Consider the following 144,179-nt stretch of genomic DNA (forward strand, 5'->3'; position numbering starts at 1 on the left):
GTTGTATTCTCTTCTGGTGTATATTGTGAGCTAAATAATCATTATTATGGATAAACCTAAAAATCTTGACCGGAGTAAACCAGGTCAGTGAAGGAAGTAAATCCAAGGCCAGGTGTAAAAGAGGACTAAACCAGGACTAAACCACCAGTCAGAACTCAACTATAGATTACACAGGCTCAAACCCAAACTGGACCAAACAAAACTTCCCCAGTTACACAAAACCATTCTAGTTTTCAGAACACAGGCTGAGAAATGTCGACAGGAGTTCCAGTAGGAGAGGCCGGGCGCCTGGGTGTGGTGTAGTGGGCCGTCATGAGTGGAGCGGAGCAGGGCTGGTGTGGACTCTCAATGTTGGCGAATGAGTCATCGAAGCAAAGCTAGTCTGTCGAGTTTCCCTGTGGGACGGCCCGCGCCGAGGAGGGATCTTCTTAACCCGAGAGAAGGAGACAGTTGAGGAGACGAGGAGCCACGGGGAGAGGCAGCCAGGAGGGGAAAGTGTGGATGATGACTAAGGGCCACGAACCACATGTCCGCTCAGAGAGGAGGGAGGGATTACTCATACGGCTATCACAGGACCGACAGTGTGTCTTCCTCATGGTCGTCTCGCCCTTGTGCCTTTAGCCATACGCTCGACTCAAAACCTTCAAAGCTTATTCCCCTTTACCATCCTCAGCATGTCCAGAAGGATGAATGAACAAAACCCCTACTTTTAAAGTGCTCCGGCCGCGGTCCACTCCTATGGACATGAGTCACACCACGCTTTTACCATAAGTCCTCCTTCTCGGTCAAGTGCCATTCATCCTGTTGGAAAAGTTTCATCTTGCTCTTGTTCACCAGTTTTAGAAAAGGGCTACAATATCTAATGTCGTTTTCTTGTTTTGCTTTTGTAGTGTTAAAGATAAAGATTACTAGACAACTTTCTATTTTTTTGGGTGAATACAAGTCTCTACAAGATTCCTTTGCACTGAAGTCTCAATGAAGCAACAACTATTTAATCAAAGGAGCTTCTCAAAGGAAGAAGAGTAAAAACCTTTATTATGAGTCAAGCGTGACTTTTGTGTCCTGAAGCATACATTTAGCCTTTGAAGCTAATGTTACAAAGCACAATGACCATCTATGTAGATTGATGACGGCTCCAGGAGGACAGTCAGCTGATCGCTTCATGCGCAAATGAAGACGTTGTTATTGGTTTCGTGGGATGGTTCAACATGTTATAAGTTATTCAGGTGACATGTACAATATCAAGATCCTTAAAGTGTGACAATTGTTCCAGTTTTTGTGTGTGTGATGTGTGATGCCAAGATCAAAGAGTGTCAAATAAGTATTATTATGACATTGAAGTTATAATCTCAGTACATAAATCATTATTAACATTAGTTTATTATGTATTTTATTTGGTTATTCATTTTCTCAAGTCGCCACAGTGAAAGGCAGTATAGTATGGCAAATCGCATGTATATGATGTCATTTTAAGTGTTACCCAAAATATTTGTAAATGGAAAAAGTATATAAAAGTAATACTTGTGATTTGTATCATCTGTGTTGTTTGGTACTATTAATATTATCTGTATTTTCATCTGTGGTCCTATGTTGCAGTGTATTGTTATGAATATCATAATGCATTGGAGTTTGTTGAAACATTTATTGATGACATAAAATAATAAATAGTATATTTAAGTACTTTGGCGTATGACTTCATAATTAATGTCTCTGGAGCTCTTACCCACTGTAAAGCCAGTGGAGCAACAGCCGGTCTCCTTGTACTTAGGGGCAAAGTTAGCCAGGTGCCTTTGTCTCATACTCCCATCTGCTTTGCTTTCATTGACACCTAAAGCGCGTGTCCTCAGCCCATAGGTGCTCCTGAATTTTGAATATGCACAGACGGAGTAAAAGCTGACAGCGTGACCCAACAGGTGAAAGGAGACACACCCAAAGGAGACTCCCCACTCACCCTTTTACTACTCGTGGCATTGACCCAAATCGTGAACTGAGCTTGGGTGTGGACAGACTGCTCCCACTCCTGAAGAACCACTCCGTGCAAACATGGCAGACAAAAGCAGACGAGGTCGGCTCCTCAATGTGAATTCCTCTGCAAACGTGACTGGCTTGCCTCTGGTATGACTAGAGTAAATAGAGAGGCAACTTGCACGTAATTTCATGGACTGGTCTTTTGCTATAGGAGCATGAGGTGTGCCGTCAAACTAAAGGGTCAGCCCTGTGCACACACTGCTGCACGAACAACTCAAACACTTAGAGCCAGACTTATTAACTCCACACTGTTGACCCTTCTATTTGCTTTGTGAAGGGAACGTTAAACAACTTTCTGCTATGGATTGCAGTGCGTTCATTTCACTTTTGACTATTTCTACACTTGTAAAATATTAAGTTTTATGGATTTTTACACAGCAGAGCAAGACAGCAAGACATCGCAGCAGCAAATATAAACTAATAGTTGTTTCCATGTTGTTCCATGTGGCATATCAGGCTTAAATCTCCAGCATAGACCTTTTTTGTTTAGGTGGATAACTGTTTAAAGGAAAAGCATAAAGCATTATTTTAACACTTTAGTGCAAAGAGGCTAGTCTTACGTATTGGTGATGGCCAATTCATTATTTATCTAAAAAAAACATTAGTCAATCATTTTTTTTCATATCTTAATACTTACTAAATTCCTAAAAGTTCTAAATGGCAGTACAAATATCTATTTTATATCTAATTTTTTAATGAGATTCTTTATTTGGCCATTATTTGAAATGAGTCACAAACCTAGTGCAAGTTCCAAGTTCAATTCTTTTTTTGGCTCAAGAGAAAGGACAAGTGTTTTTTGAAAGTTAAATATCAAATTGTTTGGCTGAACATTGACACTATAATAAACCATATTGCCACCTCCCCGTTACTCTGGTCAGTAAGACCACTAAATACTGTATGAATATGACATCTTTATTAACTTAAAGCAATGCTGTCGTAAGTTGTACAAAGTAAAAATTCTAGCCTGTGTTTTATCACAGTTCTATCACTAGTTCAGCTCCTCTTTCGGTAACACTGGGCCTCCATGGTTGCTACGATGTTTTTGGCTTTTGGGTCAGTGCTGCACACTAAAAGTCCTGTTTCCTCCCTCTAGCTTTGAATAGCAAAACAGTTCATCCTCCAAGAGCCACTGCGACAGGACTCCGAGAGTAAGTCTACGTGCATTTGTGTGCAGTGGGTGAGTTAAAGTGTTTGTTTTGGCAGGAAAATAATTTGCCAAAGCAACCGTTTGCATTGCCAACTCTTACCAAACAGACCTACGGCAGTGAGCTTTTATGTGCCTGACTTACTTGGAGAGGTGGCCATTTTGCTCTCCTCAAAACCTCTTTGACAGTAGTATTTTAGATCACTGGAATAAAAGCACAATGGTATGACACCCAAAACTGTAGTGGTGAGGTTGTGTTACAACTGCACATATGAAGTGTCTATGATCACTTTTGAGCTTACATGAAGTGCCATTGTTTGGCCTAAACTAGCATGGAGCACTCCAACGTCCACGGTGCCAAGCTCTGGATTTGAGAACTGGACAAACTACGGAACTCTTAACAAAGCCATCTTCCATTACACAAGGACTGTTTCCACTATATCATCAAAAGTGTCAACACTCATTACAACAGCTACTTAAAAGTCATTATTTGGGCCTTAATTTAGCTTGTAATGTGAAGACGGTAAAGGAGACAGTATATGTATTAAAAACATAATTGGTCACAAATAATTAGAAGTATATGAATAAAAACTATCCTGATTGTTTGAAACACTATATAGGGTATATTACTGCTGTGCCTTTAGTTGAATTTCAATCAAGATTCAGTCATTTCTTATCTTTTTAATGGGGAAGTCCAGAGCCAATTTTCTGTCAGTAAAAGTAAATTGTTTGGACCAGAGTTCAGACTTTGGGAAATAAATTTGAATATTTGAGTCTGGGTTTAGTTGCAATGGTTAATTATTAAGTAATTCCTGCCATTTTTCCATATAAAAAAGTAAAACCTTGATAAAGCCAAATAAAACTGGATTAAAACGTGTTATTGATCAATCAGAGAAGAAGAAAAAAAGGCCGATCAGCGCCAAGAGGACTATAGCATAAATAGCTTTTTTTTTGGAACTCCACTACCTACAAACACAAAAAAACGGCTTGCGGTGTAATTATTTTCCACCAGGCCATAGGTTTTATGTATAGACTGACAGCTCTGCAAAATGTCATAATTTCCTCCCCACTGTGCGGCCGTGGTGAGCCTGAATGCGGCTCTTGTGTGGTTCGTGAGTGTGAAGTAGATCTTTTAAGGGGTTGTGTAAAGTGTTGTTCTCTCATGGAAGTAGGTACAACGTGACAGGCTCCGGGGCGACCTTAAACCCAGCTATGTGCCTTCTTGGAACTTCCTTCACTCTTCTTGGGCAACGCAGTCTCTATAGTCCAAAACCAACATCCCAGGAATAGCCCTTTACGGAATACTTGTACACACAGTTTGTTTTCCGTCTTGTAGATTTAATTGTCATTCTTGATTGTTTGGGTTTACTGTTTTTACTCATTTTCTCTTATTGTATCGAGGTGGGTTGCTGTGGAATACGTGTATTTGTAATAATAAGATAAATATGACGGCTCTGAATATGACCATATGTAGAAGTCTTAACCTCTGCATTCTTGGTGTGTCTTGTTTCAAATCTGACTGTTTTCTGGTGTTTTTTAGTTTAAGCAGTTAATCTCTGGCTCAGACCACTTCCTTGTTTTTGAGTGTTTGTCTAAAGTTGGGACGTGCTTTTATGGTTGGTCTAAGAATAGATGGCTACTCAAATACTGTGTGTCTATGCCATAAACATCAATTACAAAAATCAAACATCAAGTTTTTAATAACAAATATTATACATCATATTGCAGCCTTTATGATTATTATAGATATTGTAGAAAAAGATTCAGTTGTAGTCATCTGGACTCTGTTTAAAAAAAAAAAATACAGAGTCCAGATGAATATTAATAATATATATTAATATAATAATATTCTATCCTTACATATCCCCCTCACCACCAGTGCAATATACATTCATTGATATGTGTCCCACCATGATACACCAGGGTTGATCTGCATATAAATGACAAAACCATATTGACATAATATTGTCTTTCTATAAATGAGAGGGTTCGGACTGAGGGTGCACCCCTGTAGACCAAGGCCTGCGTCTATATATTAACCAAATCCTTTCATGTATGAAGAGTGTTTGCCGCAGCTGCAACATGTCAATAGTTGAACTGAAATCATTTCTGCCTTAATTGAGTTGTTGCTCACTGTTTAGTCATCATGCTTTGTGTGAGAACCAACGTCTTTTAAAATGTAAGTGTGTTTGTTGCACAAAAAATATGACTCACGTTGATAGTAATGGGTGTTGGAGTTTGCATTAGGTTTAAGTTTGGATTAAGTTCTTTCATCGTAACAGTGTTGCATAATTAATGTAGACAGAAAAGCCAACTCAGCCCAGATCCCTTCAAAACCCCAAAGACACACTTTAAAAAAATAATAAAATAAAAATTGTAAATATATATATAAATATATATATAATTTTTATTGTATTTGTTTGTATTGTTTTTTTTTGTTTTGTTTAGTCCACATAGACCTTGAATGCTGCATGCAATTTAGAGAGCAAGAAAGATAATCCTTTACATACCTGCAAAATATAAGCCAATGCCTGTTTTATATTGCACGTGGCGTATTTGGGCGTCATTTTAAAGTAATGTTTTAAACAATATAATAAACATGCTGAACAAGCATTTTGTTAAGTATATAGGCTTTATGTTTTAATGTAATTTAATCGTATAATTTCTAATGTACATTGTACATTATAATTATCTGTAGTATTGCAAGTAAGATTTTAAATATAAAATTACCAGCCAAACTATATTTATTTTTATATATATTTATGTATGTGTGGTCACGTACACGAGACATTGATTATCAGGTAAGACTAGCTCAAACACATATTTATAATTTACTATGCAGTAAAAGGGAAGGGTAATTCTGCAATGCCCTCGTTTGTAAGCAGATTAACAAAAGATTGTGTCTTACTAAAAAGACAGCTGAGAATCAAATCAAATCAAATCAATTTATTTTTGTAAGGCCCAAAATCACAACAACAGTTGCCTCTGAGGGCCACAGGGAGAAATGAATCAACAATGTCTGTGGTGGCGATGAAGTCAGACAATGTCTGTGGTGGCGATGAAGTCAGACAATGTCTGTGGTGGCGAGGGACGATGTCCCAGGGTCCTCTGTCCTTAGACTCTCCTTCTCGGCCAGGAAAAACTACAAAAAAAACCTCTTTGGGAAAAAAGCGTAGAAACCTGGAGGAGTTCCAGTGAAGGAGAGATCCGACTCTCACAGACGGACAGACGGACACAAGGAGACTGGAGCTGGACCCACTCTTCAGGCAGAAGAGGGACCGTCTGAGTCGAGCTGGACCCACTCTTCAGGCAGATGAGGGACCGTCTGAGTCGAGCTGGACCCACTCTTCAGGCAGATGAGGGACCGTCTGAGTCGAGCTGGACCCACTCTTCAGGCAGAAGAGGGACCGTCTGAGTCGAGCTGGACCCACTCTTCAGGCAGAAGAGGGACCGTCGGAGGCGAGCTGGACCCACTCTTCAGGCAGATGAGGGACCGTCGGAGGCGAGCTGGACCCACTCTTCAGGCAGATGAGGGACCGTCCACACAGGGCAGGGACCACTTCACCAGGAGAGGGGCATCTGGGTCCACAGGTCCTCAGGAGTGAGAGAAAGAAAAGAAGGCGGTGAACAGTTTGCAAGTGGAATCAAAAAATAAATATTGTTTGATAGCATAAGTAGTCAGAAGAAGAAGAGGATAGTGCTCAAGCTGTCATACTTCCCCCAGCACAGTTACTCCTAGGGCAGCGTAGCTGAAGCTGTGGGTTTATCTTTCTGTTCCTAACTACTCTGACCATAAGCGATTTCGAAGAGGAACGTTTTAAGCCTGGACTTAAATGAAGAGACTGTGTCAGCATATTTAACATGGGTCGGGAGCTGATTCCATAACACAGGGGCTTGGTAGCTAAACGCTCTACCTCCTACAGTACTTTTAGAGACTCTTGGCACCACCAGAAGGCCAGCATTCTGAGAGCGAAGAGCTCTGTTTGGATGATATGGTTCTATAGCATCTTTGAGGTAGGATGGGGCCATGTCATTTATGGCTTTGTAGGTCAAGAGTAGAATTTTGAATTTGATTCTAGACTCGACGGGGAGCCAGTGAAGAGACTTCAGCACTGGCGTAATGTGCTCTCTTCTTTTTGTTCCTGTTAGTAATCTTGCTGCTGCATTCTGAACCAGTTGAAAGCTTTTTATGGAGCTTTTAGGACACGCTGCAAGCAGGGAGTTACAGTAGTCTAATCTAGTCGTTACAAATGCATGGATAAGGAGCCAGAAGGAGAGAGGTGTCTGGAGTGAGCAGAAGAGGGGGTCTTGCGTGTTCAGATTTACAACAGTTCTGGGGTCACTGAGGAGTGGAGCCGGAGCAGAGTAGTGCAGAGCTCTGTAAACACACCCACACGATATGGGTGAGTCTCTGGTGCAAGTGAGTGAACAGGCAGGTGAATACAAGTTAATTAAAAAGAGGTTACTATGTGCACTCATAGGTTCTTCAAAATGTGCTTTAGTGAACACATATGTTTCAGTATTGATCCAAGATTCTGAGAGTGCCTTTTTCAAATAATCAGTTTTACAACAACCAGATTTTAAGAAAGTTTTTGCTTGTTTTTGCTTGGTATTGATGATTATTCTGTAAACCTAAGCACTCAGTTGTAATCAAATGTATGAAATAAAGCTACATTAGTTTTAAATTATTCCATTTTAGGAGAATAATGATTAATCGATTATTTATGATTTTATTTATGAGAAAACCAAACTAATATGAAGTTACAGTGAATTGTTTTAAGTAAAGGTGTGCGGCTCAGTGAGAAGAGAATGCAGGATGTTTTTCATGAGGCATTGGGCTTAATTTAGGCGCAAGGCGTTCTCAGTATCTGTCACCTAACTCTCACTGATCCAACACACGGGGCAAGAGGCGCGAGTGACCTAACGCTCATGTTTATCCAGACAGCCGGGATATACATCCAAGAAATGCACACCGCCAACACCTCAAAATGCCTCACACCAGTAATCAGAGGGCAACTGTTCGAAAGCATCCCATTTTTAACATTATGCATTTTTAATGAATTTCAAATAATCATGCTTGAATGTTCTATCAACCCAGGCAAACACTCTCAAAAAATAAATCTCAATTCCTTGTTCTAAATAAATTGGCTTGTTTGTAACTCCTGCTTGGCTATAAAATAACCAAACAGGCCAAGTCAGTGCCAACAAGCCAGCGAAAGCAAAAGATGGCTGCCAACTGAGCTTGCCAAAGGCTTCAGCTTTCACCCTGTGTTCTTCTACAACATAAAATCATGTGCCTACTTTTTAGATATTAGTTTGGCCTCCTTCAGTCTTTTTTTGTTGTGTATTTGTGTGAGTATTTTACATTTTGTCTTATCAAATGTATCCGCGAGCTTTATTTCTATTTTTTAAAATCTGACTCGGTGAATGGAAGACTTGAATGTTGTCAGCCAATGCTAACCTTTACTTAAACGTAAAATATATAATGAAGAAAACAATTGAAATTCAGAGTAGAAACTGCCCATATGCTTTTATTTGTGAACTACTTTGTTATTTCATTTGTTACGTCTCTAAGTTAGCTTTAGCATTAGCATGTGTTCTGCGATAAAGTAGATAAAGATCATTTGTAAAGTCGTTAACGTGTTGTCAGTGACATCGACCTGCTCATAGCTGTCCACTGCTGATCTGTAATGCAAAAGTTAAAGTTAAAATTCAGCAGAATTTCATAGTGACGCTAACACTTGGCTAGCCGGGCGTCTTTGTATCACAGTGTCTGTAGCATAATTCAGCCCATTAGCCCATTATCTAATAATAATCTTAGAAATATTGTCTCGATTATGGGTCTTTGGTTCCACCTAAACAGAAAATGTCATAACCCCTCTTGTTTTCCTTCTAACACCTCTTTTAGTGTGCCTTTCCTCATCCTTCTTGCCGTATGCTTGAAATGTCATGCTTGTTTGACGGACATTCTGTTTTCTGTGAGTGGAGTCTTGTGACGCTTCAGCTTCAGGCCTGTCGTCATTTTGCACCGCGCTACACAAACATGCCCGGACTGGCCCTCGGAGCTCACGTGGCCCCCGAATGTGAGAGGGGAGAGGTGGCGGTGGGTCGAGTTGGAGGTGTCGAATGGAAAGAAAGGAAGACCACACAGGGCCTAGTCAGATCGGGTTTTTTGGACACCATATTTCAAAAGTGGGTCAGCGTACAGGCCTTAGCATAACGTCTTACTACTTCTTCTACGGCTGTTTTCGTGTCGCACACCGCTGATGGTTTTTTAGATTGTAACCTACTTTATAAATGAACATGGCCTTATTTCATTGAGCCAGCTTCTCGTCTTTCTCTCCTTCCATATGCTGGAGTTGGCACGCACGGCTCGATCCTTCCAGCGGCAACAGCTTTCCCTTCTGGCTGTGTAGGGTTTTGCACAACCAAGATCATATTAGTTCCACTGAAAATGAATAAGGTGCGGAAGAACACTGCCACAGTTTAGAGGTGTCATTTAAAGCTTGACAGACATGATGATGGATTTTAAGCACTGCATACGGATTTGTTTCCCTCCCTAATCTACCATGGGGAATTAGGAAAATGAAGAAAGGTTCACGTCAGGCTTAAGAACAGCAATACAATTCACATGCAGAAGGTCTTGGGTCAGACCTGTGACTCTCACAAAAAGACTATTCATACAACATGACATTTGCGTGGAAAGCGGGAGCATTTACAGCAGCTCGTTTATGGGACACACGAGTGAAAGGTTACACATGTGATACAGCAGCAGAGGAGATGTAGTTGTGTGATTTATTTGTTCTGCGAAAGTACTAAACGCTCAATCATGACATCGGATTATAATTTATTAGATCATGAACACTCAACAAAATGCTGTTGAATAACACACAACCAGCTACCTTGAACAAAGTAGAAATTACATTTGTGATATTGGTGGCGTGACAGTTCTGTTTACTTGTCTGTCTCCAAGTGTACTACTACTGTGATATCCTTGAGTATTTCAGTTTTTGCTCCGAGTGAATGAATATGAGTGCATTTTTCCGTTAGTCTTGTAAGTTGCCAGGGCATACTCGGGCAACTTACAAGGCAAAACTCCTTGAGCAATAAGCAGACGATGATGAATAACTGATGTGCAGTAACTTTATGGGGCATCGTCTAAATGTGTACTCTTAACTGTCATGTCTCACTTCTCTTTCAGTGATGACAGTGCCTAAACTCGTCTGCGCTAAACACCGCCTTCTGATGGGCTCCGACTACATATTGTTCTCACTAATTTTAGCAAGTACTTCAAAGGCCTGGTGCTAAATCAACTTATCAGTCTGCAATAACACAGCTAATTAATTAATTACGTAACAAAAGGGATGGGCAATATTGACAAAAACCAGTATTGTGAGTATTGTGATAACGATAGTCAGACTATAAAGTGTAAATCCAACAGAAATGTGTTAAAATGTGTTGAATTGAGGTTTGATTATTAGCCAAATGTGAAATATCTGTAAGAGGAATCACAAAAGTCTTATTTCAAAGTTTAAAACATACTATAAACAATACACCGTATTTTCTGCACTATAAGCCGCACTTAAAAGCCTTTAATTTTCTCAAAAAACGACAGTGCGCCTTATAATCCAGCGCGCCTTATATATGGATTAATTCTGCCTGTGCTTACTGACCTCTAAGTGATTTTGTGTGGTACATGTTTTGTTTTGCTGAATGTGCATTATAGTCCGGTGCGCCTTATGTATGAAAAATTATCAAAAATAGACAATGCGCCTTATAATCCAGTGTGCTGAAGTGTATAGTGCTGAAAATACGGTACTCAATATTTAAATGTTGTTTATCTAAATGTATAATGTGAAACCCTTCTGAATTGTTTGCTCTATATTGTATGTATTTGTATTTAAGAAACAAAGTGCATTGACCACTGCATTTAAGAGTGCATTGATACAGCTTTTACAGTCTTCTCACTTCCATTCATCAAAAACAAACGACAAACACTGAACACATCAAAGGGCATCAAAGTCCCGGCTACTTTCTCAGCTTTTGTGGAGTTGAAAAGTTTGCCAAGAATACGAGGCGTTGATGACACTGTCCTGTGTTCACCCAGAGGGCCTCCCGGTCAGGAGATACATTTTCACGGGCTTCAGCAGCCACCAGCGGAGACTGTCGTCATGGTGAGTTACTGCCATAAGACGACACACGCCAACAGACTTTTCATAGCGCCTAAACATGTACACAATGTAACAGGGATGGCTCAGGTGACATGCAGGATGTTAGGTATATTATGTATACGTTTTGTTTGTGTGATTTAGACAAACTTAAGTGATTGACAAGGGAAATGACTTGCTCACACATTACAATATAATAAAGATTTAAAAAAAAAGTGGTAATAAACTTTGTAACGTTCATTGAGAAGAGCTTAAAACTGATCAAATATTTTTATTTGATAAGAAAATACACTTTTTTATTAACAAAAAGACTTGCATATGTTAATTGTATGCTTTAGTAGTATGTTAATAGCATTTTTGTAATGAAATGTTGCAGAGGTGTTCGGCTAATCTGATGTCTTTTATGCATGCCCATCATACTTTATAGTTTGCTATTGTTGTTCAGTGTTTTCTGTTGAACCGTGTCATCGAAGCACATTCCTAATTTGTAAATTTTGTACGCCATTGAAATAAAGAATGTTTTTTTTCTGAAAAAACATTTCAGATTTTAAATTACAGTTGTATTCAGAAAATTTACATTTCATCATTTTTCTTAAAATCTAATGAAAAGAGTCAACAATAAATATGAGAAAACGTTTTTTTAACAAAAAAAAACTCCCCACTTTACTTCATTGTATGCTTTAATACTGTCATGTCAAGTGCATTTTTAATGAAATGTTGCATCCATAAATGTTACTCTTAATAAATTTGAATGAGAGATGAACATAGTCTGAATTCATTTTTTTGTCTATTGTATATTATAAATAATGAGTTTGGTGTTGGTTGTTGTTAAGCAAATATTCACCTGGGCTTCCCGTCAATCAGAATTATGAACACAAAAACACATAAGTCTGGGCTGGGACTAAGTTGCTATGCTAATTAAATCTCTTTTGAATTGTTCATACACACTTTGACCTAAATGGCCCGTATCAGTTGACTTTAGCATGTTTTGTTCAATTAGCCTTTATTTGTAGCCCATATTGTCCCTCTTTGCCGCACAGCCTCCCTCATCCACAGTGTATTGCATTCCCTCAGTCCTCAGTGATGAGTGAGCACATATGCACAAACTCCCACGCACAGATAAGGCACGTAAACATCACACACGCCACGCTAACACACATGTAGAGAGTGGAGATCTACCGGAGCCGCTGCCTCGTAGGGCCAGATTAAGTCCAAGGTCTGAGGGATGTGCTCCATTGATCCGCCTGGGTAAACGTGGTAAGTGTAGCTTTAGATTTACAATAAGATGGAAGTACACAATTTTCTGTATGTATCTGTATGTGATTTTAACAAAGGACGACTCAAGACTCAGTTATTATGGTCGACGTGTGCAGCCAGCCTTGTGTCTTTTATGCACGCCTTTTATTTGATCACAGTTTATATTTTGCCCTTGTAGTTCATGGTTTTATGTTGCACCGTGCGGCCAAACACATTTTTCATTTGTATTTTGTCCGCTGACGATGGAAATAAAGTCTAAAAGCATGTGATTATATTTATTTATTTTTTATGAAATTGCAATGAATAAAAATCTGTACTGTTTGTATTCATGAACTATTGATACAGTTTGTATTTGTTTTTAAAATCATAAAAATCTGTAGAAAGTAGTCAACAATAAATATGATGAAACATTTTTTGTATATTGCCCAGCCCCATGCTTGATTTTGTTTTTTCAATGTTTTATTACATTCTATGCAATTATTTAATGCAACTAAACAATGGACTATGGAATGTAAAATGGGTCCATCGCCTACAATGTAGAATATATGCAGCTATTTTGATATGTTTCATTTCAATTAAAAAAAAATATATATATATTGTATTGTTTCTACTTTTGAGCAGAGAAAATTGTGTGCATTCTAACGTTCATCACAGAGCGCAGTGGTTTTCTGCTCCTCAAAACCTTTGATGTATTTATACTTCATACAGACAGTCCATTGTGCTGTACCTGAGCTCATTAGCTGCAGTGAGTCATGAGACAGAGTAGTCATCAAATCTAAAATATTGATTCATGTTTTTCTATGCACTTAATCTATAAAATAGTATTGAAATGATTGTCCTATATTTATGTCTAGCGCATGTTTTTGAATATAATGTATGCCGTCAATGTAGTCAGGCTTCCTCTGAAAGAAAGAAATGTGTATTGTAAGCCAAACATATTTTCTAATGTTTTTAAAAAAATACAAGCTAGTTATTGTTGGAAAGATGGTTTTGTTAAGACAGTTACTGTGTGTATAAGTGATTGATGTCGAATGTATGGGTAATTTCACCCAACAAACACTTGATAATAAAATGTAAACACATGATGTAAAGTGAAAGCTTTTCTGAGTCAGGCTTCCCCTTTCAGTTTGATGACTCTTGTCCCAGAGCCAGTTCTTTTCACATGCTAAAGGAATGACTGTCTGCACTGAAAACATTATTGTGTCAGCTCGGCTCCACAGTCAGGCCAGGGTCTGAAGACCACAAAGTTTCTCTGTAACGCTAATGCTTTAGTGGTTTCTTTTAATAAAGATAGATGCAATGGACCTTTCAGCGTACAACAGATCTATTTAAATAGGGCATAATTTTTTAGATGGAAGACCGTAATTGTTGTGCTGGATTTTAAAGATGAATTTTAAAAACTGAAAAAATAGACATGTGTCATCTTTGCTGCAATACATCAAATAAAGGCAATGCCAGTAATTGGGTATCAATTAGTGCGCATTCAGATCAGTCAGATTACAAAATCGAATTCCTCTACAAAAATATCTTGAATGTGTTATTTATAAATTAATCATGATCTGAAATATGTTCAGTTTAGGTCAATCTGTCATGGTTACTTACACCTACAACAATGTGCATCTTTTTACATATTGTTAGGACAGGCAATGGTGCATCAACTTGTACTTAGGTTCAAATGTCTGAGCTGTGGGGTTTTATGTGCATTGATTCTGAGAATGTAGACTTGGTCCAGGATAAGCAGAGTGAGGTGTGGGTATGCGTCCCCTGGAGCACAGTTAGGGTCCTTAAGTCCTCGGAGCCCCCGGACTCAGGCCCTTACACCCACTCAGAGAGCAACCTCTGTTCCTGCCCTTTACTGTCTTTCATTCTCAGGAAAAACACAAATACAGCAACAGCACAAAGCCATGAACCCAATTCTGACAAAATACTTAGCTAAATTAAACTCAATTTGTTTTCAAATCATATTTTAAAACAGAAAATTCAATAGACCTAGAAAAGCTACTGATGATGTAAAATGTTTATATTCAAGGACTATTAGATGTTTGTTTGAAGAATCTGCACAGTTTGATCACATTATGTTATGCCCAAACTAACTCAATATTGAAGTTAACAAATAATAATTACATTTTAATATGATCAGACAAAAAATATTATCTTCTTATTGAACATGCCCACAGATGACCTAAGAATAGACTTAACAGACTAGTTCCTCCTTCTATTCTTTATATCTGTCCCTTACATGAGTTTGATGGAGCGGTGTCCTAAACAGCCACAGAGACAAACACAGAACACATCCCTGTTGTGTTGTGTATGATGATCAGCACATGACTTAAATTGGGTGTGGTGCGTGACTTCTTATCGAACAAAAGCGTCCCAGTCATGAGGTTGGCCACGCTGTGTCTCGTGGTTCAAAAAGCCATAAAATGTTTCAGCTCAAAATCCCCCTTTAAGACACTGAGCCCGAGAGACACAATGTCAATAAATCAGCTGCTTCGCCCAAAGGCAGTAAACATTACAAGAAAGAAGCAATAGTTGTGTTCAAGAACAACGTTTTTCAATGGCGGCATGGTTTGTAGCCATTACCGACAGGGCTCAGTGACAGTTCAACTCGAATCCACTTAATCACACAGTAAGGCTTTTCTTGCTAAACTAAATGCAAAAAAATCCACTAAAGGCGCCTCATACAATTGTCATTTCATCATTTAGATTTAGATTATTTTACTGTCAAATAAATGATGAATAATGTGTGTGTTGTAAGTGTTGTGTATAAAATAATCATATGCTCAACCAGAACATTTACAGACTACATCTAATTATTCTACAGCTATAATCAAGTTTACTTCAGAGTTCATGTGTCTGGGTAAATCCATATGCTAATGAACTGATGTAAATATAGTTTGTAAATGTCTAATATATTAATCTTCACACTTCAACTTTCCTCAACTGTGGAACTTTCCTTCCTGAAAGCAACAACATCTGTCATTTGCATAAAGGTCTTGTCTTAATGCCAGGGTTTGATATTGAATAATGCTTAATTTCTATATGTAAGTTTGATTAACCTTTTTGTGGGTGGATATGCGTCACATTTTTGTGACTAAAATCTGCGTTCAAAGTTATTTCACTTTATGGGGACCAAAAAAAGAAAGCGTCAGTGGGAAAGTAACGAAGTACAAAAGTTAAAAGCACTGTACTTAAGTTACATTTTTAGGTGTCTGACTCAGTACTTTACTTATGTCAATTTTACATCATACACTTTTAGCTTTTACTTCACTATTCAAGAATAAGTATCTGTACTTTTGACCTGGATTGAAAAGTAAAGCACTTTTCTGTAGGGTTTGAGACACTGAAATGTCCATTGTGACTTCCTGCCGAAAGATTTTGAGTTAAATAAATAAAATATATGTAAATAAATAATAATACATTTCAGTTCAGAGAGTTCATTGTTTCAGTCGCTTCCTTTGACCAAAGAGCAGCACAATTCTTTACTTAGATCTCTACATTTGACTTTTAATAGTTGCTAAAATCTGTGTAAAATAAGTTTTTAACTCTAAAAGTACATTTTTCAAGTGTTACGTGTTAAGTGTTGCATTTACGTTTACTTGAGTAATTGTCTACCTTCAGTAACAAACTTCTTCCACCAATTGGTTTTGATGTGGCTAATAAAGTTCCGCTCCACACAGGCAAAAGTAAATTGAGGGAGATGACGACTATAAAACTTCACGATGTGTCAAAATGTTTAGTAAGGAGGATACCACCAACGTGTACAACTACAGCGTGAAATCAAATTGTGCGTCAAGTGTGTGTGGCCTTGTAAAAGCCTCGTCACAAGGTGGTGTCGTTAAGAGGAGCTGTCCCCGGGCACTTTAAATGGGAGCTGCGTTCTCTAAAACAAGGTCACATAGTTGGTCCTCTGCGCCGATATGAAAAGGTCCGATTGTCTGCTGCGATGCTGACGGCCGTGTGGAAATCCAGAAGAAAAGAGCTTTGAATCTGCCGGCCCATATGTGTCCGTGCTTAATTTATCTGCTGGAACAAGAGGATGGAAGCGGCGCATGGTGCGGTATGTTTTAACGTGACGAGGAGAGTCAAATGTGAAAGACACACTGTGGAGTTTAAATATGAGATGTGAACCGGAATAATTGAGTGTCTGCGTGATGTCACGCAGACACTATATGTTCTTGTATTTCACGTATTTTTTATTATTATATTTTCCATTTAGCCAGTTTCAACTCCTTAACGCTTCAACCGATTTCAACATGTTATACCTCATTACGATCGCTTTCGCAGTAGTACATGTGCTATTACTTTTGAAAGTACAATTTGTACTTTTTGCAGAATTGTCAAATTTTCAAAAGTATTAGTTTTCCCCATTTAAATGAATTTGGGCATTATGAGTGTCTGCGGAATTCTTTAGACTTTATTCTTTAGGCTTTATTCTGTAGAATTTTGTGACGGAGCCAGTCGAGCGAGAGAGAGAGAGAGAGAGAGAGAGAGAGAGGGGGGAGGGTGAGGGAGAAAGGGAGAGAGAGGGGGATGGAGGGAGGGAGGGAGAGGTAGACTTTATTCTTTAGGCTTTATTCTTTAGTAGTTTGGGATCTCTGTCAATCACAGGTAAGATTATCTTGTGTTTTATATACATCGATGCAATATATATACTCTAATTATATAATTGTATACTGAACGTGATTATGTAAAATAATCACGTTTATTTGTGATTATAAATAAAGAGACTTTATTCTTTGCCTGTTCAAAAGTATTAGTACTTTTTCCCCAGTGAAATAAATGGGGCATTATGAGTGTCAGTGGAATTCTTTAGACTTTATTCTTTAGGTTTTTGTGACGGAGCCAGTCGAGAGAGAGAGAGAGAGAGAGAGAGAGAGAGAGAGAGAGAGAGAGAGAGAGAGAGAGAGAGAGAGAGAGAGAGAGAGAGAGAGAGAGAGAGAGAGAGAGAGAGAGAGAGAGAGAGAGAGAGAGAGAGAGAGAGAGAGAGAGAGAGAGAGAGAGGGAGAGGAGAGGGAGAGAGGGAGGGACGCAGACACTCTAGCAATGGCTTCAGCCATTGCAAATTGTCTAGTGGGGCATGTTCTTTTAAGTTGAAACAAAGAAATAAATCATTGTATATGTAATTGGACGTCTGATATTTGGTTAGCCCAAATGGCCAAAAGATATTTAATGGATTGAATGTGACTCCAAATAGTGTCACAAAGTCATAAACAAGCATAAACATTCAATCTAATATTGCTGCAATTATCATTAAGCTTGGCAATGTTAGGCGTCCTGCTTTGTGCACATTAATCCAGTAATAACAGATTATTTACACCAAAAAGTGCTACATTCCGCTTCTGAACTGTTTTGTGCCAGTCCTGCCTTTCAATTGGACTACATTCAAGTTTAGCAGACGTACATTTTGGAACGGAATACAAAAAGAAAGTTAGTTGTGTGGGAGCAGACAAACTGACTATGAGACTGGCTTTGGAGTGCGGAATCAGCAATATAGTTAATATGCAAAGTGACAGTAAAATAGACAGAAGAAGAACATGTAAATGATCTGAGAAGTAACCCATAAACACACACAAGCTGTTTCAGACCTTCTCACACAAACACACTGCTCCTTCGGGGAGGTCACATGCTGCTGCTCTGTTTCAACGGAAATGAACAATGTATAAAACGTCTATTCTAACGAACAATGTCTTCTGTCAAAAATCACTTCCTAAACACACATTTTTCACAAACCGCAAAATTCCTCAACATGTTTTCACCAATTTATGAGCAGTATGAAATACAAAATCCATGCAATGAGTCAAATCTCTTGCTGCGAATGAGCACATTTGACTGTCACAGTGAGAATTTATTGATGGTGCTGTTGTTGGTATCACTGGACTAGAATTAGTTAGATGAATGGAAATAACAGAAGGATATTTGGGTCTGTTGTGTAACATTCTAAATATGTCTGAGGTTATAGTAATGTTCAAATGTCTAAAAAATGTTCTTATCTAATTTTATGGGTGAGGCATAAGATGAGAAATGAATAAAACATCTATTTTTTGTTTTTGTTTTACTGCTTAAGACTAAGAAGGAATAAAACATGATTTATAGTAAAATAATGATGTTCGTAGAATATGACATGACATTTACATATTACATATTGTATGGTATGAAGATAGAATTATATGTATAGTCAAGATTAGGGATGTCAAGATTATTCAGTTAATTGATAATCATGATTATTCAGGTCAAAATATAATCTTAAGAACTAAGAAATAATAATTTTTTTCTATTACGTATTTTTTGATAAGCATACTGCCCAAAATTTACCTAAATGCTAAGAACTTTATTTAATGTGTGTTCTTTATGTTGTCTTTCAGAAAGTTTCATAAAGCCATTCACAAACTTGAGGAAACAGTGTTAAACCACGGGAATGAAGCAGTTCCCTGTTGTTTAATTACAATTGGGGAATAATCGTTACATCGTGATATTTCTTCTTTCTTCCCTTGTCAAGACACAAAAGAGCAGATTTTCCTGAATGTTTTTTTCTGTTTGCATTTCCACACGTATTCATTTGTCTTGGCACCATTAGACATGCAAACACACTGTAATCGTCCGTAACTTAACAAACTCACTTTGGGCTGCCGTAATCCTGCCTCACCCAAGTGCTGCACCATGAGGCCCAGTCATAAAGCTGCAGAGCCCAACTCTGGAGCTGCACCGTGGGGCCTACCCTCAAATAAAGCAGCAGCACCAAGTCACACCCCGACCCTTCAGAGGAACTGCCTATTGTCCAGTATGATCAGTAGAGTCTATAAGCAAACAGGCACACCTTTTTGTATGCTTTGCTTCCTCCGAGATTTAGAAGAACGTGAAGATGCACTTGATTCAATGCTCAGCGTAACATTAGCGGTAAACTGTTGGCCCTGAGCATTTGGTAAATACACGCAGCTGCAGTGAACAATGCTGGCAGCCCCACACTGTTAGCACGAGGGACACATTAAAGGAATATGAGAGGGAACTAATCCATGTTTGTCCACTCTCGGATCAGATTGGTGGGTTAGGTATAGGTTAAACGTCACACTTTTTACAGCTCTAATGCCCTAACCTTATTTTACTTTCTATAACAACAGCTTCCGATTTTGTTTTTAATCTCCTTTGCGAATTGCTTTACCAGTAATTTAAATGTAAAAGAAAACTGGCATCTTACTTACTTTTGCCATTAACTCTACCCTTATTGCAGAGTTGCTATATTTTTATGATTAATAAGGCCGGAATTACCTTTTCTCAGGTTTTTCCAAGCATTCAACTTTATTAAGTCTAATCTACGGTGTTGTCTATTTTTACAACATTTACAAACAGGTCAATGTGCAGAACAATGTTATAAACTCGATCAAACAAAAAGCTAAATTTCAACCGCCATCAAGTACAATCAAATACATGAAAAAAGTCAAGTCAAATGTTTCGAGGAAGATACATTTTGACACTGTTCTTGTTGCAACTAACAGGTGACTGTTAAGCTGCACACCAGTCTTTTGCTCTGTGACTGAACTCGTCAGCCGTGAACATGTCTGGTCCCACAGAGGGAGATGGTGTTTCAGAGGCACACACAGATGCCCCGCTCTGACGCTGGCATGTTCCACTGCTCAACCTGTTGATCAAGCTCCCAAAGGGCCTTCATGCATATTTTACTGAGTGTAGTTCAAACATAATGCCTGGCTTCTCTTGCCAATGGCCCCAAGTAAAAATGAATAAATGTAGAAATATCCTCCAAGTTTGTACAAATTGACATGTTGAGTACTATGTTATCAAATCTCCAAAAGGTTTGTGCATACAGTACATGTGTAGACGGAATTAGAAACTTTGTCAAGTAAAAGGGTTTGAACACAACTTAAAACTAGCAAAATGTCTTAAACTAGGATTAAAACTGAGCAGCCCAGACATTGACATTGGCAAACGGAAACAACTCGGGGGGAGGGGGAGAAATAAAAAATGAAGTTTTGACAGGGCAAGCACCATTGACAGTAGACGTTATCATATCGAGTCATGCTTATACACTGAAATGTGAGAGTGGTAAGTAGTTTCTGAAGAATCAAATTTTGCCAGTCAGTGCACACACAATATTCCCAGAGGTTTAAGTAGTATACCCCCCCGATCCCACTTGAAGGAGCGAGCACTCCCTCTTAGCAGTCCCAGTTTTTTCCGATGTCCATTGCAAGCAGACAGTTTTGGCATCACTGTACCAAAATAGACACCTGTTAACACGGACCGGTCAGATGGTTTTGAGACATTGATGGTAAATCGGGCCACAGTGGAACACTTGAGGGGGCCACAGAATTGCTCCTGGGTGTGCCTGGAGTGGAGGTTTCTTTACACTTCTGTGACAATGAGGGTTGGTGGAAAAAAGGTGGGGCATCCAAGAACAAAATTGTTTGGGTTGGAGTTCATGCGCTGGAATTATATTTCCAAATTTTATTATAATTAAACGTTTACAGTTAATAGTTGTTTCATGTGCAACATGCAGAATTTTCTTTGCTTCTTTAAAATGATGATACACGTCGTTAGGAAGCTGACGCATTACTGTTATTTTTATGTGGTTAAACCACAGAAAAGATCAATGCTTGTGACTGACCGCACATGTTAATCAAGAGTGGTTTGTTCTACAGTCATCACATTATTCGAGCCAAAGTTACTCTATATTCTCTTATTAGTTTGTTCACATTGTGCTGACTGCTGATACTGCCTCCATCTGCCCTTCCAGGCACTCTCTGTGGCTAAAGCAGGGTGAGTCACATTGGAACAAAAAGCCTCATTGAAACTCTTGATCAGCTTTGGCAAACTCACTCTACAAGCCCCTCCCCTTTGTGAGCCTGCCCCTTTGGTCTCCAGGCAGAACCAGATCGCAGAACCAGATCGCAGAAGCTGTGGTGAGGCCAGATTAAACCGGGCCAGTGGCAGAATGTGGCTCAAATCACCAAAACCGGTCCAGGCCAAAACTCAGAGGTTTCCACCACATCAAGAGCCATCTGTGAAGAAAATGTATGTGTGCAGAACTAAATAAGAGGAAGAACGAATGAGAATATGGGATTCAAATATCTCTCTGCAGCTTCAAATAGTATGATGAGAACAGTCTACAATTACAAATCAGGAATAGGAATTGAGAATACAATTATAATTATAATTTCCACCAAGCGATGCAGGTGTGAGTGAATCACAGTCTACAGTAAAGAGTTTTGTTGAGTTAAATAGCATGAATATATACCATGTTCAGTAAATACCTTTGGAACATACTTTTGGCAGTAGGAAAAAATGGATGGACAAAGAAATGGATGACATAAATTAAACTAATACTGGAAATGGAAAAAAATGTCATTCAGAATTAATTTTGGAAATTGACAAATTTGACAGAATTTGGACCAAGTGGAACTTTTATTTTAATTTAAATGTGCCATGATTGTGCCAGTTTCTTCTGATGTCTACTTGTGTTTTTATTTAAATTGTTGCTCTTTGGTCGTGTGTTGTGTTCTGTATTGTTCTATCTATGTTTATTCTTCAGGAGAAAAAAGTAAAGTAAAGTAAAAATTATTAATTAATAAAATACTTTTTTTTTTAAAGGAAACAAATATAATTCACACCATTTTAATTAATCAGCTGATGAAAAATACAATAACAACAAGGAGAAAAAGCATCTGTGCATCTCTACAGTATAGCACCCTTGAAAAATCTGCATTTTAAGAATAATACTCTGTATTAAATATAATTGGCTTATAGAATGTTGTGATGTCATCTGAAACCCAGCAATATTTTTCTTTCCCCACAGGGTATAAATCATTCTTATATTTGTTAATGGCCTAAAGATTCAATAACCTCTGCAAGTTTACATTTTAGATTTTCATTAAAATGATACTTTCAGATGGGCAATAAAGGATGGATGAGATTTGGTGCCTCCATATTATGAAGTGCTTTAAACTATGTTGTAGAACACTGGTATTTACAATAACTCCTAGAGTAAATATGCATTGTTTCTTCTGCAGATCGCCACAATGGTACGTTTGTTCTTTGAATTGTCCAAGTCGCTGGAAGGAAAAGGGGTGTGACACTCCGAAGCAAATCAATCTATACGCATCTATAAATATAAAGATATTATAGAATGCAGTAAATTCACTGAATATTTCACTGTTATCCTTTAATGTATTTTATTTTGAAACATGTGCCAAAATATTCAAATTCATCCAGTTGCTTCAGAGCAACATACCGGTGTTCATCAGGTGCTGTAGGTTTCTAGTTCAATTCTTGGCTTGCACAAAGTATTGAAAACAGTAAAAGGCAGTCTTCTGTCGGCACGGTGCCAGTATTCACACCAGAGGTCTACACTCAAAGAATGTGTGTGGGTCACTGAGTTGAATTCACACTTCAGTGTAGATGCCATGTATAGACTGTGCTAATAGCTTTAGCTTCATGACACTTATGATTTATCAGGATTGCTATTCTTTAGCCTGTTAATAAAAAGCAGATAAATAACAATAAACAACATTATATATGAAGGAATTGGCCACCAAAGTTTTTTAAATTATGATACAAAAATACATGTTTGCATTATGTAGATCCTACAAACAAAATCATTCCAAAGAGTGGTGCAAATTGTTTAATACAGTATGCCTCGTCACAGTTTCTGTGGAGTTTATTTATTTATATTTATCTAAAATATTTTGATAAAATCAATATTTTTATAGGCAAGTATTGGCAGGTAATTTGCAGAAGGAAAACTGCCTTAGAGCGCAGTTATTGTCTGAGGGCAACGGGCAGAGTTCCAAATGAAAAAGCCATATTATTCAGCGCATTTGCTTTGATATAGAGAGGATTAGGGCTGGAGGGCAGAAGTGATCCTTGGGAAAAATAGTCTACCTGTGAGATATTAAGCAATTACTCATAGACGAAAAGCCACTGACGCTGCACTGGAGTGGGGTGAGGTCTCTACATGTTCATTTGGAAACACAACTAACTGCCTTACAACTGTATACCACAATCTGGCATACAGCCAGATTGGTTTTGCATTTTAAAAATGTGTAGTGTGTATTTCCATAATATTCTCCCTCTGTGCCTGTAGTAAACATTACATTTTACAGTTATCCAAACAAATGAGCTGTAAACGCACAATTAAATGTATTGCCATAGGCTCTTGGCCAATGCACTACAGCACATGGATCATTATGTGTGTTAACAAGTGACCAACATTCCTGGATATATCCTGACGATGTATGCCCTCAGCGACTTAACTTCCACATCTTAAACTCTCTGGTATAAATTAAATATTTCAATACAAAAGATCTCACTCATGAAAAATGTTGGTCCCAGAATACAGACGTGTGCCAGGAGCACTGAGCAGTGCTGTTATGTAAAACCACATGTTTCTATGTACAAAGGCTGTGTGAAAAGCAATAGTCAGAGTGTAGATAACCCGCCTGCTTTTTGACGTCTGCATATAGTGAAATTGCTTTAGATAAATCCCATTCAGTCCAATTTAGGGTTAAAGGGTCAGACCAATGTTATTGTAAAGGGTTAGAGTAACAAAAGATAAGGTGAGCACTAAATACATAATACAGGTTAATAAAGGTTTATCCATTTTAAGCACAAGTGTTTTATTTGAACATTAGGTTTCAACTATAATAGCATGTAAAGAGCCCTGACTTCCACCAAGGCATTACAATAATAGGCAGTGATTTCAGACTGACCAATTGTCAACACCCGCTTTGACAGGATGTTGAGTCATATGCCATATACAGCCATGTCTGGTAAATGTACCAAAACATGGATTACTTCCAGGACAATTATCTAAATAGACCCAAAAACTATTGCTGAATCTTCTAGAAACATAACTGAAGTCAAATGAAAAATGGAGACATGTGTCAATCGTTCTGCACAAAAACACAGAGATAAAAGAAAATATAGCCGCAAGCGGCAATGATCGGCCCTCGCCACGCCGCCGCCACACCGCCGCCACGCCGCAAGAGGAGGGGGCGCTAACGCGCCCCAATTGTCCTTTTATTACGCCTACTGCTGAATCTGTGACGCTGTCACATCTTCTCCCCTTTGTTTTACCATCAAAAAGCTATTTTATTTTGAATTCTTGGCAAAATGTGCGGCTTTGCCGCACAGACACCGTGACTCTTTGAATGAAAATGTGGATAACTTTTGATGGTCCACCCCTGAAGATGAGTCCCACCAAATTTCAGGTTAATAGGGCTGACGCCCTGGGAGGAGTTTGTGAAAGTCTAAAGTGTAAACATGTTCTGGCGATTTCCCCATTGGAATAACATGAAAGGTTTCGGTCATCGTTGGGCAACGCCATAACAATTATGACATGGGTCTCATTGACTTTTTTGATGGGGATGCTAAAATTGAGTTGTGTGTCAAATTTCATATAATTTCGCAAAACTAAACATTTAACCTCCATATAAAATCTGTAGGGGGCGCTGTGGCGCCAAATGAATTTATTTCACTTCAAGTAGGTTTAGGGCAAAGAGTTTAACAACTGATTCTAATTTGACGCAATTCGGACTTTATCTGCGCAAACGGCAGAAATTTTAAATATGGGAGATTTCTGAAATTCTAGCTACAGTTTGCGGCTTCGCCGCACAGAGACCGTGAGAGGTATCAATGTAATTTGGATAACTTTTGATGTCCCACTCCTCAGTAGCATTTTCACCAAATTTCAGCTTTTTAGGGCCAACGCCCTGGGAGGAGTTCGTAAAAGTACGACGTTTGGAAAAACTCCGAAGTCATGTTTAGCCATTTTTGAAGCAATATGGCCGACATTTGGTTGGGCGGACGGCGTTGCCGTAATAATATTTTTTACTTCTCTTGTCACCATCTACCTCTGCGCCAAATTTCATGATTCTACGATCAGATTTGTTTTGGGTCATTTCCCATCTCTCAATGCATTTTTGGTACATTTGGGGGCGCTGACGCGCCAATTTTTTTATTTTAGAAAAGGGAAATAGCCAGAATGTAGAGAGGCACGATTTTTAGAGGTGTGAACATTTTTGTGACTTTTCGTCAATGTTCACTGGGTGAAAAATAGGGGGGTTGGTCCCGAGAAGAAGAAGAAGAAAGAAAGAATAATATTCCGATGCGAAAACAATGTTTCCCATTTTTCAAATATCATAAACTATACATTTTCGGAAAGCGCTCGCGCTTTCCTACCTCATGGTGTGGGTCCCTGGTCACTGACGGGTACTTTCGTTAATTTTGAGTGGGCTCCGCCCACTTTGTGTTTTTGGCCCTCTATACAGTAATAATGTTCAATTTTTGCATTACATGCTTATATGCACGGAACATGCAAGAGATGGGGAACGTATTCGTGAGCTACTTAGCGCAAATGAGTGCTTTATATGTAAAGTGCTCGTTTAGTGCGCACTTTTGCACGGGCTTCGCCCGTTTACAACGGTAATGTTCCATTTTCCTACTACTAATTAGTATGCACGGGGCGTGCATGAGTGAAGGAGTGCGTTAGTGAGTGTTTGGAAGTGGGCGAGCGCTTCGCGCTCGATTTCGTGCGCACTACGTGCGCACTTTCGCAGCCGTGCTTCGCACGGCCTTACGAGATTAATAGGCCTCTCGCCAGCTTGTGGCGCTCGGGCCTAATAAAGTTCAGTTTTAACCCAGACATCTACCCATACCATGTTTGCTTATCTGTAGCTCAAGTTGCATCACATAAGTAGAGTTCTCCAATGAATTATGCAATTCCTATTTTTAGCAAAAAAAATAACATATCTATGGGCTGAATTCGGGTTTGGACAGCATTGACTTTCTTTGGCTCTTTCTTTCGGCTCAAAGGCTGTAGATTAAAATTAAAAACAAAGCCATTTTGGAAATAATTTCTTAATTCTCAAATGGGCTTCTACCCAAATGGCGAAAAAAGCCTGTAGGCGATGGAGCAATTGAGCAGACCTACAGCGCTGGTTGAAATGTGTAGCATTGGTAGTAGAGGGTGTGGTTACTATATTGGATTATATGAAAAGGCTATGACTCACTATCACACACCAGAGTTCCCAAATACAGTATAGTCAATAGAAAAAAAACTGTCTCTCCATGCCCGCGATCTTATTCTTGTACAGGCATATGAGCTGGTGGACGTTACCAAAACTCCACCAACCCTGATCTAGAACAAGCCGACAGCAAGCCAGCGAGTGAGTCACCAAGGAATTTCCCTGACACATTTTAACCAAAGACAGTCCTTTCTTGTGTTCCTTTTGGATGTGTGGCATCTGCTAATGTAGGTCACCCACGCGTACACACACGCACACGCACACACACACCTACACACACCTATATGGGGCTTAATCAATTGGAGTTGAATTTGGAGAAGAAAAAAAAGCTGACCGCAATTTTAAAAGGTACACATTAGGGCCTGTAACCTGTTTTAACTGTTAGATCCACCCACTCTTCTCTCACTGCGATGTTGCGCCCTTATAGAGGATTGTCTGGGATAGTCCAAGGCGGTTAACGTTGCTAGTGTCAGAATGATGTGTGGAGAACTCTGATCTGAGTCCTACACTTTATCAATCTGGAAAGGTTCTGGCTGAAAATGTTCAGGACGTTCAGAAGAATATTTCAAGCTAAATCAAACTTCCGCTGGGAGAAAAAGCATAGACATCTTTCCATTTCATAAATGCACAAAGCATCTAAAAAAAACTAGAGATTTGGCAAAAGTCATTGCAAGTGATTGTTGAATGTTTGAAAAAAACATTTTTGGGGAAATTCTATATTTATAAAGTGTCTAAAACTTTGAAAAATGTCAATATTTCTTTTAGTTAATTTAGAAGCTTCAACTTTGACTTCGACCGAAACCACAATGCTGGATTCTTGTCGCCCTCGAGGGAAATGCTGTTGTGATTTTGGGCGTTACAAAAATAAATTTAATTGAATTATTGCTTTCTGAACTCACAAAAATCACAGAGAATTTAGCACTGAACTGTCTGCATCTAATTATAGAGTGTTTTACCCTCTGTATGAAGTGCGCTTGTTTGCATGCTAGTTTTTGTTAGCATTGACGGCAAAACTTTTTCTTCTGAAAGTTGAGAAAAGTGCTTACATTCTGATTAAACTGCATTCTGTCACCTTGTTTGTTACGCAGATGGTCAAAGCAAATGTAATGGACATAGAACCGAGCATCCCAAATGCCTCTGAGCCTCCCCTGTACCATTACAAGAACCGAAAATGATACAGTGCGATTCGGTCTGGATGGGAAGAGTTGTGCGATGTCTCGGAGATGTGTGTTGTGTGTTACAGGCTGAAGGGCACAGAGCTCACATAGTGTTTGATGCTCTTCTCAGTGGCAGGCTTCAAACAGGCAGTGGCTCCGCTTCTGTCTAATGCATTCATACTCCCACACACAGAGACACAACCACGCGCACACATACGCACATATGGACACACTGGAGTTTATTGCTTTGTCTCAAAGAGATTTCAGCCAACATGGACAAATCCCCAGAGAAGTTTATGTGCACATATATTTTTTTTATGCAAACCTGGAAGCTCTCTGAAGGTAAATGTGACCGTTATTTAAGCAACAATACTTCCTTAATATTCCATTGTTGAGGCAAACCTTCATCTAACCGAACCAAACTTCCTCTAAACTTTGAGGTCTTGATTTTAAGTGTCGTTTTTCAAGATGTATTCACCTGAAAATTGCTTATACTGTATATTGATAATTCTGTGTTTTTTCACCAATATTCTTGACTTTATTTTCCTATTTACACTGTTGCTGTAAAATTCATGGTTCATTTATCGTCTAAACCAGTCAATGCAGACTCATATGGAAGAGCATCTATCACAAAAGCAACTCTGCTCCATAGTCACAAGTCAATGTTAAGCCCTGATAGAGGTTACAACATTTCCCTGGAAATATTGACCATGACAATGCTCAACACTGGAAACACAGAACTAGCTCATATTTATGCTATATTACCAATCCTGGTTTGTTGTGTTATGTTGCCATGTTTGTTGGTAAGTATTTTAACAAGTTATTTTTACATTATGCACTTCAACCTAAGTATGTGTATCTGTTAAATAGTCAAATGTGTACAGCTCCATAAATAGATTGGCTCAGACAGTCATCATTTCCTCAAACTTCTTATCTCCATCGCTCCAAGTCCGTCTTGTTCTCATTATGAAGCATGACCATCCCCGGTCTGTTGGCATTTGTACATTGCCGGGTCTGACAGTGAAGGCGTTATGATCAGTGTGGTTACAGTGTGATCTGGAACATGATACTTGAGATGGGAACAAAGCATGTGTTATCCCCCAGAAGAAAATATGCCGGGCCAGCAAATAAGGCCTGCGGGACCCCTCCGCAATGTGGCTCTAACGCAGCATTACGTTTTGGAGCCAATATATTAGACTTTGTGCACTAAAACAGCTAAACAAATCTGGGGCCTTCTCAACAATCTGGGAACAGTTCATCAAATGAAAAATGCATTCAGACCTCTTAAGCGCACATGCAAACTAAGGCAAGAATAAAGGTTGTATGAGTTATTAAAAAACATGAATATCAAATATAAAATGAGGTCAAAGTGAATGACCAGTACATGAGGTGCTTCCCAACCTCTTGCTGACCACTGTATTGTCAAGCTTGGAGTTATATGAATGTGAGTTATATAATTCTAGTATTAAGAGCTGCGTGGACATGGAATTTTAGTGCCTTTTGTTTTTCAGTATTCTAAACACATCATCTTAGTAAACTTTCTGGGGATATGCATATCGGGTTATGTATTGTGACCTCTGAATCGTGAGTTTTTTTTACTACTATAGAGAAAATAATTTCTTGATAATGAATAAGGATATTTCCAGATCTCATTTATACATTTCAAAATCTTAACCCTAGCCCTAATTATTTAAGCGCTTCAAAAAACCCTCAATTGTATGGTAAATATGCCAGCCTCCGATTTTAAACTGAAGTACCTGTTTTTCCAAAAAAAAATACTTTTTTCTACAATGGAACACTCCTGGACAAATGAGGGATTACGCCGACAAACTGAAGTAAAGTTAAACAGCAAGTCATTTAGGTCTAGTTAGTCTTTTCTTCCACTTCATTGAACTTTGCACATTTGAAAAAGCTTAACACTTGAAATGCGCCAAATGATTCTTGTGGAATCTCCTGTCGATTCAGATTGCTTTGCACTTTGGCAGAAGGAGCCTTAGCCAAGCACATTTCTCTGAGTCATCATGAGAAGGGGCGGGGAGAGGAGTGAGGAGACGAGCGAGAGGGAAGGGAGGAGAGAAGAGGAGGGAGAGAGGAGGAGGAAGACGGAAGGGAGGAGAGGAGGGGGGGATTGTGATGTTGCTCTATCAGGCAAAAAGGATAGCACATGGATCCAAACTTTAGAGAAAACTGGCCTACGATTGTGGCCCACAGGCAGCGAAAGTCGTCCTGACACTCAGCAAACAACTCTCACACGAAATGCAGAGAGATGAGCCAAAACTGTGCTTACAACAGACCTGCCAAAGGAGAAAGCTGTTGTGTGAGAAGTTTGGGAGGACTCTCGAAGAATCTGTTGTTTGCTTTGCACGGCACTTTGACAATATAATTCAGTGTGAGCGTTAAAAATGGATGTATTTTGCATATAGGACCATCTGTGACGCATTTGCAGAACCTGAATTGAAGTGGAATTATTATGCATTGTAAAAGAAAACCAAATGAAATGTGTTGATACTTGAGCAGCAGGAGTACTCAAACTTTTTATACCAAGTACCACCAAAGAAAAGATTTGGCTTTCCGAGTATGACCAGCTCTACATCCGGTCTATTACAGGACTAGTTTACATGGTCTTAATTAGGAATACACCTTTGCCATAGAAGTTTTAACTAAGAAATAACTCAAGGAAGAGCAAAATATGTACTAAAAATGACAAAAACACTGAAAAAAGAACTGAAGAGGTGTCCACGTAATACCTAAAGGACCTCGCGTACAATCAGTGGTAAATGTAACGCTGTTCGAGAGCATGGCTTTTATAGATAAATATAGCGTTATTAAAAGTATGAAATTGGAGAGTAACATTGACCACTCCAACCCTTAAATTGATTTTTTTATTAAAGCATATAAATCAGAACTCTCGAGGGGCATAATATCGAAAAAATATACAAATGTATCACCAATCTACTCAACTACCTATAAGAAGACAAATGGACAAAAGAAGGACATTTGGGGGGAAATAGGACCACATTTATACATCTTAATGGAGAAGGACAGTGTCAAAGTGTTATTATTATTATTATTATTATTATTATTATTCAGTGGGAAATATTTGTTGCTGGAGAAACTGTGGTTGTCGGGTAGCACCGGGGTAGGACTGGGCAAAAATGATGCGGAACATTAAAAAAAAAAAAAGGAAAGTTACTTTTCCGTTGAACTTGAACATATTTCCAGGTCATTGAGACAAATGGGACTTTTATGCCAAGAGACATTTTCCAAACTTTTAATGTATGCTCCACTTTTTGTTTTCCTCTCCATCTTATGCATTATACAAAGAAAAAAGAAATGGAATTGCAATGGCCTTACACAATATTTACTCAGTGATATGGCAACATAGTTTGTTCACTCTATAAACTAATAATAATGTTACATACGAAAGGTTACCAATGGTGACAAAAGACTCTTAACTTGAAGTTAATTTATGAAAGGTATTTATAAAAGCATGATGAACAAATCAAATGCACTTTTGTAACAGGCAAAAGTACAACAAGTTGAAGGTACAATCCATCATATCCCATCTTGGCCTGGTTCAAAATGGCTCTTCATGCCCCCTCCCTCCTCAAAAACCTGTCAGGCAGCTCTACTGTTTGTTTTGCACTCTCATCGTGGGGACACATTTGGACAGGGGTGACAGTCCGAGTCTATTTTCTCCACCTGGAAGCATGGGCAGAAGACGAGCAGGGAGGCGAAACTCAAGACTGGTTTGACCCGCTTCGTGGAAACATTGAAGCAGGAGCAAGAGGCCCACAGTCTGAAGAGAGGGGCAGAGAGGAACTGAGAGGAACTAAAGCAGAGATTTTTAAACATTTGATCTAAAAAAAAAAAATTGCAAAAAAAAACAACTTATAATTGTTACAAAATATTCGAAAACAGTGACAGAAAACCTATTTTCATAGTTTTTGTGTGAGCCATCTTCCTGACATATTTCAAAATAAAACCAAAAGAATCAAAGAAGAAACTTTGCAGGCCTAATCTTGCCTTAATGCATAAATTGAGAGTGATTATGTGCTAGCTGAGTCCTAGTTAGCACTTGTGAGTGGAAGAGAAAATGATAGAGGACCACATGCTCCGGTTGGGAGGATTTGCTGATGCCCACGAAGATCTGCTTTCAGTGAGTGGCCCTATTGACCCCCTGGAGGATGCAGTGCTGCGTGCCAACACACACACACACACACACACACATACACACACACATATGGGACACGCTCTGCACCCGGCCGCATGGCTCAGCTGACACGGATACAGGTCAGTCTGTGGGGCACCTGTTAGAAACATCCGGAAAGATAGATTCTGGATGAGCACCAAGGCTAGTTAACTAAATGTAGAAATTATGTCACCGTGGCAGATGAAGCTTCAAGTCTCACATCCAGCAGCTGCCTCATCGAGATATTGCTCATTAAGAATGTCAACATTATTTACTACTACAAGCTAAATAACCCAGGTATGTTTGGCATTTATTTAGCCTGTCAGAGTTGTGTCTCTGGGAGGAGAACAAAAGGGTTAATGGAGAGTGAATAAAGTTTTATTTTTGTTCACATAATGTTAGGAGTTCTGATTAATTCCATGATTACAAGAAGGTTGTGATAACACAACGTCCGTGCCACAATCAGGCCAGTTGAGAACCATCACAGTGAAGTCTAATAAGCAAGCTCGCTAATCAGCAATACATTAAGCATTAACATACCATAATTAACATGGTATTAGTCGTAGAATATCTAGATCACGAGGAGTAATCCATTGCAAAAGTAACATGGCTTGAACACTTCCCAGATTACCAGGAGATAACTTCAACTACCTAGTCATCAATAATAATGAGTAGATTGAAGACAGAAGCTGATATTATAGATACTAACATGGGACTGAAAACTATCATAAATAGTCATTACACTTTGCACGTTCACTGTGAAATTAATTTCCAATGGAAATGTTAAGTGTCTTGTGGCTATGTACAGTATTAAATGAAACATTGGTTTCACAGTTGGTGCTGTATCGTAGCACTTAAAACCCAGGCAGAAGGTAGGTGTGAGTGAATGTGCGAAAGGGGAGAAGGAGCGAGAAATGTTCCACAATCCCAGAGGAAGAGAGAGAGTCTGGCACATATACGCGCTGCAATTTGCAACTCAATTGCTCTCTGAGGTTGTGTATGATATGATAGAACAACCAAACATTCTCCACACAGGGAAAGGTGCCAGCAAGAAGAGCAAGTGTGGGAGCTGAAACCCCCTTTCTAAAGCCTGCTGGTAAAAGCAGACAGGGGAGATGGATTGGTTGAATTGCAGACATGGAAATGGCCGAGGACAGATGAAGTCTAACACTGAAAATCTTAATACAAAACCAAAGTGGAGCAACACTCTGAAATGCTCCCTCACTCTGTGCCCTCCGGATCAACTCTGCAGCACTATTCACATTTGGTTTGAAGTATGTGTGCTACATTTCAATGGCAGCCCCCTGACACACATGGACGTGCCTGCCCGCTGACTCACCAACCTGCCTGTCTGTCTCTCTGATTAAGTGAGATCAATTGTACCAGGATTGTGTACAAGCACAATGCCAAAATAAAATTTTGTCAGGCAATATAGACCATTACATCTAATATTGAGATTGAGTGTTGAAGAACAAAGTGCAGTAGCACCCAGGTGGGATTAAGGTGGGGAACTGCTTATCAAGCATGTGCAACTTGCCATAATCTCCTTATAAGTTCAGAAGTAGCTCCAAAAGGACAACCAAATCAAACAGAACAGTTTCTTCTTCTTCTGTGCTTATTTGGAGTTCTCAAGTACATACAATGTCTCATAATTGAGGTTTCTCACACAGTACCAAGTTCCCTCAATTAGTCAGATGAATGACAAGTCCCTCACCCTAACCCAAAAGTGGAACTGCATCCAATAGCTTTATTGTTAGCATCTGTATTATGTATTGCATTTATTTACCCACTATAAAGTGGGTTTCCCTCCTTTTTTGAGCACCGTAAACTATGTTCATAAAAAATGTGATGCACAAAAATAGCTCAAATTAACAATGAATGAATAAGAAGTCTATTATAACTATTATCACTGGTATTTGTGAAATGTTTGATTGTATTTTTTGAGAAAGGAACTTTCATTGTAAATCTGAACTTTGTACTTGAAAAATGTTACAGGAAATGCAAACTGTTCGTACAGTGTAAAACCCCTAATGCGGGGCCTGTAGCGTAAACAAAATGTGGACAATAAAACAGTGTTCAGTTAAGATCCAAAATAATGGGAGTGTGACAGTGCGACCGCAAGAGCAGACATGGCAGAGGAAAAGTAGAACAGGCTGTGCACTGATGGGGGCTCAGCTCTCCTCTCTCCTCTTGTTCTCGTGTCTTTCGTCGCAGAGGGGAAGCGAAGGAGGTCACCCACACCTATAAGCACTCAATCAACCTGCAGTGACCTTGCCTGTCCTGGATACAGCCGTGCCTCTCGGTGTTTGTGCGCCATCCGCTGCCATCTCTCTGCCGCCTGTGCTAGGTTACAGCGCAATCGGCTCAAAGGTGCTGGTCTGCCAGATGCCAACCTTTATGTGACGATGGGCAGAGCCAGAAAGTAACAGGTTTTTGACGTCGGTGTGCTTTTATGAAGGCTCCGTTGTCAGAGATCAATGTAATATGTCAGACTTAATTATGCTGGCAATAATAGTAATTTAATACATATCATTCACACCACATTCATAAATTGGCAAGATGGGTGAAGGACACAACAGCAAGCCTGTCACAACATCGACTGATCATGCCACTGACACAACCATAAAGCTGGATAATCCCTGTAAGCTGTTCTTAAAATGTACAATATTGTTAAAAGGCATGAGCAGCAGCAAAGAAACAGCAGAATAAAACTAATTAGTCGTAGAATTACATATTCAACACTCGAAGGCTCATAATGTATGACAAAAAAAACTCAAATCACCCCACAGAAAATGTACACACAATAAATACTGAGCCACAAAATATATTGTTCTATCAATCATTTATTGAACAATAAGTCAATATACAGTAGTAATTATTGTGACAAGCGTAACAACAGTATGCCTGAAAAAACAAACAAATGGCCATTTAAGTAGAATATAAACCAATAAGCATGGATGATGAGCCAAACATGACCAACAATCCCAATATTGCATTCCCTCATTCATCGACACAACACCAGTAACTATGGGCCTTAGACGGCCTTAACTCATTAACTCTGCATTAGGTCATTATTTCAGATACATATTCCCACACACAAGTCTAAATTGTGACTCTAGCACTGTCTTCTTGTAGAAAAAGCTTCAGTTGTAGTCAGTTGTAGACACTGTTTTAGGCTGTTTCGACTCTCAACCAAGAGTCATTCTCAATCGGAAACAGTGCCAGATAACTACAACTGAAGCTTTTTCAACAATGGAGGGTAACTCCTTGACAAATGAGGGATTACACCGACTAGCACCGACTTAGTTTCCAGACTTCAGAGGAACTTTAGTAACCCAACAAATGGAAGAGTTGCCATGCACTGAACTCGTGTAGGAAAGGTTCACTACAGATAAAAGAAAGTCTTCGGGGCATCCAAGAGTAGAGGCTGAATTCACATTTGAAATATACTTATAATATACTTTTACTACATTCATACTACATTCAAAACTGACAAATACAGATCCTTTATACACTGCTCTAGAACAGAAGCCCCAATTGTGAGGAGAGGATGGTAACACAGTTTTATTTGAGTCAATTACACAATGTGAGGGGATTAAAGAATCAAACAGCTGAGCTACTGCCGAGTACAAATTAGACGAGTAGGCCTAAGATGTGTCCATCAGCTGTGACAGTCCGGCCACATTCCTTTGTTATGTGCTGTCAGATGGGCCTTCCCCTTCGGAAACTCTCTCCGACTGTGGATACAGCTGTGAAGATGGCTCCACTGACCAGAGCTACAAAAGTCATGGAAAGACAACACATGGTTTACACAGAAGAGGGAGCAACAGGCCGGGGAGCGGGTTTTGTGAATGGATGACAGCCAAGTCGACAGTGCTCGTTTTAGGATGTTCAGTAGACGTATGGTAGAATGTGCGTGAAGGAGGCAGACACAGAGCAGAGCGAGTAATTCATCTTTAAAAGGGCAGATTCCTGTATGATGTATGGTGCACAGACTGCCCGTGTGCATGTGTGTTGCGGATTGTAAAAATGGGCGTGGGAGGTGTAAGCGAGCCAGCAACAACTCCTCTTATCGCTCCGCAGAGCAATGTGGAGAATGAGAGCTCTGGAGCTGCTTTACTGATCAAAGACAGACAGTGAGGCTGAAACAGAATTTACTTCCCTGCCATGCGCTGCTGAGACTCTTTCAAGCTTCCACAAGCACCAGGTCAAGTCTAAATTGTATCAATACAGGATAAAGAAAGGGCAGTTTCAAGCCATTTTTATAAATCTACAGACAGTGGCTATGGACAGTACAAATAATGAATTGTACTTTACAAATGAGTTGTGAAGTTGTAACTGGCTACAGCGCTTCATCATGGTTCTGATGCATGATTATGATCATTAGTCTGGAGCTGTGGGGGTGCGATTGTGGAGGGTGTGAGACATGCGGTTTCTTTATGCGTTTAGTCCATCTCTACAGAGTTTTCTAATCTGATCCATCCAGGTGACACAGAGACTGCTGATGTGATGACTTTGTCTTAAATTTGTGTATAGTCCATCTTTCATGTCTGCTGTCCTCTGCCTCTGCCCTCCCCTCAGGTCTTTTTCTCTCTCCTCCTCAGCTGTGAATGTGAGCAGTGGAGCTGTGGGGTGCTTGTTATCCAGCACCTATCCAGACTTCCATCGGCTGGGAAGCCAGACAGCCAGACGAGATGAGAGGCACACAAAAGATGAGCGGCGCTCCAACAAGATTGACAGCTCAGCAGCTACGGCAGAAAATCTGACAGGCCGAGCGAAGAGCAGAGAAATGGAAGTGGACACGGGTGTCCACAGAGACAGACAGCCAAGTAGTGTGACAAGAAGATGGAAAAGCTCAGGAGTTAGAGACTCCCAAACAGCGGACGTCTGAAGCAAGACGCACATAGCGCAGGCAGAGCAGCCAGAGGAGCAGGTTATCACAGTCTGCTGCTTAGCAGCCTGTCAAGCTACGAGCCCAGCATCCCAACAGCCAGGGTCAGGGAGAGGAGACAACACTGCCCCTGACTGGGCCTGTCGCTGTACTGCAGCTCTGCACACATACAGTCTTATACAGGGAGCATTGTGTGTGCCAATACACCACCGTACAATGTGCTACAGGATTTCAGACATATTCACGTTTGCCATATAGTGAGGGGTTTACTAGAGCCAAACCTGGCTGCTTCCAATCACTGATTCAGCAAATCCTGCTCTTCCTTCACTCTGCTCACCAGATGTTCTCCAAAAAACTGTGCCTAATTTCAATCATGGCTCCCCATGTTTGAAGTTATAAACACCAGAAGAAGAGTTTTCTATAAAAATAAAAAAGGCCACTAAATTGGTTGTTTGGTCCAGTGTCATCCACTGATTTATACGTTTGAAGCCACTCTCAAGCATGGACACACTTCAACTAGATCAGTCGTGCATTTCCCTACTCAACTGCAACAGGGAACAAGAGCTAGGGCTAAACATTTTAAAAGGTCTTACAATTATCATCTTTCACCCATTTTCACAAGTGCCTGGCAAATAATGGCTCAATTTATAGGAATCATACAGAGGAAGCTGGTCAATTTTTGCACTGGTTGTGGTTAACCAACCGCAGGGATCAGCCTGTACTTGCCAACATGCCATACAAGAACAATCATGATTAAGTCAAGAAAATGACCAATCATCTAATCACCAAAAAGTGGATGGAATAAACAACTGAAGCTGAGTCAGAGAAATGCAATGCACTAATTCACCCAATGTGGTTTACTGACCATCTTACCAGGTTAGCAGGATCCTATGGCAGCACAATATTGCCTAAAATTTATATCACAATATGAAAGAGAAAATGTGCAATAACAATATGATTGACGATATACATAAGACTGCTCAACAGCGGCATTTATAATATGTATGTACTTACTTGTTTTGGGCTATTTATGGTACAGCTCTACAGTAAGTTCTGCTTTCGTGCCTTAATACCGCTTTCATTATTAGTTTTAGCATTTTTAGCCCCTGCAGCTCCTCTACAGTCCAGAGTTGAAGTTGCTCTCTAGGTTTAAGAAGTAATAATTAGCCACGATCTCTGAGCGAATGCCCTCACAACTGATACTGAAAATGTCATATCATCCCCAAATCACAATGTCACCAGCAATATGATATGGCCCAGCCCTAGACGTGAGATTTAGTTCACTGCACAGGAAATATTATATAATCTAAAAAAATGTGCCGTTGCAGGACAACACATGTACATCATACACATTCTACAGACTAGGTTCTGAGAGCAGATAAATAATCATACCCATGTTGTGACTTTGGGCACAACAAAAATAAATTTAATTGAATTTCTGTTAATAATCAAACCCTCAAAGTACTATAATTTTAGCAAAATTTGGTCCTACTTCATTGTTCATATGTTCAAATTATACATTCAGGTCATAAATTGGAAAAAAGGAAAGCAGCATAACTTAGGGTTAGTGTTGCCATTATCACCTTCAAGATACATCAACGTCCAAAGTACGTTTTGACGAGGTACAAATCAACAAGTAGTTAATTGCATATATTTATAATAAAAAATACGGGTGAATCCTTCAAAGACAAAGCATTGTTTCTGTGTCATTTCAAACTCTACACAGATGTTTTTTCCTCATGTCAAAACTTTATTCTGCACCACTTGGCCTTGCTTTGAATGCAGCGCCAAAATGCCTTCTGGCAACATTTAAAACCTAGAATAGCTTTTTAGAAGTAGGATACAACTGCACAGTCATGTCTCTTTCCGAGTTAAATAGTTCTCAACAATGTGGAGGTGAACATTAGGCAGCAGGGATTACCAGGAAGAGTGCACTTCATGGCAAATGCACCAATCTACTCCTGCAAAGTCCTGGCTTTGGTTAGCTGTAGGAGGCCAACCACAACCAGGCTTCCCGATTCCTCCTGGTGGTCCTTCCTGTGCCAGACTAACAAACTATTATGTTGCCAGAAAAATAGCCAGAGAAAACATGATAACTTGCAAGAATATCTGGAACTTGTTTAGTGGGTCGAGTAGTCTGAACTGAGATCTAAGCATATCAAAAGTAACAATGAGGAACAAAGAAGTTGACAACTTGGTATTGTAATCAGAGTTGGTCACTTCCAGTTTCAGGCAAAACACACAAGATACACACACAAAAACAACCTGATGGGCCAAAACTACGAAATTAAACAATGTATGCAGACTGGGGGCTTGTATTGTAAATCGCAGTATTTCAACTTACACAAGAAATGATCTAATCACAGGAGAGATTTCTACTCATCTTATTCTTTCCCCTCAAAAATAATCAAAGATGGCAAGAATAAGTCCTGAAACTGATAGTCATCTTCATGTTTATGGTGTGACCAGATTGTCAAAAAGAAAGTTAACCTGCAACTTTAATTTAGCACCTATGAACAATAAGGAGTCGCTAACTCTGGTGCTTTTGTATAGCAAAGTTACAATTCTCAGGAGGAACAGAAAAACTTGACAATAATACCAAGACAAGACTTATTGTGAAGGCAAACGACAGACCTTTGGCTTCCCACAAAGCCCAAGTGCATTTCTGTACAGTGGATTGAGCACAGAACCTTCATTCGACACTGCGGACATGAGTGTTGTAATAAATGCAGATGGAGGTAATAACTTCATCCAAAGGGAGCAGGCCAATGCATTAACAATCAAACAGTGAACTCGTATGTCTCTCAAATCCTTGGTAGTGAACCCAGTGAACTCCCAAATGTGCGTAAAACGGGAACGGAAAGATCACAAAGTTACACCAACTGTGCCATCTAGTGTCTGAAACCTGTAATTACAACAAATGATGATCTCAAGCATCGTCACAACTTCATGTTTTATGATGGGAAAAAAATGATTTATTGTAGCTACACAAATAAAGGTGAGTTTGTGAACAGAAAAAAAAAAAAAAAACAATATTAAAAGACCCTTAATTCAAACAATAATGCAAACATCTTTCATATGGTGGTGGTGGTTCAGTGATTGTCAAATTAAAATACTATGTAGAGGTATACAGGTGCTCATTATAAACAATAAAAATGTATTCCATTGCTCTACAGTGACATATCAAAATCCCCAAAACTGTCAAATAAAAACAACTTCTGAAATACTAGCCTAACATGAGGTGTTTGAGGAGAACTAGACGGTAGTAAACGAGACCACAGCAACAGAACAACAAAGCATGGCTGATAACTAAAATTAATGAGGTAATGTGAGTTTATATTGGATTAAAATAAACGCACTATACTGATTGTAATACATATACATTATGTATGATATAAAAGCTATGCCTGAAGACAAAAAAAACATCACAATATATTCATCATACTTCAAAATCTAGTAGACATTTGATCAAAAATTGAACTGAGAATCCACAGGAAAGTCACTAAACATATCTGGACATTGGGCTCTAGCATGAACTCCCATTCTCAGTCTTCAACGTCAGAGAACTGCCCTGGTTCAGAGCAGGGTTTGTACCTGGACCACTCTAGGGGCGGCTGGTGGTGTTTGGCTGGGAGGTAATTGTGGCAGGTCACTTGCCACAAAGGAGGATGGCTTTGCTCCAGGCTCAGGTTGCGAAGACAGAAGTTAACTACATCTTCTGGACCTAGAAAATAAATGATTAAAAATGAGCCACCATCTCAAGGAAAATAATAGTATCACTAAGAGGTAAAGTGAATAACACAGATGATCTCATTTAATGCAAAGAGTGAAATAAAGCAGGCTGCATGTGCAACAGCAGAAAAACAAGCTTAAAACAAGTTCATTTTTAGTTAATTGTTTTGTCTGTACTTTAGGATCTACCAGTTGACCTACTACATGCTTTCACTATGCTTTAAAAAGGCTATTTGGAACCACATCCTGTCTCCATGAATTCTGATTTGCACGATAGACAGACGGCTGAACCAATCGAACATGGTCGCATGGTCTGTTCAGTAAAAACAAAGCTGGCGGCGGGAGGGATCGACTTGCCAGGCAACAAATATACAGTTAAGATTATTTGGACCTCAACCATATGAAGACTTATGGGCCATATAAATATTGTATATAGATACTACATTTGAGTATTAAATGTACCAGCCGGGTCGCTTGGCTCTGAGAAAGCGGTCAACTGCAATTATCAATCCAACTTGAAATAAACTGATGGATGTTATATCTGGAGATAAAGTTCTTAAGACATCTCTAAATCCGAAACTCTAGTGGGGTGTGCATTTACCGTATGGTCGGGTCCCAAAAGACATCTCTCCCAAATGAGTGATTTTGACCTCTTGGATTTCACCTTCCCAGTCTTCTGTGGGTGAGGGTACACAGTTTCCAAAAGGGGCAAGGCCTATATTCCTGCAATAAGTAGAGATTGAAGCGGTAATAATTAAAAGTACAATGTTGCCTGATAACAGGGACAATACCTCTTCTTATAGCAATGTTTCTTCTTTTTTCTTCGTTTCTTCGTTGTTGCTGTCGATTTGTCAGGCTTAGCTGGTTCTTGGCCACATATAGTAGTAGAAAGTGGCCCTCCTGGACTTCTGGACACATTTTCTAAAGCACTACCATTACATGGAGATGGTTTTGCTTTAGAGCCTTCCAGGGTCATTTCATATCTCTTGCTTCTGGGGCCATTGTTGGCACAGCCATTCATCTTGTTTCTTGGCTTTATGTCATTGTGTGAGACAGCTTCTGTTTGATATATTGCTTTGGGGCCATACACATAGGTCATTTTGTCAAAATGAGGGGTACAATTGACCAAGCCTCCATTCTGGACTCCATCATCCCACACAGCATTGCATTTGTAGTAGTGGCAGTTTGATTCTGAGAGCGGCATCTTTACTCTGTAAAGCAAATGTTGCACAGTTGGGACTCAAGTTGAAAGATACAAGACATTTCACCATACATTTAACTAGCACGATTGATTTAAGTTTGTTTTTTGGCTTCATGTCAATTTTCCAAATATCAATTGCGAATCAAAAACAGTCAAAGCAACTACAGCTAGCTCCATGTTGTTAGCAAAACAAGCTAAAAAGTCTCCATTAGCGAGCTTGACTTGATTGACGGCTATGAAATTACTTAGCAAAGTTTATAAGCTTCAAAATCATTGATTTTGCAGTGTTCCAAGGATGTTTAAACTTCATAGTTTTTCCTTGTTTTCTTACTCAATGTAGTCTTCACGCCGCTGCGTCTGGCCCCGGACCGACAACTGGAGGTGGCGAGGCGTGGTTCATTTCCACAGCGCGAATCTGCAGGACGCGCGCCCTAAACCCAAAGTCTGACCTGTTCTAAACCCAAAGTCTGACCTGTTCTTAACCCAAAGTCTGACCTGTTCTTAACCCAAAGTCTGACCTGTTCTAAACCCAAAGTCTGACCTGTTCTTAACCCAAAGTCTGACCTGTTCTAAACCCAAAGTCTGACCTGTTCTAAACCCAAAGTCTGACCTGTTCCTAACCCAAAGTCTGACCTGTTCTTAACCCAAAGTCTGACCTGTTCTTAACCCAAAGTCTGACCTGTTCTTAACCCAAAGTCTGACCTGTTTTTAACCCAAAGTCTGACCTGTTCTAAACCCAAAGTCTGACCTGTTCTTAACCCAAACCCCAACATGAACTGGTCAGGGAAACAATCATATAATGTCTAAAATGAACATTTGCCAACTTGGCACCAACGCAAAGTGGTTGTTCTTCTTTTGACATGAGGCATTGATAACATAGGTGGAAATGTGGAGTTACAAAACTACTTTTACATTTTGTACTAAACTATTTATGTAAGACATGACAACTATACATCACAATAACTAAAAGGTATTTTAAGTAAACAATTACCATCAAAGACATTAAAAAGAATGCCAAAGAAACATAATAAGACAACTTTAAAGCAATTGGATCCAGGTGTGCTAATTAATGTGGACTGCCATTTTTATTAGTTTGGTAATTACACGTTTTTCCATAATAAACCATATAAAATATAAATGAGTGGAGTGGCACATTTATACAAACCATCATTATGAATAATTACAACATTTACAGTCAAGTCAATATGACAAAGTTTAAATGCATCTTCAAAGAATGTAAACAGTGGGCCTCTTTATGTGAATGACACCCAAAGGCACAAACAAACAGGTGACACATGCAAATTCAGGTTTTTGTGCAAGGAAGCAAAAGTCAAGTTTTATATATATATTTTTACAATACAGCAGATTGAAATTCAAACATTGTAACGTTTGTATCATAAAATATATAGCCAATTCCTCCACAAAAAGCCTTTTTGGCAACTTTGCCAGTTAAATGTTGTTAAAACTGTGGAACACTGCTTTAATCCTTACTTCAAGACAAGAGATCATTTTTTTGTTATATCTATTTTTTCCCCAATGGACTTTCAAGTTGAAAAACTGAATATCAAGTCCATATTTGTACCAAAAATTATGACATATAAAAATGAGTGAGTAAACCAAGTTAAAGTGTCTTCCAGTAACACTCGTTATATATACCGTTACTTAAACCTTAGTCCACGATGTACATTCAAGCTGTACAAACAGTGCAACATTAGTGCATCTATCGTACCAATGTGGCTGTCAGGCACATGATTTACTTGCGAGTACATTAGAGTACATTATTGCAGCCTGATGTCATGAACCATCCCTCTTTACCATGTAAGGCCCACTTACAAAAACCCTCATTTGAACCTCTCTTTTTCTGGAAGACGTATTTCATCAATTAGCAAAAACCTTTACCGTCATTTATCCTTCGTTCACATTTTCAAACCTGCCTAATACACATACTTAAGGTCAGTGCCATTTCTCTCATTTCTTTTCCAATGCTTACAAAATGCATCATAATAGTTCAGACAAACTTTACAGATCTGGAACAGCAGGAACTGCCTTCATGCCTGTTGCTGAATATCCTATTTAGTACATAAACATTAACTAGTGGTTCCAGTTTTACTGTGGAAAAGTGCAGTGTAATGACTGCAATGAATGCATTGACCTCTCATCCAGAATCTCTCAGTAGAATCATTACGTTTTTTCACTGTACTAAATCTCCAAATTCAGATTGGAGTTTGCAGCAGCAGCAATCTGGAATTAATTGCTGATTCCTACTTCAAATTCTGCTTCATGTCAAGTGCATTTTACCCAATAAACAGCAGGGGGAGATGTTCATCCATTTACAGTCTGTGTTCCATTTCCAGAGCTTTGGTAAGGTCTCCCATCAACTTCAAGTTGTTTCACTGGAACAGCCATTATTGTCTGGATGGGAGGGGTATTGTTGTCATTGTTTAATCTCCAGTATGGAAGGATTGTGGTCCAAAATAGACAGAATTATTTTGTCCATGTATTGTCGCAGTCGTATGTTGATTTCCTCCTGCTCTTTCAGAGCTTCCATAAGCTGTAGACACACATCGAGAAATGATTCCTGTTCTGTCCTATGAACATTATTTACAAAATCCCCACAATAAATGTGCAGAGCTACATTATGACTGCTTGATCTTTGATTGGAAGCTTACCTGGTCCCTCGTGGCGTTATCTATCTCAGCAGCTAATGACTGCGCCTTCGTCTGGGTGGCAAACAGGTTTTTTGCTTCATGAAGACTGAGACTTAGGATCTGACCATTCAAGTCCTCATTCTGCTCTTTTAACTTCTGGTTTTCCTAAAATTGAAAAAGAGTACATCTCGTTTGTCTATATTCTTTTAATTGACAGTTAAAAAGTTCTCTATTGAAACCTCAGTCAGTCATTACACACAGTGTTTCGACACAGGATTAGCTACAGCAGCGCAGCTCTATGTGGGGGGCAGCTACAGGACGTGACACAGGTTATGTGTGTTACAAATACAAGCTGCCCTAGTGGGTTATCAAAACTGTTTGTTAAAATGATAGGGTAAAAGGTAATTTTCTCTATTTTGCTTTCACATGTCATTAATAAAGTAACTTGGACATTGAGCATAAATCTAGTTGAGCATTGAGCATTAATCCTACTTTATGAAGATTAGTAAATTAGGATGACGACAATGAATTTTACCATTCGACTGGTAAGGAGCCAAGCTCCAGAAAGCACCAGATGTTGGGATTCAGGGGGAAGAAGGTCCTGGGACACAAATGGCTAAACATAATAGATATTTATTAAGAGTACATATAGTATCACTGTGTAACGCATTATGGGTGTCCTCTAGGTCAGGGGTTTTCAGACTCTTTCAGGACAAGAACCCCAAAATAACCAACCTACTCGGGACCCCCCCAGAGAAAAATGAAATACGGTACACTTAATAAATTATAGGTTTATTTGTATATATTTTAGTAGTTTATTATGTCATCTGACCCAATTTCACTAAAACATATTGTTTTCAATTAAAAATAGATAATAATACAGTGACATAATTTTTAAATTACATGATGAAATCATCTCGTGACCACTGCTCTAGGTTTCTGGTTCAGTTGGAGGTGTTACACATCAACAATTTCTTAGTGGTTTGTTTTTACAGATAAAAGTATAACTCGCATTTTGACAAATAAAATGAAAGACAAATTCCGGTATAATTGTCCTTAATATAAAACACTTATTTAACAAGTATAAAATGTAACATTTTCAAGTTGTCTTTTCCTCAGAGTAGAGCCATACCTGTTTGAGCCTCTTGACCTCGTGCTCCAGCTCCACCTCTCTGGTTCTGCTGCAGAAGTCTGACAGACCTGTGGACGAGCTGCGCCCACGCCCCGGTCGCTCTGACTCCAGTTTAAAGAGATGCAGATGCTCCAGTTCTCGCCGAAGGTCCTCTATCAGCTTTATATGAGAGAGCACAAAACAACAAATGTTATGTAATCCCAGAGAGCAAGTATACAACTTGATATTTTGACTCAGTCACCTCCTGCATGGCGTCCTTCTCTTTCTGAAACTGCTGTCTATTCTGTCGTAATTTGTCCATCATTTTCTTATAGAGATCCATCTCATCCTTGAGCCTCAGGCTAGTGTCCTCCAACTTGTCCGTCATTCTCTGTTTCTCCTACAAATATTAAAAACATTATGCTAAATGTTATGTTTGATGTATAGCAATCACTTAAAATGGTTTGTATCTGCTGTTCTTAAACACACCTCATCCAGTTTTTCAGTCTGGGATTTCAGCCGACACATATTGAGAGATATCTCACTGTTATCCTCCTCCAACTGCCTCACCCTGAACACATCATCAATCTTTATCATAGGATCTTTATATGAAAGTACAATACGGCTGAAGATAAGGACATCCTTACCTATTACTTTGTAGGTCTATCTGTGTGTTCTTGTCCCGTTCCATTTTGCTGTAGGCCTCTCGGTGTCGCCTCAGCTGCTGCTGCAGATTCTGTTCTGCTTTCGTTTCCTGGTCCTTCAGCTGCTCCTCAAGCTCATTTACCCTGATGATATTCAGAATTCCTTTTAAGTACTTCACTTAGTGTAATAGTGAATTGTATATACAGTAGCTTGCAAAAGTTCATACCCCTAGAACTTTTCCACATTTTATCACGTCATGACCACAAACACAAATATATTGTATTGGCATCTTTTGTAAAAGAGCGACACAAAGTCGCAAACACAATTGTGATGTGAAAGGAAAATTGTACTTGACTTTATGATTTTAAAAATGCATTTAAAAGTGCAGTGTGCAGTCTATTGCTGTCAGAGGTTTCCTGATAATTGCTGAAAGATTGAATATTTCAATAGAGTCCACCAGTGTGTAATCTCTGAGCAGCTGTTGTGTGAAGACCACAGAAGTTTGTAAGAGAATGTTGGGGAGCAAACAGCATCATGAAGTCCAAGGAACACACCAGACAGGCCAGGGAGAATCAGGGTTCGGTTATAAAAAATATTTCTCAACCTTTGAACATCTCACAGAGCACTGTTCAATCCATCATCTGGAAATGGAAAGACTATGGCACAACTACAAACCTACCAAGACCAAAAACCTACTGAACAAGGAGAGCTCTGATCAGAGAGGCAGCAAGAGGCCCATGGTAACTCTGGACATCTATTAGTCGTGCACTTCACAAATCTGTCCTTTATGGAAGAGTGGCAAGAAGAAGCCATTGTTGAAAAGAAGTCCTGTTTGCAGTTTGTCAGAAGCCATGTGGGGGGTACAGCAAAATATGTGGTTGTGACGTCACAAAATGTGGAAAAGGGGTACAAATTCTATTGCAAGCCACTGTATTTAATAGTCGGTACCTGTGCACTAGCTGAGTGTTCTCCTGTTTTAACCTTGACTTGAGGTCACAGTTAATAATGATCTCATTCTCCAGCTCTGCCACTTTCTTCTCAAGAAAACTGACCTGTACATGGTGAGAAATATATAATATATATATATATATATATATATATATATATATATATATATATATATATATATAAAGATGACGCTTTTGAGAAAATAAATCAATGATGAAACAAGTTTAATGCTTACCTTTTCATTGATGTCAACATCACAGGAGTCGATGCTGTCCCTGAAAAGATCTTCTGTGCTGCCGTTGCTGCTGCTCAAGTTGCTGTTGTGAAGCAGTTGTCTGTTGGAAAACATGTCAGAACAGGATTAGTTTTTAGCTGTGAATATGGAGAAGTTAGCTGATTAATTTATAGCATGAAACAGAAAACAGCTGTCACTATCAATCAATCAATCAATCAAAACATTGCTTTTGTTCCAAGTGACTATAGAGATTACTTATAATATATAAGTAAATATATTAACGCCCATTGAGATCGATATCTCTTTTTCAAGGGCGACCTGGCCAAGAGCTCAGAAGCACACATCAGGAGCATTAAAGGTTTACAGTTACAACAATAAAAAACACAAGTTTAAAATCAGAACACAGACACAGAGGAGAGTGGAGGAGAGGAGGAGGGGCTTTAGTGGATATTGGAAACATAGATCAGGTCTGACAGGGCATTTTTACTCTGTCACCATAACTCATTTACTGTGGGTGGACACAGGACAAGACATTTTACTTTGCACTGACCATAATAGAGATACTTCAATTTAAAGGGCTCATTTCTACCAAAATCAGGCCCACAGTACTTCAATCTACAAGCGGTATCTTAGGGTTATACTTGCACTCCACTTGTTTATTTTCACTGAGTATCCAGTTACTAATTAACTCTGTGTTCCAGCATGATTGCATCACAGCAGACTGATAACGGAGCTAAATTGTCTGCATTTGTGTTTGTATGTCAACAGAAAGAGCAAATAAGGCTCGCTTTAAGGACTCACAAAGTACCAAATGACCTTGTTAAGTTTGACTTTCGAGGTACATAGAATTCAGGGAGGAAAGAGTGTAAGAATGTAGAATACCTTCCAAAAGCTGTGCTGGATATTTTTCTGCTGGGACTACAGAAGGGGGAAAAAACAATAACATTAAATACAGAAAGACAATACTGGGTCTGAGATGGAGATTAAAAGTTTGAAAAACGTGAAAGGAAGTTCAATTGTGCGAGAGTTTCAGCAGTGGCAGCCTCAGGAGCAGAAAGGCCAGTTGTGGGAATCTTTGCTCTGCTCCTAAACGGATTATCAATAATGGACAAAAGATTCAAGGGGTGAAGCTAATTTCTTTTTGATGTAGCCACACTAACATTCCTAGTAAAATGAAAAAGGTTTAATTTAATATCAGCCAATTTGCGTTCATATTAACATGCGTGATGTATCAAGAAAGTAGGCCAAGTGAAAGTTGTTCCAATCATGAGGTGCTTTACACTCACCTGTTTTTTTATGGGTTATTTGTTTGTTTGGATCATGATTGCATTCAGTCTATTTTGACTTATGATCCCATTTATAGGAGATTAAGAGAGAAACTGGGTAAAAATGATGCTCATAAAGACTTGAGTCATATGGGAGGATAGTGTGGTAGTGTGAAGTACAGTTGTGTTCCCAGGTAAACGACGGATCTGATTGGTTACGTGTGGATTATGGTCCTAAGAATAGGCTTCTAATGATAATAGTTGATGAGGTAGGCACTGACCTTGTGTAACACACTATCGCGGTAGAGCTTGTGAACACATAATACGCTGTGTCAACTGTAATTGTTCAGTTATTAAAATGATCACAATTATGCATGCAATGTTTTAAATAAATGGAAATGTTCTTTTTAATTTAATGTGTTTAAAAGGCTGTCAAATCTAATGAACTTGTTACACTGACACATGGGGTGTAACAGAAACCAAAATACCGTGACATCATATCACCAAAAGTCTCATAATAACATCGTTGTCACAATATACTGCAGAATAGGCTTCTTTGCTTAAATGCATTGTTTTATTTCAACAGCAATTAAAAGATACCATGATCCTTTGCTCCAGTTCAGCGCAGACAACATGAAGAAATAACTTATTAAGCACTTTTAGGTCTTAATTCTTTGGAATATGTAATAATAATAATATTTCACATGAAAGGCTTGTCAAAAGTAGCATATCTGCAGTTCAGTTAGCCTCTCCATAATATTGCAATAAATAATGATATTGTGACGTTTGCATACTACTGACACAGCGGCTCCACCATGAAATTAACACTATAACAAGCAGAGTTAGTTCTAGCTACACAGCACAACAAACACCAATCAAACCATATATATTGACGTACCTGTTTGCCCTGAGGTTTTTCAGCCGTGCCTCCAGGTCATTGAGGAGGTTGACCTTTTTGCTGCACTGCGAGCAGTAGACATCCATTTGCTCGCCAGGGAAATGCTGACGCACCTTACGAGGAGTTTGGCCCGCACTGTAAACACACACACACACACACACACACACACACACACTCAATAGCTGGGTAGATGCCATTTTGAGGAGAACAGGCTTCGATTTAAACCCACATGAGAACCATTTTAGACTTTACTGTGTGTTTCCAACTCCACAGTACGACAGGCTCCACGTGGACTTATCTTTACTTCCCAGGGAAACTTTTCCGACGGCTGGAAAATCTGGACCTCATTTTGAATTAAAATCTCAGAGCCGGCTTAAGTTGTGTCTGCTTGGTATGCAAGTAGCGAACAAAGTGAGTGCTGCCAGTCTATCAGCCAGGAAACCTAATCCCATTAAACACAGACTTTTGATGAATTTCAATGTGGCCTTAAGGGCAGAAGCTACTCTCACAGTCAAGACTCAGTAATGCACTAAAATGGAGTTTATAACTTTATAATTTCAAAGATAAATACAACAGTGTCCTTTTGTTATTAACAATAAAAATATAAACTGATTAGACTGGAAGATGATTAGACCGTTTTCGTTTCTGCATTTACCTGGAGGAAACGGAGGAGCCGAGGTCTGAGTGTCCGTTGGTGCGAGCGTCGTCGTCGGGACAGGGGCTGTTGGGCGCGTAGTCCGGCTCCACCCCTTCGCCGTAATCCTCAAACTGCTCCTCGTTTAGAGAAGCAGAGGAACGAGTAGAGAAGTCAGAGGTCACTGAGATGATGGTCTGACCACCCCTAGGAAAAGCACAGGAGAGCGCACTGTAATAATATGTATGAATATTCTTTATTTTCTTTAAATCATAATGTTTTGAGAACACCATCAGTTATTTCAAAATATAAGTAATCTATTGCAATAAAAGATAAGAAAAGCATTACTCTTATGATGGGTCTATTGCCAGCCCTTTAATGTTACAAATGGGGTACAGATAACGCAATCTGGACAATGAAGACAGACAGCGTGAGTCAAACTAAAAACAATCTGCTGTTGTCTCTTTAAAAAAACTTCTTTGTTTTAGTTTTTTGTCATTTCAAATCTTTCAACAACATTTCACAACTGAAAAAACAGATAAAATGGTAAGACACAATAATATTACTTTAGTACAGCCCAGCGTGTACAATAATATCTCAATCCATCAGATATTAGGGCAAATGTGCCTGTAAATGTCATGGAGTTTCAAGTATTGCACAAATCACACTTATATATAGCACTTTTCTTCCTGGGCTGATCAGCGCTTTACATGGAAGAACCACTCACCCATTCACACACATCCATACGTCAGTACATGCAAATTCTGGAGGCGAGGCCAGTGTCTTTCCCAACAACACAACGTCAGCATACACTTGTTGTCGGGATTGAACCGCCACCATGTGTTTGCGCTGTCTACATACAAGGCAAGTACTATTCCAAAACCCTGGACACAACAGCACACTTACTTGTCCCTGTGGAAGAACAGCTCTCCCAATGCGTCCTCTTTGTCTGCAGCTCTGGTCGGTCCCTCTGAGGTGTCCGAGCCTTGGGTGCTCTCCACGGCGCTGTCTCTGTCCGACTCTCTCCCCTCGGGCTCGTCCACCTCTGCGGGGAACAGCTGGCACTCGGGGACAGGGTCAGGGTCGGCAGGAGTGCACATGATGACCGGACACACCCGCTCCTCCTCTTCACCGCCCTGAGACGAAGGAGGTGTATTTTAGCCTCTCAAAATCTCATCCACGTGTTGGCCTTAGTTACCACGCAATATTTACAGTGTATTTTGTTTAGCATTTTATCAGTTTATTACATCGAGTCACTGAAGTAATCTTACTGTATTTGAACATGTTTATCTACAGAACAATGCCACAGTGTGTTTCACGTTTTATACAATCCACTGGTGTGGGAACAGAGGTTCACATAGCGGGAGGTCTCAGTCGGTTAGAGGGGGAAAGGTCAAAGGTCACAAGAGCCAGTTCCATCATGTTTCACTCTTTGAAGGCTTAAAACTTGCTTAATGCAGCGGAGAACATGGTTTTATCTTGGCATGAGTGAGCAGTGGAGAAATAGGACTGGGGCAGACAAACTGGAAGTGTCAAATGAGAAGGGGAAAAAATGGCTGAATAACGCAGAGAAAAGGGGTAGAGGAACAAAGAATGGAAAGTAGGGAACGGGACGAGACACGAGATAGGGTCCACGAAAATGTCTTTACCATAAATCATAATTTTCAAACATATTGTTGCTGCTCTTTGGAACTGCAACTTAACGTAATGTAACTAACCAGTGCTAAACCCTTTTTTTGATACATTAGAAAACATTATATAATAAAAATAATACAGGCAACCAAACCAACAGCTTCTTGATGTCTGGGAATTCATGTATAAATCGCAAAAAGTCTCTTTCTTCAAACATTGTCTATATCAAACTGCAGAGCAAAAAGGAAAGCACCAATTACACAGCACATTATACACTATGGATGTTAAAACTTCACATTAAAATGTTTGCTTACATTGAGATGCTAAATAAATACACTAATCCTTGTTATTAGTAAGATATTGTTTTGCCCAGGATGTGCCAGTCGGGGCAAATTATGTGCCATAGTCAATCTCTATGGGGACAAGCCACCAAGCCAAGTGGTAGGTCAAATCTGTGGAGAGGGGAGCTTTAATCCCTGTAGGAATGCATGTTTTTCCAAGTTGCTTTTTAGCAATAAAAACATCACACTTCAGTGTCATACTGTGGGACCTCAAAAAGCAGGTGGCAGACACTCCAGCTGAAAGGTTACATAGTGTACCTTTAACTGTAAAATCAACAGGCTGTAACAAAAGAAGAGAGCATTTTTTCTCGTCTGGATCGATTTCAAAAGGCTGTAAGTATTTAGTGTGTGTGTGAGCCTCACTGACAGATGTTGCTTTAAAAGACAGTGATCGATGACAACATGCTACTGGCTGTGTGTATACGGCTAAACACTCCACATGTCACTCTTCCGACTCGCAACCATCTACATGAGTGATTGTAGAGATGATTTAGAGATGACGGTTACGGTGTTTTTTTCTATCGTATCTTTTCATCTGCTTCACAGAAAGGCCTGGGGTGTAACTGCCAAAATACAAACACTACTAAGCGTTTGTGCAGCTCGACTTTTTAGAGCGAGAACACAGAGAGGCTGCCAAATAGCTGCCGACCTGCACTTTCTTGGAGATGTGCTGAGCTTTTCAGAGCACAAGCACCAATGCATTAAATATTACACCTCACACATAGGAACGGCAAATTATCACAAGATTCTTAAAGATAGTACTTGAAGGTCCTCTATTATTCATTACTCAGGAACCATTAGGGGACTGTACCTGAATGTTTTCATGTAATAAAGTGAAAACAATCATGCCCCAGGACACATATTGTAAAAGCAGCTCTTTGGGTCAAAATAAGGCGGTTTAGATCTAATTATAAAGTATTTTATTTGCTGCAAACAAGGTAGAAATGCTGATGCACTGGTAGAAGGTCAGTGGCATGACAATGACCCCAAACTCCACTCTGGCCTCTGATAATTGTGAAATGCAACTATAAACTCATCACAGTAAATAATTAGGATGCTAAGAATTAGTTAAGAAAGTGAAGAATAACTGCTAACTGGACCTCTAACAGTTTAAAATGAACTAGTTCTGCTTTTTACTTTTAAAAATCAGGTACAGTGCCTTTAAGTTGACAGATCCAGCGAACAAAACAGTGCAGACAAAATGCTTCTGAGGGTCTGACCTACTTAAAACCCTACCCTTCATTTTTCTGATTCATTTTTCATGTTCCTGTCGAATAACAGATAAATAAACAATGAGTTTTTCCCCTGTTACAGCTGTATTTCATTTTAGATGTAGACAAAAGGCTAATGCTATGTTTCTGAATTACCCATAGAAAGGCAACTAGTCAAGTCAAGATTTCCACTACATAATCCTCTGACCACAGGACAAGATACTGCCGCCCATATGTGTGCAATAATCAGTATTACATACGTAGACCTCATCTTTCCATTAATGTTGTAACCAAAGACTATATTGGCATCACACTGAAACTCACAATGAAGCAATGTATTTGTTTGTAAAGTCGCAATAACATAAAAAAGCATGTATTTTCTTCAAAGTTCTATACAAGGAAAACGTGTATGCATTTTTGTGACGTTTTCATTGTCCCCCCCCCACACCATCTGCACACAACCAACTAACCAACGTTTAATGAGTAACGAGTAGAATGACAGCCCCTAATTAGAGTGGGTCAATTACTTTGATGTTAACGTTCAATCCCAGAGCCATCAAGGGCACAAAAGGGCACAAAAAAAGCTCTAAGGCAGGCAGCTGTCAGCAACGCCGCTCCAGCTCTTTCAACACGCCTCCGTCCCATGCACAGCAGATCAATAGTATTTAGTACAAAACATCACTCTGATGTTCAAAAGACAGCACTGCATTTAAAGTACATTGCCATAAAAACAGTCTGAACCCGTCGTTTGAAACATTTACTCTTGATTTAAAAAAGGCAAAAGGTCTGTTTGAGGGAGTGGCGTTAAAGGAACATTTTTGTGGTGTACCTTAAAACATGGATTCAACGCTGGATTAAATGAAGCTCATTGGTTCTTTCAAGGTGCCTTTGGTATTGTTGTATTTGTCCCGTCAAACAAGTTGGACAGTAACAGTTGCTTTTAGAAAGAACCACAATGACATTTAATACTGCGTGCCATGTTTGTGACTTTGAATCCACTCTGATGAGCTTTGATTTAGTGTGACTCAGCAGAGACTGGAGGATAGAAGAGACAACAAAAAGTCAGAAGATGAATTTAAAATAGATGAAAGCACAGGCAGAACAGTGGTTGTTTAGAGATGAGGTGCTCCACGACAGGCTTCCCCCACGGTATTTATCTCATCTTCCCATCTTTTTATTTGAGCACTTTAGCTTTTTGAGTGCCATCAAAGAGAAATATAGAGCTAAAGCTTTTAATGCCTCTATTAGACTGCCTTTCCTCTGTTGCAAGGTGAAACGGCTGAAGAGGAAGTTGTCTGACACTAGAATTCCAATGAAATATGATGGTGCCTAAACAGGAAATCAATAAAACAGAAATAAAAACACAGCTAGCACACATTCAAACACATTAAATCCCCAAACCACGGATGGTTGCCCTTGTTTTGGGGTTGTCAAAATATTTGAATATCCGAACAAAAATCAATGGATTCATTTGGACCTTTCCTCTCAGTACTAATAAGTGTCTCTTATTTTGTGAAATGAAATTCGTATTTTTTAATCATTACCATAGCATCAAGCCCTGTCCTTGGTATCAAATTCAGTTTTACTACAAACTGGAACTTAAGATCCTTTTAATGGCTTTAAACAGTATTCAACTCTTTGTACTGCAACATTTGCACAGCAGAGCTCAGGACATAGAAGAGTAAAGTCTGCAGGCTCTAATGTAATTCAGATTTATTTAACTTGTGAATGAATGTATCAGTGAGGTTGTTGGAATAGAATAATGTGCAAAATTAGGAAGAACATTTCAAAACACCACTAAAAGTCAGGGCCCATGTCCTGGCTCTGTAGATCCCGGGATGAGCCTCTTGTGAACTCTAATTGGAGAATGTGGACAAAAGGGATGTCAAGATTATTCGGTTAATCACTAATCATGATAATTCAGGTCACAAAAAAACCTTTTCAGTTCAATCTATACTTATAAGATAACCTTTATAACATTTGAGTAAATCTACATGTAAAGTACTCTTTAATCAAGATGTTTGTGTGACATTATCAATGCTTTATCATTCAGAAAGTTTGATTTATCATAAAGCTACGCTGAAAGAAAGAAAGAAAGACAACAAATCAAGGATTTCACTCTTGATTGCCAAAGTGCCAACAATCATGAACAATTGTACAAATTTTAAATTTCTTCTCAAAATAATGGTACTACCACTTAAATTCTGAAAAAGCCATTCAGAGGCCCACTGATGCAGGACTTAATAAAGTTTACCAATGTCAATATATATTGTTACCTCCTGTTGTAATTGCCAGCACATGTTGGTATAATTGTGTTGCCATCATCTGCATTACGGTGTCTGTACAGGGCTCTCTCAGTATTCACAAAGACAAAATAATGACTCACCTTTCACTGCCACTTTACCAAGCGAAGTCTGTCAGAAACAACTAAAGTCACACACAAAACTCACTCTGAACCACCAAAGAGACTTTTCAGAGGCGTTTTACACATGGCTGCACATATAGCAGGCACCAGAGCAGGAGCGAGCAGCAAACACTACACACAGACATCTGTTTCCACCTGAGACGCTCTGAACAGGTAGCAGCTTGGATTACCAGGAATGCTGTGCTGGACAAAGGACAATGTTGGGAGGGACTGTACACAAGTACACTGTGTCGAGGAGGATTCAATGAGACCAAGCACTGACAAAACTGTGACCAGATCATTTGACTACATTCAAACGTGCGTATTAATCTATTTTAAGCAGTAGTATGTAGTGGTTCTAATATTAGCTGTTTAGTTGCAATAGACAACAGAAATAAATCAAATTAATGCCTAGGAAACAGTTTGACACTAGAAACTAATTTGTAGTAACAAGTAACAATTCTGAGAACTATCACAGAAATAGGACAAAATGGAACTTTTTCTGAATAGTAAGAAAGTTTTTGAATTAAGAACTAGTATGAGACCACATAATATTATTGAAACTATTGTGTGTTGAAAAATGTAATTCTATCGTCCAAAAAATTAATATACATATCAAAATTGTTATACACAGAGCTTTTCCCTCAGTATTGAAATCGAGTTTGTGTGGGACTATTATAACTCTTTAATAGACTTTCTATTGCTTTTGTGAGAGTCAATAGGTGTGGAGACAAAATAAAACAAGCGCATGATGTAAAACGTGCAGTGTTATGATGTCATGACGACATAGCAGCTGTTAAAAATGGCCACTTGAATAAATCTAGCGTTGTGTTGTTAGGGTGTGTGTGCACGTTAACCAGGAGAACTTGAAAAACGCCCTCTGAATAAGAATAATTTGGGTTGTCTAAGTGGTGAGTGAACATTGTAATAATATTAATAGGATACACACTAACCCAACGAACACAATAAGCTTTGTATTTGTCATGCAAAACAGTCAATGTCCTACATAAGGAAAGCTGTATCTGTGTCAGCCTATACAAATGTTCGACGTGGATAAATATCTAATCACAATCCACTTCTTGTGACAATCTGCTTTTTGGGGGAAATTGCCATATCGTGAGTCACTTATTTTCAGTTTATTGCAGCGCTGTGCTTTAATAACAGACTCTCTTTCAACACACACTCCTATTTGTCGGCCACTGTCATGCTCTGAGGGAGTGACAAGTTGATTTAAACAACAATACAATAATAATTACAGAAGCGTGTGAACTATCTGAAAAAAAAAGAAAAAGGATCACACTTTACAGTATTTACCTTTATTTACGACTTTTGGCAAAATATAAAGTAAGTATACGTGAATCGTGATCAAATTGAAATCATGAAATGGCTCCAGGAAAGTTGTGATATTATATTCTTGGCATATCATGCTCCTTACGCAATACAGAGAAAAGGCTGACAATATATACGCAGCTCGGAATGCAATTATTAACGAAACAGGTGTTAAGTTTATTGCGCTACTTGTTCTCAGGGTGTCTTTGTCAACCACCTGTTAACTTCCCTAAATAAACAGTGCACAGCAAATCAAAACAAGGCATTCTATGGGAATAGGTCAATGCAAAAGAAAAGTACTTTAGTTAGCCAACAGAAACAGACATGTTGAGTTGATAGAAAATTAAACTTAACTGATTTTACACACAAACAAACCAACTATAAAAAGGATTTAACCAGTGCTTTCACGTGTACATGGTTTGTGTGGTGTAGTGCTTTGGTTGTGCTTTTCCGTGTCAAGACTTCTATCCAATGAAAAGAGCTCGTCTGTTCTGCATTGTCTTAAGTGAGTAAGCCTTGCTCTGTGAGACGCACTCAGCGGGTGGTTAGTCCAGCGATTTACTGTAATGTAGTTAGTCATACAATGTTTTCTCATCAACTCCTGCAACCTCCCGCAGTTCATGTTTATTTGCTTGTCAAACATATTGAAAAGGACAACTGTTTAGCTGCCGCGGATTAGCCTCCATTCAGGACGGCGTGTGCGCTAATCTAGTTATTCTCGTCCCACTGTACACACTGTGCGCTGGTAAATACGAGAAGCAAAGTTTAAAGTCAAATGAACATCAAAGTGTTTACATCTATATTTGAAATGGATGATGTGTTGGATCAAATACAAATGGCAGATGAGGTGTTTTGTCTGCAGGTAAATTATCAGCAGAGGATCTGCTGAAGTCCAAATCTCCTTATGTAATGTCCAGTCCGTGACCAGAAGTATTCAAATGACTCCTGTCTGACGTCACAGATAATTGCTTCAGAGCAGAGCTAAACTCACTGTCAATTTGAGATTTTACAATTAACCTATTTATAGGCTACAATAAAACTTTATAGTACTATTTATAACTATTCAAATTGTGTTCCCTCTACTCTCCAGTATGAAAACATGGCCGTTTTCCCAAACATGTCTGATCATTCACTCTCCTTCCACAAACCCTTCTGTCCAATTAATCCCATTATGATCAGAGATGTTAAGGCATCAGAGCAGCACACAGTGACACGACAGGAGCTACAGACAGGGAGGACAGTGTCACCAACAGCTGAGAAACACAAGCACTGTGTGAGTTAACTCCACACAGCACATTCAAACCCAGACAATAGCCCTCCTCGGCCCCACACAACCTCACACATATTATCTAAATGCTATAGGACCACATCTTTTCATTTGGCCAGTAAAGCTCACCTGCCACTTAGTTGAATAGAGTGAATGTGGTGTGGTGCTTACCCATTAACTAGAGAGGGGAGTCCATGGTTAGCAGCCTCCTCTGAGCTCCAGTGTGGGGTAGTCTGTCACTCTGCTCACCGCTTTACAGCCTCACACACACTGGCAGGTGAGGAAGCAGCCGCGGGATAGTCCAAAGGGTGAGTCCACTTATTGGTACAGTCCACAGTGAGAAAGCGGCGCTGCTCGCAGGACGTTGTGTTCACTAGTGCAGAGCCGGTGTTCTCCTCCAGCTGCAGATACAGCTGCCTCTGTCTCACACAGACCGACTCTCACAGCCTCTGTCTGGCCGGCTCACAATTCACACAGTGAGCCTCAGATCAGGCAACAGTTGTCGAATTCACGGGCCCCTCCCTCTCTCTACCGCCGGTTGCTTGGTAACTGGCTTCAGTGGGTGGGGCCTGTGAGAGTCGTTGCATTGCTCCACTCTGTGCACAGGGCAGCCGCCTACTCAGGCTGAGGCTACATTAGCATATGTAGCCCTGCTCCGTGCTGAGGGCCCTGCTGAAGAGGAGGCTGCAGTGAGGGGGAGGGAGCAATTGTTGTCCCTTCAATAGAAACAGTTTGTCTTCAGTGATACAGCAGAATTCACACAACCACCCAAAAACAACACAACTGATAAAGGCAACTCTAAAGCTCAAAGGCAGTAAACAGACCTGAGGCTTTAGTAACGTGACATGAGTTTCGAAAAAGTTCTTTCGCAGACATATGCTGATTTTACTTCACTTTATGGTCCTTGTTGATCAAGTTTATTTGATTGCTTGTATTTCTTGATCGATCTGTGTGTCGGTCACATCTACTAAATATTTAAATATTCATACGAGACTGAATGTATAGTATTATTTAATCATTTGCTCTAAATGAAAGCGTGGCACATAGTGGGTACTGATACTCTTAAAGCGGACATGTGGTCCCAGTACTCTTGTCTCACTTCTATAACTCAGACACAGTCATAGCTGCTTCTCTCTGTGTGTATTACAAACGGGGAACGACTGGTAGCTTTTGACACTAGTCTCAACCAAACATTATTGCAGTGATACCAACAGGAAATGTGACAACACTTTTCTCCTTTTCACAATGCTTTTACCGTGTTGACATTTTCAGTTATAATCCCATGACTCACGGCGTTGAGGCTAGACTGGTTCAGTCATCGTGCTAGCATCCAGAAGCTTGCTCATCGACTAACAGAAGGCTGAGAAACGGTGGAAATTGTGAGATAGATGACACAGGGAGGAAATAAAAAGAAAATGAGGTTTTTTTTGTAGTTTTTCCTGGCCGAGAAGGAGAGTCTAAGGACAGAGGACCCTGGGACATCGTCCCTCGCCACCACAGACATTGTCTGACTTCATCGCCACCACAGACATTGTCTGACTTCATCGCCACCACAGACATTGTTGATTCATTTCTCCCTGTGGCCCTCAGAGGCAACTGTTGTTGTGATTTTGGGCCTTACAAAAATAAATTGATTTGATTTGATTTGAAATACACGATGCAATCTCCCAAATGAACGCTATTATGTAAAGGAATGTGCCCTTTAACGTGCTTTCTCTCTCTCTCTTTCTCCTTCACTTTTCAAAGATGTTGGCAGCGCCTCCACCAATAGCCTGTGGCTGTTTGTTTATGTCCAATTTGTTAGAGGGTTGGCCCCTTTTCCTCCTTTCAACGGAGCCATTTGCAATTCTATTCATGTCTACCTGCCTCCTTCAGACAGCCGCACACAGTTATGCATTGGGCATTGCACCCTGCCGCTAACAGTCCTTTCAGTGCATTCAGAGTACAGGAAAGAGGATGCCATTACTAAAATAGAGGCAGCAACACTGTATAACTTATCACACAAGAATTCAACAGGAACAAATATATATCTGCAGTGTTCCACAGGCCCAAATCGTCACGCGCATATTCATGTTTATGCAAGTGTTAATGATACAGAACTAAGGGAGTGGAGTCGAGCTGGAGCCCCTCTGTGGGGATCTACCAGCTCTTGGGGATTGCAGTGCGGCAAGAAGAACGATCAAGAGGCCGAGAGTGGAGATAGGATCAACCGAATGATAAAAGAGAAGGAGCTTGGTTTAAACCGTTTTTTTAATGGGATGGGCAGATGCTTCAGGGGCACCAGCTTTAGCTAACTGCGCATCGGGGGTCAAGTGCTTCCAATGACATCATACAGTAGAGGATTAGTTACATTAAATACTTTGCAATGCTAGGTATAGCACAGTTAACATTTGTTTGAGCAACTCTGATGATGCAAGGGACAATTGTATTGGGAAAAATATTGTCAGCAATGCAAGAAATGGGTCAGGCAGAAGATGAGAGAACGATTTTCAATTCTGCAATCTCTTCCGTATACCAGGGGCAAAGGGACACTATAAATAATTCCAAATATAGTTGGAAGAAAGCCTTTTGGTCCAATTTAGCCCACTTTATCAAACCAAGAGGACATGTGCACCTTCAGCAAACTCCCATGTTATAGCAGATATTAGACAATACAATGCTGATTCGAGGTATAAAGTTTTGGGGTGGTACACAGTAACTTCAATTGATCAAAACATATTGTAACATATTGTAATGCAGGTGCATATGTGTAAATTCAAGAAACACAGCAGAAAATACAGCAGGTTTTAATCCGGCCACCTAAAGCACAGTACATAGTGTGCTTTAGTTGGCCTTGGTGTGAAACGAGGCTACTGGGTTACAGTCGCCTTCAGGGAAAATATTGATGACTACCATTGTTCGCACGGCTGTGAAAGCAGTTAACATTATAGGACACCACTGCTCCACCTAAAATAGATGAGGTCACACTCACAATATCACTTTAATTCAGGGGAAGAAGTCAAACAAACAAAAACAATCTGCTCTTTCACTAGCAACTAAGCTCTTGTAACTGCGGTTAATATTGTTTATCCTTATTTCATTTAAGATCCTGCTGAACCAACAAGGTCAAAAACGCCAAACTTTCACACAACCATCTATTAATAATCTGCACCTTCCAAAAGGACAAGGCATTATGACAAACAAACAAACATATTTATTCTACTCTGCTTCCAACCACAAGCTTTTACTGAGGATTTACAATTAAAAAGACCAGTATCAGTGACAATTAGAAATAGATGAATCTTAATCTCGATTAAAATCTGATTAATTGCCCTACCTCCCAACTATATTGAGTTATAAGTGTCACATAAGATTAACAAGTTATTGACAACAGACTGAAATATCTTTTCTGTTTAAAGGTAAGATTTGGTGTGCTGTGTTTCATTTGAGGTGGACCTGACAGACAGGACAGGAAGAAAAAACACAGGAGCTGAAGAGTCATAGACCAAAGTTGTACAGTTCAATGTCACAATGGGTAGTTTGCAATACTGAGGGATGTAGAAAAGCAGAAGTAACTAAAAGGCCAGATGCACATGAGTGTTACATCCACCTGACAAAAGGCGCAGGAAGTTGTAGTTTAAATTTACAGGGTGGTAAAGTTACGGCTCTCGTTTACTTGCGAGTGGGCAGTAAGTGACGCACAGCTGGGGACACAATTGTGCAGTGTTTGTAGAAAAAAGGGCAAGAGGATGTTAAAGTCTGGGGATTTGAGCAGTTTGGGTTGGGCTGGCAAATACGTGTGACAAAAACACCCTAGCAACTCAAAATGCACCTAACATGCCAACTTTGGGTAGTGGCAGTAACAGTCCCTGCTCTGCATGCTTCAATGTCAGACAAATATGAGGAGGACATTTTCACTAAATCTGACCCAGATAAAGACAAATGAAGTCGCTTCCATCCTGATGGAGTACAATTACAGACAAAAAAGGTTTTTCATCCAAAACACAAAATGTACACATTTCCTTTTTGGTGTCATTCTTGCTCTGTCTGAGTAATAAAACCTCTTTTCTCAGCACTTATGCTTTGGTAGTCTGTTTATTGTCCACATAATGATTATTCGATTACTAAATTTGTTGTAATAATGTAATAGTTGCAATTAATCGATAATTATTCAACCTTTATTCAACCAGGTGAGAACCCATCGACATCAAGATGTATTTTTCTTGTTTCAATCCAAAAAGTTGCTTAAAGTTTATGGGACAAACTTTATAGCTACAATGAAATATACAATCATTTGTGATATTATTGTTTAGGCTCTTCACATGAATAGTTGTCATATGCACAGTCTAGTGAAAGATTCGGTGCCACTGCCCTGTTGCCGTGAGTGTTTCTGTTTGTTTGTCTGACCATGCTGGATGAAAGAGAGAGAAGAAGGATGCAGTGGGCCATAAGTGAGTGTCTGTGACAGCTTCTCTTTTCAGGCCACACACTGCGGCGTGGCCAGCGACCCAATTAAACCAACACACAGACAATACAGGCACATATGAAAGAATAGCGGGAAATAAAGGTAAAAACACTTGTAAGGTTGGAAAAGACATTTCAGGCGGAGAATAGCAGTAACTTAATTTGATAGCATTGTGGACCAAATCTAATTAATTGTATTTTTGGATGGAGAAAGATTTGTCTAATTGCACAATATAGGCAAGGATCTTTAGCTGAGACAATGGGCAGCCACAAAACTGTAGAGGAAGTTGGTTCATCCTCACACAGAGTAAATTCAATTGCAATTCATCCACGTGGTGCACCCTTTGTTCTACTCCTGGATAAAGCAGAAGGGTAGCTAGCATCAGCGTGTAAACCCTCAACAGTTAGAAATCAGCCTCTAACACAGACATAAAAGTACAGTATCTGGATTTGTGGACAATGTTACGTAGAGTTTTGAGGTGCACTGCTTGTTCCTCCTTGCAGCAAACGACAACGTCCTCACACAGAAAGAAAAGGTTAAGAGGTGTTGAAGTTTTGGTTAGCAACTGTGTCAAATGTATACCGTATTTTCCGGAGTATAAGTCGCACCAGCCAAAAAATGCATAATAGAGAAAAAAAAAACATATATAAGTCACACTGGAGTATGAAATGCGGTTGCAAGTGTGAAAATAACAAACAATATCACATATAATTCGCTCCAGAGTATAAGTATATAAGTAGAAATATAAGTATAAATCGCACCCGAGCCAAAACTATGAAAAACACAGGCCAAGTCTTAATGCGTATACTCCGCAGACGCTGCTGGCAGAAATACACAGTCTGGCACTATGGCAAAACACACAGCGTATACAAATATAACGAGCGCCGCAATCAAAGTCTGCTCAGTTATTTCAAGGACACGCAAACCTTTCAGTGTGCAGAGCTACCGCACATGATATCCACCATCTTCCTCCTGGATTCTCGCCTTGTTTCAAATATGACTTAATGCGACACCATGTCCAGTAATAGGACGTATAATAATGGGTGTACTGGACACACAGAGGGGCCGACTGGCTGAGTCACACCAGAGTACACGTCCGGAGAAGGCAGAGGTCATAAAAGCGATTGACGATGCGCTTCATTAGCTTCACTTACAGCCACACAGTGCACAGTTAATCTCGCGAGGGCCGCTGTGTGTCCTTGACTGTTATGGATGAGCTTTTGCTAGGCTTGTGTCCCGGTTCCAGACATGTATGTGCTCAAAATGTTAATTACCCAGCAAGGTAACAAACACAGAAAAGCACTTGGCATTTTGTTAGCGTCGCTTTCTGAATACTGCTAAAAGTTGCAATGACACGGCACAACATTTTGCTCTTTCAATATTGTAGAATTGAGCCGAAGGGCAGTTTTGGTGGAAATATTTGCCTTTTAATTGTCAAAATAAAAATGATTTGACATGGTTTGAGCAAGGTTATGGCTTTCATCAGTAGCATACAAGTAAGTGGTGGTATTATTCAGATACACAGGACATAAATGATAAATGATCTTTATTTGGTCTCGGCCAGGGGTTTCCAAAGATTTCATGCTGGGACCCCCAAAACAACCATACAACCAACTCGGGACCCCCACAGTAAAATAGACGTTTGTAATAATTAGGCCCGAGCCCCAGCAGGGCGGAGGGCCTATTGCTCCCGCAACGCTGCCGAAGGCAGAGTTGCAACTGTCTTACCTGTCTTACCTATTTCCTTCAAAAACCCTCCTGGCATCGTCCCGTACGCGAGAATCCATGCCGCAGGCATGGGCCATTCTTGTATCTGCTCAAATCAATGGAAGTCTATGGGGAGTGGGCGGGGCATCCCGACGGAATAGGGAGTGACGAGCGCGTAAGCGCTCGTAATGATGATTCCACCCCATGGCGGCATCGGGAAGGCTTAGAGCTTTCAAACGATGTATAATTTGTTGTTATAGTGGAAACGGCTATATTGTTTTTGCTAAAAATATTATTATTATTATTATTATTATTATTTTTCTTGTTCTTCTTCAGCGCTTTGATCTCTAATTTGACCCCCTGAACATGCTCAAAAACTCACCAAACTTTGCCCAAAATTCAGAATCGGCGAAAAATTTTATTTTTTCTGGGCCATTTTTTTTTTCGTTAAAAAATGGCGCGATAGCGCCACCGACAAAAGTCAAAATACATTGCGCCTATGGGAGACGCCCCGAGGTCAACTTTGGCGTAAAGCTACGAAATTCGGGACACGCATTCCTCTTGTGAGGACGAACAAAAAAAATCATTGTGGCCACGCCCCCAGACTTACCCTATGGCCGCCATCTTCCTTTGAAAATGAAAATACGCTGTGTTAGTCATTTTGTTCACGTCAAACTTTGACGAACTCCTCCTAGGGCGTTTTGCCCACCGACTTCAAAATCGGCGTACGTCCTCTGGACAAGTGGGGCATCTAAAGTTATTCAATTTTTTGAGATACCTTTAACGGTCTGTGTGCGGCGCAGCCGCAAAGTTGGACAACTTATTTTGGAATATTGCAGATCTAAAAATTGCTCCCATTTGATCAAAACCAGTCCGATTAGGACCAAATTTTAATCAGTTGTTAAACTTTCTAGTTTGGACCAGTTTAGGCTGACAAAATTGAAATGGCCGCGATAGCGCCCCCTACAGAGTGACCTTTAAATTAACATTGAAGGTCAAAAATTAGTTTTACCAAAATTGTCTAAACTTTACCCAAAATTCTATTTTGCCGTCCCGATCACAAAAGCCAATCACAAAAATGCCTAAATTTTTACGGCGTAGTCGTAGCGATGACAGAAACCTCCCATGTTATCTCTATGGGAAAACCGCAAAATCTCTCAAATTACCACATTTTTATGTTTTACACTTCAACGAACTCCTCCTAGTGCGTTTTGCCCACCAACCTCAAAATCGGTGTACGTCCTCTAGACAAGTAGTGCATCTAAAGTTATCCAAATTTTAAGGATAACTTTTACGGTCTCTGTGCGACGGAGCCGCAAACGTTTCCCAGAATTCTGACTATTTGGCCTTCAGAGTGGCCTATAAACAATAGAGTTTTTCCAAATGACATGACATTTTGCACTAAATTCTAATTTGCCATCCTGATCATACAAGTATGAGAGCCAAAGTCATATTTTGTACGGCGTAACCGTAGCGATGACAGAAACATCCCATGTTATCCTTATGGGAAAATCATAGAATTGCTCAAATCACCACATTTTTACGCTTCACACTTTAACGAACTCCTCCTAGGGCGATTGTCCGATCAAGTTCATATTTGGAGAATATCATCTACACAAGCGGGGCATCAAAACTTATCCATATTTTGATTCTAAGTGCTACGGTCTCTGTGTGGCGGACCCGCAAATATATGTCAGAAATGGGAAAACAGCAAAATCTCTGAAATGTTCACATTTACGCTTCACACTTTGATGAACTCCTCTGTGGGCAATAGCTCGATCAAGCTCATATTTGGGGAAAATCATCTACACAAGCGGAGCATCAAAAGTTATCCATATTTTTATTCCAAGTGCTACGGTCTCTGTGCGGCGGCGCAGCAAATTTGACTGACACTTGTGTTCATTTGCACTGGATTGGCCATGTCCAACGTGTCGCCGTCTGTCAAGTTCTTTTTTTATTCAATACACAATAAGGGCGCCATCTTTATCAAGTCGAAAGCGCAGAGTCGGAAGGCCGGCGGCCCGCGAGGGCCGTTGGATGCCGCTTGCGGCTTTAATTTCAAGTTGTAAACCTTTTGAAATCAGGTTAATTTGCATTTATTTTAGCACTTTATTGTGTCATTTGACAAATATGACAACATCTTCCAAAACCCAGGGGGGATCCCAACCCCCAGTTTGGAAACCACTGGTTTAGGCTCAAAAGCATTTGCAAAGAAAATAGGTTTTATGACTCAGGCAAAGCAGTAATTACATGGAATAACATGGAAAGTGTGAACATATGTGTTTTTGATGAAACACTTGTTAGAGAGTAAATATTTGCCACCTGTGTGGCTTCATGTTGCTTTAGCTTCACTTGATCTAATTTAGGAAAAATCTCATATTCATGGGCCTTTTACGTTCTTAACAACTATTTGATTGATAAAAAAGAATAATTGTGAGATTAATTTATTAACAAATGAATCCCTCTACAATGTAGTGATTGAAAGTAATTGTAAAATATAGCCGCAAGCGGCAATGATCGGCCCTCGCCACGCCGCCGCCACACCGCCGCCACGCCGCAAGAGGAGGGGGCGCTAACGCGCCCCAATTGTCCTTTTATTACGCCTACTGCTGAATCTGTGACGCTGTCACATCTTCTCCCCTTTGTTTTACCATCAAAAAGCTATTTTATTTTGAATTCTTGGCAAAACACAGACACCGTGACTCTTTGAATGAAAATGTGGATAACTTTTGATGGTCCACCCCTGAAGATGAGTCTCACCAAATTTCAGGTTAATAGGGCTGACGCCCTGGGAGGAGTTTGTGAAAGTCTAAAGTGTAAACATGTTCTGGCGATTTCCCCATTGGAATAACATAAAAGGTTTCGGTCATCGTTACGGCAACGCCATAACAATTATGACATGGGTCTCATTGACTTTTTTGATGGGGATGCTGCAATTGAGTTGTGTGTCAAATTTCATATAATTTCGCAAAACTAAACATTTAACCTCCATATAAAATCTGTAGGGGGCGCTGTGGCTCCAAATTAATTTATTTCACTTCAAGTAGGTTTAGGGCAAAGAGTTTAACAACTGATTCTAATTTGACGCAATTCGGACTTTATCATCTGCGCAAACGGCAGAAATGTAAAATTTGGGAGATTTCTGAAATTCTTGCTACAGTTTGCGGCTTCGCCGCACAGAAACCGTGACAGATATCAATGTAATTTGGATAACTTTTGATGTCCCACTCCTCAGTAGCATTTTCACCAAATTTCAGCTTTTTAGGGCCAACGCCCTGGGAGGAGTTCGTAAAAGTACGACGTTTGGAAAAACTCTGAAGTCATGTTTAGCCATTTTTGAAGCAATATGGCCGACATTTGGTTGGGCGGACGGCGTTGCCGTAATAATATTTTTTACTTCTCTTGTCACCATCTACCTCTGCGCCAAATTTCATGATTCTACGATCAGATTTTTTTTGGGTCATTTCCCATCTCTCAATGCATTTTTGGTACATTTGGGGACGCTGACGCGCCAATTTTTTTTTATTTTAGAAAAGGGAAAGAGCCAGAATGTAGAGAGGCACGATTTTTAGAGGTGTGCAAATTTTTGTGACTTTTCCTCAATGTTCACTGGGTGAAAAATAGGGGGGTTGGTCCCGAGAAGAAAGAAAGAAGAAAGAATATTAAAGCCGCAAGCGGCATCCAACGGCCCTCGCGGGCCGCCGGCCTTCCGACTCTGCTCTCTGCATTTTACAGAGATGGCGCTAACGCAATTGTCTAAGAACTAAGACAGTGACACATTGGACATGTTCAATGCTGTGCTTAACCAGTGCAAATGAACACAAATGTCGGTCAAATGTGCAGCTCCAGCGCACAGAGACCGTGACACTTGGAATAAAAATATGGATAACTTTTGATGCTCCGCTTGTGTAGATTATTTTCCCAAAATATGAGCTTGATCGAGCTATTGCCCACAGAGGAGTTCATTAAAGTGTGAAGCATAAATGTGAACATTAAGGATTTGGCGTTTTTCCCATTTGTGACATATATTTGCGGCTCTACCGCACAGAGACCCTAGTACTTCAAATCAAAATATGGATAACTTTTGATGCCCCGCTTGTGTAGATGATTCTCCCCAAATATGAACTTGATTGGGTATTCACCCTAGGAGGAGTTTGTTAAAGTGTGAAGTGTAAAAATGTGGTCATTTTAGAGATTTTGCGGTTTCCCCATAGGGATAACATGGGATGTTTCTGTCATCGCTACGGCTACGCTTTACCAAATATGACTTTGGCTCCCATACTTTTAATTTGGGGATGGCAAATGAGAATTGTGTGCAAAATGTCATGTCATTTGGAAAAACTATTGTTTATAGGCCACTCTGAAGGCCAAATAGTCAGAATTCTGGGAAACGTTTGCGGCTCCGTCGCACAGAGACCGTAAAAGTTATCCTTAAAATTTGGATAACTTTAGATGCACCACTTGTCTAGAGGACGTACACCGATTTTGAGGTTGGTGGGCAAAACGCACTAGGAGGGGTTCGTTAAAGTGTAAAACATAAAAATGTGGTAATTTGAGAGATTTTGTGGTTTTCCCATAGGGATAACATGGGAGGTTTCTGTCATCGCTACAACTACGCCGTAAAAATCTAGGCATTTTTGTGATTGGCTTTTTTGATCGGGACGGCAAAATAAAATTTTGGGTAAAGTTTAGACAATTTTTGACCTTCAATGTTAATTTAAAGGTCACTCTGTAGGGGGCGCTATCGCGACCATTTCAATTTTGTCAGCCTAAACTGGTCAAAACTAGAAAGTTTAACAACTAATTAAAATTTGGTCCTAATCGGACTGGTTTTGATCAAATGGGAGCAATTTTTAGATCTGCAATATTCCAAAATAAGTTGTCCAACTTTGCGGCTGCGCCGCACACAGACCGTAAAAGGTATCTCAAAAAATTGGATAACTTTAGATGCCCCACTTGTCCAGAGGACGTACACCGATTTTGAAGTCGGTGGGCAAAACGCCCTAGGAGGAGTTTGTCAAAGTTTGACGTAAACAAAATGGCTAACTCAGCGTGTTTTCATTTTCAAAGGAAGATGGCGGCCATAGGGTAAGTCTGGGGGCGTGGCCACAATAATATTTTTTTTTTGTCCTCACGAGAGGAATGCGTGTCCCGAATTTCGTAGCTTTACGCCAAAGTTGACCTCGGGGCGTCTCCCATAGGCGCAATGTATTTTGACTTTTGTCGGTGGCGCTGTCGCGCCATTTTTTAACGAAAAAAAAAAATGGCCCAGAAAAAATCTAATTTTTCGCCGATTCTGAATTTTGGGCAAAGTTTGGTGAGTTTTTGAGCATGTTCAGGGGGTCAAATTAGAGATCAAAGCGCTGAAGAAGAACAAGAAAAATAAAAATAATATTAAAGCCGCAAGCGGCATCCAACGGCCCTCGCGGGCCGCCGGCCTTCCGACTCTGCGCTTTCGACTTGATAAAGATGGCGCCCTTATTGTGTGTTGAATTAAAAAAGAACTTGACAGACAGCGACACATTGGACATGGCCAATCCAGTGCAAATCAACACAAGTGTCAGTCAAATTTGCTGCGCCGCCGCACAGAGACCGTAGCACTTGGAATAAAAGTATGGATAACTTTTGATGCCCCGCTTGTGTAGATGATATTTCCCACAGTAAAGCTTGATCGGGCTATTGCCCACGGAGGAGTTTGTTAAAGTGTGAAGCGTAAATGTGAACATTTCAAGGATTTGGCGTTTTTCCCATTTGTGACAGTATATTTGCAGCTCCACGGCACAGAGACCGTACCACTTAAAATCAAAATATGACTAACTTTTGATGCCCCGTTTGTGTAGATGATTTTCCCCAAATATGAGCTTGATCGGGCAATCGCCCTAGGAGGAGTTCGTTAAAGTGTGAAGCGTAAAAATGTGGTCATTTTAGAGATTTCGCTGTTTTCCCATTTCTGACATATATTTGCGGGTCCGCCACACAGAGACCGTAGCACTTAGAATCAAAATATGGGTAAGTTTTGATGCCCCACTTGTGTAGATGATATTCTCCAAATATGAACTTGATCGGGCAATCGCCCTAGGAGGAGTTTGTTAAAGTGTGAAGCGTAAAAATGTGGTGATTTGAGCGATTCTACGATTTTCCCATAAGGATAACATGGGATGTTTCTGTCAACGCTACGGTTACGCCGTACAAAATATGACTTTGGCTCTCATACTTTTATGATCAGGATGGCAAATTAGAATTTTGTTCAAAATATCATGTCATTTGGAAAAACTCTATTGTTTATAGGCCACTCTGAAGGCCAAATAGTCAGAATTCTGGGAAACGTTTGCGGCTCCGTCGCACAGAGACCGTAAAAGTTATCCTTAAAATTTGGATAACTTTAGATGCCCCACTTGTCTAGAGGACGTACACCGATTTTGAGGTTGGTGGGCAAAACGCACTAGGAGGAGTTCGTTAAAGTGTGAAACATAAAAATGTGGATATTTGAGAGATTTTGCGGTTTTCCCATAGGGATAACATGGGAAGTTTCTGTCATCGCTACGACTACGCCGTAAAAATTAAGGCATTTGTCTGATAAGCTTTTTTGATCGGGACGGCAAAATAGAATTTTGGGTAAAGTTTAGAACATTTTGGTAAAACAAATTTTTGACCTTCAATGTTAATTTAAAGGTCACTCTGTAGGGGGCGCTATCGCGCCCATTTCAATTTTGTCATCATAAACTGGTCCAAACTAGAAAGTTTAACAACTGATTCAAATTTGGTCCTAATCGGACTTGTTTTGATCAAATGGGAGCAATTTTTAGATCTGCAATATCCCAAAATAAGTTGTCCAACTTTGCGGCTGCGCCGCACACAGACCGTAAAAGGTATCTCAAAAAATTGGATAACTTTAGATGCCCCACTTGTCCAGAGGATGTACGCTGATTTAGAAGTCGGTGGGCAAAACGCCCTAGGAGGAGTTCGTCAAAGTTTGACGTGAACAAAATGGCTAACACAGCGTGTTTTCATTTTCAAAAGGAAGATGGCGGCCATAGGGTAAGCCTTGGGGCGTGGCCACAATATATTTTTTTTTTGTCCTCACGAGAGGAATGCGTGTCCCGAATTTCGTAGCTTTACGCCAAAGTTGACCTCGGGGCTTCTCCCATAGGCGCAATGTATTTTGACTTTTGTCGGTGGCGCTGTCGCGCCATTTTTTAACGAAAAAGAAAAATGGCCCAGAAAAAAATCAAATTTTTCGCCGATTCTGAATTTTGGGCAAAGTTTGGTGAGTTTTTGAGCATGTTCAGGGGGTCAAATTAGAGATCAAAAAGCAGAAGAACAAGAAAAATAATAATAAATATAGCCGCAAGCGGCAATGATCGGCCCTCGCCACGCCGCCACCACGCCGCAAGAGGTGGGGGCGCTAACGCGCCCCAATTGTCCTTTTATTACGCCTACTGCTGAATCTGTGACGCTGTCACATCTTCTCCCCTTTGTTTTACCATCAAAAAGCAATTTTATTTAGAATTCTTGGCAAAATGTGCGGCTTTGCCGCACAGAGACCGTGATTCTTAGATTAAAATGTGGATAACTTTTGACGGTCCACCCCTGAAGATGAGTCTCACCAAATTTCAGGTTAATAGGGCTGACGCCCTAAGAGGAGTTCGTGAAAGTCTGCCAAAATTTAGTTGTGTGTCAAATTTCATATAATTTCGCAAAACTAAACATTTAACCTCCATATAAAATCTGTAGGGGGCGCTGTGGTGCCAAATTAATTTATTTCACTTCAAGTAGGTTTAGGGCAAAGAGTTTAACAACTGATTCTAATTTGACGCAATTCGGACTTTATCTGCGCAAACGGCAGAAATGTTACATTTGGGAGATTTCTGAAATTCTTGCTACAGTTTGCGGCTTCGCCGCACAGAGACCGTGACAGGTATCAATGTAATTTGGATAACTTTTGATGTCCCACTCCTCAGTAGCATTTTCACCAAATTTCAGTTTTTTAGGGCCAACGCCCTGGGAGGAGTTCGTAAAAGTACGACGTTTGGAAAAACTCCGAAGTCATGTTTAGCCATTTTTGAAGCAATATGGCCGACATTTGGTTGGGCGGACGGCGTTGCCGTAATAATATTTTTTACTTCTCTTGTCACCATCTACCTCTGCGCCAAATTTCATGATTCTACGATCAGATTTTTTTTGGGTCATTTCCCATCTCTCAATGCATTTTTGGTACATTTGGGGGCGCTGACACGCCAATTTTTTTTAATTTTAGAAAAAGGAAATAGCCAGAATGTAGAGAGGCACGATTTTTAGAGGTGTGCTATTTTTTGTGACTTTTCGTCAATGTTCACTGGGTGAAAAATAGGGGGGTTGGTCCCGAGAAGAAGAAGAAGAAAGAAAGAAATATAGCCGCAAGCGGCAATGATCGGCCCTCGCCACGCCGCCGCCACGCCGCCGCCACGCCGCCGCCACACCGCCGCCACGCCGCAAGAGGAGGGGGCGCTAACGCGCCCCAATTGTCCTTTTATTACGCCTACTGCTGAATCTGTGACGCTGTCACATCTTCTCCCCTTTGTTTTACCATCAAAAAGCAATTTTATTTTGAATTCTTGGCAAAATGTGCGGCTTTGCCGCACAGACACCGTGACTCTTTGAATGAAAATGTGGATAACTTTTGATGGTCTTGAAGATGAGTCTCACCAAATTTCAGGTTAATAGGGCTGACGCCCTGGGAGGAGTTTGTGAAAGTCTAAAGTGTAAACATGTTCTGGCGATTTCCCCATTGGAATAACATGAAAGGTTTCGGTCATCGTTACGGCAACGCCATAACAATTATGACATGAGTCATTGACTTTTTTGATGGGGATGCTAAAATTGAGTTGTGTGTCAAATTTCATATAATTTCGCAAAACTAAACATTTAACCTCCATATAAAATCTGTAGGGGGCGCTGTGGCGCCAAATGAATTTATTTCACTTCAAGTAGGTTTAGGGCAAAGAGTTTAACAACTGATTCTAATTTGACGCAATTCGGACTTTATCTGCGCAAACGGCAGAAATTTTAAATATGGGAGATTTCTGAAATTCTAGCTACAGTTTGCGGCTTCGCCGCACAGAGACCGTGAGAGGTATCAATGTAATTTGGATAACTTCTGATGTCCCACTCCTCAGTAGCATTTTCACCAAATTTCAGCTTTTTAGGGCCAACGCCCTGGGAGGAGTTCGTAAAAGTACGACGTTTGGAAAAACTCCGAAGTCATGTTTAGCCATTTTTGAAGCAATATGGCCGACATTTGGTTGGGCGGACGGCGTTGCCGTAATAATATTTTTTACTTCTCTTGTCACCATCTACCTCTGCGCCAAATTTCATGATTCTACGATCAGATTTTTTTTGGGTCATTTCCCTTCTCTCAATGCATTTTTGGTACATTTGGGGGCGCTGACGCGCCAATTTTTTTTATTTTAGAAAAGGGAAATAGCCAGAATGTAGAGAGGCACGATTTTTAGAGGTGTGAACATTTTTGTGACTTTTCGTCAATGTTCACTGGGTGAAAAATAGGGGGGTTGGTCCCGAGAAGAAGAAGAAGAAGAAGAAGAAAGAAATATAGCCGCAAGCGGCAATGATCGGCCCTCGCCACGCTGCCGCCACACCGCCGCCACGCCGCAAGAGGAGGGGGCGCTAACGCGCCCCAATTGTCCTTTTATTACGCCTACTGCTGAATCTGTGACGCTGTCACATCTTCTCCCCTTTGTTTTACCATCAAAAAGCTATTTTATTTTGAATTCTTGGCAAAATGTGCGGCTTTGCCGCACAGACACCGTGACTCTTTGAATGAAAATGTGGATAACTTTTGATGGTCCACCCCTGAAGATGAGTCCCACCAAATTTCAGGTTAATAGGGCTGACGCCCTGGGAGGAGTTTGTGAAAGTCTAAAGTGTAAACATGTTCTGGCGATTTCCCCATTGGAATAACATGAAAGGTTTCGGTCATCGTTGGGCAACGCCATAACAATTATGACATGGGTCTCATTGACTTTTTTGATGGGGATGCTAAAATTGAGTTGTGTGTCAAATTTCATATAATTTCGCAAAACTAAACATTTAACCTCCATATAAAATCTGTAGGGGGCGCTGTGGCGCCAAATGAATTTATTTCACTTCAAGTAGGTTTAGGGCAAAGAGTTTAACAACTGATTCTAATTTGATGCAATTCGGACTTTATCTGCGCAAACGGCAGAAATTTTAAATATGGGAGATTTCTGAAATTTTAGTTACAGTTTGCGGCTTCGCCGCACAGAGACCGTGAGAGGTATCAATGTAATTTGGATAACTTTTGATGTCCCACTCCTCAGTAGCATTTTCACCAAATTTCAGCTTTTTAGGGCCAACGCCCTGGGAGGAGTTCGTAAAAGTACGACGTTTGGAAAAACTCCGAAGTCATGTTTAGCCATTTTTGAAGCAATATGGCCGACATTTGGTTCGGGGGACGGCGTTGCCGTAATAATATTTTTTACTTCTCTTGTCACCATCTACCTCTGCGCCAAATTTCATGATTCTACGATCAGATTTTTTTTGGGTCATTTCCCATCTCTCAATGCATTTTTGGTACATTTGGTGGCGCTGACGCGCCAATTTTTTTATTTTAGAAAAGGGAAATAGCCAGAATGTAGAGAGGCACGATTTTTAGAGGTGTGCAAATTTTTGTGACTTTTCGTCAATGTTCACTGGGTGAAAAATAGGGGGGTTGGTCCCGAGAAGAAGAAGAAGAAGAAGAAAGAAAGAAAGAAAGAAAGAATAATATTCCGATGCGAAAACAATGTTTCCCATTTTTCAAATATCATAAACTATACATTTTCGGAAAGCGCTCGCGCTTTCCTACCTCATGGTGTGGGTCCCTGGTCACTGACGGGTACTTTCGATAATTTTGAGTGGGCTCCGCCCACTTTGTGTTTTTGGCCCTCTATACAGTAATAATGTTCAATTTTTGCATTACATGCTTATATGCACGGAACATGCAAGAGATGGGGAACGTATTCGTGAGCTACTTAGCGCAAATGAGTGCTTTATATGTAAAGTGCTCGTTTAGTGCGAACTTTTGCACGGGCTTCGCCCGTTTACAACGGTAATGTTCCATTTTCCTACAACTAATTAGTATGCACGGGGCGTGCATGAGTGGAGGAGTGCGTTAGTGAGTGTTTGGAAGTGGGCGAGCGCTTCGCGCTCGATTTCGTGCGCACTACGTGCGCACTTTCGCAGCCGTGCTTCGCACGGCCTTACGAGATTAATAGGCCTCTCGCCAGCTTGTGGCGCTCGGGCCTAATAAAAATAATAATATTTTTAGCAAAAACAATATAGCCGTTTCGACTATAACAACAAATGATACATCGTTTGAAAGCTCTAAGCCTTCCCGATGCCGCCATGGGGTGGAATCATCATTACGAGCGCTTACGCGCTCGTCACTCCCTATTCCCTCGGGATGCCCCGCCCACTCCCCATAGACTTCCATTGATTTGAGCAGATACAAGCATGGCCCATGCCTGCGCCATGGATTCTCGCGTACGGAACGATGCCAGGAGGGTTTTTGGAGGAATGCAGCGCTTTGCGCTGCTGTTGTCAACAATTAGTGAATGGGCTACGCCCATTCACTAATTGTTGACTATTTCTGTCATAGCAGGAGTAAGTATGCATGATCCATGCCTTCGGCATGGGCTAGTTCACTGTACTTGCCAGGGGCGACGGGGTACCAAACATGCGGGCTGCGCGGTCGTCATCTCAATGTAAAGTGCTCGTTTAGTGCGCACTTTTGCACGGGCTTCGCCCGTTTACAACGGTAATGTTCCATTTTCCTACTACTAATTAGTATGCACGGGGCGTGCATGAGTGAAGGAGTGCGTTAGTGAGTGTTTGGAAGTGGGCGAGCGCTTCGCGCTCGATTTCATGCGCACTACGTGCGCACTTTCGCAGCCGTGCTTCGCACGGCCTTACGAGTTTAATAGGCCTCTCGCCAGCTTGTGGCGCTCGGGCCTAATTAAAAACAATCCTCAAGTACAAGACTGATGGTGGATTTGATTTGTTTGTTTGTTGACTTTCCTAACTTGTTTGTAACAAAACACTAATCTGTGCAAACATTTAAAATGTTTTCGTCAAAGCAGAAGAGTGTGGATGTGAGGTCTAGTGTTGTGTCTGACCTCAGCTGCTCCAACAGCACAGCACGAAAAAGCCCAGAGTGATTTGGGCACACGGCCTGATGGATGTCATCTCTGCTCCTGAACCCCGTCACTCACAGCAACAGCCAAACGTTCACCATTAACCAGGCCCGGGTGCAGAGCAAACTGACCGAGGGTGCAGCCGAGTTTCAAAGAGGATTATACTCTTCCATTAAGTGTCATTATTTAACACATCTTAAATGAGGGTGCAAACACTGTACAATGAGGCTGCAATGTACTCTTTCCCCCCCTGTAATAAATGATCAATGTCTTATCTAGTTGTAGGTTTTCATATTCTATTTCCACATACAGACAGACAGACAGACAGACAGACAGACAGACAGACAGACAGACAGACAGACAGACATACGGTATTTCATTTACTCTTCCAATCTGACTCTAACTCTAGAGCTGAGTGACAAACTAAAAAAATCATAAAAAAGCTATTGTTGTTTTGGAGATATGCAAAATTAGAATATCAAGTACCATATATAAATCAAACAACATCTTCTGTAATTTCCCAAACAAAGGGTATAAAGTGATAATTCTGCCCTTTTGTGGTAAAAATTAATTGTGCAATACATGAACCTCAAACAAAGACCTTTACAGGCACATTTTAGCACATTCCTGATTGAATGCCAAAAATATAGTTTGAATATGTCATTTAAAATTAGTATTAGGGTTGTCAAATTGAAAAAAAATCTGATACTAATCGATATTAAAATGAAAAAAATTACAAACCCAACACAAATTTGACCTTTCCTGAACTGTTTTAGAATGATGTCAGTGTAATCCCTCATTTTGTCCAGGAGGGTTCCATTGGAGAAAAAGATTCAGTTGTAGTGTCATCTGACGTTTCGACTCCCAACCAAGAGTCATTTTCAATCTGCGAATCAAGACCGGGAACTCAGATATTTATCCTACTCTGGGTAGGCAGGGACTACCGTCCAGAGTCCAGATGACTACAACTGAATCTTTTTCTATGTTTTAGAATGATCTTGATATTTATCAGAACTAGAACAAGACCACATGGCAAGTACTATTACTTTGTTTAGTATTAGTAAATTACATTTTTAAAAAGTGTCTTTGTGTATCATCATTGTGGTGTCAAAAACTGTATCTGGCCTATTCCTTACATCCAAACCGACTTTGATATTTTAGTATTGTGACTTGTGCTTTTCAAGCAAAACTATTTGCTAATATACTAAAAAAAAAAACACACAAACTGAACTGTGATAACCAGATGCATGTGTCTCGACTCGAGTCTTTAAATGCAATCAATTTAACCTCCTCCCTTGACATTTGGCTGATTTGATTGTGATGACAGCTGCTGGATTTGATATTGCATTTAATAAAAAGTGTAATAATTGACAAGACAGCTTTGACAACATGCCTTCACGTCTTATCACTGCACAAGGTTCACTACATGGCATTGATTTATTTGATTTTATGGGCGCCAGTGTGACAATTGATTAAAGTTACATCAACTAGAAAGATTTACGATCTATAAGGTCTCAAAACGATTGCTAACCAGGCAGAAGTATACGAGCGAGTAGGTAAAAGCAACATCTCCTGGACTAGAGTACTGTTCCGTTGTGTTTGCATCTATAGACCAACATTAAACGCAATACAACATTCATTCTGTAGTAGCCAGAGCTCAAGCAGTGGCTGACAGCGACACTAAAGTAAAAATCAAGCAAGTCATGAAAAATAAAATGATGGAGGATAAAAGCGCACACTTAAAACAGCCCTAGATTTTTTTCTGTTAAAAGATAAATGTGCCCTAAATTATAGATGTTTTTAGTTTTTTTAAAGCAGCGTTTTAAAGCCTACCGCAATTTCAGTGGGATTACGTGGTCTGTCTGCTCAACTTTACGTGACCATGATGAATTACCAGTAAACATCCTCCACCCAGACCAATGATAAGTAATAAAGTAACTCAGAAAACTGCAGAAATACGTTGGCGGAGAGCAGACGAGCAAGCGAGACTCCATTACAGTAGCATAACGTAGCTCTTTGACAATTACAGAACCAAATAGTCACCAAAATCCAATCATTTACAGCGCTCTTTAGCTTTCAACACCACATTCTGTCAATAGATAGCTGAATAGGTTGGTCAATCGCCTCCTCGCATAGCTGTACTGTTCCTGTCGATTCTCCATTTTCGCGTATCGAGTTGTATCTAGGCCAATGTATCCTCGCACACACAGGCCCGACACGCACGCACTGGAAGACAGATCTCTCTTCACTTGTGCACCTGCTTTGGGCTCCACAGTAACGCGAGAGGCCAAACCTATAAACATGAAGCAGTGGACACGGAGAAAGCGTTACAACGATGAGGCGCGTTCCACCCCCTCTCGCCATAGCAACTACAATTCACTCCACAAGATTTTCCCCTTTCATAGAACCCGATGCCCAGGAATAACTGCAATTCTACGGGTCGTAAATACACTTTAGAGAACTGTGGAAAATACGCAGTGCGCGGCAATGTCTCACAGTCTCCGAAAATGCTTAAAAGGAAAAAATGTGTATCTTAACATTGCTTGAAGCCATAACAAGAGCAAAGATCCCCACATCGAGCCTTTGTTTTGATCTCGCAATGGTAGAAATGCACTTGAACTAGAGATTCTAAACTGTACAACACTTTGAACCACAACATCTTCATATCGACTAGTTTGGTCGCAATTTCACCTTAAGCAATCAGTAAGCAAAATGACAACTCGGTAACTTATTGTAACCAACTCATGAGGAATAAAAAAAAAAAACTCAAATATATGAAGAAGATTACAGACATTTCCAAAGTGTACATATTCAGAGAAGTCCCTAAGTTGGACCTACCTGTGTCAGGGTGGCGAGAACAATAATCAGAATAGAGTTCTTGAACTAGCTCCAGTGAAACAGCTGTGCTCACAGGGAAGTGCCCAAGAAAAGAGAAGTATTTTTTGTCGCAGGTTAAAGGCACAGTGGGTAGCAGCCAGATTACATTTCACCCAGTGTGAATATTTCAAGAGCACTTCTCCGCCGCTTCAGTCAACCATGGCAAAAGAAGAAGCGTTAAAGGTTATGACTAATTGTGTGCACTTTTCAAAACATAAAAATGGAACAAAATATGACCTTTGTTTCTGAAGTAGCAGCAGTGTCTGTGTTCGGAAGCTGAGCCTGCCGGAATGCAGACAGGTACATTCAGCGCTCAGGGACAGGAGACGACACCAGGATGAGAGGTGTCCTAAGATATCACATTCCCCAAGAGAAAGAGTGTCTGAAATGCATGTCCATGTGCTTCCTCACAGGTCCAATGCAAAGTAAGATAAGCAAATACTGCAGCAATCAAAATATGGGATGTGGCCAGGCAAGCCAAATAAAGCAATGCATTATGGTTATCAATAAGCGTCCTATTTAGGTGTGAGCCATCTATCGGGACAGTTTCAAAACTATCCACGTTAATCCACAACTTTTTCTCACCTGACAAACTGAAGTGGGCCAGGCTTTTTGAGAATATCAGACGTCTGCCTTAAGAACTCACCTGAAGCTCTACACTGCCATCTAGTGGAAATATGTTGTAAATACATGGATGTGCTCACCGGTTGTATAACTTAACAGCAGAAATATTATGAAGTGGAAGACTTGCAGACTTCTTGTGGGTATCTCCAAAGGTAATTGCTAAATGAGTTCATCTGGAACAGCACAAACCACATACAAGCCTAGTCCTACCTGACAACACTTGGGAGAAGCATGAAGGGGCCAGTTGTTGAATGTGGAGTAATTTCTCTTTCGGGGTAACCTTTGGTAGCCTGCAAAGTAAACAGTCAAGTATGAGAAACAGTACCATAAACATTAACAAATATAAAATTGACGAGAACTTTGAGTAATGTTGTGTAGTTGTTGCTTTGCCTATGTGATGCATGAGGAAAGATAAGGACAGTGTGTCTTCATCAGGATGCAGGGCCATTCTGTCTGTGCTCTGTTGAGGCGCTGACCTGGATTTACAAAGGCACTAGAAAACACTTCATGGACAGAATACCAAAGTGACCTTTAGCAGAACAATCTTCTGCTAGATCAGCACAAACTACACTTACTTTTGACTCTTTCTTATAATGCATATGTTGGCCAGATGAACGACCACCACAAAAGGAAACAATTCAATTGAACTTTTTTTTTGTAAGAAAGAACTTTCTCCTCTCCTTGAACCGACACCTTAACGTGGTGGAGGGGTTTGAGTGCCCGAATGATCCCGGGAGCTATGTTGTCCGGGGCTTCATGCCCCTGGTAGGGTCTCCCAAGGCAAACAGGTCCTAGGTGACGGGTCAGACAAAGATCGGTTCAGAAGCCTCTTATGACGACGACACGAACAAGGCCGTTTACGTCGCCCGGATCGGCGTCACCGGGGCCCCATCCTGGAGCCAGGCCTGGGATGGGTGCTCCATGGCGAGCGCCTGGTGGCCGGGTCTTACCCCACGGGGCCCGGCCGGGCACAGCCCGAAAGAGCGACGTGGGGCCGCCCTCCCGTGGGCCCACCACCCGCAGGAGGATCCATAAGGGGCCGGTGCAGAGAGATCTGGGCGGCAGTCGACGGCAGGGGCCTCGGCGACCAGATCTCCAGACACAGAGACTAACTCTGGGGACATGGAATGTCACCTCGCTGGGGGGGAAAGAGCCTGAGCTTGTGCGGGAGGTTGAGCGATACCAACTAGATATAGTCGGCCTCACCTCCACGCACAGTTTGGGCTCTGGAACCCATCTCCTCGAGAGGGGCTGGACGCTCCACTTCTCTGGTGTTGCCCGCGGGGAGAGGCGGCGGGCTGGTGTGGGCTTGCTGATAGCCCCTCAGCTCAGCCGCCACGTGTTGGAGTTTACCCCGGTGAACGAGAGGGTCGCGTCCCTCCGCCTTCGGGTGGGGGACAGGTCTCTCACTGTTGTGGCGGCCTACGGGCCGAACAGCAGTGCAGAGTACCCGGCCTTCTTGGAGTCCTTGGGAGGGGTACTGGACAGTGCACCGACCGGGGACTCCGTTGTTCTACTGGGGGACTTCAACGCCCACGTGGGCAATGAGAGTGACACCTGGAGAGGGGTGATCGGGAAGAACGGCTTCCCCGATCTGAACCCGAGCGGTGTTCAGTTATTGGACTTCTGTGCTAGCCACGGATTGTCCATAACAAACACCATGTTCAAGCACAAGGGTGTCCATCAGTGCACATGGCACCAGGACACCCTAGGCCGGAGGTCAATGATCGACTTTGTTGTCGTGTCATCAGACCTCCAGCCGCGTGTTTTGGACACTCGGGTGAAGAGAGGGGCAGAGTTGTCAACCGATCACCACCTGGTGGTGAGTTGGATCCGCTGGCGGAGGAGGAAGCCGGACAGACTTGGCAGACCCAAGCGCATTGTGAGGGTCTGTTGGGAACGTCTTGTGGAGCCCTCTGTCAGTAGGGTATTCAACTCGCACCTCCGGGAGAGCTTCTCCCATGTCCCGGGGGAGGTTGGGGACATTGAGTCCGAGTAGACCATGTTCTCCGCCTCCATTGTTGATGCGGCTGCTCGGAGTTGTGGTCGCAAGGTCTCCGGTGCCTGTCGTGGCGGCAACCCCCGAACCCGGTGGTGGACACCGGAAGTAAGGGATGCCGTCAGACTGAAGAAGGAGGCCTATCAGGCCACTCTGGCTTGTAGGTCTCCGGAGGTCATCGACGGGTATCGGCAGGCCAAGCGAGCCGCGGCTCGTGCTGTCGCAGAGGCAAAAACCCGGGCCTGGGAGGAGTTCGGGGAGGCCATGGAGGAGGACTATCGGTCGGCACCAAAGAAATTCTGGCAAACCGTCCGGCGCCTCAGGAGGGGGAAGCAGTGTCTCACCAACACCGTTTACGGTGCGGGTGGAGGCCTGCTGACCTCAACTGGGGATGTCGTCGGACGGTGGAAGGAATACTTTGAGGATCTCCTTAATCCCTCAGTCACGTCTTCTGAAGAGGAAGTAGAGACCGGGGACTCGGAGGCTGGCTCATCCATCACCCAAGCTGAAGTCACTGAGGTTGTTCGCAAACTCCTCGGTGGCAGGGCTCCGGGGGTGGATGAGATCCGCCCTGAGTACCTAAAGTATCTGGATGTTGTAGGACTGTCTTGGTTGACACGTCTCTGCAACATCGCGTGGCGTTCGGGGACCGTGCCTCCGGACTGGCAGACCGGGGTGGTGGTCCCTCTGTTCAAGAAGGGGGACCGGAGGGTGTGTTCCAACTACAGAGGGATCCCACTCCTCAGCCTCCCGGGTAAGGTCTATTCCAAGGTACTGGAGAGGAGAATCCGACCGATAGTCGAACCTCGGATTCAGGAGGAGCAGAGTGGTTTTCGTCTCGGTCGTGGAACACTGGACCAGCTCTATACCCTCCATCGGGTGCTCGAGGGCTCATGGGAGTTTGCCCAACCAGTCCACATGTGCTTTGTGGATCTGGAGAAGGCTTTCGACCGTGTCCCTCGGGGTGTCCTTTGGGGGGTGCTCCAGGAGTACGGGGTCCGGGGCCCTTTGCTCAGGGCTGTCCGGTCCCTGTATGACCGGAGCAGGAGCTGTGTTCGCATTGGCGGCAGTAAGTCAGACCTGTTCCCAGTGCATGTTGGACTCCGCCAGGGCTGCCCTTTGTCACCGGTTCTGTTCATAATTTTTATGGACAGAATTTCTAGGCGCAGTCAGGGGTCGGAGGGTGTCCGGTTTGGGGACCACAGGATCTCATCTCTGCTGTTTGCAGACGATGTTGTCCTGATGGCTCCATCAAACCCGGACCTGCAACATGCACTGGGACGGTTTGCAGCCGAGTGTGAAGCGGCTGGGATGAGAATCAGCACCTCCAAATCCGAGGCCATGGTTCTCGACCGGAAAAAGGTGGCTTGCCCTCTCCAGGTGGGTGGGGTGTCCTTGCCCCAAGTGGAGGAGTTCAAGTATCTCGGGGTCTTGTTCACGAGTGAGGGTAGGTAGGAGCGTGAGATCGACAGGCGGATCGGTGCAGCGGCTGCAGTGATGCAGTCGCTGCATCGGACCGTTGTGGTAAAGAGGGAGCTGAGCCGAAAGGCAAAGCTCTCTATTTACCGGTCGGTCTACGTTCCTGCCCTCACCTATGGTCATGAGCTTTGGGTAGTGACCGAAAGAACAAGATCGCGGATACAAGCGGTCAAAATGAGTTTCCTCCGCCGTGTGGCTGGGCGCTCCCTTAGAGATAAGGTGAGGAGCTCGGCCACACGGGGGGAGCTCGGAGTAGAGCCGCTGCTCCTCCACGTCGAGAGGAGCCAGCTGAGGTGGCTCGGGCATCTGTTTCGGATGCCTCCTGGGCGCCTCCCTCGGGAGGTGTTTCAGGCATGTCCCACCGGGAAGAGGCCCCGGGGAAGACCCAGGACACGCTGGAGAGACTATGTCTCTCGGCTGGCCTGGGAACGCCTCGGGATCCCCCCGGAGGAGTTAGAGGAAGTGTCTGGGGAGAAGGAAGTCTGGGAGTCCCTGCTCAGACTGCTGCCCCCGCGACCCGGCCCCGGATAAAGCGGCAGAAGATGGATGGATGGATGGATGGAAAGAACTTTCTGTGAACTCACCTTTTATGGCCAGTACACCAAAACAGAAGTTTAGGAAATTGATCTTTCCTTGAGAGTTTGGGTCCAAACATTCGACTAACTTCCTCGCCTAGAGGTAAGAGAGAAGAGGCATAACATTAGGCAATATGCTTCATCATGTTATTCACATGTATACATAAGCGGTATTTGTACCATGTGGTTGGAAACTACCCTGAAACATGAGGGTATGGGTACGAATGACACACTCTGCTGCTGTTAGATCCGTATATACACAATAGGTTTAATAATTACTTATAAATGTTACCTATGACCAGAGAAAGTCTTGAAAGTGCCTCTTTTCTGAGCACTCCACAGCCACACTGAATAATGCACAAGCTTCACCCACAGCTTTCAGCCCTAGCGACACTAAATTTAGCAAATGGGACCACCATGGGGTGCTGAAGGTGGAAAAGAGAGGGTATCGCTGCATCAAGAATAACTAAATGATTCAAATGGCTTCAAAAATAAATCTGTGTCAAAGTGATTTAGGTTTTTAGCAACAGAGCTTCAAAAAGCTTTAAAATGTGATATGGCTTGGCGTGCTGATATCAAAGGAGAAAAGAAGGAACTTGGCCAAAGAATATACCACAACAGAACAATAAGGCATCATTATGGGTGTTTGGATAAGTCTGTATAAATTAAACAATCAATTATGAAGAGATGTTTCTAATTAGACTTTCTGGGATGATAAAACAAGGAACAAATCAAAGAAAGAGTGTGAAACATAACGTGCAGTACTCAGACATGTGAAGCGTATTTGCATTGTTTTTTTTCCATATGATCCCATTTCTCAGGTCGGTGAGGGCGTCCCACAGGGGCTAATCAGTGTCTCTGTTTTGTTCCCGCTGACGAGCTGTACAACACAAGGGAGACAATCAGCCATAACAGCTACTTGCAGGAAAAGAACCAACACAAAGCATTTTGGAAGGACCACTTTGACACAGAGCTGCACAATGTATCACAATCAAGTCAAAATCACACTTTCAATTGCCAACAATTCTGGGGGGATCAGAATGGCCACAACAAATACCAAAATATCCTGATCTAAGTGGTCAAATAAATGGCTGACTCACCTTATCCTACCTACACTAAAGGCCTAAGACAGGGTCCAAACTATGACCGACCTGGGGGCCAAATGTGATCCACAGACTCATTTTGTTGGACCTCAGGCCCTAATCTGGCAGCAAATGTAATTCTATGCACTAACACTATAACCTCAATACCATCACATTGCATTGAGACGCAGACCTAAAATTTATGTTTCAAGTTTCATTAAATGCATGGTGGTTGAGTGGTTAAAGCAGCAAGACATATGCCAGGCTCTGTACAGCCGGCCTAATGTCAGGGGTTCAATTCCCGGCATAGACAATTTGCTCAATGTCCTCCTTTCAGCCAAAACACCCTTTTAAAAGAATAAGTGCAATGGCTCTGTAAAGTATGTAAAATGCACTTATATGAATAACTCATTGTATTTGCCATAATGAATACAATAAGATGCCGTAGTATGCGCCCTCCTCTTTGAATATATTTAAAAATAAAGCCCTCAATGTAAAAAGTGCCTTTTAATGTTCAGTTTGAGACAATCAACGCACACAATGATTTATTTAAGAGAATTCACTATTTTGTGCACTTTGAGTCTTAAACATTAGGACACGTAATGAGCGGTGATAAATTCAATGTAGATCTATATGATGCATTCATTCTGCGCCTCCATGGAAACGCAGGGGCTTTAGTTTAGATGAACTCTACTTGTACCACACGTCCTCACCTGCTCCCGCGGGCCAAACCCAGACGCCAACTTATCCAAGTGCTGAGTGCGGACAAAACCCTCCTGATCCGGCGCGAGGATGTCAAAGACTTGTTCCAGTGTCCTCAGAAGTGTCCGCGGGCTTTGGGGTCTTCGTCTGAAGGAACTGTCCATGCTCTACAGGCCGCGCTCAGGTGTTTGACCTGTATCATGACAACACGAGCACGAGGATGCTGAGACTGAAGCTGAGCGCGAGACGGGTTTACCCGGAAGTAAGAATGACTCACATCTAATCACAAAGCAAAACCACACAAGCTGTACGGTGTTTTTTTTAATTATTATTATTTTTAATATAATGAATATACTTTTATAGTTTGGAATTGAATACTTGTTACTTGTTTGTTTATTTCTTTCTTTAATTTGTATTAGTATTATTGTTGACAAGCTTTAGTGATCCACAGGTACACGTGCTCACAATGGTGCTCACACAATGACAAAGAAAGGGGGGAAACAGTTTTAAAGTTTTTGTAAATGGTTTGTTTTGAGATTCTAGAATGGGATGATTTTCACAGCCAGATGGAGTCAAAAGACTGATTTGCCATGAAATATAACCAAAAGGTGAATTCACAGATGTTACACCTGATAATTACTCTAGAGCTGACTATATTGTATACTATATATACTGTATTGAGTATTATTGGCCTCTTGAATGTTAGCAGCCTAATGAATATTCTGAAACCCAGATACAAGTTTTATCCTAACTTTTAAAGGTGCATTATAGGTGTGACAGCCTATTCAATTGGCTGATTTATATAATACTTCACAAGTAGGATACAGCGATTTAAATCAAGATAAAATATTTGAACTTATCCACTCTGATCATGCCTTTATTCACCCCTGACCTGATCCTATTTCTGTCTCTCAGAAATGCAAAAGCCCCAATATGTATTGATACAATACCACACATCCTATCAACCGCTAAAAAGGAAGTTTGTGCACGCGTTGTAACTTCCTGCAGCGTTCAGGATATGTCATATGGTGCAGGGGTGGAGAAAGAGCGTGATGAGAAAAAGAGAACAAGAGATCAGTTGAAGAACATTTCCCTGTAGTGTGCGTGTGTTTGTTATTTAGGGCAAGAATGCTGTTTGGGGCTATGACGACAAAGCTTTGGATTATATTTATTATTTCATCACAGAAACTTTGGGGTAAGCCAGCAAAAACATTCAATGATTGTCTCATGAATAATTGTGAACTAAATAGGTACTAAATCCATAATTGTGGAGGGGCTGAATACAATGGTCAAAGCTGATGCTTATGATGTATTTTATGGTACATTTGAACACTAATCATGTCAGCAAAGGAGTGCAGTTTTGTGTTTGCATACTCTTGCTGTTTAGCACATAGTTTTGCAGAGTTAGAAGCGCACAGAGCAAACCTAAATATTTATTCTTGTTGACACGTTCAGGGCTTTTTATAGTTAATCAGAAATTACTAGATTGTTACCTCAAAGTTAGATGGCAGAATGAGTGACCAAACGTGACTTGTTTTGTCTGAACTTTATTTTCAGTAAGACACACAGTTTCCACGGCTTCCACGCCTTCTCCGACTGCCCCGATCCCGACACTCAGCCTGTCCTCAAGATCCACCGACTCCGTTGTCCTGGTGTGTCGCGCTCCCGGGGGCCACAAAGGAGTTCAGTTTGTCTTGTACCGTGTGAGAGAAAGGGTAACGGGTTTTCCAAACACATACATTATGACGGCATGTTTGTAGGCCACTGTTTGCATGATTATTGTTGTTGTTTTTTTTAGGTGGACTCCCAGGATGTGCCACTTGGTGCTGAGGAGGTGCACTTCACCGTCAGCCTGAGTGACTCCTCTCAACATGAACTGTACTGTTGTTTGTACAGAAGTGTGGACGGATACAGTACATTCAGTCCATATCTGCAGCTCGACGGGCAAATGGGTATGTCTACAATGACTTGATCAAATTATAATCAAGGTCATTTTTTATTCGTCAAGGATGTGTTTGGATCTTTTTAACTGCTTCAACATCCAATCCTCTGCTCTGACTGTCAGTAAGAACATATAGTTTGTGGCAAAATGGTACTTATTAAATGTTTCTATTATGTATGTCCAGGATTTTAAAAAGAAGCAGAAGAAAGTTGAAAGCCAGTTTTTAATTGTGCTTCACGACGAAATGAAACTGAATCAAACAATGTGTTGTTGTTTTTTTAGACTACCACATAATTTTCCCAATAATTCATATGAAAATGGAACAGAAATCCAAACAAGCGGATGAAGCAGATATAGGCTTCCTTTTCAAAACTTTACAGAGGTGCAAACACATGGTGGTATAAAATAATAAACAGCACCATCCGGCTTCTCCACTGTCTAGAACACACAATAATGTAGGGTGCTCCCTGTGGTCTCGTATTGTGCGCTGCTCTGGGCGTGTGCAGCGGTACTTACATCCTGCTCTTCATATGGAAACCGCACACACACCCACACGTTTGCACTCATTCATCTTCAAACACCATGTCAAGAAGCATGTGATTTGTTGACGGTTACTGTGGTTGTCAGAATGTCAGAAAAAGGGCAGAGAGCGAGGGAACTACAATATTTTAGACTGATCATCTTGTCTAACTGGGTTCACACATTGTATCATAATGGTTTTTTTTAACTAACTTGACCTGTGCTGTGAGAGTAATCTATTGCCCTACATTAAAGGTACACTGCTTGTCTCCACAGAGATATCATTGCTTTGCTTAGAATGTTCCAGAATATAGAATTAAACATATCTATCTATATACAACCCTAAGCAAATCAATAATATTTCCGTGGAGACTAACAAGTGACAGTGACAGATCCTCCTCCAGAAAAATTACAAAGTGCACCTTTAATATGTACTAACAAGGTTTATTGGTTTTGGTTTTTGAATTGTTTTTAAAAATGCGAATATTTTGTATTCTAATTTGTTTTTTTTATTATTTACTATTATAATGTCTTACAGCACTTTGGTCAGAGGTTGTTTTAAAGGTGCCTGTCTGTAAATACCCCTCCCTTTTTGTATATGTTAAAGCGTCTTTGGGTCATTGAAAAGCACATTATAAATAAAAGGTATTATTATTATTACAGTTGACATTGACATTGCCTATTTACACTTGGGCAGGAGATCATCACGAGAAAATGTGCTCTTTTACTTATAGATGCCTTTTACTTTTAGACACTGGTCCAAGTCGACCCCTGCAGCCTAATCCAGACCCCCCGGTACTGTCCCTGGAGCCCTCAGACGGACTGGTAAAACGCGGGGATTTGCTTTCATTCCGCTGTTTACTTCCACCTCCTCTGCCTCAGTATCAAGCGAACTCATACAACAGGCCGGTGTCGTTTATGCTCTTGAGAGGTGCAGCTGCAGACGCTAGGGGGTTCACATCAGTCGCGCCACAAGCTCAGTCCAGGCCCTTGTCGAGCCCGGAGCCTCAGCCGGGGGTCTTCAGTGTGGGGCCGGTGACGGGGGCAGAGCAGGGTCAGTACACCTGCTTGTACCAGGTCAACAGAGGAGGAGTGCTGCGAAATTCAACTGTCAGCAATATGGTCCAAGTCACTGTCACGGGTGAGTAAGTATATGGCAGAAGTTAAGTTGTTATTACAGTTTACTTCTCTGTTGTTGCACCTGGATATGACATGAGAAATGCCGCTTTGATGGACATTGACAAGGGGCAAATTGAATAGATACATATATGTATAGATAGATAAATATATGTAGAGGGATAGGTAGATGACTGAAATAACTATAAAATAGGCATCTTCAATAAGACAAACATACATTCATTAAATTAAAAACTTTGTACAGCCAGAAAACACAGAGAGCAGCAGTTGTTTAGTTAGATTTCAGTGGTCTTAGTGCAGGTGGAATGAAGTGTTACTGAACCTGCTCTTCTATAATGATACCTTTTTGAATTCAGCGGGGAGAAGAATCCATGGTGATGACTTTAGGTCATGGTGTGTATATGTTCCAAACGGATATTATATTGGTAGAGGGAAGGAAGGATGGATTGTATTTTAGTATTTGATGGTCTACCAGTTTTCTATTTTCCATTTAAATAATGGGAATACATCAAGTGTCTGGGAGACGGTCTGTCACAATTATGACTATATCAACCTATCATTCAACATATGATACAGCAATATCTTTGGGGCTCAGTTTTCATAGCATAATTTAATTTATTTAGCACTTTTGGAAACCTTTTCTTTGTTATCTCGATCAGATTTGAGAAGTACAGAGTGAAATAATTCACTTATATGACTCATTATCAACACATTCTTGAACTAAAAGAGTGCTTTATTGTGATATTTATTTATTTCAGCTCATGTTTTTACCAATTTTGCAATTTATTGGGGGGGGGGGGGGGGGGGTCAGTGGTGTCAGTGGCTTGAAGTAGGTTCAAATTGATCCTTTATTGAGATGTCTTCTGTAGCATTATATCGCACTTTAAAATATGGCATTGTGACTTCTAGACTCTTTAGACTGCCTCTACAACCCCAGGTCACACAGTCATATCATTTAAACTGAAGGAAAACTGTATGATATTAATTTGACTCATGTACACCAGTCATGAACATCAGAAACATTACAATATTGAATAAAAGTGTACTTCCTTTCAGACCTGCTGCCCACCCCGAGCCTGCTCCTCCAGCAGCAGTCGGACGTGTGGCATTTGCTCTGTCGAGGCTCCGCTGCGTTCCCCGGTGCTGTGTTCTCTCTGTGTCTGCTGAACCAGGCTCAACCTGTGGAGACGCATCAAGCCAAAGTGACCCAACACCAGGTCATTTTCTCTGTGCCGGTCCAGGACTCTCCAGTGGCTCTGTACCAGTGTGAATACAGTGTTCTGCTGGGAAGACGATGGAGCAAATCAGAGCGGAGCCTCCCCCTGTCGATATCACAAGGTACCGGTATGTGTCGATCACATTTTGTACCACATGTCTGAATGAACACTTAAATAAAAGGATAAAAACAGAATCAAATCAATCAATCAATCAATCAATCAATCAATACATTAGAATCTAATAAAGTAATTAAGTGTATGTTTTAAGTAAAGTATACATTGAGTTAGTTGTGTCAAGTGTGTGTTGTGTTGTGTAACAAATGCATTGCAAGGTTGTATAACTGATTACAACCTTTTGTAATAGATTTTTTTTTCATATTTGATTAATGGTTATTAGGGTTATGGTTATAATAAAAATGTATATGAAAAAAAGGCATTCTAAGTGTAAACAACGCCAAATTACAAATATGTCGGAAATATAAATCTGAAAAATATATTTAAATATTTTGCATTTTGAGATAACGATCTTTAAAGTATATATCTATCATAAATAGTTCTTTAGGTGCAGATTATATGATGTTGTTTCCATGTGAAAAGCTTATAAACCTGACCAAACACAAAACATTTAAAATTAATGTAATGTCTCGTCTTAATTATAATGTTTAGACTGTTATGTAAAACTAAGATGTATGTTCTCTTGCAGGAAACAGTTCTGTTCCTACATCAGGTAAACCATGTGATTTCCACTTTGAGGAGTTTATACCTGACTGTCATTAAAACACATGCCTGGGTGTTTCAGTTTCCTCTGGTGTGGACTGGCCACTGGTTTTGGGCTCTCTCTCTGCTGTGGTGTTGTTCTTCTGCCCATTGGCACTCATCTTTGTGGTGCTCCATAGAAAAAGTAAACTCCTTCGTTAGTGTCGTTCAAATTATCTTTCTTTGAACATATCCATAACTTATAAATCATAAATATAAATCCTTCATTTGCAGTGAAGGCAGCAGCAGAGGCAAAGAAGAAAAGGTACAGTATTTGTAAAATGTGGCATCTGTCTATCTTTTCAGTGTGTGTGACTTTTGACTGAACTATTTGCTTTCAGAGAGGAGGCTCAGTTTTGGACCCAGGTTCATGGTAAAGACCATGTTGTAGGTGAGTGTTTTGACCCCAAAATGTTTTGCCTTTCCTCTTTTCTTTTTGTTTTATTTACTTGATGTATTCTTGAGCAAAACAAGGTCATTAAAGGTAATGGACAAAATGTACAGAGGGCAGTAAAACCAGCTAAGAAACAGCACAGGATATTTGACTCTAGCATGAGTGGACAGATGCAAAATCTTGAGATAGTATAACATCCCAGGGTGGTTCATTTGCACATAACTGAGCTGACTTTCTTGTTTCACAGATCTACCACTCCAACGTTCAAGCTTCACTTCTCAGGTAAACAGAACATTTGATTTAGTGTACCTATAACAAAATATAATAACATATCTGACAAAACATCTGTTTTAACCAACATTTGTGCATCCTTCCCTGTATTTGGTATTTAGGGAATTTCCGCTCTCTTTCTCTCTCCTCTCCTCCAAGAACATCTCTAAACATCTTGTAATCCTCGATATAAACAACTACAAATTCATATACACAAACTTACAGTGACACACATTCTACCAATCGTCACATTGTGAGTGCACATAAACCTACTTATGTTGTCCCATAGTTGATTCAATAATTAGCAGCATGAAAGGCCCTAATTAGGCTGCAGTGCCTCAATTTTCTTGGTTTCTTTGTAGACTGCCAGAGTTAGCTTTTCTTACCATCTGACAAATAAGTAAGTCACATAACAGCAATTCAGACATCGTGTGTGATAGGATGTACCACACATACTGTAGATGTAATGCCCTGGGTTACTTGTGAAATTGAAATGGCGAAAACATTATTAAGTAATTTATTGTATATTGTATAATTAACATTGTATATTGTGTTATGTGCAGGATTGGACGACTCATACAGCGTCTGCATCTAGATCCCAGCTGTGGAATCCACTGTCTACATTCACAACTCCAATCGTCCCAAACTATTGACCATTTGACTGACACACTTTGCCCAATCAGCATCAGTTCCAGTCACACAGCAGGACAGGAAAGACAAAAGACAAGTTCCCTTTTATGTTTGGGGAAATTTGTACTTTGACAGGACGTGAGGTATCTTTGCATGTTTGTGTAATACATGTTTTGTAAAATATTTATTGTAGGTGCTGTACTTATTGTGTATGTAAGAATGTAATTTGTGTGGTAAGAAAATTGGCAACAGTCGCAATGTTATTTTTTTCTTTTTAAATACAGTTTCATACTGTGTGATTTCATTTAATCACCATTTCTACAACGATTTAATTACGTTGTTGTGTACATGTTTACAATTTCTATAAATGTTAATAAATGTCCTTGTTTTTTTTACGTCTTTCATAGGGGCAATTTCTGCTGAACAATAACTCTTTTGGTTCATTTAGTCCACTGTAGTTAGAGTAGATGTTCAGAAGAGGGCACTATTTCTATATCTACAACACCTTTAGCAGCAAGTTTATTTGTAGAGCACATTTCATACACAAGGCAATTCAAAGTGCTTCACACAACAGGAGAAAAATCCATTCAAATCACAAAGAAATGACAAAAAAACAGTTTAAGACTGCACAGCTAAACAAACATGTAAGAGGAAATGTCTCTGAATCTTACTTAAAACAATTTTGTCCCCATGTACCCACATGAAACATCTAAAGCATCAAAATGTACATATTGTGTTATAACAGTATTCCTTTCATATGGGTCTGGGATATATAGTCTAACTCTGGGCCTTGGGGGGTGCATCCTGGAGCTATTTATAATTGTTTTGTATCATCAAGTAGCCTATCTGTGACTGCCTTCTGTAGAAAAACATTACGAAGCACTGTACCTGCCTAGTCTTTTTGTGTGGACAGCAAAAAAGCGCTTGTTCAGGATTTGGGCCCTACTTTATTAGTCACAACTCTTCTTACATTTCAGTCAGCACAGTCCACAGTAGCAGCAGCAGCCTGGAGCCTTTTATCAGCATGCAGACACAAGCTTTATAGGTTTACAAAGGCAAGTGCAAGTGCAAATATAGGCCATAAAATGCTAGATAAAATGATTAGAAGCGAAGTGACATGACCTTAACCATGAGTTAAGGTAGTCTGAAGGTTTGGTGTAGTGATAATGTGGGTTGGGCAGTGACAGATTGCGGATTATGCAGTGCAAGACTAATATGTACTATTAAGGGCGTGTTTTACGAATTTAAGTGACTGATGTCTGTATGCATGTGGACTAATGTGCAGCAATGTAGAAAAAAACAAGCAAAAAGTCTGCAGCAGTCAGTGGTGAGGCTGTGAGTGCGTTGACAATGTCCTGGAGGAACAGTTGCTGGGATTGACATTTATAAACAGAATTAGGTTTGAAATTTAGCTCTTGCTTGATTCACTAGATATAAAAAATCTTCTGTGCAAACGCTCCATAAAAGCTTTCTGATTAAGACTCATTGCCTGACACTCCTGAGTGCACACAGGAGACAAACATCTGTGCAGAGCAGAGAGACCAATAACGATTTAACCTGGAGACAAATGCATCTCTCAAAGTCTGGTTTAGACTCTACACTACACTTTTTGAGTTTTTTAGATGGTTAAAAACTGATGTCATTCATTTGACCTGGCTGGCCTCAAGACTTGAACTTTAGTATTAGTATTTTGTGAAATGAATGTGACAGTTAATAAAACCTTTTCTAATATATTGAATTCGAATATACACCTATTAATCATGCACTATGATCAGGACAGTATGGACAATCGTTCCTCTCCTTTTGGTACAGTAATAAAACACTGCTTGCTTGAAATCCCCTCTGTGTTGATTCAGTGTGACTCAGCGCTGCAATTTTATTCCCCATTCTCTTTAACATCAAAGTGGAAGACACCCACGCACTCGCCACAAGCCAGGCGTTATTCAATGCTAAATGTTCATATACCACACGTGAAAGAAAGAGCAGGTCTTTTCCTTGTTTGTTTTCAGGTTTACACGGACGCTGCGGTTTATTGGAGCCATAGGTGGATCATTCTCTTTTCACACAATATAGTGCCAGAGGGTTGTGTGCTGGCTTGACTTTGGGTGATAATGAAACGTGAAATGAGTGCAAAGCTGAGCAGGCGAAAGGCAGGTGTCCACACGCTTTACTGTTCCAACGATGACTTTTCTGTTCAGCGTTTGACACTTGGAGAAGAGGGTTGAGAGATGAGATGTCACATTTGATGATTGCCCTGTGAGGAATATGTGGCTATTATAAGGGTCCTGCAATGTCACCGACTTGTGTCCACTTAGAATTGAGTTGATAAATTATTCAGCTGCGATTGGGAGGTCGGTAAAGCGTGGTCTGCTGATCTCACCCCCGCTCGTCACAATGCCCTTCCCCATTGTAACGCTTTGAGAGAGCGCATGGTATCATTCTGTTGACCCCATGTAAGCTGCACTGAGAAGCATTCAAGCTGCTCCTTCCTGCATTTCCTGAAACGTGTATCCATGGCGACACATTTCTCTGTCATTACAGGGTTTGCAACGAAGTGAACTCTAAATTATAACTGGGTTCAGTTGCTTACTTCACGACAGAACAAGTACGGCTCGCAGTGTTGCAGAATGGCTCAGGCAATAGGAAAATATAGACCCAGATTATTCCAAAGTTCAACATTTATTGGTCTAGATCATATCATTTTATGACAATGACAATTTAATTACAGCATGTAGTATCATTCTGAAAGGCTAGCATTTAAAACGAAACAAAAGCTATCACCAGAATACTTGTGCAATCACATCAGTGCCATGTTTAGAATACAGTACAGTTCATTAGCAACGTCTCGGGTGAAATGACACGTTATATTGTTTAGCTGGAGTTATGTGTTCAACATGAAAACATCAAACTGTTTTTAGACATTTAGATCAAAAATAAGGAACTCTAAGATGTTCAGTGCTAATTTCAGCTGCTATGTAACTAAACAATTAGCCATAAGTAAAATTAAATATTAACAAAATAAAAAGTCATTAGAAATCAATTGTTTTGTAAATTTATTTTTATTTTTAATTTGATCTGGAGAAGTTTGGTGTTAAAAACCATGAATTAAAACAATAATTTATATGTATAATAATACCTTACAAGTGCTTTTAAGAGCGATACACACTGGTTCCAAATAATGCTAAGCGGTATTAGTTTAAATATAGTTCAGTTATTTAGAGTTCTACGATTGGACTGGTCGAGAAGAACGCCCAGAAGCAATGAATGAAGAGGACAGGAAGAACGTTTATATTATGACATCAAAAGATACTATGTTTTGATCTGGAAACTAAATCCTGACATGATTGTTTTCTAGCAGCGCCACAAAACGACATCAATGTTGCAAGCGCAGAAGCCGGCCCAGCCCGTGCACACGTCAAATCTCCTCCTTTTTTCTGCTCTTCCTCCGCTAAAGGACATTTCAGGGTTTTCAGTTCCCTAGCGATGCTCTCGATGATCTCCCAGTCCACCTGACCCCCTTTTTCCAGCTGCAGGCCACAACCCATCCGCTTATCACCTCCTCCACTTGTCCTTGTTCTATAATACATCGTTTTATTCTTCCCTTTCATCTTTTACCGTCTCCTTCAGTCATCCTGTGAAGCAGTGATTAAGCCCGATTCCCAGCGTTGTACCAGTGGGGTCTTCTGTCTGGGGATGCGTGGACAGCGTTGCACCTGGGTGGACAAGAAAGACATGATTATGGCGTGAAGGAGGAAAAGAAAGAGCTAAATAAGTGAATACAGAGGTCATCAAACGTGTGGTGTGATGAAAAGGGAAGTGGGTTTGCTCCAGGGAACTGCTCTTTGGATGAGCGTCATTAGCGACGGCTGTAAGTCAGAAGGAGGTTAATGCTACTCAGAGCGAAGGCCGCACACTCACTGTGACCAAAGTCAACAACTGCAGCCAGTTCGCTCCCACATTATTCGCCCGCTGTAATCAGGAGGCAGAGCTGTGGAAGGCAGATAACTAACAAGCCGGGATAGACGCGCAGAAGGGACCGGCGTATTCACAGTCGAACCAAATCAGTTTGCTCCAATGCATTTGGTTGAAGCGACGATGAGGTCAATGAGAGACAAGGTGCTGAAACGCTGATATTTGAACGACGTCTTCGCTAAGTTTGGTCACTTTTCTGTCTTTAACGTTATAGATAGGATTTAAGTTGATGACGATCCATTATAATATGTCAGCAATGGTAAAAAGCAGCTTTTCCCCCTGTTGCTCGTCACTTTTCAGTCAATGACAACTTCATAATTTTACATTCTTGCTTGATATAAGGATTTTTTAATGCTATAGTTTCTCTGAACTGTATGGCAGCCATCACAAGTCTCTAGCACTGTCAGTCTCTCTTACCCTACAAACACATACACTCACACTTTCAAATCTGCCCACACATGCAAAAAAAAGGAAGAAGAAAAGAAACCAAATCCCGCCTGCTTCTCTTCCTCCTTTCTTTTTCTCTCTAAGGACCTTTCCCCATCTCGGCCTTATCTACGGAGATAAGCGTCTTGCTGTGAGTCTGGTATGCTATCAGATGTTTTGTGGCCCATATATGCTGCACGGAGATGCTGACACGCTCCCATGGGCCAATCTTTACCGAATCCTTTCCCTTTCACGCTGCAAAACTCTTCTTCCCACTCCATTTCAAGCTATTATTCTCTAGTATTGTGGACACGTGGCGGATATTCAAATGCACATGTGCAATTTCATATGAACTTGTTTGTGCGCCTGTACCTCGGAAGGGTATGCGAACGATATGTCATTATTGTAAACCATGTGTCCTACAATTTGATATAAGCTCGAAATAAACCAATCAATCGATCAAAATCCAAGTTCATCTTTTGCTTTGTGCTGTTCCCTTCAGGGGTCGCCGCGGTGAACCCTCCGACCCAATTCGACCTTCTCCGCAGCATGTTCGTCTCCTCAAACACTAACTTTGTCGTCCTTCACTTCATCCACAAATATCTTCTCTGGTCTGGTTCCTGGTTGTCTTCAGGTACTGTACGTGCGTTTTAAAAATGGGTAAAGATTTGAGTGAGTTCAAGAAGAGCAAAATGGTAATAGCTTTATAATTGGGTAAGAGGGTTCCCAGAAAGCAGCTTGTGAGAAGAATTCTTGGCAATATAAAACACAAGTTGGCCAAACAGGCAGACTTGCATAGTCCAATTTAAGAGAAAAGACATTAAGTAGCTCTAGTTCTCTTGAATACAGATTTGGAGATGAGGATTTATTTGTCGTATGATAACATTTTAACTTTAGAAGGTCGAATGAACCACTTTTATGCTATAGATATTGAAAAAGTACCAAAGTGTTTAATTCTGCTAATTATTGATTGTTCATGTTTTTAATTATATAATACACCTAGAAAAGGGTTTACTGGGAAAATCCAACTTTTGGCTTATTGCATAAATAGCATAAATGCGTTTCAATATTATCGCTCATTGTAATATTTTCCGTATTATATTGTACTTTTGTCCTCTGGTCAGGCCAAAGTGCTGTCCATCTACTCACGCACGGAGATTAAGGAGGATCATTTGCCTACGTTTTCATTTCCCTATTCCTAAGTGCTCCAGCCAAGTCGGAGAACATTTTCGAGAATTGACCCGAGCGTATTTCAAAAGGAAGAGTTTCTGTCATTACAATGAAGACAGATGGGCAACACTGACTCACTTCTGTTTGATGAGTCTTCTCAGTTGTAGCAGGGGGCCACGTGCCAGTCTTTCCCGATGAATGACGAGCTACAAGAGACAGACAAGAATACAGTGGGCTTGGCAATACAAAGGCAAATGAAACTGCTTTTGTTATAAGGCATGAGCTCATGATAATCAAATAACAGAATACAGAGTTGTGTTGGTCATTAGGGAGTATGCAGAAGGAGGGGAGCTTGCTTGGACATGAATATGATAACAAAATATCTGGTTCAAAGTCCATTCTTACCCGAGTCATAATAAGGAATGGCACTGGCACACCCTGGTCAGTTTGATTCAAAGTGGACAGAGAAAGACTTTGATTTGTGTAACAATGGGTAAAACACTAACCCAGCTCTCCATGGCAACAGCCAAACATGCAAACCACCCTTTAACAGCCGCTTCAGCCGCGGTTTACGATACACTTTTAGAGAGCAGGCCTAGTTTTTGTGGTTGGTGCAATTTTTTGTATTAATTTCCTGAAGTGACAAAATAGTAATAAGTCTGATTTATTTAAGGCATTTTTTTGTATAAGACTTTGAGCTTAATATAATATAGTTTGATAATTCCTGCTTTACTTTAGTTTGGAGACTGCAATTTTCATTGCAGTTATGCGTTTGAGTTCACAATGTTTACCATTCAAATTTTCTAAGACAGGGCTATTCAAATGGCGGCCCGCGGGCCAAATCCAGCTCACTAAGCCATAAGGTCAAGCTCATCATGGCCATGGGCCGGACCGCATTGCAATGAAGCCGTAACAGAGATGCCACAATTAGTGCCAAGTAAAAAATGTTTGATTATTAAAATAGCCCATGGGCCAGACCACATTGCCTGGTAAGATTAGCTTGCATTCAATACTCTACTGTATTATGCTTTTAACATGAATTGAATCAGATGTTAATGCAATTTATATGTAAGACCTTAACGTCCTGGTTCAGATTCTGTGGTCTGGTCCTGTTCAAGAAGTTATTTAAATCTGATGTGACCTACAATATGTAAAGTCTTGGTTCAGGACTAGGTCTAGATCTAAATCTGCAGCCATGAGCTGCCATATTTTATTTACCTAAGTGAAACGATTAATTTTCTGTTGAATAGTGCCATTGTGAGTTGTTTGTGTCCGGCCCACAGACAATAGCTCTCCAAATAATCGGACCCGATGGAAAATATAATTGAATAGCCCTGTTCAAAGATGTGATTAAATGCTCACATTTATATTCATAACTAGACAAATGACTGATTTTTCAAATTTAATTTTAATTTGACAATGGAGGACGTTTGCCGTAGCTTGAAACTAGGAATGTAACGATATGCAAATATCATGATAAGAGTATTCATTTCCCAGTTTGATATTTATTGCGATATTTTGAAAAGGCCAAATTATAGAAATGATACTTTTTATAAAGGCCTTAAAAACCTTTGATGTGAATCATTACCGTCTATTCAAAAGACTTATGATGTAAAAGTGCTTAATGACAGAGATTTCTTCATGTTGTCATGGTCTATGTCAACAAGACAATGCATTTAACCAAAGGAGCTTGTATTTTGATAAACTGTGAGACTTTTGACAACACAATAGCTCATATAATTTCAGTTCATGTTTTATCCCTTCTTACAACCCATGAATAGACTCATACACACAGTATATACAATAAGTACAATTAGGCCTCATACGTCATAAGGCGCTGGTACAGCTGGCAGCCCGGTGTAAACGCTCTCTCTTCTTTCTCACACTTATTGTGCTTTATCTCCTATATTTTGTAAATATAGTTAGTATATTTTTTCTATTTTACTGTACGATAGGGACACGCGCTGGAATAGTTTTTTAATTCAACTGTTTTTGACTTTTTTCGGCTGGATTTGAGCGTTTTTCGTTGCGTTCGTTGTGTTGTTGTGACGTGAGCTAGCTCCGAGCGAGCCCACCAGCCCCCCCCCCGCGCTCTCCGGCCGCGCTAAAGTACGGCGTGTCGTCGGTACACGTTTATATACACGTTTATATGAAAGAGGAACTTCACGAACGATCGGGACACGCACTGGAATCGCTTTAAATTAACTTGTTTTGACTTTATTCGGCTGGATTGAGTGTTTTCGTCGTGTCGTTGCGATGTGTCTTGGCTCCGGCCCCGCCCCCCGGCTCCGGCCCCGCCCCCGGCGCCGTACCGCGTATCCACAAAGGAGGAACTCATGAAACTGCGGAGAACAGTCGTCTTACCCGGAGATCGTCACGTTATCCCGGCGCAATACTGACCTAACCTAATATTGATGTGCAATTCTGTCATATGTGCAATTGCTGTTGGAATTCATGTGCAATTCATGTGCTGTCGTGACACATATTCATGTGCAATTACTGTCGTGATCACATGCAATGGTATTTATGTATTTATTTATTTATTTGTCTATGGGAGTTTTTATTTATTTATAGAAGATCTTCTACTGAAAGTGTTTTTCAGACTTCCTATAAGTGATCTGTTCTTCTGTATCTACCTCTGGATCTACCTGCGTTGCACCAATGAAATTTCCCCATGTGGGACAATAAAGGAATATCTTATCTTATCTTATCTTATCAAACATCACCTGCATTTGAACCCACTTTTGCATGTTAAATGGAGCCTTTCCTTAAGCACACCGTCCTCCACCACTGACACAGCCCTGAGATATGACTCAAGACTTGCTCTTTATTTTTTCACTCTCTGACATGACAGACGGGCGCTCTGTTTACAGCACCAGTTACAAACGTGTGTGCCCTCACTGTCTCTGGTGGAAAGATACTGCGGCACAAGTCGACCATTAGTTTGTAAAAGCTGTTTTCAGGTTTTCCACTGCCCTGAGAGAAATGAAATAATGCACTCGGTGGGCAGTTTCAGAAGGTTTTCATCATCTTGTTGAAATATCACCCACTCGAACAGATATACACACTGGTCAAGCCACTGAAATGAAACGTTTAGGAGGACTAACCTGCAATGGTGCTTGTAACCCCGTTTTGGCTCGGGTCAGGTAAGTCTTGAACAGGCAAAGCTTTCAGTGAAGACAATGTCCTACTGTGTTCCTCTATTGCAGCCGGTCTCCCCCCTTCTCCCTCCACTTGGGTCCCATAAAGGTTTATCCGCTGCTTGCGAAGTTCCCTCTCTCTCTCCTGGGCCTCCCGGATGTCCTGCTCCACTTTCACCACAGATGTAGAAGAACGCAACTTGAAAAAAGGATTCTCCTTTGGTGGTAAATCCAGATCCGTCACTTCTTGAACTTTTCTTGTTTTCTCTTTACTCGAATCAACAACTCTGATTGACTTGTTTGTGTTAGGTCGTTTTGATGGAAAATCTAAATTGTTTTCGATGATGACAATCTGGCAGCTCTTTGCTTCTGGGACAACTTTGGGAGTTTTAAAATGTAACTCATTTCTAGAGTCAGATCCATTTTGTATTACTTTATTACTCAATGTGTCGTTCTCCAAAGTAGAAATGTCATTCGAACTTGATGTGGCTTTACTTTGAACAGATTCGTTTGGTGTTTGAAAGGCCTCAAAAAGCTGTTTTCTCTCTCGGAGTTGTCGGACAGTGCCTTTGTCATAAAAGCCAGGGATTTTGCCAAGCTTGACCAAATCCTGCTCCCTTCGGGTCCCTTCAGAAATGTCCTGCTGCATCTTTTTACCCGCGAATAGCTTGTCCTTGCCTTGGCATCTTTCCGTCTTGGTGGGAAGAAGTGATGGGCTGAAGACAGCTTTCCTTAAAGGGATCTCCACATACTGAGGGGCAGTGGGCGGGTTGGGCAGCCCCCTGGATCTTCTCAGGCTGTGTTCTCGCTCCACAGCCCGGCGGATCTCCCTCTCGATGGGGGTTTCTTTGGGCACACGGGCTGAACTGTCACCGCTCTCCAAAGTGCTCCCAGGAGAAAAGTCGGCTGAAACTCCGCTGTCACTCTCATCACACGAGTCACTCTCCATTGTGCAATCCTGAGAAGAAACCCGTCTGCTCTTCTCACTGCTCTGCTCCTGGTTTGACTTCGAACCTCCTCTGATTTGTGGCTCTCTCTCGCACACTTTATATGCTCCGTTCTCTGTTATCTGCCGGCTTTCTCCCTCTGTCCCATGCCCCACCCGGCTCTCTCCTATGACTACAGCACTACCTTCACTCAGAGCAGCATGATTGGCTGGCTCTATGGAAACCGTCGACAAAGGTGGAGAGGCCTGGCTGAGCACCTGTTGTGTGGCTTCCTGGTTTACACCCTGAGGGGGAAGTTCACGTTGTACGGACAGTGCCTCCTGTTGTTTGAATACATCTACTGCAGGTGAAGTCGAGGCAGTGGATTTTGATACATCAGTCTTGCAGTTCAAATTTTGCAACGCACTGAGGTGATCTTGGTGGTTTTCTTTGACAAAAAGTCGAGAATGGGCAATATAGTCACAATTAACAGGGATAGATTTACTGCTAACTGTTAAATCTGTCTCAGAATTTAAACACTCAGCTGTGTCGTCACGTTCACCGACTTCATCATTATTATAATTATCACTCAAATATTCTTGTCTGGACTGGATGTCACTCACAGGGTGCAGTACAGTTTGTGAAGATAGCGCCACCTGCTGTTCGAGATCATCACCTACATGTACAGGTAAAGCTACACCTGTGGATTCAGAAGCATTGTACTTGAAATTAAATGTGCTTTCAAAGTCAGCCTCCTTCTGCCCATCACTTACATCTGCAAAAGGTGGAGAAGGCATTAAACACTCTTTTTTAGAATTCTCGCTGGTCAAATGTGTCACATCTGTTGCATCCTGAAATGCAACGTTAATGTGCAATTTTTGAGAAATACCCAAATAATTCATAGGATTAGACATATCACTGCCCATCCACTCAACTGCGATGACCTCTATGGAAAAGTCTTCTTCTTCTTCTAATGGGAGAATATACTCCCAATGAAGTCAAGAGGGGGAGGAGGGAACTCTTCACACAAAGTCCTGAGATTCTCTGCTGACATATTCTCTGTCTCTGAGCTGACACACTGACTAATAACTGCTGTGTTTTTGGACATGTCAGCCAGTTTGATTTCTGAGGTTTCTTCCATATCCTCTTCTTAAGGCAGTGCTGTGGGAGCCTTTTTGTCCTGCACAGGGGGGTTGTAAATTGTTATTTCAGCCGATATCTAGGACTCGCTGACCCACTCATCAAGTGAGTGATAGGCCGTGGGCTTTGTCTCCATGGGGACAAGTTGTGCTGATGTGGATAGTCGGGACTGTGTGTTTGGCCTTCAGCCAGTCTGAACAAGAGAAACAAAAGAAGAAATAATTATAGCAGGACAAATAACAAGCAGGGAGAAATAATTTAATAATAACAATTGTTGTTCTTGTTGGTGCTCACTAAAAAGGCAATACGTTAGAGAAGCTGTATGTCAAATAGTTTATTCCCTTTTCTTTAATGAACCTCACACAAACTTCCTGACTGCAAATTCAAATTTAAATCAGTCTAATCTTCCTTTAGAATATAAAAGGACGTGTAAAATTAAAGTACGTTTAGGCATTGCATTCTGTATAATTGGCAGTTCAGTCTCCCCTGAACAACAATAAAGGTAACCACACAGGACCTTACGGGGAAAGCAAACTTGAGGCCAGGATCAGCTTTGCCAGGTCCAAAACCGCTCTCTCCAGCTTGTCCCTTAGAGGCAGCGGCTGTTATGGTGTTAGTAATCAGAAAATGTAAGAAATACATGATTATCTCTAAATGAGGACGAATGTCATGAATCTATCTCAGCAACCATCAACACAAATACCCCACATACGGGCGGTGTTTGTGTTGTAAACGTCTACATCTAAATCAGGTGCATAGACTTGTGTAGTCTCACGTGTACTTGAAGTTAGTGGCAATGCTATTGATCAAATGTAATCAGTGATTCCATTTCAAATATTACTCTAGTCAATTACTAAATTTGTAATCGAAAATATAATTAACTTCTGTTCACAATGACAAGGGCGCTCAAAAAATGCAGCGCTGCCATGTTTCTCATCAAAATGTTTGTGTGTTACAAACTCACTACTAATGAAATATATTAGGTTTACATGTTCTCTACAGTCATGATTGAAGTCATTGTTTGGGATAATTGTGAGTTCTATTATGACCCAAAACAATTCTGACCATTATTTTGGCCATAATCCGGTTGACCTACTTGAACTTCTACTGTGCAGATTTGTGTTCAGGAAGTAGTTTTATTCTCTCAGCCGTATTCCCCTTCCTTTGTTTAACACAATGTAAAACCTTGTGCTCAGTCCACATAATAATCAATGTACAAAGTGCTGTTGCCTCAGTGCCACAAACACCTGATCTGAGAAACCACAGTCCACAGATGATGTGGGGCACAGATTCCCTTAACTCATTATGTTCATGTCAATTATGCAGTCTTTTTGGGCCTCAAATGACACAAGGGCTGCAGGCTCACCTCACATCCACCGTGATCCTCGGCAGGCTGCTGCAGTGCAGTGGAGCATCATTAGGGGAAATCACAGACAAGTACAGATATAGTGGAGTGTCAGTGTGACCTGTAAGGAAGAATACAAGGCTCTGTATTCAAAATAATGACAATACAAACAGCAAACAATAGGAGAGGCAGAGACTGAATGAGGGCAGTACAAAGCTGTGACATAAGCTGTTTATATTACCAAAAACAAGGAACTCGTATCAGTGTGAAGTCTGTGAACTGAATCTCGGGTATTTAGAGAAATAACATCATCAGCCATTTGAAACAATGAGAATTTTGTTATTATGTGAAGTTGAGTTGCTCTACAAAGTTTATTAGTGGGCCACTGAGTCCATTATGAAGAGGCTCAAAATCTGCCTCTTGTCTGTTGTCTTGTGGGACATAAAACTGGCAAGACTACAAAGTGCCCCCTCAGACAGACTGAACATGAGCTTATTAATGGCTTTGTGAACACTCGGATGTGCAGAGCTTGATTGCCTCTCCCTTTATAATATGATGCATTCTTGTACACATTCTCATGTCATATTTCTTTGGGAAATGGCAGAGCATTTTGTTAGATTTAGTTGATAAGAGCAGTTCATATTTTGCTTTCTTCAGTGAAATCTCATTGAAAACTAATGTAACATTTTGGTTGGAGGGCTTGTTACCTGCTCGTCTCCATGGAGATGTGATGCTTTGCCTGAAATGTTCCACAGTATGGCACTGAACATCTCCATGGACACAAGCAGGTGACGCTAACAGGCCAAGTTACAGGTCAAGTTACAGGTCAGATCTGTGGAGAGGCGGGCACCACGCACAGTAACTAAGAATGCATGTTTTTAATATATTTTTGAGCGGTAAACACCTGGTGTCAAACTAATGGAAGATGATAAATAAACCATACTGTGGAAAAATGTAGGCAAAGCCTAGATTTTTCACAGCAGACCCTCCAGAGAAGTTACACAGTGCACCTTTGATCTTTAACCATTTTTGTAGTAATTAATGGTTCATAAACGGGTGGAATGTGCCAAAGATTTCCAGAATGATTGAGGGTGATGACAGATTTAGGCCTACTCAATAACTGAGGGTTAAATGTGTTAAAAGAGAGTAGGCACATGTAATATTTAAACCAAGAGCATTACAACACGTTGACTTATTGCAAGGCATGTCATCACGTCGTAGGTCAAATTTATCCCAATAAAATGATCCTACAAATGTCTCTAACTACTTTAAACGAGGAGACCTTAATTACAACGCACGCAGTCATACACTTTGACATTGACCTAAAACGGACGACAAAACGATAAGTCTACAACAAAATAAAAGTTACAACTTTCAAGTCTATGGAACAGTCTTGTCCAATGATTTAGTCAGTCGCATTATTTTGTTTATAAATGACAAAGACAAACCTGAGACAAAAATCCTAGATGCTCCAGTCAGTGGAGTTGTCTGTCTCCGTCTGGGTCTGGCCTGTGCCGCGCGCCTGCCCTGCGCGCACTGTAGCCGTCACGCGCAGCTCACGCCCACATCAGCACAACTAAAGCCTAAGCTCATTGTGGCACATGTAAGAATGTAATCCATTTATTTATCATTAATAGCCTACTTAATACACGGGAACAAATACTTACACATAGGGTTTAAATTCTCTCACAAGTAAAAAATAATAATAAAATCAACTACTACCGTAGTTCAGTTGAGATGCATCATATCATAATTGTCGTTTGTTTTAATGCAAAGACATTACTTTTATATGTATAAACTTGCATACTAAGACCCAAACAGACCCCATGGACTTGCCATTAATACATTGCAGTTTACTGTGTAGCCATTTGTTGGCTGTATTTTCTGTATTGTTAGGTTAAGGCAATGATATGACTGGAGGCTATACATAGACTGTTGTTGAGTTGTAATGGCCTTGAGAGCAGTGAAACCTAATCTGATATATCCCATTTAACCATTGTGAGAACGCAGACAAGCTTAAGTTGAAGTAATTTCAAGCTTCATTTAACAGCAGAAAGACTCGTCTGTCCCACAGTAGCTGTGATGAGGGCCATTTCTGAAGCATGTTCAGGATTGTGCATTCTTAGAGGAAGTGTATGAAGCCTGCGCACGGTAAAAGAACTGTGTTGCCAGTGTTTTAACCTGCATATGGAGTACACAAGTTTAGCTCATTCTCAGTATATGGACCGGCCGGGCCTCATGTGAAAGCTCAGAACCTCCAGAATCAATCAGAAATAAATCAACATCACTACTGTTATCAGTATAAAAGCTATATTTAATTTTACATTTTATTTTAACACGTTAAAGAAATGTAGAAGGGGTTATTTTTATCACGGGCCAATGGTGGTTTTCCTGAAGTTAAACCAAAAAAATAACACCTACTTTTTATTGGAAAAGGTTCTGATGAGAAACACCTTTAATCGTATTAATTTCTGTAGGGGTAAAACATAAAACAATTTTTCAAAGATTCATTGTCAAAAGATGTAGCTTTTATTAAAACAACGTTTTATATTTGAAGGAAAAACATTTAATTTGAAGCAACAGAGTGCGGTTTGTTCTGCGGTTCTTCTGAACACAGTTCTTTAAAGGGATTCATTTTCACAGGTGGAGGCAGTTGAAAACATCTGAGCTGAGCGTTGAACTCATTCAGCTCACTGTGGGTCAAAATCCGTCTCCTACTGAGTAAATACAAGTCCACAGAGTGCCGTCTACTGGACTTCACCACCCACTGCATCACCAGACAGTCTAGGCAGGTCGTGTAGAGAAACGACCCACTCAAATTGAAGCGGGTGCCCACATCAAAGGTAAATCTGCTGCCCTCCAACGTGATGTTGTAGGACAGATATTGGCACTGGTCTTCAAAGCGGTTGACTTGGATGTAGGACAAAACGGACGTGTCACTGTTGTTGGAGAAAAATGCTGTGATGCTGTCTCTCTGTTTCAACGCGTCCATGGCAGGGGGATGGTTGAGGCTTCCCACTACAAAAGCCCATGTTCCATTCAAGTCCTCTGGAGTCAGACCAGCTTTAGGTCCCACCAGCTTTTCACAGGCAGGAAAAGCAGACTGGCTCAGAGACACCAGGCAGAGGAGAAGGGCAAAGGCGGCCAACATGGTGAAAATGTCTTGTTCAAGGTGGGATTCAGTGAAAAATGACAACGGCTTAGACTTGAAGCTCGGTTTTAAACGCGCTGCTGCGGTGTCACAGAGTTCCCAGTGTTGGCCAACTCAGGAATAGACTTTTGGAGTTGTTGATATTGTGTAATTCCGTCGCACTGTTGGAGCAAAATGTCCTGTTAAAGTTTGTTTTTCTGTGCACGTGCACAAGATTCTGTACACGTTCACAAGATAACATGTTTTATTGTCAATTTTATGCAAACATTACAATCATAATGTTTCACAGAACCCCTGAAAATCAGAACAACACAATCAAATAGTACCAATAGAAGTGCCTAATTTAGAGCAGCACAATACACATACATGTACTGTAGACACACACTTTTCAACACTGTTACACACAATGTACTGTAGACAACCACATTTCAACACTGTTACACACAATGTACTGTAGACAACCACATTTCAACACTGTTACACACAAAGTACTGTAGACACACACTTTAACACTGTTACACACAATGTACTGTAGACACAAACACTCAACACTGTTACACACAATGTACTGTAGACACACACTTTTCAACACTGTTACACACAATGTACTGTAGACACACACTTTAACACTGTTACACACAATGTACTGTAGACAACCACATTTCAACACTGTTACACACAATGTACTGTAGACAACCACATTTCAACACTGTTACACACAAAGTACTGTAGACACACACTTTAACACTGTTACACACAATGTACTGTAGACACAAACACTCAACACTGTTACACACAATGTACTGTAGACACACACTTTTCAACACTGTTACACACAAAGTACTGTAGACACACACTTTAACACTGTTACACACAATGTACTGTAGACAACCACATTTCAACACTGCTACACACAATGTACTGTAGACAACCACATTTCAACACTGCTACACACAATGTACTGTAGACAACCACATTTCAACACTGTTACACAAAGTACTGTAGACACAAACACTCTTCAACACTGTTACACACAAACACTCTTCAACACTGTTACACACAAACACTCAACACTGTTACACACAAACACATTTCAACACTGTTACACACACTGTACTGTTACACACAAACACTCAACACTGTTACACACACTGTACTGTTACACACAAACACTCAACACTGTTACACACACTGTACTGTTACACACAAACACTCTTCAACACTGTTACACACAAACACATTTCAACACTGTTACACACACTGTACTGTTACACACAAACACTCAACACTGTTACACACACTGTACTGTTACACACAAACACTCTTCAACACTGTTACACACACTGTACTGTTACACACAAACACTCAACACTGTTACACACAAACACATTTCAACACTGTTACACACAAACACATTTCAACACTGTTACACACACTGTACTGTTACACACAAACACTCAACACTGTTACACACAAACACATTTCAACACTGTTACACACAAACACTCTTCAACACTGTTACACACACTGTACTGTTACACACAAACACTCAACACTGTTACACACAAACACATTTCAACACTGTTACACACACTGTACTGTTACACACAAACACTCTTCAACACTGTTACACACAAACACATTTCAACACTGTTACACACACTGTACTGTTACACACAAACACTCAACACTGTTACACACAAACACATTTCAACACTGTTACACACACTGTACTGTTACACACAAACACTCTTCAACACTGTTACACACACTGTACTGTTACACACAAACACTCTTCAACACTGTTACACACACTGTACTGTTACACACAAACACTCAACACTGTTACACACAAACACTCTTCAACACTGTTACACACACTGTACTGTTACACACAAACACTCTTCAACACTGTTACACACAAACACTCTTCAACACTGTTACACACAAACACTCTTCAACACTGTTACACACACTGTACTGTTACACACAAACAGTCTTCAACACTGTTACACACACTGTACTGTTACACACAAACACTCTTCAACACTGTTACACACACTGTACTGTTACACACAAACACTCTTCAACACTGTTACACACAAACACTCTTCAACACTGTTACACACACTGTACTGTTACACACAAACACTCTTCAACACTGTTACACACACTGTACTGTTGCACACAAACACTCAACACTGTTACACACACTGTACTGTTACACACACTGTACTGTTACACACAAACACTCTTCAACACTGTTACACACACTGTACTGTTACACACAAACACTCTTCAACACTGTTACACACACTGTACTGTTACACACAAACACGTTTCAACACTGTTACACACACTGTACTGTTACACACAAACACTCTTCAACACTGTTACACACACTGTACTGTTACACACACTGTACTGTTACACACAAACAGTCTTCAACACTGTTACACACACTGTACTGTTACACACAAACACTCTTCAACACTGTTACACACACTGTACTGTTACATACACTGTACCGTTACACACAAACACTCTTCAACACTGTTACACACACTGTACTGTTACACACAAACACACTTCAACACTGTTACACACACTGTACTGTTACACACAAACACATTTCAACACTGTTACACACAGTGTACTGTTACACACACACACACTCTTCAACACTGTTACACACACTGTACTGTTACACACAAACACATTTCAACACTGTTACACACACTGTTCTACTATGGAACACGCCTGGACGAATGAGGGATTACACCGACACATTTCAACACTGTTACACACACTGTACCGTTACACACAAACACATTTCAACACTGTTGCACACACTGTACTGTTACACACAAACACATTTCAACACTGTTACACACACTGTACTGTTACACACAAACACATTTCAACACTGTTACACACACTGTACTGTTACACACACTGTACTGTTACACACAAACACTCTTCAACACTGTTACACACACTGTACTGTTACACACAAACACATTTCAACACTGTTACACACACTGTACTGTTACACACAAACACATTTCAACACTGTTACACACACTGTACTGTTACACACACTGTACTGTTACACACACTGTACTGTTACACACAAACACTCAACACTGTTACACACACACTGTACTGTTACACACAAACACATTTCAACACTGTTACACACACTGTACTGTTACACACAAACACATTTCAACACTGTTACACACACTGTACTGTTACACACAAACACATTTCAACACTGTTACACACACTGTACTGTTACACACACTGTACTGTTACACACAAACACTCTTCAACACTGTTACACACACACTGTACTGTTACACACAAACACATTTCAACACTGTTACACACACTGTACTGTTACACACAAACACATTTCAACACTGTTACACACACTGTACTGTTACACACAAACACATTTCAACACTGTTACACACAAACACATTTCAACACTGTTGCACACAAACACATTTCAACACTGTTACACACACTGTACTGTTACACACACTGTACTGTTACACACAAACACTCTTCAACACTGTTACACACTCTCACTAGAGCGACCCAGAGTCTAAGTGCCAGTGCTCATGTTCTGATTTAGTGATCCAATTATAGATGGAAGAAAATGAGGCGGCTGGTTCTTGAGGCTATGCTGCCGTTTTCCTGACTGCAGTGAGATGGATACCAGGGGTTCACGAGAGAGTTTTAAATTTTTTTTAATTTTCTGTGTTTTGTTAGTGGCCATTGACAAATATATTTACATTTGGAGTGGTTCAAAGGGGTTGAGGATTGAACCCTGCTCCTCGCTCCTGTGTTATTGCAGCGTTGGAAGTAACTTGATACATGTACCAAAAATCCCTTGTCAGAATACTAATTTTGAGTAACAGTACTTTTAATTTTTTTTTAATCAAAGCAATATATTGTGGTATTTGATCATGAAATGTAGGCTTTGAACTGAACTGTGTAAGAGAAAAAAAGAAAAATGTGTGAGAAAAATAGAACAGCAGCTAAAAAAGTGTTTTATTCCCATGTCATGTTTCACTCTATACACTATACACTACACTATAATATAATGCTAAGTATTCCAAGTATTCAGAATACAGTACTCTGATTAGATCAAGTAACTGAATAAGTTACAAATTACATTTTAATGAAGGAATTAAGTAGTCTAACATGTTCAGAGTATTCTTCCTAACACAAGTGGATCAAGGGCATAAAATAAATGGTCAATCAAATTAGTTTTTTTATGCATTCATTTTGTACATTTCTCTTAGTACATCTGACTCAAGTTCTTCTCAAACCATCTGCCTTTATGCATTAGGCTTGAGTTGTTGTCTGGTTGCTCTGCTCAGGGCACAGAGCTTTTGTGAGCTCCATTCTCGTCACATGTGACAGCTTCAGACGCTCCACCTGCGACTTGAACTCCTCCATCTCATCTTTCGCCACCTCTTCTTCGACTGAACAAATACACTGGCGCTGGCTTGTCATCCCGCCTTTCAAAGTGTCTGGGCAAATCAAGTGTATGAATCTCACTGAACTGACTGAATTCAAATCCACTCGTCAAAGTGATGAGAGAATCAACATAATGACAGGATTCATTGGAGGAGTGGAGGACATGCAAGTACCATTGATGCTGACCCTGGTCTTGAAGCGTTCCAAATCTACAGTGCTGTTTAACCCGCCTGCCACAAGTGTCCATTTACCAAAGGCTTAAGAAGTTGTTGACAATTGGGAGGAACTCTGATGAAGCGAAGCCCGGGAAAATTGTTTTAAGATAAATTTGAAAGCAATGGGTCAGAAAGAGTTCAATTGAGAATGGCCTTGTTAGTGGAGTAGATGGGTTTTTAATCACAAAAGGGCCGGAGTGCAGAGTCCTGTGTATTCCGGCAGTGCGTATCAATATGTGACCTGACCTAAAGTGACCACGATCACCTGGAGGGGGAAGTGTAGGTGCACAGCTGGATTTCACGTTATTTCATTGCAAAAGACATTACGGTAAATTACATTTCACAACAAAATGCCAGAGAGCAAAGTCCCTAACCCTAACCCTAAATCTGGTCATTCATTGGTCATCATTTAGTTTATTCACTGTAAATAAACATAAAACATGACTATCTCTTTATAAACCTACATGTCACTAACTAGTTACAATGGATAGTAGAGTGTAATTTGCATTTGGATCAAATAAAATCTTCATAAAATGGTCAACATAACAGCTAAGTCAACATAACATACTTATCCAAAGAGATCCGATGACACATGACAGGAAGTGTATATGACTTTATCAGTGTTGGGAAGTAACTGAACACATGCAACGAAATTATGAATACTAATTTAGATGAACTGTATTCCGGTACGCTACCCTTTCTTGTGTGGTATTTGATCATGATATTTGATGAGAAAAATAGAAAACAGAGCTTTTACAGTGAGTGCATGTGCCGTTTTTCCTCCTCTAAAGTTGTGATAAATGAGTAAAACACTTTTATTTCGCAACATCTCATGTTTTCACACTATAATATAATGAAATGCGATGTGAAAGTTCTAAGTATTCAGAATGCAGTACTCTGATTAGACAGAATATGTTATAAAATATATCATTTCAATGCAGATATTCAGTATTCTGTAAATACTCTTCCCAATACATTTTCAACTGGTCTGCTCTGGAATTGTGCAACCAAATTGTACTTCTTGCTTTCCGGAAACTCCCAAATAATTCCTCAATTTCTAAATCCCCTTGTTGATTGGACTCTGCTCTCTGGAAATTCATTCATTGTGAAACCATTTTCTGCCCAGCTACAAATAGTCAAAACCCGTGTAACAAGCTCCAGTTCTGCTTCCAGCTCTGCCTCTGCTTGAACTACACAACAGAAAAATGCTTCTTCATAAACTAGTGCCAACATTGTTCATCTTAGTTGGCTCTGCACACTCTGCTCCTCTGATGTGTGAGCAGCTGACCGCGCCTGCAGAGCAGCTGGACCCAGGTCACCTAGAGGGGACATGGGCCCTCATAGCCGGCAGCATCAGTTACCTGCCGTACCTAGAGATATTCAGGCAACGGGACAGCGCATCCATCCGGTTTCCCAGCAACAGAAGCGTGACAAACTTCTACTACTCGCGTGGGCTTCGCGCCGACGACAAGTGCGTGTACAGTACCTCCAACATCACTCTGGAGGGCAGCGGCTTCACCTTTGACGGGACCCCAGCGAGCAACTCCAGCTGCGCGTTTGTCCGGACGTCCTGCCCCGACTGCCTGATCACGCGCTTCACGGTGGACGCGGGACAGAGGACACACTTGTACCTGTTCAGCCGGAGGAGAGCGCTGGAGCGGGAAGAGGTGGCGGAGTTCGCGGAGCAGGCGCGGTGTCTCCAGATGCCGTCTCCAGCCGTCATGGATCCCACCAAAGACCTCTGCCCCTGGCCTGAGGAGACGCTGAAGGACTAGACTAAGTAACAAGAGCATCAATGTTGTATCTTGTTATTTCAGTGTTTAATTGTGCACTTTTTCCAATGTATTAAAAGCTTTTCTCGACTTTGACTGCAGTAAAATGTATGTATGAACCATAGCTTTTGCAGTTGTATGGGGTATTTTGTTGAATTATGTCTGCAGTAATTTGCATAGCCACAAGAGGTCGCTATACAAGGAATAGTACATGGCCACAGTGTTACAGTAGATGTTTTTGTGAAGATATTAAAGCAGATATTGTAGATTACAAAGTGACTTCCTTCAGAGAGAACTCTATGCCAAACCAGGTTAAGAACACTTATATAATGCTTTTTAAAAAAAAAAAAAAAACTATCTATAAAGATACAGAACAACTCATGACAAATGTTGCACAGATGCCGGTTTAATCATGAAATTATTTAATCTCAAAACTGACAAAAATCTGTCACTTGTGCTTCTGATAAACAATATATTTACATTCACAGAGCTCAGGCCTCTGGGAGAATATGTTTAAAAGCACATTTGGTAAAAGGAAATTCATAACGATCTTAAAAAAAGAGTCTTTGGATTTCATACAAAAAATATTGTTGTCTAAATACTGTATTTAAATCCATAAAATAACATAAAATTAGAGCAATGTCTCCTGAATATAATCATTATTACAAGCTCATGTATCAAATCTTAAACGGATTATTTAAATGTGAATACAATATTTTTACTGATGCGTAATAGTTTATCTGCAATTCATTTACGCAGTCGATTTGACCACAGGCTTTAGAAACCCGCCGCGTGGGAGCAGTCTTTGAGCCACTCGCTTCAGTTCCTGTAAAAAAGGCACTTAAATTCCAAGTCCAAACTATTCCTCGTTTCTCTTCACGTTGGAGCGAGTTCCCGGAGAACGCGTTTAGAGGAAGACGTTTTAACAGCATGTAAAAAGGTCAAGTGCAAGTGGATTAGATTGCTGACTTCAAATGGATCAAACTGCATTTAAAAGGGAGTGAACTCTCAAACGCTGTCGGAGGCCCGCTCACATGACGGAGCAACACTGGCACGTTTTCTGTTTGGGCATCTTAGTCTCTGCCTGATCCGCTCTGCTGGGGCTTTCCGTTTGAGTGCTGGTGCCCGCCTTTCCTGCATCTGTGGCTTTGACCTGGGACAGAAGCGGCGCCTGTTCGCCCGGGGTCGCTTTGCCCGGCGGCTCGGACAGCGGCACCTCCTGAAACTCCACCTTGACGTTCCCCTTCGCCTTCGACGCGACTTCGATCGTCTCCTCTTCTTTGGCGACGCCTTCGATCTCGGCGTCCACCTGTGTCGTGGTGACGCGTGGCTGTGCGTCGGAGTAAACCGGCACCGGAGCCACCGGAGCCACTGCGGCGCCCTCTTGAGTCTGGGCTTGTTCTTGAGCGGCCGTCGCCTCCGCCCAGTGATCTTCCTCCACGCCGTTCGGTATCATTGCACTTTCGACAGCAGTGGCCGCCGTCCCATCGTTTTGCCCATACTCTGTAACAGTCTTTTGGGTTTCCTCTGATAGTAGAGAAGTCGCATTCTCCCAACGGTCTTCTTTGGAGACGTCTTCTGCCGTATCGTCCCCTTCGTCTGTGATCATGACACACTCTGCTCTGATTACGATAGTTCCCTCCTCCTCAACAGCATATTCATTACCACCAACATTATTATTATTCAGATTAACTCGACCGGGTTCCATTTCTTCACTGAGTCCATTAGAAGTGGGCGGCGCCTCCGCAGAAGCCGCGTGAACCGTGTCCTCGTCCGTCCCGCCTGCACCGTTTGTGAGAACCGCGGCCTGGACAGCGTCACCTTTAACGAGAAAAAGGGGGGATCACACAAGCGCCGCCAATAAAGAAGCAAGCAGCATTTGTAATTAAAACGGTGTGCAGAGACGTGAAGTCGAATCCATTAGCAGTGGATCACACTCTCGGTGAACAGGCTTCATATTTCATTACAGGTGATGTAATCGGACGCCTCGACGCAGCTGATGTAACGTACTCATTAAACTCAAATTCCCTTCTAATGGTTTCAAGAGGTATTCAAACAACGCTCATTAAGAGATGGGCGGTCCTCGTCAATTTGTGTGTTTATTCGATAACAGTAATAAAGCCGGTGTGATCCCTCATTTGTCCGTTGTAGAAAACGTTTCAAAAGGTACGCATCTGGGTGAAATCTAGATTTTAAGACATTGTCCGGACCTTTGAAACCTTTTCTACAACTATAATGAGATCATTAACGCTACAATAATGAGATAATAAATGCTACATAGTGTCAGAGGGTGGTGTAAGAGTAGCGCGTCAATGGCCAGGTAAAATAATAATTGAACTGTTTAAATTTGTGTTAAAAATAGAATAGGAAAGAAACAGACTGCAGGTGAAAACAAAGGTGAAACAGGTGCAGGTGAAACAAAGACCGGACTATAATTTGCACTTCAGTTGAGATTGGTTTTGAGGCTCACCTGATTCTGTGCCGTTTTTGCCATTGTGCAGAATGTTTTGAACAATTGCTGTGAAGAGAAACAGAGGGATCAGGGCACTGACGACAGCTGGTAATTGTAAATCTATAGAAGTATTACAAAGACACAAATGGAAGGAGAAATGGCTGAAATACACTTTGATTTAATGATGAGACAAATTAAAGTTTACCTGTTGCAGTTTCTTCTATTGCCGCCGTCTCCTACAGGAAACAAATAGTAACTTAAACCTTGCAGTGTTTTTGCAGTCTATTACATAAAGGCCACAAATAGAAACCATGGTCATATTAGTAAATTAAAGACATTTTTAGCTTCTTTATTCATTTTACAAAAAAGAAACATGAAAAAGCAGGCCAAACCTTAAACTCTAATCAAAATTCCATTGTCTTATAATCATTTTAGGAAACTAAAACCTAATGCTGCTTCAAGTTCCTGAGTGATCATGTAAATGCTGCTATTATCAATAAGAATACATTTGCATCTACAGTAGAAAAAAATGGTAAATAAATGGTCACATTTATATAGCGCTTTTCTACCGTCAAGGTACTCAAAGCGCTTTACATCAAGGAACCAGTCACCCATTCACACACACATTCACACCCCAGATATACGCAGACACTGGGGGGCGAGTTGGGTTAAGTGTCTTGCCCAAGGACACAACGGCAGTATTCACATGAGGCAGCTGCGTACCGCCAACCTGCAGGCCAGTGGATCTGAGGGAGTCGAACCGCCGACCTTTGGATCAGAAGACGAGCACTCTACCATTGAGCTACTGCCGCCCAAAAAGCTGGAGAAAGCTTCATGTGAAGTAACCATTTCCATGCAGCTTCAAGCGCTGAATTGTTTATGTCCAATATATGTCTTATATTCATAAGGCAGCAACATTAAGAGGCAATACATCAAAGTTGCATTAGCAGAGAAAATGCATTATTCAGGTAAAGACCAACATACATTCAATGAGATGGAAGCGTATTTAAAAGGTCCTTACAATTTGGCCGTCCTCCATCTCTTCTGTTAGCTTCTCCTCAGCCTCTGCCAACTGCTGTGTCTGCGACTCCAGCCTGAGATGAAACAATACGTGGAATCAATACGACACTATTGAAATGCACAGAGCTCGGTTCATTCAGCTTTTGGCCAGGTCACACACAAACAGAAGAGGATGCTGCTTTACTTCTCTATGTGTTTCTCAATCTCCTGGGCCTGAGTTCCCCACAGAGGAGAGCGAGGAGCGGCAGCGTCCAAGGAGGACGGGGACAAAGGAGGACCCTCCATCAGCCACTGGTCTCTAAGAGATTTCCTCTGTTAAGGCAGAAAACACAGACTGTCAACATTGTAGGGCTGGGTTCAAAATATCGATAGGCGATATATCGTCACGGACTCAACAGTATCGATATTTTTTTAAATAAAAAAAAAAAGCAGCTCCTTCTCAGCTCGGCCTGAGAAGGAGCTGCTGTGGACCTGATCAGACATTGATCTGTGCAGAAGATGCTGCTGCAGCATGTTCAGACAAGGACAAACAAACATGCAATACTTTACTAGAATATGTTCCATATATTTCTATTTGGATCAGTTGGTTGGATGTATGAAGTTATTAGAGCAGAATGGATTTATAAATAAGTGCTTTGTGGATAAACATGACATTTCATACATTTTCTTATCCAGAGTAAAAACATTACCAATTTGGTACATTTTTAAGACCCTTTTTTCAAAAGTGTATCGGGATACGCATCGTAATGAGGGAATTGTATTGGAATATACAAGTATCTGGATATGTATCGTATCGTGACCCCTGTATCGGGATACGTATCGTATCGCATCGCGAGAGTCTTGGCAATACCCAGCCCTACAACGTTGTGCATAATTTAACAGATGAAACACCAGGTTTGGACATTTCTGTACTGCAATGCTGAATTACAATAATTACTGGACTGTTGGCAAAGGTTGCTAGTGGCAACTAGATTTGGGCTGACACCGAGCATACATTTAGTCTGCAGAATATAAAGCTGCAGATAAACGCACATGAAAAACAATACAATACAAACAATATTACACATAATTACATGTATTTAGGTTTCAACATTTTGAGGTCTTTTCCATAAACACAAGATATCATATTTTGTTTTAATGTTCAATTGCGGCTATGGCAACGGTTCTACTTTCTCATAATTCTGAAAACCATATATACTCCAGAATTTGAATACAATGTCCTGTGCCATCCAGTCTCAGCAGAATCTATGAGAAACACTGTAACTATTAAAAGGTGATTGCTAATTTGAAATGTTAGAGTCTGAAGCTGAACAATTTATCCGTCATCTCTTTACATGAGCACGCTGCACATTCAACCCACACCGACATAATTCAGCTTTTTCAGTTCTGAAATCGACACCAATGAAAGCACTGAAAGCTGAGATTTACGTCCTTGCAAAAATAAACACAAACAGATACAAAAATACAGTATATCAATGTTGTTCAAGTGACTACGCAACATGTTAGATGAACAAAACAATCTTCTTCATGCAAAAAGACTAAACAATGCTGCCTTTGTGAGAGCACAGTTATTAAGACAACAGCCAAACTTCCTTTTGTTTATGTCTGGAAGCTTCTAATTTGAGCTCACGGCTGCGGAGATCCACTGCTTCCTGTCAGCATACAGCCCAATGTTTACCAAATCTGGCGAGAGCGAGCCATTCAGCCATAAGTGTCACAAAAACATCTTTGTAGTTTTTTCTGCTAAGAACAAGCTCTGCTCTGTTCCCATTTGGCTGTGAACACTTTAAATGTTCCTTCAGAATCATGATGTGTCGAACCTTTAAGATATACAACACACATATATACGGAACATAAGGAAAATAGAGGTATACAGTATTTACTAGTGACGCAAACCGGCCATAGTAAGTTGAGGAATGCGCCTTGGGGCCGCGCTACGTCGTGGAGAAGGAAGTGAGAACGACTGTCTGGAAGTGGCATGAAAACAATGGAGCAGCTCCGTGTCCAGACGCTAAACGTTTAAGGAGAAACTGGACTGCACACGACTGGCCTCTAAATGAGGGCGCGAGGGCCGTGAAAAAAGGGAGGGTCACCTGCTTCATGTGATTATGACAACTAAACACATTCGGAGGGTGTCTGCAAAGGATTTGGGATCAAAGTGTTCAAAGTCGACGTTGTACACGGGAGAGAGCGCGAGTTCTAATGAGTCAGACCTTAAGTTGTTGCAGTCTTATCCGTTCATCCTCCATCTCCCGCTTGGCTCGCTCCTGCTCCTCCAGCAAACGACGCTTTTCCTGCAAATTTAGACAAACGACCTCAAACGTGATGAAACCTGAACGCCAACTAATGATTCTTTTGGCAATCGATTAATGTTTAAGTAGACAGTGAAAGGTCTGGTAATTTTTTTACTGTAGTGTTGCGGCTTGAGGGCATCCGGATGATATAATTACAAAGAAAATATATACAAAATTTGTGTCATTTTGACGTCATTCTTGATTGGTCGGAGTCTCTTCTCTCAGCACGTGACGTTTTGCAGTCTGTGTATAGTCCAGATGATTCACTTACTAAATGAGTTGACGATTATCTCAGAAAGTGATACATTTTCATTGATCTTTAAACTTGTTTCGGTCCAAATGTTGAGAAAGAAGTCGCGACAACTACTGTAAGAGACGTGCGTGAATGAATAAACAGAAGAGAGCCTAAGTTGAATAAAACATCAGCGAGAAAGGAAAGCGAGGAAACCTGGTCAACCATCTGTCAGCAGAACACTCACTGCAGACATTACGTGGACTCAATATCCCAGAAAGCTTTGCGCAGCTGTCCCCATGGCAGCGCTGTGCTGTTGTTGTTTTTTTTTTGCGAGAGGCCACATTGCAAACGAGTTAAATTATTTAGAGGTTGTGGCCAAAGCTTAGCCTCGTTCTGCCTCCCTCGCGCACACGTTTAACCGAGCTGGCAGTGCATTTATGGACTCACGGCTATGGCCTCCAGACGCTGTTGGTACTTCTCCGCCTCATCCATCTTGGCACCTGTGACGGGAGGAAAACATCCAGCGATTAAACAAATACAAGGCCAGTGGCGGCAAGTCTGCGATCCCCGTTTATCACTTTCACTGAGAGCGCAAACTTCTGCGTCGAGTAAAACGTCTGTCAAACTGCATTAGTGCACAAATCCCCCCCCCCCCGTCTCCGGCAGGATGCACAGGCAGCGGATAAATCAGTGGCAGGATGTCCTATTTGCGGAGCGTATAATTGGACATGAGTCTGGTGAGGCTGTTTCAGATCCACCATGAAGCCCCACCCTCCTCACCTTCTCCACACTTCAAACCAAACTCCTCCTTCACACCATTATGGATTTGCTTCTACCCTTATGTAGTCACAGACAACTCCTTGAAAATAATCATCTTTGGTTTTCTCAACAGAAAAAAGCCCGTAAAATATGGAGCTAAAGAAGCACAGATGACACAAGAGTAATCTCGAACAGACTTCCCTAATTAGTCTTGTCACTAGCAAAACAATCATCAATCTGTTCCTCTAACAAACAAGACAGGAAGGAGCCGTCAATGTTCAAATTATAAAACAACGATGATCAATCTAACGGTCAAATCTGACACGATGAGAACATGAGATCAAGTGACACCTTCTAATTTGAGCCTTCACTTTCAAATAAAGCCAGACACAATGAGCCTTATTTTAGCCTGGGAGTGAGACTTCAATCAATCAGTTTGCCTGGCACTGCCATCCTAATCCTGTAAATGTAATGTACAAAGGGTGGGCACTGCCAGGCGATCAGTCGATGCCCCTTGAACTTCTATATTAAAGTGTGGATGAGAAACAATAATCAGACACAACACCTCTCTCGCACTAATTGGAAGCTGATGCAATAGACAATCAGGTGAAACAAAGCCCTCTTTACATTTGTGTGCCCCTGCAAACATGGCACTTTGTCATTTTGTGAATGCAGCACTTTTCAACCACAAAGACCACAACACAAAAGGCCCATGGTCAACCAGGACAACGGGAGATTTTTGTTTACGTTTTAGTATCAAACGCCAATGCCACTCCTGATTATAAATGATAGAAAAAAATAACAAATCGAATAAAAAAAAAATCAATGGCATGGATTTATTTTATTAGCTGAGCGTTGAGGGCTCTCATTATGGGAAATAGAACTCTTTCTGACCAACTCCAGGAGCAGGTTAGGAAAAAAGTTAGAAATAAATGGAGAAAGACCTTCGGCACATTTCAAAAGGAGGGGATGAGAAGGAAAAATGGACAAAAGAAACACTATACATAGAGAGGGAAAAGAGAATGCATTCTCCAGACAAAGGGAAAAAGAGAATGTTGCAGCTTTTAGAATGAGCCGAGGTGCAGCCACAGCTTACAGTAGAAGCCTCCATAGGGAGTCATGTGCCTCGTCACAGCTCCAGGAGCAAGCCCAGAATAGCAATCAGAGATAAACATGCAAACACAAACAGAGCTTTGATGAGGAGGTATTCAGGAGCTCCCAGCAGACAAGCACAGCCGCTCTGATAATGAGACTGTACAGGATAAGGAATGAAGGCGGACGGGGTCAAAAAGACTCAATGAGAAGATAATCCGGCCGGTTCAGAGGGTCAATGAAGGTTGAACGTCACCTGACAACTATGAACAAAAGAAAAGATTCAGAATGTAACCGTGCACACCGTTTATTGGTCAACACCCCTCAAGTCAGTTCAGTTTTATTAATGTGAAATTTGTACTTGATTCTTTGCACTTTAACTGTGATTTTTCACACAACTCCCACAATCCTCTGGTGGGATTGAGAGCAAAGCAGCCCACTAATGTGCTCTGAGACCGAACGCAAAATGCACTTGCTCTGCCTCGGTCTTCACACGTTGGAAAACAGCAGCCGTCAGGAGGCAGAAAAGAGGCATTTAATTACAGAGAGCGGTTCACCTGTAACACCAGGTGCCTGCGCCGCGAGAGAGGACCAAGCTCTCTACATTCAAGCACACACATCTACAGCACAGTTCTATTTGTCCAGGGAAAAGACTACTACCCTCCGAGCTATGACCTCCCACTCACTCTGGGCACTTTGTCACGCTCTGAATTCAAGCTAAGGCCACATTCAGGAGAAAAGAAAGTGTTTTGGACAGTGATGGAGGGTTTTGTGTCCTGCATTCCTCCAAAAATATGGAACAATAAGGTGTATAACTTTATTTTATACATTAGTGACGCTTTATTATTGTTAACAACTGTTCTCCAAGCATGCAGTTAAGTCTTGAAACGTGAATGAGAAACAGCTTGGTCAGTGAAAAGTCTGTCTAAATATGTTTAATTAACACCGAAATTCTAACTTAACACCTATATGTTTGAATATGAATGCAAGAGTGAAAAGTGGGTAGTACCTGTTAACACGTGAACAGCTATTGGCTCTTCACATACTAGTCTCATAACAAACAGTATGTCTGGATAATAATGCATGCCATGTTTAAATAAATGTGTGTATTTGCATAATGAGCAGTGATGGCATTGATAGAAAAACAATCTGCAACCTCTAAGAATCACATCAACAGCATCGCTCACTCAAACTTCAGCAGAAATTAAATAGATAATAGATATAGCTTCAAACCTTCAACACACAAAACAACCACTGCTATATTGATCTGACAGTGACAGCTAACATTCAGTTGTTTAATTTAATGCATTGCTTAAGAAGCAGCATCATGGACTCCCCGGGAACCTATGCCAGGATCCTGTTTGTGGACACTGCAGGTGGATCAGTCAGTACGTTTCCATGTAAACGAAAAAAAAAAAACGATTAGTTGGCTTTAATCCGATACAATCAGACATCTTTGTGTGCATGTAAACACCTTGCTACGATAGAAATCGGCATTCAAAATCTCCGATTGAGACACCCAGATTATGCGATTGTGTAATAAACTAGACAAGGCTTGTGCGCATGCTCCACGACCTTCACTGATGTATGACCCCGGAAACAAAACCATACAAGGAAGAACACAACCGCATTTGTCCGCGTTAGTTAGCGTGCACTTTATCTGCACAATAACTAACACAGACATTACAAACGAGATGAACAAAGCTGTACGACTGCCGTTTGAAAATGCGCACGATAGTTCTTTATATGTGACGCAAAAGGTCAACCGGAATGGGGGGACGTATTAGTCCGCTGAAACAACGCATATCACCACCTAGTGTTAGGAGGACGACACGTTCCTGTCAGGAATTTGACTTTCTCGTCTGCGTGTATACTTGGACAAGGACAGAGTTTCGTCACGACGACAAAACCGAATGTTAAAAAAAAAACAAAACTTTTTTTTTCATAATCATGTTAACGCACTGACTAACTTCCTGATGGATCGGAGGCAGTGTGTGCGGCTGGGGAAGAATGTCTCTGACCCTATCAGCACAGGTGCTCCACAGGGCTGTGTACTTTCTCCCCTGCTCTTCTCCTTGTAGACAAACTGCTGCACCTCCAGCACGACTCCATAAAACGAATTAAGTTTGCGGACGACACCACCCTCATCGGGCTCATCTCGGACGAGTCTGTCTACAGGAGGGAGGAGGACCGGCTGGTGTCCTGGTGCAGCTGTAAACAGCCTCAGATCAGAATCAGAATCAGAATCAGAAAAAGTTTATTGCCATTGCTAATGGCAAACAAACTTTGGTGATTCGGATGCAACATAAAACAATGAACGATGATAAAACAAACTATATAAAACAGGAGACTCACAAGAGAGACTCACAGGAGAGACTCACAGGAGAGACTCACAGGAGAGACTCACAGGAGAGACTCACAGGAGAGACTCACAGGAGAGACTCACAAGAGAGACTCACAGGAGAGACTCACAGGAGAGACTCACAGGAGAGACTCACAGGAGAGACTCACAGGAGAGACTCACAGGAGAGACTCACAGGAGAGACTCACAGGAGAGACTCACAGGAGAGACTCACAAGAGAGACTCACAAGAGAGACTCACAAGAGAGACTCACAAGAGAGACTCACAAGAGAGACTCACAGGAGAGACTCACAAGACTCACAAGAGAGACTCACAAGAGAGACTCACAAGAGAGACTCACAAGAGAGACTCACAGGAGAGACTCACAAGAGAGACTCACAAGAGAGACTCACAGGAGACACTCACAAGAGAGACTCACAGGAGACACTCACAAGAGACACTCACAAGAGAGACTCACAGGAGACACTCACAAGAGAGACTCACAAGAGAGACTCACAGGAGAGACTCACAAGAGAGACTCACAAGAGAGACTCACAGGAGACACTCACAAGAGACACTCACAAGAGAGACTCACAGGAGACACTCACAAGAGAGACTCACAAGAGAGACTCACAGGAGAGACTCACAAGAGAGACTCACAAGAGAGACTCACAAGAGAGACTCACAGGAGAGACTCACAAGAGAGACTCACAAGAGAGACTCATAGGAGACACTCACAAGAGACACTCACAAGAGAGACTCACAGGAGACACTCACAAGAGAGACTCACATAAAAGAAACTGAGCAGAATAAACAGTTGCAATAATGTTTTGTTTCAGGTGATGATGAAATTATGAAGTACACGGGAGCTCGATGCACCGATGTATAGTTAAATAGAGATATGTTTATATATGATTCTCACAGAAGCTCAATATGATATCCAAATCGTTCAAATCTAAAAACAAAACTACATTCCAGCGTGTTATTTGTGATGTGTAAGAAAACGGCTTTAACTGTTACATTTGAACAGAGAAGTTAGAATTGTAAAGTTTATTTGTAATTGGCATGAAAATAATAATGGAAACGAGGCCTAAAACATTAAAACTGTATCAATATTGTGATTCATGTGTCGAATTGTCTGATCTCTAATACGCCACCCCACAGATCTAAACGGTCACCTGATTGCCTCCATAGAGATAGACATGTTTAATGACATACTGTGGAACAATTGAGGCAAAGCAAAAACATCTCCATAGTGACGAGCAGTTGGCATCTTCCAAATAAAGATTAACGGTAATATTTCTGCACTTAAATGGTTAGATTCACTTTTTGTGACATTTACAGGCATGTTATAACACATTCCTTTGATTACGGTTGTAATCTGGATAATACGAAATCCATATATTAACAAGGTATTATTTTAGTCAATATTGCCCACCTCTAATCAAAATCATTATCTACAAAACAAGGATACTGGCCACGTAATGATAAAAGGAAAAATATGATCTAAAGTCTATCGAAAATATTTCCATACGTCTTCACTCCAGTAAAGTTCAAAATGTGTTCAACATGCCAACAAGTATGAATCTCAGATTCCCGATTTCCCCCAAGAATATTCTGTGAGGTGATGTCCATGGACAATCCTTAAAAATCTGTTTCCGTTCATAAGTTTGTGAACAGGAAGAGAACCACCGCGGCTGTCCTCCAGACGTTTTGAGGCAGAACGGCCGTGAACTCTGAACTGGCACATCCCACGCTGTCGTCACTGTGCGTCTGTCAGGAAAACCTCGCTTGCGCACACTCTAAAACTAGATTCCTCGACAGAACTTCAATAGGAGGTACAGTATGTCGTAGAACAGCGGCCATCATTCACGAGCAGCAGAACGATCGAACAAATAGTTGTAAATTGCCTTTTCACCAGCGATCGATTTCTGGTTGCTTTACAGACTGCAGCAGAAATTGCATTATTGGAGATTGATATTCTGCTTATCCAAATGAAAATAAATCTGACACACAGCAGTGTGTAGTTTAGTGTGTATTTGTGCTTGTGGGTGGTATGGGTGGAATTTGTGTAGTTTGGACGGTGGTGTTTCAACAGCACACAGCCAAGTTCCTCTGATTGACAGGCCAGGTCGAGGAATGAAAACAGCACATTCCTGCACTGTGTTTGACTGTGTTTGACTGTGTGACAGCGGCTGGTATTTATTACAATACGGAGGCGTAAATCTGTTTTACACAGTTAGTGAGGACAGCGCTTCATAATAGGGGTAAAAAGGAGGTCACTGAATATACAGTAAATCATATAATTTGAAGGTTTTAAATGGTGTCAAGTCCATTTCACACATATCTGTTAAATTTAAAATAAGTGGACCAACGTGATACAAGGTTGAAAGAAAAACAGAACCAGAGCATATATAAAACATGAACAGAAGTGAAATAAAATATGAATGAGTAAACAATCATGTCAACATCTCATTGTGATAAAGTGAACGGGTGCCTTTGGGAAGATTTAGACCAGACAAGGCCGGTCTCGTTCAATAGTTCTGGTGCTTTACCACAAAAGCCTGTACCCTCCGAGCTCACGGCAGCTTTAAGGCACACTCGGGAGGAAGGAGTTCAGAGACGCACAACAGGACTTCATAAAGTGCACGGGCAGCGGAGAGGGGAGCAAATTAGGCGCTCAAATCGGTGTGTCCCACTTCAGAGAAAGAGAGAAAAAGGCCAATGCACTCATCTGAGCGAGAAGTGAGAGGTAATAAAAATATGGATTGAGATAGAGGAAGCAGGACATTACAGCTGGGAGAACTTTAAGATCCCACACACACACAGTCCCTTTTCAAATGGTCTGTTGTTGTGATGGAATGTAGTCCCAGTGCATCTTTGCAGCCGTCTTTGTCCTAATGTTTACATTAATTATCACAAATCAAAGCAAGCCTTTAGACGCAGTCAAATCAAACATTTTCTCTTTTACATACTTCTACTCGAGTACCTGCTGACACCTCACAGATAATGAAACAGATTGAAGATTACATAAACCGTAAACATCACAGGTTTACTTCGAGTCAATTATCGCAGCAGGAGCTCACTGCCCCGACAGGCCCACAAGTGAGAGAACTCGCAATTAACCCAGAGCATCAGATATTACAGTATACACTTCAAACGCATCCAACACGTAATCTACCTGCCCGTGTCTGAAGGCAGCCACAATGAGCCGTGCGGTGATCACAGCTCCACACGGATGCACTCGGGGAGCATCAAAGGCGTCAGGGCAGAGGAACGAGAAAGAATCCTGCAACTTCAATTGATACACTAAAGCTAGCTCAATGCATCAACACTTCCCTTTGTTGCCACTTTAGACCCGTAAAGGGGTTCACTCGGAATAGCTTATGAGCCCCTTTCAACTAGAAGGAACATAAACACATTCTAGCTCCAGGGACCTCGACACAAACTAGAGACGCATTTGAATTGCTATTAACTGCTATGTTCAGTATTTGGCAAGAGCCAGAGCATTAGAGACGGTGCAGAAGCGTGCACAATGGAGGGTCTGTTTTGGAGGATGTAGTTGTTATTTGGCCCGGCCCGCAGTACTTTGGTGGAGGAACACTTAAATACACATCACACGCCCAGTTCTGTATCCGATCACCATTTGGGCGGATCCAGACAGATTTTTGATCGGGTCATGAGCTGCTTTTTTTAAAATTAGTTAGGGTTGCACTCAAAATATTGATATTGTGACGAACTTCTTTGCAATACTCATATCAGTGCAGAAAGGTGCATCATAAAATTCATGTTAAATTGCTTAGTTAAACAATTCTCTTCCTGTGACTGCTGCATTAAAGCTGAATCCGCTGAGATATTCATTAGACAATTGTATTTTGATATTAAGGACATGGTGAAGGAGAAATTACAATGCATTTTGTTTTTCTACATAATTAAAACATCACAATAGTAAACTTTTAACAGGCTATCCATCAGGACACGCATCCCATCAAGTTCAGAGTATCGTATACTGCGGACAGGACGATACGCACTCGTCACGATATGATACGATCACGATACATAAGGTTTGATACGATATATCCATGGGTCTTAATCAAGTGACGTATTTGTTGTCACCACCATTTTGAAGACGTCACCGCATGTCCGCCGTTAAGAGAGTCATGAAAAACAGTGCATGGAATTGAAAATGAAAAGGGTTGATACTTCAAGAAGACGGAAGTTATGGATTTCCGTGTGAAGTTGAGTGTCTGTTGGATCCTAAAATATAACACCTGGTGAATTGGAAATTAGGCTTGTTTAATCTGTCTGCAAGAAGTAGTTACGTTTATTAGCATCGCCTGGCAACAATATGTAAACTAGCATTAGCCAGCTGCTAACTACTAAAAACAAACAGCTCAGCCTCAGAGTAGGGATGTCACGATATCACATTTTAGCGTTAAGATTATTGCTAGAAAAAACATCACGATTTAAACGATTATTGAGACTGTGACAAAACAAAAGTGAAACCTTTCATTTTCTTTCCTTGCTGAGGTCTAACATGTTACTGTTCCTCCAGTTTGTGACCGGCTTTATGAAACTGATCTTTCTGAAAGACAAAATAAAGTGAAATTTGACAAAAACAAACCAGATTTTAAAAAAGTCTATATTTTGGATGATAGATTGAAGTAAAAATAAGTAATTTTGTTTCTAAAATTCTCACGATTGTTATTTTTTTGGGCTTAATAATCACAATTATCAATTAAAACCTCATAATCTTGACATCCCTACTACCTCAGAGTGATTTCTCTAAGTCCACTCATCCCTTTCTGGCGACTTATAATATCTTGAAGTAGTTGGCCGACTTGAAGTGTTGATAGTTGGTGGCTTAAAACAAACACTAGGACTTTATAATACATTGACCACATGATTTATTGATTTTATCCTACAGAAACAAGGTACCTTTTTCGAGAGATTTTCTGTCAATGGGCTCTATCTGAAATGTAATCCAAGCTTTCTTCTAAAACCAGGCAGCGAGCACATAAAGCCGAGTTATTACTTGGTGAGTTCTCTTCCTGTCGCTGTGGACGTACAGTATCCTCCGAGCCGTCATCACACCATTTGTGCAGCCATTATCTCCACAGCCCAACACACAGGTGGCTATAAAAGCACCGCAGGAAGCACTGCATCTCTCTGCATATGCCTTTAAATGTTGCCCCGAGGTCTGCGATGAGGACGCCAGCTTTGTCCAGAGCGCAAGCATCAGTTTCACACATTTAAAAAATATTTAGCCCGAGAACCTTATTGGTGAGAAAATCACTTCAACAGTCATTAAGCGGAGAGACGGATCAGAAGTGACACTACATGTGGAAGCCTTTGTGTGAAACCATCCTCTCAAACAGGACTCGTCTGCAATCTCCATAGCAACAATAATGCACAATTAAGGGTCTAGATCAGGCAAATTTGACTTTTTTGATCTTTTAGCCATGTTTAAACCTGATCATCTCCCTTTTGACACTAGCACCTGCCAAAGGTAATATTCACAAAATAGTTTAATTTGACAAAAGTGACTGGTTATAAAAGCACACACCACACAGGCATCGACCCAGTCTTCTAAACTAGTCAATTAGTTATGTAATAATAATAATAATAATAATAATAATAATAATAATAATAATAATAATAATAATAATAATAATAATAATAATAATAATAATAATAATAATAATAATAATAATAATAATAATAAATATAGCCGCAAGCGGCAATGATCGGCCCTCGCCACGCCGCCGCCACGCCGCAAGAGGAGCCCCAATTGTCCTTTTATTACGCCTACTGCTGAATCTGTGACGCTGTCACATCTTCTCCCCTTTGTTTTACCATCAAAAAGCTATTTTATTTTGAATTCTTGGCAAAATGTGCGGCTTTGCCGCACAGACACCGTGACTCTTTGAATGAAAATGTGGATAACTTTTGATGGTCTTGAAGATGAGTCTCACCAAATTTCAGGTTAATAGGGCTGACGCCCTGGGAGGAGTTTGTGAAAGTCTAAAGTGTAAACATGAAAGGTTTCGGTCATCGTTACGGCAACGCCATAACAATTATGACATGAGTCATTGACTTTTTTGATGGGGATGCTAAAATTGAGTTGTGTGTCAAATTTCATATAATTTCGCAAAACTAAACATTTAACCTCCATATAAAATCTGTAGGGGGCGCTGTGGCGCCAAATGAATTTATTTCACTTCAAGTAGGTTTAGGGCAAAGAGTTTAACAACTGATTCTAATTTGACGCAATTCGGACTTTATCTGCGCAAACGGCAGAAATTTTAAATATGGGAGATTTCTGAAATTCTAGCTACAGTTTGCGGCTTCGCCGCTCAGAGACCGTGAGAGGTATCAATGTAATTTGGATAACTTTTGATGTCCCACTCCTCAGTAGCATTTTCACCAAATTTCAGCTTTTTAGGGCCAACGCCCTGGGAGGAGTTCGTAAAAGTACGACGTTTGGAAAAACTCCGAAGTCATGTTTAGCCATTTTTGAAGCAATATGGCCGACATTTGGTTGGGCGGACGGCATTGCCGTAATAATATTTTTACTTCTCTTGTCACCATCTACCTCTGCGCCAAATTTCATGATTCTACGATCAGATTTTTTTTGGGTCATTTCCCATCTCTCAATGCATTTTTGGTACATTTGGTGGCGCTGACACGCCAATTTTTTTTATTTTAGAAAAGGGAAATAGCCAGAATGTAGAGAGGCACGATTTTTAGAGGTGTGCAAATTTTTGTGACTTTTCGTCAATGTTCACTGGGTGAAAAATAGGGGGGTTGGTCCCGAGAAGAAGAAAGAAAGAAAGAAAGAAAGAATAATATTCCGATGCGAAAACAATGTTTCCCATTTTTCAAATATCATAAACTATACATTTTCGGAAAGCGCTCGCGCTTTCCTACCTCATGGTGTGGGTCCCTGGTCACTGACGGGTACTTTCGATAATTTTGAGTGGGCTCCGCCCACTTTGTGTTTTTGGCCCTCTATACAGTAATAATGTTCAATTTTTGCATTACATGCTTATATGCACGGAACATGCAAGAGATGGGGAACGTATTCGTGAGCTACTTAGCGCAAATGAGTGCTTTATATGGGGATGACGACCGCTTCGCGGTCGTCATCCCAATGTAAAGTGCTCGTTTAGTGCGAACTTTTGCACGGGCTTCGCCCGTTTACAACGGTAATGTTCCATTTTCCTACAACTAATTAGTATGCACGGGGAGTGCATGAGTGGAGGAGTGCGTTAGTGAGTGTTTGGAAGTGGGCGAGCGCTTCGCGCTCGATTTCGTGCGCACTACGTGCGCACTTTCGCAGCCGTGCTTCGCACGGCCTTACGAGATTAATAGGCCTCTCGCCAGCTTGTGGCGCTCGGGCCTAATAATAATAATAATAATAATAATAATAATAATAATAATAATAATAATAATAATAATAATAATAATAATAATAATAATAATAATAAGGTAAAACAGATCAGAAATGTGTATTAAGGTTGTCAAAATAACACAAAAGACACAAATTGTGCCGACGATTAAGTACTGGATCGACATCATAACTGACCTATGGAAAAATGGGGGGAATTATAATAATTTGACTGACATTAGACAAAATGAGACTTTATGTTTGGAATTTGTGTGCCTTAACATTATTTTCTTTGGATACTTCCCCTTCCTCTTTTTCATTTTCTTTAACCAAATTTGTTCCATTGTCTTTTGTCTGTCTGTTTTTGTTGTTTTATGCAACTTTATTAATAAATACAGTTTGTCAAACCTATCGAAAATCAGATACTTATTACTGATAAATACTAAAACTAGTATCAAACAACTTTTGCTGGAATTTCCAATAACCCATGGGGTTCAGAGTGATGAGAATCAGGCCTGTTGTCATAGCATATTCAGAATTAAATATTCCATCTTTTGAATGGTAAAGAGTCCTCAAACTGGCACCTGAAACCTATGATAATAAATCCTTGGTAAATGGTTGTACACAAACTCAACCACAAGGGTGCCTCCTCTCAGCACAGTCACAACTTTCCTTAACATTGCAACAAAACAACAAAACAACATAATAGGCGTTGCACTGGTCACACCGGTTCAACACAAATTAGTGGCACAATATGACAAACTGGGCGAGACAAATCTAGATTTTGCAACGAACCTGAAGGCAAAGTCTTTCAGTTGAACCAGATTTGATGTGGGTAAAGTACACACGCATAGTTTACTGTCAGAAATGTCAACACAAAGCCAATGTGCCGCTGCTCAGTGACCTTGCAAACGCCATGACGTCGAAGGTGGAGACGGGGGTTATCGGCAGAAGTTGTTGTTACCGTTAGAGACCGGCTGCCTTGTCTCTTGATTACGCTATAGAATTCTTGAATGTCAGCGCGTGGTACTGCAGAGTATGTATCGCATTGGATGTACAGAGCAGCCTCCACTCGGAGAATTAGCACAAGTGGATGTGAAATTCTGAACGCACGTCTGAGCTTCATAAACGAGACAATGTGAACGGGGACACAATGCCCTGTAATACGCTCAGAATATTCTTATTTGCAAAACCTTGGATAAAAGATAGATAGAATATACTAGATGAGATTTCTTCGGACATAACTTCCGTCAAAACAGACTCAATCTCAAGGTCGTGACAACCGTCGACTATCGAAGCTCGAACACAGGAAAAGAAAAAAAGAACACAGGAAATATTTTTTGAAAAACCAAAAAGAAAAAACTGATAAAACCAACCACTTGTGCAGTATCTTCCGTTATATTAAAAAAGCTTGATATTTGTAACAGGCAGAAAGTAAAAGCACAAAAAGGACACACATACACTTCCTGTTGTCCACCCCAAAACTGAAGGAAAAATACATTCATTTGAAAAAAATAAAGCCACGAATGTTCTTAGTTCAAAACATGCAAACGTGTAAAACCCTGACTTAAAAAAAATTAAAATACTAGTCCGGCTACAGAAATGTTACAGATATACAGATAGTGGAAATGTAATAGATTGTCATTTCTCGATTCTGGATCTCCTGATATGGATCTGACACCAGCTGTATAGACCTTTCCAGGAGTGATGTACACACAGCCTGGCACTTAGGAAAACATTCTAGCTTATTCAAAATGTTTCTTACGAGGTCTTTAGTAGGGCTGGGAGATATGGCCAAAAATGTTAATCTAGATTTTTTGGCACATTTTGACTACTTTTTAAATAAAAGTCACTGGGGACAGCTGCTCTTTAAAGCATAATTCATAGCTCCAAACATTTTATCATGTCATTAGACTATAAAATCTATATTCTATGGGCTTAGTCTTTTTTAGTTTATTGTAATGGTTTAGTAGGCTATAAGCTCTTTACTTCATATCATTTGCATTCAATGCAACAAGTTTCATCTTTATGATAATCCTCTATAGGCATAACTGTTCTCACAATCCACCTCATGCTAAATTCATTCTCCTTCATGGTGCACAATAAGCTCTGCTCAGTCTGAAGTACACACATATCTAAAGGTTTGCGTGCGTCCACCCCTCACACACACGGGAAAAGGATGAGCGATGCTGCCGATTATTTTTTTCTCAGAAGAGACGAGACGCAAACTGTGATGTTCACTCACAAAGCACATGCTGCGGCTCTTAAATCGTAGCAAAGGCTCGTCAAAAAGACGATTGAAGACTGTAGACTGGACTCTTCCTTAAAATACTGGCGAGGCAGAGAGATGAAAGCCGGCTCTATGTCCCGCGGCTCTATGTTCCGCAATCCTCGCTTTGACTATTTAGCCATTTTTCACATCGTCGATTATTAAAAGACCCAAATTAATCAAATTAATTAGACTTATTGCCCAGCCCTTGTTGTAAGCTCATTTCGGCACTAATGGCTAACGGTAACAATCTACACAAGCACTTCTAAGCACGGTAATGTTTTCTAACGAGGCTTTGGTGTTGCTCACGAGTGGTAGTTTACGATGTTTGGAGGCTAACGCTAACTTTTCCATTGCAAATGCATTAGTGCTAACTCGGGGAATAGCTCATGGAATGCAGGCATTTGGTTTAAAAACACTGGGAGGCTCTATTGGGCACACAATATTTACCATGTTCACCTTCAAATATGGACATCTCATATCTCATTTCAAAGCTGCTCAGTACATTTATTCAAGGTTGCTGGAAAGCTGGATTGATGAATCTTTCCCTACTGCAAAGCTTGGATCAGTGAGCAAATGCAGTTGTCCGGCGACGACGATCAAAGAATCATTTGGGGGGAAAAGGGCAACATACTTGGGTTTACTGTAGGTTGTGGAAAGGAAAGTGAAGAAGGGACAAGACTCTGAAACAACATTCATACAAAAGCCTGTTCACCAGCTCTGACTCTTCTCAAAGAGCGTGTGACAGTCTACGCTTAGTTTGTGTCCTACAAGCACACACATGCTCAAAGATCTCACCGGCAAGGCTCAAACACAGAAAAGGATGCTATGCTTACATTCAACTAAAAGATGTTGTTGCACATTTTTCAATATGAATCGTCAGAGAGTATCATATGGCAATTGAAATATTATATTATATACATTAATGAAGTTTATAAAATTCAGACAGACACAAAGACAGACACAGGAAAGACATGGTATTGATGAAACTGTCCAGGAGAAAGGTTTTCGCACATGTTGGACACTGATGATGATGATACAAGTTTAGCTCTCCATGACTTCTACAATTTAGAGTTCTATATAAAGTAAACCCCCCAGTGAGTGTGCCCGTTTCTGATCCAAAATGGCCCTGCTCCCGATGCAGCCTGTCAATGTGTGACTGTAGAGCATTGTGGGCAGGTGGCAGTGCTTTGTGGTTTAATCAGTCACCACGGGTTACATCGGGGCCAGGCTAAAGGCGCTAAAGGGAGGTGAAGTTCGGCAGGTGTGAGGGCAATGGATTACCCTCAAGTAAACAAAGTGGAATTGCATTTTAATCCCATTCAGCAGTTTCTAATCTCAATGATTTTTCCTGGTTAGATAAAGGTTAATATATTTTTTTTCCAATACACAGCGAATAAACTCAATTGTATGTGACAAGTATTGGCTTGTTCTGGCGATTTGTCTGTGTGCGCCGGATTAGGATTCAAACAGGTTTGGAGAGGAATTTAGGACCGGTGTAATCCAGTCTCGGTTCGTTTTGGCTATTGTCATGGAGTCAAAAGGCTGTGTGCCGCTGTGCCGTGGGCCTCACAGCTGAGCCATGATTACACACAGAACACAGCGCTGCTCCACGCACAGAGCTCACCGAGTCTGGACTTTGTGAGAAGAGCAGCAGTCGACCTGTAAACACCTTGTGAGACTTTCTAATGTTTAACTTCCTCTTTTTTTTTTCTTGCTAAACAAACAGACAGACATTCCAGGCCAGCACAAACTCAATTTAAGCAAATATTCATCTCAATCTTCAGCTTTTGGTTGTATCGCTAATGGCTATATAGCTGCAGCAAAAATGATTAAATGTTATGTAATTTGCAAGGCAGAAGCAATTACTGGCAAAACAGCTTGTTGTTGATGATAATTATATGTCAGCACAATAGCACCAAAAGGCAATCTTTAACAGGAGTTGATGAAAACTCATGAGTTAAAATGAGCCAAAGATCACAAGAGTTTAATATTTAGTCCCCTTGTTGAAACTTTACTCCGTTACACAATCAGAAATCCAGTCAGAAACGGACAAAAACACAACCAATAGCTGTGATCTAGCGTCCAATGAGAACAGTAACGCTGGACGCCGATCAATTAGGAAACCAATTCCCTCCAGCGTTCGCCCTTTACCTTAACATTTGTCAGCGTTTAACCGACATTACAAAACGAGACTAGCGAGATACAAACTCAGCAACAGGGTTTTATCTTTACATGGGGCTGATAAAGCCTGATAAACCATGGAGCAGTGTGTATAAACTAAACAAACTGTGATTGTGCAGCAACGGTGTTCTGAGCAGACCTGGAGAGAACAGCAGCAGTGACGCACAGCAAACCTCTGTCAATATTCAACATGTAATCCTAGAAGGCTTTTAAGAAGGTTCTGGAAATGATGAGTCCTCCTGACATACAGCCTGATGTGGGACAAGCTCATATACTATACTTCTGAGTCTAGTCGCAAACATTTGAGCTGGAGGTGAGCGATATGTTTTAGAGCCGAGTGTGTTGACAATACAAAAATAAGTATACTTTACCCCAGAGTGACTCCCTCCAAAACGCACTATAAATCGCCGAGCTCTTCACTAGCTTTCAATGTCTAATAAAGCAGCTACTCGTGTCGCTATGGATGGCGGTTATATTTTTGCTTGCACGGGCTGGATTGTTGTTGTATATGATGGCAAAACAACTCGATGATTAGAGGAATAAAATCTGATTAATTTAGCTTCTATACATGCAAATTATACAACGATACAATCAAGACAAATTAATACTAAAGATGAATGCGCTCCAATCATGCGACGGCCAATGCCTTAACAAAGTTCCACCAAAGAAACGTTACTTTCCGAGTACCACAACATCTAAACAAGGAGTCATTGCTCTAAACAAGGACTAACCAAAAGGGTGGACCAAATGAATCTGCGTTTCAGTTTTATGCAGCTAAAATCTGGAACAGTCTTCCTGAAGATGTGAGACAGGCTTCTACTCTGACAATGTTCAAATCTAAGCTAAAAACAGTTTTGTTTAGCTGCGCATATGACTGAAAGGATTTTTTCTTTGTACTCTTCTCTTTTGTTTGTGATTTTATTAGTTTAGACAATCAGTTGGATTGATAATTTTCAATTTAGTTAATTTTATTGTATTTCTGTTTCTGTAATTTCTTTGTGATTTGAATGCATTTTTCCTGCTGTGTGAAGCACTTTGAATTGCCTTGTGTATGAAATGTGCTCTACAAATAAACTTGCCTTGCCTAAATTAACTGAATAGCATCTTGTGTCTTGTCTTGTCACTCACCTCACCTTAGATCTCTGACGTTTTAAGTCAACAGATTACCTCACATGAAAAGAAATACCAGACAGAAGCCAACAAACAGCGATTATTTCAAACCGCTCCGGCCTGTCTCAACACGGCCTTTTGTGAGGAAAAAGAAACATGCAAGAAAAAGGTCACACAAAGGGATGAGGGTGTAAAACCAGGTCACTGTCCATACATGACTGTTTGGGCGTGTCTGGCAGCGCAGGAATGCTCCTCCAAATACAATGACATAATGCAGATTGGCACATGGAGGAAGATATTTACTACACGACTTCAAACAATCTACAGCTCCTCGGAAACGAGAATGACAGGAACGCAAATCCATCGCTCCAGGATGTTTGTTGTACTAGAGCAGACAGACATATCCAGCGCTGCTCCTAAAAGTGTCAGGACATTCGGACTTATTGAAACGCATGGCCAAGGACTATCTGTAATCATATAAAATCCTTCACAACAGTGCTTCAGAGTGTAAACCAAATGTGAGAATCTATTAAGCGCTAAACCGAAAAAGCAGCGGTGCAAAGACGAGAGGAGATTCGCCGGAGGGCAATTTGTCAGTGAAAAATGGCCCTCTTGCTGAAAATGTATCCTTCAGTTACCAGGAAAAGAGCTGGTGGATTTCGTCATCCTGCACTTGTCTGTTGTCTCCACTCCGGCTAATCTTTACGTTTTAATCTGCCTTCATCTTGACAGTCTCCCTCGCTCAGTTCAATGCGATTCAAAAAGATAACACTGGTGACGAGTGGCGGGGCCGTCGTCCATACAACTCCTCGCTTATCGGGCTTAACAGATATTACACAGTAGCATTTTCAATCGTTGCAAAGTCGGGCCAAAATTCCTGAACTGCATTTCAGGAATAAGCAGAGGTTTTGTGTGGACGACGGGCGCTTTGGGGGAAAAGACGCTGAGAAAAGTCCCACACAGCCTTTTTTTTTTCTCCGTTATATAAAGGGTAAAGGTGTTTCTACTTACTACTTTAACATTTTCAAGTCTGGACGACGAAGTGCATTTTTGCTGCTGGGTATTTACAACACGCCGTTTGCCTATTATGACGTGTGCATGTTTGGTCAGAGGATATGGTTACACAATATACATATTGCCGTATACATTTCAGTCTTTTCTCAAACTTCAATGCTCCTGCACTTGTTTACAACGTGCACTCCAAACACAATTCTATTTCCTTTGTCCGAAAAAACACAATTAGATTTTGTTTTTCCCCCCAAATTGTGCCGCCCTATTTGAGGAGCAAAAAGTTCACAGAATGTAAAAATACAGCCAGAAATGTGGCCATTACGACTGTCCCAAGCTAAAACTTACAACCCAAACAAAAAAACGAGCTGGCTGTGGATATCATAAAGCATTGTGATCGAAATACAGTTTTTATACATCAATATCAAGCCATGTCTTTTTGAGTTACTGTGCCTTATACCTTTTTGCTGACTTCTGCATGAAAAGGAAAGACATATTTATGCTAGCTCTAAACCTTGAAGAAAGTTACGTGTGCAAAACCCTGGGGACCCCCTGCCATTTATGCCCTCAGTTCCAGCGCCCGGCAGCAGCAGAACAGCCCTGTCCTGCTGTGAAGGCAACTTGTTAATCAGTATCTACACATGCATGCTAAACTATCCTTTTTGATGTCAGATTAAGTTGGAATGCTCTTTTTTCCTAGATTAGCTTCAAGCACTGACTGGCAAGAGTGCGACTGTTAAAAAAGTGATGAATCAGATGTTTCTATAGTAGTATGAAGAGGCAAAACAGCAAAAACAAACAGTGCTTAGTCCAATGATAAGAGTTTGACAGAAAGTTGTCAACGGAGTTACGATTTAATAATATTATTCAAAAAGCAGCTGGAACCGTGTGAAAAGATAGACCACGTTATATAAACCACCACATCATAAAATAGTGGTTTATGACTTGCACGCTTTTGGTCTTCATTACTCATAACTCACATTACTCATAACTCACACACAATGCAAGAATATTACAAGAACAACTATTTTGAGAGCAAATACGCACGAGATGAAAATAGTCTACAACATAAAGAATTAATATGAATACCATTAGGCTCTGAATGACTGCTTAACGCTCCAAATGCAACAGTTTGCACAGCAGAGGTCAGAGTCACACATGTCAATAGCTCTGGTTGCGCTCATTTCGAATTAGCTCATACAAATAGATAAGCGATTACAGTCCAAAAAGAAGTGATTATACAAATAAAAAAAAGAGTATCTTACCTGTTTGCCCTATCCAACACTTGGTAACTTATATTCCAATAAACTAAGAAACAAAACAAAAATCAGACATCACGCTTACATTCTTGGAACATGAAACCCACATAAATGGTCAAAAATCGATGTAGAAGTAATGGTGGAAAAACAAACACCTGAGAATCCTCCAGCACTGACCTGGCTCCAGCCTTCAGCGCGTCACGTGAACAGCGACACCTAGCTTCCGCTTCAAAGTTAACTTTTATTTAAATACACCATTTAGTTTTAAGTTCAAGTAAACTGCGGTATTTGGAGCATAGCTGCTAGGAAGTGAAGAAACACCGTTGTGACTGCTCCCTCCCTCCGTGTGAGTCCGCGCTGGGAGGAGTGCCTCTCTCTGTGGCCGCGGGTGGTTACCTGACTCCAGTCATTCCGGTGAGGCCAGCCTCCACTGCAGCGGCTAACGGCTAACGGCGGCTAACAGCGGCTAACAGCAGCTAATAGCAGCTAACAGAGGCTAACAGAGGCTAACACAGCCTCGTGTTTCCTGTTGTTGTCTGTGGGACACAGACACAGCACGCAGTCGTCCCCAAAGCAGCTGGGTCATTATATTCTGTCGCTCCAGGCGATTATTTATTAATGGTCTGCAACTGCTAAACTCTCCACATAGTCATCACCTTACCCTCTTAATTACGCCTCTTTAAATATTGATTTATTATTATATCTTTGGAGCGTCTCTTTACTTCACTCTTCTTTATTTCAGTATTTTTGGACTGATGGTTTAGAGACTGTTCAAAAAAACAAAATTGGTATGATCAGCTCTTGAGAAAGGAACAGTCCAGAGGTTTAACCTGGCTCACAACATCTGTGTCTCACTGAATTCATCTTTCTGGCAAAGTCAAAGATGTGTGAAGTGTTGAGAAAATTAAGACTGTTGCCATAGCGATTAACTATTTAAATCTTGAAGTTGAAAACCATTTGTTTCAACAATTGAACAAAGCAAATGTGTATTTTTTGAAATGTGTGTGTTTTTAATACATTTGTTGTTTTACGTTTATATTTTCAGATTTCGTGGGTGTCACATGTTGATATCAGACCGTCATTACAGAGGTGAGGACACAGCAACTACTTAGATTATTAAGAGACATACAATATATCCAAATAAGCAAGGGAGGAATTATACTTCAAATTAGAGCTACAAATATTAATCAGAGGTTTCGACTATTAAAATAATTTGATTTGATGATTGGACTGCAGACTCTAAACCACATGTCAAAAAAATTTAAACAAAGACTGGCATATAAAAATCAAAATGTTAAAAAAGAAAAAGTTAATTTCTAATAAAATAGTCGTCAGTTAGTTATTTTATATACTATTTAAAATACGGGTATAGGCCTATTAATGTCTTGAGCCGATCAGTAAAAGCACAACATCTGATTAATACTTTATGGTCCAAATTCCCTTGCACGGCAGTTTGAATGCATGTCCTTGGCTGTGATCCGACTCAGACGGTCCCTCTTCTGCCCGAAGAGTGGGTCCAGCTCGACTCAGACGGTCCCTCTTCTGCCTGAAGAGTGGGTCCAGCTCGACTCAGACGGTCCCTCATCTCCCTGAAGAGTGGGTCCAGCTCGACTCAGACGGTCCCTCTTCTGCCTGAAGAGTGGGTCCAGCTCCAGTCTCCTTGTGTCCGTCTGTCCGTCTGTGAGAGTCGGATCTCTCCTTCACTGGAACTCCTCCAGGTTTCTACGCTTTTTTCCCAAAGAGGTTTTTTTGTAGTTTTTCCTGGCCGAGAAGGAGAGTCTAAGGACAGAGGACCCTGGGACATCGTCCCTCGCCACCACAGACATTGTCTGACTTCATCGCCACCACAGACATTGTTGATTCATTTCTCCCTGTGGCCCTCAGAGGCAACTGTTGTTGTGATTTTGGGCCTTACAAAAATAAATTGATTTGATTTGATGATTTGATCCACTGTGTGCTGTATAAATGAGCATATGCACTGACTCGGCCTACTTCTGGTTCTCAAGTCAGATTGGCCGTAGAGACGGAGGTAGCCGTGCAAACATATCACACTTGTGAACAATTCAGCTAACTGCCTTTGTCCTGATGAAAGAGGTGTTTGTTAGTGTAGTAACCGTTCTGTGACAACAATGACTGTAACCCTGGCTTTGTACCTGTGTACTCATGCATAGGTAGCACTTCTCTTTGTTTGCTTTCAAGCCTGGTGAATGTGCATTATACTGTATGAAGCTGTTGTGTTGTTCATAGTCCATTACTAACTCAGTGTCAAATAACCCATGTGAGAGATATGACCTGAATAAGCTCACTCTAGGGTTAACGTGAATGAATAACATGAAAAGATGCATTCCTACGGAGTACAGGCTCACTTTTCCTCCACAGATCTGACCTGTAACTTGGCTCGCTTTTCCTCCAGAGATCTAACCTGTAACTTGGCCTGGTGGCGTCACCTGCTTTTCTCCATGGAGATAAGTTTAATGGCACAATGTGGAATATTGCAGGTAAAGCATTGACACCTCCATGGAGACACCTCCATGCCCTCCACTTCAAAAGTTACATATTGCAATGCTCAAAATGAACAGACATTTACACTGTCATCCAGCTATTTGTAATATTTTTAAAGCAGTTATACAAAAATATATACCATACTGACAACCACAATAAGAAGTGTATGTCTTTTTGGCAATTGGCTATCCTGGATGTTCTATTAGACTGCCTGTTTGCAAATATGAACTCATGTATGTATTTCACCAAGGCTAAAGATAAGGAGGTAATAATGATAATATATTTATTCTTTAGGCACTGAAAGCAGGATGGCAAAGGTCAAAAGCTACATTGGAAAGAGACAAGTCAGAAGGTATGGTTGATGCATGTGTCTTTGTACTTTCATCTAAGCGTACTTGTTAGCTCAACGCACACAAACGGCTCTATCTTTGTTACGTGATGTTTGTCCTTGACTTGAAAGCTCTCTTTACATTCTGCTGTACAGTCATACTATCTCACCTTGGCTTTTGGTGAACCATTTATATTTAGTGACATAAATCAGAAGAAAAGTACTGCCCAGTTGTATAATGTGAGATAATGCTAAGAATAAAGAAGCCCACTGAGGAGGAAATAGTCCCCGGAAATACATTGCAGTTTTTCATATGCTCTTGCAGTATCTATCTGCCAGCGATACACACAAACTTCACATTTACAGAAAATAGTTGAAACGCTTCTTGACAGCATAATAATTGGTTTACGTGTTAATCCAACCAGACAGTTACAGATATTTGTAATAAGACTAAGCTGCTAAAAAGGCGAGTCTAATTATTGTGTTGATTTGAAGTCTTTATTTCTGGGACATGGTTGTAATGTCAGTAGTATACAGGTTATTCTACTGGAAATTAGCATGCGGATTGCAGTTTGCAAAAATGCTTTGTTTCAGTTTGTGTAACTAGTCACCCTAGGAACCTTGGATCCATATTATCTATACCATTAAAAATATAAAAAAGTATAGGGACGTTCTTTCATGGCATAGAGTCCAGAGATTTGGGTCCAGCTTTCGTAACGCTCTTACATTTGATCAAAATAATTTGCTGCTTTTTATGAGCCATATGGAATCATTTCCTTAAAATATTCAAATGTACCAACATTTTTCTGAGGCCAACACACATGTAAAATGCAGAATTTCTGTTATTTTACACATTTCTCTTTTTTTGTATTGTTATTTCAATGGCTGTCAACTGTATGTATCATACCCACAGTGTACATTACAGTGTCCATACAGGGCTGTACATGATGTTGTGTATCAAAGTGCTTTGTGCCATTCATGTTATCATGTGACACACATACACACACATGCAGACTATCCCACTGTTCTCTTTTTCTCTCTTCCCACTCGCTTTTCTCCTCCTCCTTGCTTTTCCGTCTCTCACACACATCCTCTCTCTCTTCTCATCTCTTGTGCTATCCTCGTATCCACCAGTAACTGCGCTAAGCAGCCTCTTTCTCTGCGCTGTGGATTCTTCACTTGAGTAATTATCCCTGAAGTGCCACTGAAGACCATTATATTTAGCTCAGCGACCTACTGATGAAGTGCAGACATACATAGGCTGAGCTG

General features: G+C 40.8%; 6 protein-coding genes across 14 annotated transcripts in view; 2 read left to right on the forward strand and 4 right to left on the reverse strand.

Annotated features, from left to right (window-relative positions):
* Positions 1-40,307: 40,307 nt before the first annotated feature.
* Positions 40,308-41,775, reverse strand: LOC140377774 (uncharacterized). The gene is made up of 3 exons (XM_072463332.1): positions 41,394-41,775; positions 41,204-41,325; positions 40,308-40,594 (listed from the first exon to the last, which is right to left on the reverse strand). The coding sequence occupies exons 1-3, from the start codon at positions 41,699-41,701 to the stop codon at positions 40,416-40,418; spliced, it is 609 nt and encodes a 202-aa protein (XP_072319433.1). The 5' UTR covers positions 41,702-41,775; the 3' UTR covers positions 40,308-40,415.
* Positions 41,776-42,840: 1,065 nt separating this feature from the next.
* Positions 42,841-84,360, reverse strand: rab11fip4b (RAB11 family interacting protein 4 (class II) b). 6 transcript variants are annotated; one of them, XM_072463174.1, is made up of 15 exons: positions 84,277-84,360; positions 80,425-80,504; positions 51,094-51,323; positions 50,209-50,394; positions 49,554-49,688; positions 48,273-48,308; positions 47,391-47,490; positions 47,156-47,259; positions 46,210-46,350; positions 46,052-46,133; positions 45,825-45,962; positions 45,584-45,742; positions 44,987-45,067; positions 44,473-44,616; positions 42,841-44,354 (listed from the first exon to the last, which is right to left on the reverse strand). In XM_072463174.1, the coding sequence occupies exons 3-15, from the start codon at positions 51,285-51,287 to the stop codon at positions 44,238-44,240; spliced, it is 1,617 nt and encodes a 538-aa protein (XP_072319275.1). In that variant the 5' UTR covers positions 51,288-51,323; positions 80,425-80,504; positions 84,277-84,360; the 3' UTR covers positions 42,841-44,237. The 6 variants fall into 6 exon arrangements, with proteins under 6 accessions (XP_072319275.1, XP_072319274.1, XP_072319276.1 ...); XM_072463173.1 differs by lacking the exons at positions 80,425-80,504; positions 84,277-84,360 and adding an exon at positions 79,552-79,688; XM_072463175.1 differs by lacking the exons at positions 80,425-80,504; positions 84,277-84,360 and adding an exon at positions 58,543-58,926 and having other exon boundaries at positions 44,987-45,052.
* A 2,777-nt stretch (positions 84,361-87,137) lies between these two features.
* LOC140377674 (uncharacterized) lies at positions 87,138-93,161 on the forward strand. Its single transcript, XM_072463178.1, has 11 exons — positions 87,138-87,246; positions 87,609-87,766; positions 87,850-88,003; positions 89,264-89,653; positions 90,706-90,987; positions 91,570-91,593; positions 91,666-91,767; positions 91,857-91,887; positions 91,964-92,013; positions 92,264-92,298; positions 92,850-93,161. Exons 1-11 carry the CDS (start codon positions 87,180-87,182, stop codon positions 92,937-92,939), a joined length of 1,383 nt encoding a protein of 460 aa, XP_072319279.1. The 5' UTR covers positions 87,138-87,179; the 3' UTR covers positions 92,940-93,161.
* Positions 93,162-96,341: 3,180 nt separating this feature from the next.
* misp3 (MISP family member 3) lies at positions 96,342-103,364 on the reverse strand. The gene is made up of 3 exons (XM_072463473.1): positions 101,592-103,364; positions 98,623-98,690; positions 96,342-96,629 (listed from the first exon to the last, which is right to left on the reverse strand). The coding sequence occupies exons 1-3, from the start codon at positions 103,345-103,347 to the stop codon at positions 96,540-96,542; spliced, it is 1,914 nt and encodes a 637-aa protein (XP_072319574.1). The 5' UTR covers positions 103,348-103,364; the 3' UTR covers positions 96,342-96,539.
* A 12,312-nt stretch (positions 103,365-115,676) lies between these two features.
* palm3 (paralemmin 3) lies at positions 115,677-140,531 on the reverse strand. The gene is made up of 9 exons (XM_072463371.1): positions 140,258-140,531; positions 140,087-140,129; positions 121,116-121,168; positions 120,353-120,433; positions 118,324-118,451; positions 118,141-118,213; positions 117,325-117,355; positions 117,138-117,185; positions 115,677-116,488 (listed from the first exon to the last, which is right to left on the reverse strand). Exons 3-9 carry the CDS (start codon positions 121,158-121,160, stop codon positions 115,698-115,700), a joined length of 1,197 nt encoding a protein of 398 aa, XP_072319472.1. The 5' UTR covers positions 121,161-121,168; positions 140,087-140,129; positions 140,258-140,531; the 3' UTR covers positions 115,677-115,697.
* Positions 140,532-143,879: 3,348 nt separating this feature from the next.
* plppr2b (phospholipid phosphatase related 2b) overlaps positions 143,880-144,179 on the forward strand; it is a 177,060-nt gene continuing 176,760 nt past the window's right edge. For 2 of the 4 annotated variants that reach the window (XM_072463182.1, XM_072463181.1), the window contains exon 1: positions 143,880-144,179. This exon is cut by the window's right edge and continues 230 nt beyond it. The gene's annotated coding sequence lies outside the window, so the exon portion shown is untranslated. The other 2 variants (XM_072463183.1, XM_072463184.1) reach the window with 2 other exon arrangements.

Source organism: Eucyclogobius newberryi, unplaced genomic scaffold, assembly GCF_026437365.1.
Source record: "Eucyclogobius newberryi isolate DKJ021-1_F unplaced genomic scaffold, fEucNew1.0.hap1 SCAF_4, whole genome shotgun sequence".
NCBI lineage: Eukaryota > Metazoa > Chordata > Actinopteri > Gobiiformes > Gobiidae > Eucyclogobius > Eucyclogobius newberryi.

Bases quoted from the DNA above. Each gene is read 5' to 3' on its own strand.
- LOC140377674 (XM_072463178.1), top strand. From the start codon at position 87,180: ATGCTGTTTGGGGCTATGACGACAAAGCTTTGGATTATATTTATTATT. The intron at 90,988-91,569 runs GTACCGGTATGT...GTTCTCTTGCAG, and splicing joins CCCCCTGTCGATATCACAAG to GAAACAGTTCTGTTCCTACA. The intron at 92,014-92,263 runs GTGAGTGTTTTG...CTTGTTTCACAG, and splicing joins TGGTAAAGACCATGTTGTAG to ATCTACCACTCCAACGTTCA.
- rab11fip4b (XM_072463174.1), bottom strand. From the start codon at position 51,287: ATGTGCACTCCTGCCGACCCTGACCCTGTCCCCGAGTGCCAGCTGTTC. The intron at 47,491-48,272 runs GTATTCTACATT...GTTTTCCAACAG, and splicing joins TCCAGCACAGCTTTTGGAAG to ACAACTGCTTCACAACAGCA. The intron at 45,743-45,824 runs GTGACTGAGTCA...TCTCATATAAAG, and splicing joins AGAAGGACGCCATGCAGGAG to CTGATAGAGGACCTTCGGCG.
- LOC140377774 (XM_072463332.1), bottom strand. From the start codon at position 41,701: ATGACCTATGTGTATGGCCCCAAAGCAATATATCAAACAGAAGCTGTC. The intron at 41,326-41,393 runs GTATTGTCCCTG...TACTTATTGCAG, and splicing joins AAACATTGCTATAAGAAGAG to GAATATAGGCCTTGCCCCTT. The intron at 40,595-41,203 runs GTAAATGCACAC...TTTATTTTCTAG, and splicing joins TTTTGGGACCCGACCATACG to GTCCAGAAGATGTAGTTAAC.
- palm3 (XM_072463371.1), bottom strand. From the start codon at position 121,160: ATGGATGAGGCGGAGAAGTACCAACAGCGTCTGGAGGCCATAGCC. The intron at 118,452-120,352 runs GTCTGACTCATT...CTGCCTTAACAG, and splicing joins TAAGACTGCAACAACTTAAG to AGGAAATCTCTTAGAGACCA. The intron at 118,214-118,323 runs GTAAAGCAGCAT...GTTTCATCTCAG, and splicing joins ATTGAGAAACACATAGAGAA to GCTGGAGTCGCAGACACAGC.
- misp3 (XM_072463473.1), bottom strand. From the start codon at position 103,347: ATGCCTTCTCCACCTTTTGCAGATGTAAGTGATGGGCAGAAGGAGGCT. The intron at 98,691-101,591 runs GTTAGTCCTCCT...TGTCTCTTGTAG, and splicing joins GGTTACAAGCACCATTGCAG to CTCGTCATTCATCGGGAAAG. The intron at 96,630-98,622 runs GTGAGTCAGTGT...TTGTCCACCCAG, and splicing joins AGAAGACTCATCAAACAGAA to GTGCAACGCTGTCCACGCAT.